General features: G+C 33.3%; 1 protein-coding gene across 1 annotated transcript; it reads left to right on the top strand.

Annotated features, from left to right (window-relative positions):
- Nucleotides 1-34585: 34585 nt before the first annotated feature.
- On the top strand, nt 34586-138787 carry LOC129980878 (mucin-3A-like). The gene is made up of 13 exons (XM_056091328.1): nt 34586-34915; nt 70152-75179; nt 77138-77286; nt 85646-85814; nt 89544-89767; nt 95693-95892; nt 108860-109011; nt 109942-110071; nt 112491-112584; nt 114378-114508; nt 125806-125904; nt 129378-129507; nt 138268-138787. Exons 1-13 carry the CDS (start codon nt 34822-34824, stop codon nt 138664-138666), a joined length of 6999 nt encoding a protein of 2332 aa, XP_055947303.1. The 5' UTR covers nt 34586-34821; the 3' UTR covers nt 138667-138787.
- Nucleotides 138788-144179: the final 5392 nt, after the last annotated feature.

Here is a 144179-nt window from a genome sequence, read left to right as displayed (position 1 = left end):
TCCAATTTCTGTAGAACTGTTTTTCTGGCTGACCCGTAAATAACACAACCATAATCGAGCTTGGATAGAACGAGAGCTTTGTATATTTTAAGCATGGATGGTCGATCTGCTCCCCAAGTCGTAGTTGACAAAACTTTTATTATGTTTAATGCTTTTTCACATTTTTTACGCAATATTTTTACGTGAGGGAGAAAAGTAAGCTTCTTATCAAAGGTAATACCTAGAAATTTAACTTCATTTTTGAATGGTATAATTATTTCATTTAGTTTTATTTCAGGATCCATGTGTAGATTTCTTTTTCGACAAAAGTGGATACCAGTAGTTTTTGAAGCCGAAATGGTAAAAATATTGGCATTGCACCATTGTGTTATATTATTTACAGCAGTCTGCAACTGTCTCTCTATAAAATTCATGTGCATCCCTGTACAGGAGATGTACAGGTCGTCAACATATAAGTAACCTTTCACAGAAGGGGGAAGTTGTTTTAAAATATTATTAATTTTTAAAATAAAAAGAGTCACACTTAAAATACTACCTTGAGGAACTCCCTCTTCCTGAATAAAATAATCAGAGTATTCAGATTCTACTTTAACACGAAACTTCCTCAATTTTAAAAAATTTTGAATAAAAATGGGTAAGTTGCCCCTTAATCCGTGGTCATGTAAATCCTTTAAAATACCGAATCTCCAAGTCCGATCATACGCTTTTTCAATGTCAAAAAATATCGCAACCAGATGTTTCCCTTGTAAAAAGGCCAGACGAATATCGGTTTCTAATGCGAGTAGGTTATCAAGAGTACACCGAGATTTCCTAAAACCACTTTGATGAGGATGAAGGAAATGATTAGTCTCCAAATGGTAAACGAGTCTTCGATTAATCATTTTTTCTAAGAGCTTACACATACAACATGTTAAAGCAATTGGACGGTAATTTTCTGGGTTTTTAGGATCTTTTCCAGGTTTTAATATCGGGATTACTATAGCTTGCTGCCAGAGAGTAGGGAAGTACTGCTCATTCCAAATACGGTTGTACAATAACAGTAAAGCTTTTTGGGATTCGACTGTCAAATTTTTAATCATGGAATAGTTAATATTGTCGGGCCCCGGTGAAGAGTCACGGGCACTGGCGAGACATGACTGAAATTCGGAGAAAGTAAAATTGCAATTATAGGGTAAATCAGCTCGAGAATAAAATTTTAGTTTTTGATCTTCAGCTTTTCTTTTATAATTTAAAATTGGAAGAGGATAATTCTGGCTGCTAGATGTAAGTGCCAAGGTCGAAGCAATAGAATTTGCTATGTCTTTAGTGGATGATAATGTTACTCCATTATGAATTAAAAAAGAAGTGTAGCTTGATGTAGAAATACCCGATGCCCTCTTTACCTTTTTCCATAGCTCATGGCTTGAAATCTTAGAGCTGATACTGGATACAAACTTTTGCCATGAAAGCCTTCGTTTTCGACGTTGTATTCTCCTCGAAACTGCTCTAGTCTTTTTAAAATAAATAAAGTTCGACGCTGTTGGATATCTTCGGAAGATGCCCCATGCTTTCCGTTGTGCTTTGTATGCTTGTTTGCATTCGTCGTCCCACCAAGGTTTGTTTTGCTTTTTTCGTTTACCGGATGATTTCGGGATTGAATTATTTGCTGCCTCAATTATAACATCAACTATATAATCTAGTGCATCATCTATGGTGGAGGATTGGATTATATCGGGTTGTATATTAGCTAAAATGGTGAATTTTTGCCAATTTGCTGCATTTAGGATGTATTTGGATGGATGGGAGTGATTGTTCGGGTTGCACCTATTGTCTGAGGCAATCAGAGGGAAATGGTCACTATTATACAAGTCATTATCAACTGTTAAATTAAAGAATGGCAAAAGAGATGGAGAGCAAACTGCTAAATCAACTGAATGAAAGGTTCTTGTAGGGAGATGAAAATGAGTCTTTTCATCTGAATTTAATAGGCATAAATTGTGGTCTGTAAGTAGTTGCTCAATTTGCAAACCACGGGGATTGGAATCGGGACTACCCCAAAAAGGACTATGGCTATTGAAATCGCCCAAAATTATGAATGGTGACGGAAGCTGTGAAATAAGATTATTGAGTTCAGATTGAATAACACGTTCATTTGGAGGTAAGTAAAGGCTGCAAACAGTAATCAGAGAATGCATCTGGATTTGAATAGCAACAGCTTGCAGATTTGTGTTCAGGTTAATAGGCATTGAGGGAACGTGGTCAGCTGCAAGGATAGCAACGCCACCTGAAGTTCGATTATGAATATAATGTTTGGAGAACATTTTATAATATCGGATATTGTGTTTATCCGTCTTGAGGTATGTTTCTTGGAGAGCAATACAGGCGGGATTATGTTTGTTGATGAGATCTTTAAGTTCTGATGATTTATTTAGGAAACCACGACAATTCCAGGAAATAAGAGTGGCCATGACGACAAGCACTGAAGGAAAAGAAAAAGGAAAGCCGCCTAAAGGAAAAAAAAAAAAAACTAGGAAGATAAATCTTTATCTTCAGCGTCGCTAACGGACATATCATCATCAGATGGATGGACTTTAAGCAGGGCATCAGTATCATCTTTGACACTGTTAGTTTTTCCGTCTGTTTTATCAGGAGGAATTTTTAAAAAGTCTTCTTTTGTCAGGGGACCGCTTCGAGAAGGGCTAGAAATATCTTGTCCTCTCTTTGCGGCAAGAGCTCGCGCACGTTTAGCTGAGTGTTTTTCTTTAAGTTTTGGAGCCAGATCACTATCTTTCTCGTGCTTTCTAGAATCACGAGCGTTTTTGACACGAGGTTTCACAGTTGAATCCTTCTCCGAGAATGAAGATGTTTTCGGAATAGATGCAATTTGTAGTGACGTTATTTCCATATTTAATGAAGTTGTCTCAGGAGGTGCTATTGCAGTATTTTGAGGGTCATTATTGCCAACTGAGGTAGAGGTAGAAGGTCGTTGATCTATTTGCCTAACAGGCTGGTTTGAAATGGTTTGACAAGTGGGAGCAGATGATGAAGCTTTCTCAAATGCTTTTTTTATTTCGAGCAGAGCTAACCAGTCACTTCGTTTTATGGTTACCATATCGTTATTAGCGGTTTGGGTTATGTTCATTAGGGGAGTGCCTATAGCAGTTGCATTAGTTTGAGAATTTTGCTGACTTGTTTGTGCTGAAGGTATAATATTGGTTGTTAGAGCTTCCGAGAAAGAGACACCTGGTTTGGGCATTCTGTCCATTACAATTTTCCTAGCTTCGGGAAAAGATATGTTTTTTGTAATTTTTATTGTTTGTATTTCTTTTTCTATTTTAAATTTTGGACATGATCTGAAATAAGATGGATGTTCGCCATTGCAGTTTGAGCATTTCGGCGTTAGAGCAGAGCAGTTATCACTTTTATGATCTGGGAGAGAGCAACGGGCACAAATTTCTCTGGTCCCTTTGCAAGCTGTTATTGTGTGTCCGAATTTCTGGCATTTGAAGCAACGGAGTGGATTTGGGATATATGGCTTAACTGGACAGATTATGTAGGCTATTTGCACAGATTTTGGTAAGACTGGTGTATTAAAAGTTAAGATCAGATGTTTGGTAGGAATTTTTTGGTTATTTTTCTTGATACTTATTCTTTGAACATCAATTACTTTCTGTTCTCTCAAGTTTTCCAAAATGTCTGCTTCAAGGTCTCTCTGGAACTCTTTCTCCGAGATTACACCCTTGGTTTGGTTAAGTGAACGGTGTGCAGTAACAGTGACGGGTATTTCTCCAATTTGCTTCAATTTCATTATGTTTTGAGATTGCTGTTTGTTTTTTATTTCAATTAACAGATTCCCGTTGTTTAATTTTTTGATAGTTTTTACTTCACCTACAATTCCAATAATTGCTTTATGTATCAACAGTGGAGATACTTTTTTCAATGAACTTTGTTCAGATGCAATAACGAAAAATTTAAAATAAGCATTACAATCAGTATAAACATTAAGAGCCATGCGACATTTGAGAAGATTCAGGCTCCAACGGCACCACCCACCACGGAGCCCTACAAGGGATGGTAGTTACCGGCTTTGGTGATTGCCAACCTCGGCACTTGCCATGATGCTAGTCAGAACCTATACGCTGGGAGTCACTCCCGGGGACAGTGACCACCCTTAACGCCAAGCCCAAGGAGTGACCCCTTCGCTTGATCCCCTTAAGCAGACCAGTTATGTGCCTGGGATACCGGCCGATTGATACATCGGAGACCGAAATGTACCACCCGTCTAATGGGTTGCCACGCACGGCCAACACGTGGGGTTTTGGCTGTCCATGAGAAGCAAGAAGCAAACAGAGCGGCAACCGCTTCTCATGGAGAGCTCCCTCGCTTACCGTCGAGGGATGGAAGGATGAAGTATAGAGAAGGGCAGGGGGGAATAAGAAGAGAGAAAAGGGGGGAAGGGGAGAGGAAAAGATTAAAAGATCCCTGGGTACCTCGGGATTGGGACACCCGTACCCACCTAAAGAAGGTGGGCCCCTGAGGGGTGCGAGCTCTTGAAGGGTTTCGTTGGGTTTTTGTTGGCGAGTCTTTAACTGAAGTCGGCTATAATCCTTCAGGCATTTCTCGCCAAAACGCAACTCTAGGGCACTTGAAAGAGCATCAAAATTTAACTGTTCATTATCGGGAATGGTCCTCAGTATATCTGCAGCTTCGGCTCGGAGAGAAGAACCCAATTGGCGAGCTTTGGTAATTGGATCCCAGCCATTAGCTTCTGCGACAATGGCGAACTGCGTCTTATACACCTGCCAAGACGTTTGTCCGTCATACGGCAGTAATTTCATACAGGGTCTGTTGACAACAGGCATATATCGAGCATTTTGAGATTGATTTGCAGCAGCCAATCCAAATTCTTGAGGAGTTTCATAGGACTCTCTTGATTCTTCAGTAACTTGAAATTCCATTTCTTGCTTCAATTTCTCAAATTTCTTTTCCATTTCTTCTAATCTTCCTTCAAATTCCTCTACTTTAGCATTGGCTACCTTCACGGCGTTATTAATTTCCTTCATCTCAGATTTCATTTCTGCTTGTCCTGCTTTCATTTCGACTTGTCCTGCTTTCATTTCTGTTTTCATTTCAACTTGTCCAGCTTTCATTTCTGTCATGAATGACAAAAGTTGCGTTAATTTGTCTTCCAATGCGGATTCTTCCTTCTGCTTTTCTTCCGCAGCTTTCTTACTCTGCTCATTCGTTTCACCAACGTTGTCGGATATACCACCACAACTTTGCTCTCTTTCAAGAGCTTCTCGAAGACGTTCGATCAAGTCATCTTTCAGTCCTGATGTGGGCAAATTCCTCGCCGACAGTTCGTCTTTCAATGCGGCCACAGTGAGTTTCGACAGAGATTCTCGATGAAGATCAGCCATTTTCCTTTATCTTCACTATTCGACCCCACTTCTGACGCCAATTTGTTACGAATTTCCTGCGATGTGCTTAGAGTAAATTCAATAAGCAGAATCCTTTTAAAAAAAAATAAATAAAGCTATTTATTTAACGAAGACTACAAGAATAATACTGCGCATTCAATAGCTCAGTCACCAACCTACAGCTTGCTTGCTGTCTAAGGCTCCAATACAACTCCTAATCTTTCGTGCTTGTTTTTATATGCTCTCTGCCGGAAGTGACGTCACTAACAGGAAGTTATGTCATATTAGAAAAATACAGAACCTTGGAGAGAATTCAAGAAATCAGGATCCCTCTAGAAAATTCTCTCTGTAGCCAAGGTTTCCAACTTCCGTCGCCAAACTTGGCGACAAAAATTAGTTGCCTAAAACATCGCCAATGAGCCAATATCTCGCCAATTTGGCGACTTGCTATTGAAATACAATGGGATACATATAACATTCATTATCATAAGACAAATTACACCAATTTACAGAATTCGTAACAATATTTATCTTTTTTTTATGCTAGCTCACAAATTTTAGTACAGCAACACATGACGACGATCACTTTCAACTACCATCTAGAATCACATGCTCCCGAATTGACCGCAATACGTTTCGAGAAATTCAATGCGCATGATGTGAAATGTTGTCTTTGAGATCAGGTAACATTCTTAAAATTATCATGACTTAGCTGATGTTTCAAATGTTCCCAAGCCAAAAGTCACATGAATCAATGTCTGTGGATTAAGAAGGCCATATATCACGAAACTGATGATATGTGGTCAGTTTGTGAAGTGAATTTTGAGGTCATTCCTTAACACAATCGACATGTGGAGGAGTTCCATCTTGCATGGAAGTTAAGCGTTGAAAGGCACAGACATGCATGCAGATCTGGAACAATTTGATTCTGTAACAACGACGCATATCGCTGCTCTGCGATCGACCATCTTGCTGGACATCCAATACTTAATTTTCCGAAGAAATATGGAACCGAAGAACCGAGAAAAAGTGATGCAGTAAACTCATATCTCATCGTCACTTTTTGTGACTGCAGAGGAACCTGTAAGACTTAGCGTGAATTTTACGGTTCCCGAATTTTGTGCTAGTATTCACTGAACCGTCCAAATGAAGTACATTTTGTTTGTCCAGAAGATATTCTGATCCCATTCTGAATCAACAGAAAGCGAGAAAGAAACTGAAGTGATAGTCCTGAAATTGCGGGAGGCAACCCCCTCAAAAAGTGCGGGGGTTGCCTCCCGCAATTCAGATGCGGAAGATGTTTGCAATCATTTTTCATTACAAGAAACTTTCAAGAATTTAATTCTTTATCATCAACTGTAACAAAAATCAAAAAGTTTGCATGAAATTACCTACCTAATGAAGTAAACTAGTACTTGGAAGTATAAGGTTTCATAATTAAATTACCTTATTTTAAAGATATCTACATATAAACTGTTATTCCAAGAAGTTATGAAACTTTATGTAGTTTATAATGAAGCGACGTAATTTTTTGAGAGAATAATAATAATAGTAATTAGTTCAAAGTTTTGCCAAGAGATACATTTATTAAATGACAAACATATTGTTACGAATTTCCTGCGATGTGCTTAGAGTAAATTCAATAAGCAGAACCCTTTTTTAAAAAAATAAATAAAGCTATTTATTTAACGAAGACTACAAGAATAACACTGCGCATTCAATAGCTCAGTCACCAACCTACAGCTTGCTTGCTGTCTAAGGCTCCAATACAACTCCTAATCTTTCGTGCTTGTTTTTATATGCTCTCTGCCGGAAGTGACGTCACTAACAGGAAGTTATGTTATATTAGAAAAATCCAGAACCTTGGAGAGAATTCAAGAAATCAGGATCCCTCTAGAAAATTCTCTTTGTCTCCAAGGTTTCCAACTTCCATCGCCAAACTTGGCGAAATGTCGCCAAATTTGGCGACAAAAATTAGTTGCCTAAAACATCGCCAATGAGCCAATATCTCGGCCACTTGGTAAAATAATCCTTGACAACTAAGATGTATTTGTAGCCATCATTTGAACGTGGGAGAGGCCCTAAGATGTCCAACGCGATTCTTTCAAATGGTGCCCCTACATTATAGCGCCGTAATTTTCCACGGCATCGTGTTTTGGGTCCTTTTCGGGCCCCATATGCATCGCAGGACTTGCACCATCTTTCTACGTCATCTCTTACTTTGCTCCAGAAAAACCGCTCCCGAACCTTTTGGATGGTCTTCAATATTCCAAAATGACCTCCGGTTGGACTACTGTGTAATTGTTCCAACACTTCCGGTATTCTTGATCGTGGGAGTACTAATTGCCATTTTGATGTTTTGCCATCCTCAGACTCCCATTTTCTGTATAATACACCATTACGAATATGGAGTGAATCCCAGAGAGCCCAATAGCGTTTGCTATCCGGACGATAGCTGGAGATATCTTGCCAACTGGGTCTAGTGCTAGATGATTCAAGAAGTTCCAAGATAGGTTTTATGTCGGGATCCGTAAGTTGAGCTTCTCTGACTTCTTTATCGCTCCAACGGTCTATTTGTGTCGATACCGAATCCTTTATTTGACGAATGACAGGTGTTATCATGTCATATTTCTTCTCGACTGTAGTGCAGTAAGAACAAGCATTCGAGCATGGTCTTCTTGATAAGGCGTCAGCATTACCATGAAGGGACCCCTTGCGATGTTTGATCTCGAAATCGTACTCTTCAAGTTTCTGAATCCATCTAGCTATCTGGCCTTCGGTGTTCTTAAAATTTAAAAGCCATGTCAGGGACGCATGATCCGTTCGGAGCAGAAACTTCCGACCGTAAAGATAACTATGAAAGTTCTCAACAGCTTTTACAATGGCCAGTAATTCTTTTCTGGTGACGCAGTAATTTCTTTCAGGCTTTGAAAGACACTTGCTCCAGTATGCGATGCGATGACATGTTCTTGGCCGTTAATTTCTTGGGATAAAACTGCTCCGACACTTTCATGGCTTGCGTCCGTGTCAAGAATGAATTGCTTTTCGGGATCCGGATAAACTAGAATGGGAGACTATGTTAGAGCCGCCTTCAAGCTATTAAATGCTTCCTCGCATTCGTCTGTCCACAAGAACTTCTGTTTGTTTTCAGTCAGCCTGTGGAGAGGTCTCGCGATTGAAGAAAATCCTTTAACAAATCTTCTGTAATATGTGCACAGACCGAGAAAACTTCTAAGCTCATGCACATTTTTAGGGCGCCTCCAGTCTTTTACAGCTGACACTTTCTGTGGATCAGTTCTAACACCATCAGCAGAAATTATGTGACCCAGATAATTCACCTCGTGACGGAATAAGTTGCATTTGGAGGGGTTTAGCTTCAATTTGGCCTCTTTCAATTTTTCAAATACTCTCCTTAGGTTGCTGAGGTGTTCCTCGAAACTTTTCCCTACAATGATGATGTCGTCTAAATAAACAAGGCAAGCTTCAGGAGTGAGTCCGTTCAACACTGTCTCCATGAGGCGTTCGAAGGTAGCTGGTGCATTACAGAGACCAAACGGCATGACCTTAAACTGCCAAAGTCCTTGTCCTCCTGTCGTGAATGCTGTCTTTTCACGGTCTTCAGGATGTATCTCTATTTGCCAATAACCGCTTTTCAAATCCAAGGTAGAGAACCACTTGTTTCCGCTAAGAATGTCTAACGTGTCATCGATTCGTGGAAGTGGATAACTGTCCTTTTTTGTGACATCATTGAGCCGTCGATAGTCTACACAAAATCTCGTAGATCCATCTTTCTTTCGGGCTAACACGATGGGAGAAGCCCAGGGACTCGACGAAGGCTCGATGACATCTCGTTCCTGCATGTGCCTTAGTAGATCTTTAACTTCTGTTGTCTTAGCAATTGGTAGTCTTCGGGGATTCTGTTTAATAGGAGAGTGATTCCCAGTTTCAATTCGATGTTGAGCCAATTTCGTTCTCCCGAGGTCACCAGATGTACAGGAAAACAGTTCCTCGTATTCGTCAATAAGCATCCATGCTACACTTTTCTGTTCCTCATTCAATTCAGTGGGCTTCAACAGATTCAGTTCGAGTTCTTTAGAAGGCTTTTTCGACATGATTTCGGGATGTTTCTGTATACAGGTGACTGGAGCACATGTTGCTAATACGTCGCCTTTCCTGATTGTTTTAGGATTACCAGTTAGATTAACAACTCTGACTGGTACAGTTTTCTTCGAAAGATCTACCAGTGCGGAAGCAACCAATACACCTTTTGGAAAATTTTCAGAGTCCGGAAATTCAGTTAGACCATGTCGAAAGTTTTGACTTTTCTCAGCGGCCCCTCTTACAAGCATCTCAATTCGAGCTGGAATAGTAATATCACTTTTACAAGTTATTCGATGACACGGTTCTCTTTGAACAGCTCCTAACTGGAATAACGCTACATCTTCCGAATTTGAGCGTAGCACATTATTCTCAAAGTCAATTACAAAATTATGTTTTGTTAAGAAGTCCAAACCGAATATAAAAATGTCGGTGATTTCGGCTACAAACACGGTATGGCCATATAACACATTTCCAAACTTAATTGTTATATGCATCTTGCCAATAATGGGGATTTTATCCCCTTTCACGGTCTGAAGGGTAACGCAGGGCGGTGTCCGAAGAATTTTTACGCCAAGTTGTTGTGCTAAATCTTGGCGCAAAATGGTGACATTGGCCCCTGTGTCAACGACCATTCGACACGGAAATCCATTTACATTCGCTTCAATAAACAGTCCATTCTCGCTGCTTGATGAAATTTGTAACACTTCAAAATGGGGCTTTTCATTCTCTGGCAACCTCCGCCCCGCGAGACCGCCACTACCTAGTTTTCCTGAGTATTATTCCTCGACAGGCTCCTAGGCCGTTGATCTTGGCGAGCCTGGCATTGCCTTTGGAGATGGCCTTCTGCTCCACATTTCCAGCAACGGGCGTTGTTTCTTTTAAATTTGCCTGTCTCCTCTCCAGACCTCTGCTTCATCCCCCGGAACTCCTCTAACAGTTGTGTCATAACTTTAAGTAAAGAATCCTCATCTCGTTTCACCTCCGCACCTCTGATAAAGTGACGATCCCTTCTCGATGCTTGTTGTGCCGCTTCAAACTTGATCGCGTAGACTAAAGCGGACTTCAGATCCTTGGTTTCCGCCATTCGTAGTGCCTTTTGTATTTCTACGTCTCTGACGCCATCGACGAAATACTGCACAGCTAAAGTCTCTCTTACTTCAGTAGGACAATCGGAGGCGAGGTGGGACAGCTTTTCAATGTCCGTTGCGAGCTCTTGATTTGGATTTGGATTTTTTTGGATTTTATTGGCACAAGAGCCATGGTATTGACTAAGCTGCGCCAAACTGTATTTATTTTAGGATTTAAAATATAATTTCAACTTTAAAAAGCAATGTAAAAAAAAAAAGAATGAAAAAGATGAAGATTACTTAAATATGGGGGTAAAAACCTACTGATTTCAAAAAAACAAAAAGATTGGCATGTGGTATTCTATCAAGCAAATGTGAAAATGTGGAGTTGTTAAAATGATATAAACGTTGAGTACTAAAATTTGGACATTCACTGAGAATATGGTAAACAGACATGGTGCAATTGCATTGAGAGCACATTGGTGCCGCTTCTCCAAAAAGTAGATGGCGATGGGTGAATCTGGTATGACCTATCCGCAAACGGGTTAAGATAGTGTCTGCTTTTCTATTTGGAAGGCATGGCCAATGTTCAACACGAGGTTTAACACTATGAAGTTTGTTTTCAGTTAACAGATCCCATTGAGTCTGCCATTTTGAGAGGTAGAGCAAAGATATGTGTTTTTTTAAATCACTCACAGGGATACTAATATTTGCTGTAGAAGTAGCCGATTTGGCGGCACTGTCCGCCTTCTCGTTGCCCCCAATACCTACATGAGAAGGCACCCAACTTAATAAAATAGTAAATCCACGAGAGGAAAGTCTATTAAATAGGTTTAAAATCTTTAAGACCAAAGGATGATTTTTTGAATGATAATGAGATGATTTTAGAGACTGTAAAACACTTAATGAATCGGTGTAAATTATATATTTATCTTGCAGACTGTCGGATATTTTTTCTAGGGCAAAAAGAACAGCACTTATCTCTGCTGTGAAAACTGAACAAGAAGCATTGATTTTAAACGAAAAGACTGCGTTTTGGAAAACCACAGCAAATGAGACACTATCACATGTTTTTGATCCATCTGTGTATATTGCAATATAATCATTATAGTGATGCCTATGTTCATTAAAAATTTTTCTATAAATAGAATCTGAAGTGTCAGATTTGGTAAACCCTTCAAATGGATTTAAGTATTGTATATTGGGAATTGCCCATGGAGGAAAAATGTTGTCCAGTTGGGGTGTTGCCTGCAGGTGAAGTAGATTTAGGTCCTTGAGAATATTATGAATTCTAGTAAAATATACAGGTATAAAAAATTTTCGTGCTTCTTGTATTCGAGTTAAGAATAACCGGAGTTTAAAATTATGGAAAGGATGTTGTGTATTTGATTCAGTTCTAAAATAATAGTGCAGAGATAGTATTTCTCGCCTAAATTCAAGGGAAGTCTCAAAGCAGTCAACATATAGGCTCTGAACTGGAGAGGTCCTAAAGGCTCCTGAACATAGTCTCAGAGCATTATGGTGAACAGGGTCCAATTTCTGTAGAACTGTTTTTCTGGCTGACCCGTAAATAACACAACCATAATCGAGCTTGGATAGAACGAGAGCTTTGTATATTTTAAGCATGGATGGTCGATCTGCTCCCCAAGTCGTAGTTGACAAAACTTTTATTATGTTTAATGCTTTTTCACATTTTTTACGCAATATTTTTACGTGAGGGAGAAAAGTAAGCTTCTTATCAAAGGTAATACCTAGAAATTTAACTTCATTTTTGAATGGTATAATTATTTCATTTAGTTTTATTTCAGGATCCATGTGTAGATTTCTTTTTCGACAAAAGTGGATACCAGTAGTTTTTGAAGCCGAAATGGTAAAAATATTGGCATTGCACCATTGTGTTATATTATTTACAGCAGTCTGCAACTGTCTCTCTATAAAATTCATGTGCATCCCTGTACAGGAGATGTACAGGTCGTCAACATATAAGTAACCTTTCACAGAAGGGGGAAGTTGTTTTAAAATATTATTAATTTTTAAAATAAAAAGAGTCACACTTAAAATACTACCTTGAGGAACTCCCTCTTCCTGAATAAAATAATCAGAGTATTCAGATTCTACTTTAACACGAAACTTCCTCAATTTTAAAAAATTTTGAATAAAAATGGGTAAGTTGCCCCTTAATCCGTGGTCATGTAAATCCTTTAAAATACCGAATCTCCAAGTCCGATCATACGCTTTTTCAATGTCAAAAAATATCGCAACCAGATGTTTCCCTTGTAAAAAGGCCAGACGAATATCGGTTTCTAATGCGAGTAGGTTATCAAGAGTACACCGAGATTTCCTAAAACCACTTTGATGAGGATGAAGGAAATGATTAGTCTCCAAATGGTAAACGAGTCTTCGATTAATCATTTTTTCTAAGAGCTTACACATACAACATGTTAAAGCAATTGGACGGTAATTTTCTGGGTTTTTAGGATCTTTTCCAGGTTTTAATATCGGGATTACTATAGCTTGCTGCCAGAGAGTAGGGAAGTACTGCTCATTCCAAATACGGTTGTACAATAACAGTAAAGCTTTTTGGGATTCGACTGTCAAATTTTTAATCATGGAATAGTTAATATTGTCGGGCCCCGGTGAAGAGTCACGGGCACTGGCGAGACATGACTGAAATTCGGAGAAAGTAAAATTGCAATTATAGGGTAAATCAGCTCGAGAATAAAATTTTAGTTTTTGATCTTCAGCTTTTCTTTTATAATTTAAAATTGGAAGAGGATAATTCTGGCTGCTAGATGTAAGTGCCAAGGTCGAAGCAATAGAATTTGCTATGTCTTTAGTGGATGATAATGTTACTCCATTATGAATTAAAAAAGAAGTGTAGCTTGATGTAGAAATACCCGATGCCCTCTTTACCTTTTTCCATAGCTCATGGCTTGAAATCTTAGAGCTGATACTGGATACAAACTTTTGCCATGAAAGCCTTCGTTTTCGACGTTGTATTCTCCTCGAAACTGCTCTAGTCTTTTTAAAATAAATAAAGTTCGACGCTGTTGGATATCTTCGGAAGATGCCCCATGCTTTCCGTTGTGCTTTGTATGCTTGTTTGCATTCGTCGTCCCACCAAGGTTTGTTTTGCTTTTTTCGTTTACCGGATGATTTCGGGATTGAATTATTTGCTGCCTCAATTATAACATCAACTATATAATCTAGTGCATCATCTATGGTGGAGGATTGGATTATATCGGGTTGTATATTAGCTAAAATGGTGAATTTTTGCCAATTTGCTGCATTTAGGATGTATTTGGATGGATGGGAGTGATTGTTCGGGTTGCACCTATTGTCTGAGGCAATCAGAGGGAAATGGTCACTATTATACAAGTCATTATCAACTGTTAAATTAAAGAATGGCAAAAGAGATGGAGAGCAAACTGCTAAATCAACTGAATGAAAGGTTCTTGTAGGGAGATGAAAATGAGTCTTTTCATCTGAATTTAATAGGCATAAATTGTGGTCTGTAAGTAGTTGCTCAATTTGCAAACCACGGGGATTGGAATCGGGACTACCCCAAAAAGGACTATGGCTATTGAAATCGCCCAAAATTATGAATGGTGACGGAAGCTGTGAAATAAGATTATTGAGTTCAGATTGAATAACACGTTCATTTGGAGGTAAGTAAAGGCTGCAAACAGTAATCAGAGAATGCATCTGGATTTGAATAGCAACAGCTTGCAGATTTGTGTTCAGGTTAATAGGCATTGAGGGAACGTGGTCAGCTGCAAGGATAGCAACGCCACCTGAAGTTCGATTATGAATATAATGTTTGGAGAACATTTTATAATATCGGATATTGTGTTTATCCGTCTTGAGGTATGTTTCTTGGAGAGCAATACAGGCGGGATTATGTTTGTTGATGAGATCTTTAAGTTCTGATGATTTATTTAGGAAACCACGACAATTCCAGGAAATAAGAGTGGCCATGACGACAAGCACTGAAGGAAAAGAAAAAGGAAAGCCGCCTAAAGGAAAAAAAAAAAAAACTAGGAAGATAAATCTTTATCTTCAGCGTCGCTAACGGACATATCATCATCAGATGGATGGACTTTAAGCAGGGCATCAGTATCATCTTTGACACTGTTAGTTTTTCCGTCTGTTTTATCAGGAGGAATTTTTAAAAAGTCTTCTTTTGTCAGGGGACCGCTTCGAGAAGGGCTAGAAATATCTTGTCCTCTCTTTGCGGCAAGAGCTCGCGCACGTTTAGCTGAGTGTTTTTCTTTAAGTTTTGGAGCCAGATCACTATCTTTCTCGTGCTTTCTAGAATCACGAGCGTTTTTGACACGAGGTTTCACAGTTGAATCCTTCTCCGAGAATGAAGATGTTTTCGGAATAGATGCAATTTGTAGTGACGTTATTTCCATATTTAATGAAGTTGTCTCAGGAGGTGCTATTGCAGTATTTTGAGGGTCATTATTGCCAACTGAGGTAGAGGTAGAAGGTCGTTGATCTATTTGCCTAACAGGCTGGTTTGAAATGGTTTGACAAGTGGGAGCAGATGATGAAGCTTTCTCAAATGCTTTTTTTATTTCGAGCAGAGCTAACCAGTCACTTCGTTTTATGGTTACCATATCGTTATTAGCGGTTTGGGTTATGTTCATTAGGGGAGTGCCTATAGCAGTTGCATTAGTTTGAGAATTTTGCTGACTTGTTTGTGCTGAAGGTATAATATTGGTTGTTAGAGCTTCCGAGAAAGAGACACCTGGTTTGGGCATTCTGTCCATTACAATTTTCCTAGCTTCGGGAAAAGATATGTTTTTTGTAATTTTTATTGTTTGTATTTCTTTTTCTATTTTAAATTTTGGACATGATCTGAAATAAGATGGATGTTCGCCATTGCAGTTTGAGCATTTCGGCGTTAGAGCAGAGCAGTTATCACTTTTATGATCTGGGAGAGAGCAACGGGCACAAATTTCTCTGGTCCCTTTGCAAGCTGTTATTGTGTGTCCGAATTTCTGGCATTTGAAGCAACGGAGTGGATTTGGGATATATGGCTTAACTGGACAGATTATGTAGGCTATTTGCACAGATTTTGGTAAGACTGGTGTATTAAAAGTTAAGATCAGATGTTTGGTAGGAATTTTTTGGTTATTTTTCTTGATACTTATTCTTTGAACATCAATTACTTTCTGTTCTCTCAAGTTTTCCAAAATGTCTGCTTCAAGGTCTCTCTGGAACTCTTTCTCCGAGATTACACCCTTGGTTTGGTTAAGTGAACGGTGTGCAGTAACAGTGACGGGTATTTCTCCAATTTGCTTCAATTTCATTATGTTTTGAGATTGCTGTTTGTTTTTTATTTCAATTAACAGATTCCCGTTGTTTAATTTTTTGATAGTTTTTACTTCACCTACAATTCCAATAATTGCTTTATGTATCAACAGTGGAGATACTTTTTTCAATGAACTTTGTTCAGATGCAATAACGAAAAATTTAAAATAAGCATTACAATCAGTATAAACATTAAGAGCCATGCGACATTTGAGAAGATTCAGGCTCCAACGGCACCACCCACCACGGAGCCCTACAAGGGATGGTAGTTACCGGCTTTGGTGATTGCCAACCTCGGCACTTGCCATGATGCTAGTCAGAACCTATACGCTGGGAGTCACTCCCGGGGACAGTGACCACCCTTAACGCCAAGCCCAAGGAGTGACCCCTTCGCTTGATCCCCTTAAGCAGACCAGTTATGTGCCTGGGATACCGGCCGATTGATACATCGGAGACCGAAATGTACCACCCGTCTAATGGGTTGCCACGCACGGCCAACACGTGGGGTTTTGGCTGTCCATGAGAAGCAAGAAGCAAACAGAGCGGCAACCGCTTCTCATGGAGAGCTCCCTCGCTTACCGTCGAGGGATGGAAGGATGAAGTATAGAGAAGGGCAGGGGGGAATAAGAAGAGAGAAAAGGGGGGAAGGGGAGAGGAAAAGATTAAAAGATCCCTGGGTACCTCGGGATTGGGACACCCGTACCCACCTAAAGAAGGTGGGCCCCTGAGGGGTGCGAGCTCTTGAAGGGTTTCGTTGGGTTTTTGTTGGCGAGTCTTTAACTGAAGTCGGCTATAATCCTTCAGGCATTTCTCGCCAAAACGCAACTCTAGGGCACTTGAAAGAGCATCAAAATTTAACTGTTCATTATCGGGAATGGTCCTCAGTATATCTGCAGCTTCGGCTCGGAGAGAAGAACCCAATTGGCGAGCTTTGGTAATTGGATCCCAGCCATTAGCTTCTGCGACAATGGCGAACTGCGTCTTATACACCTGCCAAGACGTTTGTCCGTCATACGGCAGTAATTTCATACAGGGTCTGTTGACAACAGGCATATATCGAGCATTTTGAGATTGATTTGCAGCAGCCAATCCAAATTCTTGAGGAGTTTCATAGGACTCTCTTGATTCTTCAGTAACTTGAAATTCCATTTCTTGCTTCAATTTCTCAAATTTCTTTTCCATTTCTTCTAATCTTCCTTCAAATTCCTCTACTTTAGCATTGGCTACCTTCACGGCGTTATTAATTTCCTTCATCTCAGATTTCATTTCTGCTTGTCCTGCTTTCATTTCGACTTGTCCTGCTTTCATTTCTGTTTTCATTTCAACTTGTCCAGCTTTCATTTCTGTCATGAATGACAAAAGTTGCGTTAATTTGTCTTCCAATGCGGATTCTTCCTTCTGCTTTTCTTCCGCAGCTTTCTTACTCTGCTCATTCGTTTCACCAACGTTGTCGGATATACCACCACAACTTTGCTCTCTTTCAAGAGCTTCTCGAAGACGTTCGATCAAGTCATCTTTCAGTCCTGATGTGGGCAAATTCCTCGCCGACAGTTCGTCTTTCAATGCGGCCACAGTGAGTTTCGACAGAGATTCTCGATGAAGATCAGCCATTTTCCTTTATCTTCACTATTCGACCCCACTTCTGACGCCAATTTGTTACGAATTTCCTGCGATGTGCTTAGAGTAAATTCAATAAGCAGAATCCTTTTAAAAAAAAATAAATAAAGCTATTTATTTAACGAAGACTACAAGAATAATACTGCGCATTCAATAGCTCAGTCACCAACCTACAGCTTGCTTGCTGTCTAAGGCTCCAATACAACTCCTAATCTTTCGTGCTTGTTTTTATATGCTCTCTGCCGGAAGTGACGTCACTAACAGGAAGTTATGTCATATTAGAAAAATACAGAACCTTGGAGAGAATTCAAGAAATCAGGATCCCTCTAGAAAATTCTCTCTGTAGCCAAGGTTTCCAACTTCCGTCGCCAAACTTGGCGACAAAAATTAGTTGCCTAAAACATCGCCAATGAGCCAATATCTCGCCAATTTGGCGACTTGCTATTGAAATACAATGGGATACATATAACATTCATTATCATAAGACAAATTACACCAATTTACAGAATTCGTAACAATATTTATCTTTTTTTTATGCTAGCTCACAAATTTTAGTACAGCAACACATGACGACGATCACTTTCAACTACCATCTAGAATCACATGCTCCCGAATTGACCGCAATACGTTTCGAGAAATTCAATGCGCATGATGTGAAATGTTGTCTTTGAGATCAGGTAACATTCTTAAAATTATCATGACTTAGCTGATGTTTCAAATGTTCCCAAGCCAAAAGTCACATGAATCAATGTCTGTGGATTAAGAAGGCCATATATCACGAAACTGATGATATGTGGTCAGTTTGTGAAGTGAATTTTGAGGTCATTCCTTAACACAATCGACATGTGGAGGAGTTCCATCTTGCATGGAAGTTAAGCGTTGAAAGGCACAGACATGCATGCAGATCTGGAACAATTTGATTCTGTAACAACGACGCATATCGCTGCTCTGCGATCGACCATCTTGCTGGACATCCAATACTTAATTTTCCGAAGAAATATGGAACCGAAGAACCGAGAAAAAGTGATGCAGTAAACTCATATCTCATCGTCACTTTTTGTGACTGCAGAGGAACCTGTAAGACTTAGCGTGAATTTTACGGTTCCCGAATTTTGTGCTAGTATTCACTGAACCGTCCAAATGAAGTACATTTTGTTTGTCCAGAAGATATTCTGATCCCATTCTGAATCAACAGAAAGCGAGAAAGAAACTGAAGTGATAGTCCTGAAATTGCGGGAGGCAACCCCCTCAAAAAGTGAAACTTACCGGACATAATACCGGAAGATACTTTGCATAATCTTCTAGTCAGTTGTCCTTTTTCACCTGAAAAAAGACTTTCTCTTTAAACGAATCTGTTGCTTTAAATATGACTTTCGTTGATCGAAGATTTTTAAAAGGCAATGGACCTTTTCACGTCCCCTTCAAAGTTCTATATGTATGAAGTATAACTTGTGACAATTGTAGATTTAGTAAAACAATGTAACTAACAAAACTCAATCTTGTATGCGTAATGACATTCTGATTGGCAATAGCGAATGGAAAAATGTTCCTGTGAAAGTTTCTTGGTTTTATAACAGCTACAGCATGCTGTAGGTAAAAATCTGCGTTTATGTTATTTCTTCTTCGTTGGTTTAAATTTTGTTGTTCGAAAATTAGTTACCGAAAAAGTTTTCTATGAATGCAATTATCGAACAGCAATAAATATTGAGCTTTGCAGTTTCTTGCGCATTTGAAGTTAAATTTCGAAAGGGAATTCGATTGGCAGCATCGAAGCACATTTCGACACATGATAGTTTTTTTAGCATGTTACTTTTTTTTATAAATTCTAATTGAGAGCAGCGATTGCCATTGAATGTGTTCAATGGCAATCGTTGTATAAGGGTGAACCAAGAGGGTTTCTAAATATTTTAATTAAAGTTCACAATTCAGTTTAGATTTTCTGTAATTTCATAAATATGTTATTGCGTTAGAATGACTTTTAGATAAAAAAAAAGTATTGAAATCTAAATAAGGAGCTAATCATAAATTTAAGAAAAGGGCCCCCTAACAGCAGAATTTCAATTTCCTTTATTCACTCGAACATACTTCCATCCTTTTATTATGTCCTACACAAAATTTCGCAACTTTTTTAAACAATAATGGGATTTGTAGAATAAATCTAAAATAATGCCGTTTAATTACAAGCACTTTGTATATACCTAAAGATAATATTTCGGGAGATTTACTTCGCTTCGTTTACTTTTCACTTCTTTATCTTTTTTGGGACACCCTTTTAAAATTTTGTATCTTTAGTAGGCCCAGTTTAAAAACGTAAATTAAAAAAAACAAAAACATTATAACTTTTCTCTACTTAGCATTTAACAATAGAAGTGTTTCCATTACATCATCCCCGTTTCTTCAAATCCTAATTACATTATTTTTTTATTATTAAAGTTTTAATATGAAATAAACACGACGAACTAGATTATCCAGCCAGGATTTGAAACGAAAGCAGTCAGTCCATCGGGGAGGCGTCGCACCCACCAGCATGAAGGAAGCCAGCAAGAGCGAATCCCACGCTCCCGTAATGAAGGATGCAAGTAGATCCGGTACTTTATTGAATCACAAAATAAATGTTTACAAACATTGCCTCAGTAATTAATTACAGAAATGGTGTTACTTAGCTCAACTCACACTTATGGGGGGAATACAGTTTCTCACCTGTACAGATTTGGAAGACCCTAGCCGCACTATTCAGGACACCATTTAACATTCATAACATGCAAGTAAGACATAGAAATACAAGTAGGATGGTTCTGGCTGCAGCGAGCTGGAAGAAGAGACACGCCAGCCGCAAAACATCGCAAATGAATCGGTTTGATAACCTTAACACTAATTATTCTTATATAGGTTAGCTTTATTATAGATATCTTCATAAAATGATCTTTTCTGTGTTGAGGATAAAACATATGAAAAGTTTTGTGTATGTATATCCTTTACAGCAAACGAAGGAGAGCGAAAGAATGTAAGAGGACATTAAGTAAATATATATTTTAAAATAACCAATAATCTTGCCCATAACCCCCATCCTCATTACATTTCATCTTATTTCAGCTCTTGTTGCAGAGTAAAACATATACATTTCACTAACATTTTCCCTCTTTGTCTTTACTGGTAGAGAAGCGAGATTCAAGGGTCCAAAATCGGGGGCAAAAACAGGTTGCATCTTATCGAATTTTTATGTTATTATAATAAAATAAGCCAATTCACATACACCAACTAACCCAACTCTTTGGCCAATTCTTTTAAACAGAATTTTCGGTCCTATGTTTCGACAAAGGACTTTTCTGTGTCTTAATATTGTACTAAATTCAACTATAAAAGACAATCTAAATTTAGCAAACAAATAAACTTCGCAGTAAATCTAATAATAATGATAATTAAGCTTCAAAATTGTGGTTAACTAATAATAATGATAAATAAATAAAAAGGCGATAAGAGGGTCTATTTAAGTCAAAGATTAAAAATACAAGACAGAAACCTCAACACGATACACAATTTGAAACATACAAAATATAAAACAATGTACAGTAAACTATTTTCACAAAATGCTACAATATCAAAACACACACCGTACACGCCAGACCACCATAAATATAACTCATCGAACAAAAGTCAGGTAAACTGCTGATATAGAGTTAAAATCCTATGGTTCAGTATCTGCATATAGGATTGTCAAAATCATTACAATCGTTTTAAAATCCCAAGATACCGAAGAGAGCAGATAAAATCTTCCAAGTCGTCGATGAGCCAATAGAGGATTGAACAGTATATTAACGTGTAGATAATGTGGAGAGCAATAACTAATTAAAATGTTTCAATTCGTTAAAAGGTCATAAAAGAGGGCCATGATTAGTAAAAGTTTTGAAAATTAATTAAATTCAAACGTTTAGTGTATTTAACAAACACGTCACATGAGTAAAAGGTGAATAAAACCAGTGTCTCAGTTAGAGACGCTAACACCAAAATGGAAGTTTGTATAGAATGATCACGCGTCAGGCAGGAGCCAAGCAAATAAATTAAAAGAATAGTATAAAACTGTTTATCAGCACATAGAGGCAATTCTTCTGACCGAGGCTGCCTTCGTAATGGGCTGACAAAAGAGGCAAAAAGGAGGAGCAACACCAGAGGTGTGGTCAGAACTAAAGCCAAATAATTAGTTAGAATAAACGATAAAAGAGGAGCCATAAAAATGAAAAATGTCTGCATAGGAGGATCCCATGGGATGATCTCCCCTCCGAAAAGAATACCCGCGAAGGAATCCAACGAAAAAAGAGAAAAATGACGAACAGTTTAGCAAGTGGTTCCTAGAAAAAGTATAGTCTCAACGCAAATCAATGTAAAATAATGTGATAAAATAGAGAAATCTAAAAAAAAATGCCTCAGGAATAAGAAAAAAAAAAAAAAAACGTTTCATTTAAAAAGGTTTTTACAGAAGAAGTGAAAAGGTTAAAAGCTACAGTTGATCTCCCTTCTCTCGCGATAATTCGTTGCACCTATCAAAATTAATTCAAAGGACCTCAATCATCTTAGAAAAGCTGGGCGAATAGATTCAAGATTGTTAAGCCTGTGTTTTTTTTAAAGATGTTTGCAAGTTGCATTTTTAAATCGGGGGAAAGCATTCCATTCTCCATCTACATATTGCAGTTTATTTTCATTTTATTCTAGCATTCTTTAATGTAGTTGTCTTTCTTTGTCGTACTAAATAATAATAATGAAAGCGAATACTCCATTAGCTGTAGTTACCAATATCAAAATTTCTGCTCAATGCGCCATCTGTTTAGTAACTCAAGAAACATTCACTCTAATGGAATACTTTGTTATGTATGATTCATTGTGCTTAATATTCAAAAACTTTTGCAGAAATATTTTCCAGAAATACATACTCAAAGATAAAGTTTTATTTATTTATTTATTTTGAAAAAAAACAACTATTTGGAACTTAGAATAAAATTTAAAAAAAATTAAAAATATATATATTGAATTCAGAAAGGAAAAAAACAAAAAAACATTAACGGTGTTGAATCATTTTAAAAACTATTTTCCTTCCATTTTTTTTTCTTTCAGACAGCATAGTACTGTAAAGTAACATTTTGTAGAATATTAACATCCTCAAATTATTCACATCTTTTTATTAAAATTATTTTCTTTGCAAACACATGCAAAACTATTTCAAAGTAGAATTTGCACGCGGAAAAATCATCGCTTGTGCTGCTATCTATCGATGAAATTTGCAACAAAAAGACATTTATTATAATAAATTACTAAAGTTATAATAATGATCACATTCATTACTCGATATTTCTTTTTAATAAGAAGAATTTCTGTGGTAAATTTGTAGCTCTATAAAATATATGTAACATTGAGTACATATTTTATTCACGATGAATAAAGGAAAATTTCGCTATGCCCTTACTCACACAAAGCAAATTTGTAAAAAATATGACAGTGCATTTCGTACATAATCTATTAATAGAATAAATCTTGAAGTTGATAACCTCTTAAAAGCATGCACACGGTTTGAAAAAATTCCAATTGTCACGCATAACGGAGCACTTAAAAGGGAATCGTGATATCTGAAGGGGATCAATCAAAAGCTAAAGTTTTAGAGAAAATGACAAGCAGACTGGCATTGCATTAAGAAAAATTTGCATTACTACGAAATGGAACATAAATTCCTGTCTTAAATAATTTTGTTAAAAGCTTTCTTGAAACCAAAAGGTTATTTTGAAATAAATGTCTCTTCCGTATTGAAACAAAAGAGGTTTTCAATAATTTTATTAGAAATAATTAAAAGCATGGAATATTTAATATTGTTTTAAGTACAAAAATGTTTACAACTTATTCAAGATTGCTATCATTTTAAATTATCATGTGCTAGCACGAAGTTTCTTTGCTGATGTTTTCAAACAACGAGACCAAGATTCTCTCGTATATAGACAGTCGACATTTCTTGATTCACTTCGTAGAAGTGGAGGCGGATTATCAAACAGACCATCTGATCTTGTCTCATCTTCAAAAATGAAGAAGTGTTACTTGGAAGAGAAAGTAATTAATTTGCCTTCGAAAAATGAGTGAACAATTAATCAATGATTTCTGTCCCTTGATAGTACTGTTCTCAAAACGAATGTGAACGATTTGTGTCGCAAAGTGTGTCGCTACTCCTGCATCCAGCACTGAAGCAGCTGCCGCTGATGCTTGCAACTCCATTTAGAAATATTTCCAGGAAAAGAGAAACTAACACAATGCTTAGTGTGCTTTAAAGAAAATCTTCAGGGATTTAAAAATATTATTATTGGTAGAATGAAAATGGCTAATAAAAAGTTTGATTTGAATGATTCGGAAGTACGTGGATGCTAATCGGAATGAAATCTCTATCAACAGAAATCTGCATCTGACAATAGAATCAAATTATCAAATAATACCAAATTACGATGTGTTAATAAATAACATTAAATTGCATTTTCCACAACAGAGATATAGATAATTATTGTATGTAAAGAAATTCAAGATTTTCTTTGAAATAAGGTGAAATTTTAAGTGTTAGAATTTATGAAGAAAACCAATCGTGTATCAAGTGTTATTTTTTACCACGGCGTAAAGACATTATTTATAAAAACTAATGAAAAAGGTTTCAGATGAATGTGACATATTGAAATGAAATTGAAATGATTTGCGATATTGTCAGCAAAAATAAAATAGAGTAGATTTCCCATAAAGCCGAAATGACTGACATGGTAAAAAGACAAAAATTCTGAATAAATTGTAGGCTAAAAGAAAATTTTAAGAATTTTTACAACTATGGAAGCTCAAAATTTGAGTTTTAGGGTTCGCGCGCGCGCGCGCGTGCGTGTGTGTGTGTGGGTGTTTGTAATAATGGGCAGGTGTTAGAGTAATGTGCTGCGTCATTAAGTTTCAGAATAACAATATTATGTTAAGTATAGCTCATTAGTACTCTTATTTTGATTTTTATTGTCTTTAAAATAATTGTCTAATAATTTCTATTGTCTGTCAAATAGTGTCTAATAATAAATAAATAAATAACGTAAATAAAAACTCTTAATTCGATCCAAAGGGTTCTGGTGTTATTAACGCAATTATTTTTCTCCTCGGTGTAATAATAATATTAATGAAAACGACATTTGATAGGTCAACTGGACGCACTAAAGATTTTAATGTGCAAAAATATCGGACAGAATTATGTCAAACAGTAAAGAAATAAGAGCAACTTTAAAAGGTGGAGTTTAAAGGTAAATTGCCGTCCACAAATATTAAAAAATACTACTATTAAGAATTGAAAATTTTCGAAGAAAATAACAATTCAATTTTGACACTGGAAAAAGAGTGCCAGGGACAGTTGTAACTAGGCAATATTAAAAAAATTACGAAAGTAGCTGTTACAGATTGGATTGAACTTTGAAAAACTGCTTCAAATGGGGGAAAAGATAACCTTTAAAATGCATCATCATGGCTTAAAAACAATTTTTATTCTATGATATGACGTGAAAAGCGGAAAATATGTTTCATTTCATTTTCGGAGAAGGGGGGAGGGGTCAATTTTCTTAATAAAGTATTTAATCTTTATGAGTAATAAGAAACCTGAACACAAATTCTTGAGAATATGGACTATTCAACATTAAAACAGACAGATATTCAATTTTACAGACTGACATTTGCAATAACATTTTGGAATAAATACCGCCGATAATCTGCAAAACATATAATCGAAGATTTGTATTATTTCTTTGTTGTTTATAGAAATCAATGATTACAAGGTTTAAAAAAACCGTAAAGTAACTACGTTGATGGGACTACGTTAATCATATAAGTTGAAGGAATTTTAAAGTATGTTATTCCTTTGGCTTCATTATTATTTGAATATTAACATTCCCTTGGCGTAAATTTTTAGAGTAAAGGGGCAAGAAATATATGTAAATTATAGTTTTAAAAAGAAGGAGCACTGCTTCAGCATTTACTTTGAGTACCATTTTATGCAAGTGCGCCTCTGATCGAAATTACAAAAAAATTACATTACAATTACAAATTACAAAAAAAAATTACAAAAATATTATAAATATTTGTTACAATAGATTTTCATGTTTTAAAAATGTCAATAGAAAATTGCAGTAAAGATTTAATTTGTAATCATCGTACTTAGCTTCCCTTTTATGTCATTTTTTTAATTAAATAATTTTATCGAATTTTTAAAAAAATATTTATGACATAATCGCCAAAATTGCTGTCATTTACATCATTCACATAACTGCTTTCGTTCCTAAAGCCAGTGATGCCCCGTTTCAATTTTTGGCACCTACTTTATTTACCTTCATACAAAAAAAAAAAGGGAGCCTTTTTTTTTCAACCGCCGATAGATACATAAAATAAAAAGCAAGAATTGCAGAACAAAATGTACTTATTATATAAAAAAAATAGATACAAACATTGTTACTTTTCGTCATAATTGATGCGAGGATTTAGGCATTTGTCATATCGGTGAATCAGATCTCCTATCCCCTCATCAGCCTTACCGCCAGTGATGTGATGAGACTTAAAAGTCATTTGAAGGTTAATAACTCTGAAATTATTAATTTGGAGCCTTATCAAATTTTTCATTTCACGGAAGCGATGAAAATCATTCTACTCTAAGTCCCATTCTCAGTGAAGGGGGACAAGGGCACAAGATTGTCGCAACATAGGATCTAGTTCAACAATTTAATCAAATGGTTCGAAAGAACGAAAGTTGCTGGAACCCTAAGTAACGAGCTGATCGAACAACTTCCCAATATTGTGACTGAGGAGATTGAATGCTCAGACATTCCAGCTCCATACTCTCTTCTTAAATGAAAATTCAAAGAACTTCTTGACCAACGAAGAATTTCAAACGAGCTTTAAAGCCTATCGCATATCACTTGTGACAACGTTTTTCGAGGCGAGAATTGGAAAACCGGTCCACCGATATGAAGAATGCCCGGATATTCAAGGCGAATATATACAAAAAATAACCATGTTTGTATCAAACTTTTGGTAATAAATTCATTTTGCTTTTTACACATATTATTTTTATGATCCATTGGCGCTTGGTAAGAATACTTGCATCATAATGCAAACTTTGAACATCTCATTCCTTCCATGCCGAGTGCTCCTCCTTAAAGATACAAGACAGTAATACAAAAAATGAGATGTTCACATTGATTATTATATGTTCACATGTCACATTTGATTATTCCATCAAATGGGACAGATTTGATGAAGAAATCGAAGAAGTGGTAAATAATCAGTTCATGAATCCTTTGAGAAATCAATACATCATAATATCACATATACTGATTTCACTGATTTTTTTATACAATGAAGTTTCTTACAATGAGCAACATAGCTCAAAGAAATATGAATACCAAAAAAATTATCTAGAGTAAGTCGCATTTAATCACTACGTTTCACCTATTTTACAAGAATGTCATGGAGTTTTACAGTTAATTTTTGACAATCTTAGAAATTGGAAGTCTAAGAGGGTATAATTCATTGGTAGATGATTTGCTTTGCATAAGAAAAGGATGGGTTTAGATCCTTCACACTTTTTTCTCCGTTTTCTTGTCTTTGATCTTTGTTCCCACATCCTCAACAACAGTTAATAGATGCAGAATCTCATTCGATTGCAAAACATCTTGCATATCCTCATCACAAAATAGAAACGAAAGCCGAACTTTTCCTTTCGCTTAATTAAGATAGAAATTAGCGCCCTCCCTAAGAAGAACAGGCCGCATAATAAACAATTTAAGTCGAAATAAAAAAGAAACGTGAAAAGAAGATAATTGCAAAGCTGGATACAGTTCCCGGTGCCGAAATTATTGTCATGTTACGATTGAATCTTTGAAAAGACGTCCAAGCTGAACTGCATTTCGGTTGCTACTAAAGTTCCGGCGAAATTTTTGCTTATTTGTGAACTTGACACATCGTTTGCAGAGAAACCAAGAGTATGGTTTTGTTAACGCGTTAGCTATACTCAGCAACAATTTTTTCTCTTGATGGGTTAAATCGGGCTTATATTTCTGGCACATTTTAAATCCTACCAATATTTGAAAAGATTTCAGGGCTAACATTCGAAAAGATTTCTAATCCATTTCCTCTCACAGGAGGTTGATTTTTTTTTACATAGAATGTGATTACGGAATGCGATTTTGCCTTCCATGCAATAAATTATTGATGAAATACATGCTTTTATTAAGAATTCGCTGTGTGTCATTCTCAGTGTTGAGTGCAACTATCAAACTCTTTTGCTACCAATACAGGTTGGGTGATGCATAGTAAACTTGTGTTAACAGACCTCAGAAACTTAAGTGCAATTGTATTACAAGAGTTAATTTCTAGAAAAGTTGGTTCAATAACACTTTTCTTTATTTTTATTCCTAGGCTTTTCCCTGTATTTTAAATGATGCAATGATTTACGTAAATTACATTCACTTACTAAGTGCCATTTCACTTTCTTACTCGCATCCTCAGCAATCTGCAAATTTCAATTCTAGGAGTTTCTCCCACCACATAGCAGGCCTTGCATATGATTTTTTCTCAGATTTATTTTAATTTTCAAGTGTGTCATTTAATTTGCTATCATCTGCTTTCTGGAAGCTTACAAATTTTCGGTTTCAGTTCAATACAGCGGGACTTCACAAGCATTCAGCCCATTATCGTTATTCAGAAATGTTAGGATATCCCAAAAGTATCACGGCATGAGTGGCCTTATCTGGCTCTGCTTGTGCAAACAGGCTGGCTTATCTATTAGCAGTCTATGTCATAACCACGTATTGCATTAGTCATAAGAGAGAAGATCTTACAGTTTGATTGGGATATTTTACCATATTCTGCATACTCTTCAGATCTGGCTCCATCTGATTATTACTTTTTTTGTCTTTCTCTTCGCGATAAGCACTTTAAATCCATCAGCGAAATAAAAACGCACCTCGAGGATTATTTCTTGTCCAAAACACAATAATTTTGGAAAGAAGGCATAATGAGGCTTCCTGAGAGATGGAAGAAGGTAATAGAGCAAAAGGGCTCTTATATAACTAAATATCTTAATAAATAAAATAATATAAAAAGTAGTATCTGAAACAGTAAATATTTAGTATTCATTTCATATTAGAAATAGGAAAGAAACTTAGGGCACATCCTAATATAAAAAGGCAGCATAATAAGGGAATGAAATCAGAAAAAGTAGAGACACACGTTATGAAACTCGAGGTGTTCCGTATAAAAATCGAACACTCCACTACTGAGATGCCGGCTGCTGCTAAGACAATGAATGCTTAGCAGTAACGTTCTGAGACAAAAAACATATTAGAAGCAATGAATCATCAGAAAAGTTATTGCGATCCTGTTTCTTATGGTCATCTCTATTTATTCTCTGCTGAAACTTCATCAAGATCACTGGCACAATAGATGCCGTTGCGTTAATTCGGCATTGATAATCTTATCTAATTCGTCACATCTGATTGAATTAATTATTTCAGTAAGAAATAATTGAGATGCTTGAAGTGACTGCTGCTCTATATACTGCAGGCAAAATTAGTTTCTACATCGAAAAAATAAGACTTCATTTTGATATTAGGCCCACTGACGATAATAATTCATTAAATTGAAATAAATTTTATGTACAGAGTTGTTAACATTAAAACGTAACAAAACATGATGCTTGGTAATTTAACAATTGGGATTTTAGTTTAATTCATGCAAATTATATGAAAATATTTTACCATTCCGCATATTATTTTTCGAATACTTATTCTTCAATTCTTATATATCAAAAACTTTTAGGAATATTTAATGAGATTTCGAAAATAATCCCTTTTATTTTCCAATAGATAATATCTTTCTATTCGAAAGGAAACTCCAACAGAATTGAATGTTGCATTAATGCCGATAATCTGTGTAAATTAAACATAGCTGATTGAATAAACGCTTCTGCTTATTTTATTTTCATTTTTCTTTATTGGAAGACGATTTTTTTTAAATTTAAATTGTTTTTTACTTGCTCATTTTGATATTTATTATCGTCTGCTAGCTGATTAGAAAAAATCATCACATAGTAATTTGTTTCTAATCATTGCCAATATTTCTTATATTAAAATAGGCTATTGATAAGATAGACACAATGCATGCTTCTAATGGTGTTCATACTCCTGCTACTTCCACTTTTAATAAAATGACATCCATTTCAAGCCAAGAAAATTTTTGTCACCCAGAAATCAGAAATGAAAGTTATTGAAGCATCAATTAAGTTGAAATCGAAAACATTTATAAGTGTTCATTCAACCAATATTAATTAATTACCTTTGCAATCTTAATATGTTTGCTCGGACCTTTCCTTTTACAAATCTGATAGAAGTGGGCTTTGTAAAAATGCCTTCCCAACCTGAGGGAACTGAAAATCTTGCAAGACGATATCAGAAGTTTACATACAAACTCTTTCAGAATCATTGATACAATTTTTAATAGACATCTTGTTTTCAAAGATTCTAATTAAAATTTGCATTATTAACCGATCTGTAGTTGAAGTTGTTTTTCTATATTATTGATTGATTCTCCATTTTTAAAAATTAATTATTTTTGTTTTAAGATATAAAATTTTTGCTGTTTAAATTGGATCCCTGAAATCTTTCCTGCTCGTTGATTGATCGATTCATTGTTGGCCTATTCTGATTCAAAAATGGTGATAGAAGAACACTTTTAATTTACAACTTTTGAAGAACATTCTAAAATTTATTCGAATCAAGTATCTAATACCATTTATGTAAAATAATTCTGAAAGAAATCAAAACTACACTGATTAAAATATTTTGGGGGTGAATATGTTTTGTTTAATGTTTGTATATACAAACTTTTCATACAAGAATTCTACCTTGTTTTCAACGATTCAGATGAACATAATTTTGTGCAGTTACAGATTGTCTGTTTGAGAAAGGGGAGACGGAGAGCTTGTCTAATATGATAAAAGCTTCTATAATTTCCGAGATAAAACGCCGTCTGCAATTTTGCATCAGGGTGTAGAATTGTCTTAGAAAAGCATCAATCAGCGATAACTTATTCTGATAGAATGTCGGTATTGGAGGTGAGCATACTTCATACCGTCGGTATGAAGTAGTTATATTAGAATGAAGTAATGCATATTCCTACGTATCTTGGAACACAAGATAATTTCAATTATTTCTTTTTGAAATATTGGATTTCATTGATTGAAGTAATGCGTATTCTTACATATCTTGGAACACAAGAGAATTTCAATTATTTCTTTTTGAAATATTGGATTTCACTGTATAGAGTATTGATTATTGTTGTTTAAAATTAAATTCAGCTCAAATATATCGGTTACTTCTAAGAATACTAGGCTTCAGAGAGAATTATCCGTGCGAAATGATATAACGAATTTCCTTTTCTGATTACTAAAGCTGCGATTCTCAATAAAACTATCACTTTTTTTTTTTTTTTTTTTTTTTTTTTTTAACATTTCAACGTAAGAGCTTAAATGTCACGTAAATGTGTACAGATTAAAAAAAAGTCGGTATTATTTTGAAAAAGTACATCCATTATTTTTCTCTCAATACTCTTTTATATTAAAAGGCGAAGCAAGTGCTTTGTTTAATTTATGTTACATAAACATTAAGTCTTTCAATTATAACATTATTTTTTAAATTTCATAACATTTAGAAAAATCTACAGGTGACAAGATTCTTTGACTGATGTAAAACACATATAAATAATTTTTTTAATTCTCACAAAATTTTTAAGAAACATTTACAATAACTTTTGAGATTCGAATGTAGGTATAAATTATCACATATAAAATGGGAATAAGTAATCTTAAACCATAAATAATATTAGATTCTTTAAGTAACCAAGTTTAAGTTTCTTTTATGAAATTTTTTGATTAATAAGCAAGTCAACAGAAGAAAAAAAGATAGTAAAATAAACTACGTGGTGTCTAAAAATTTGAAAAAAAAAAAAAAAATTTATATAGAACTAAACTAAATGTTTAGCAAGTATCTATTTTGAAAACTGAGGTTTAATAACAAATAAAAAGTATGAACATGATGCTTTATATTTATTTTTTCGTGACTCTCTCATTCTGAAATCCAGAAAAAACGGAAAAAGAATTTCAACCTAGATAACTTTTTTTAGAAGCTGAAGATTAAAACACCTTCATTTCAGAAAATAAAGTAAAACTTTAGGTTACAACGCATGCCATAGAGCATATATATTATTTATCTTTAATACTGAGTTCAATAATTGAAGACGAAAAATGAAAAATCGCGTCAAAAATGACATCCAGTGTGAAAACATAAAAATTATAAACCTGTAAACAAATATCTAATACACAGTATGTCTTTCAAAAACACGTCACCAATGACGCTGCGTAGATCTGAAGAATGCAATAGGATCAGTGAAAGCGAAGATTCTGGAAACTAAACATTTCTGACCTGTAAAGCAATGTTCCTACGACCTGTCGCCTATAGGCACGCTAGGTCGATGAGGCACGCGTTCCTCCCCTTGACCCTCTCTTGCGGTTTTCTGAGGCATCAAAGAACCCCAGGAAACCGCAGGAAAAAGTCAAGGGGAGAATGCGTGCCTCGTCTGGAGAATCACTTGTCGTTCGAACACCGCTTAATACAGAGAAAATGATGACAAAGTTGGCAGAAAATTGGTTTTCCGTTCCCCAGAATTTTACACTTACTCCCCCTTCCATTTCCAGATTTCAAGTAGGTCATTTCGCATTGATTGTTAAAGAACGGGTAATATCAATGGATGATTCCGGGCCTAACTGTTTTCGATAGATCAGGTGCGAGAAGGGGTTTTGGATTGTGAAAAAAATATGTGCTAGAATATGCCATCTAACCTTCTAATTTCTCGTTTGAATAAGAGAATTTCCGGATATTGAAAGAAATAGACATTTCCCTTATAATTTCAGGTCTCCAGTTTCAATGTAAAACTATTCTTTAAGCAATAAAAAACAACTTTTATCAACAAATTTTGTAAGATTGGGCTATTTTCAATACAACAAGCCATTTTTTTTAATCCAATTTAGCAAATTTGAACAGAAACAATTATTGAATAATAAGTTCTTATAGGATCAATATGAGCAGTAGTAGGCCATATCAAAATAAATATGCTGTATTACCCGATATCAAAATTCTTTTATCGTGTGAGTACTTTGTTTTATGATACCTTGAAACTATGCACGAAATAATAATAAGGGATCCAAGAGTCGGACTGAAATGAAAGCAGCTGTTGAAGCTGTCTTACGGGAGTCCAAAAATGAGGAAAGTTAGGAAATGTTTTGGATGCAGCGCAAAACAGAAATGTTTCTGCAATCCAATCTTTTGAAAACTCTCTTTAAAAGGAAACTGGTTCTCTGCTTTTTACAAGAACAAGAACTCACGGAAAGCATTCTGAAGGCAGGCACTCGAAAATTGGTGGGCAGTTTTGCTGAACTCAATCAAATCAAAATGATTTTTAAAAATTTTAGCCAGTTTGGAATAGGTTGATGTTATTTTTCATACTCAAACTAAAGAAAAATCAAATCTCCAAGCATAAACTGGGTTGACAATTTTAAATTAGAGGAAGTAAAAACCCAAAAATATAGAAGCGATTTTAATCGAATCGCTTCTTTTTACTCGAAAAAAAAATTACTGTGAAATGAAAACTGAATAATAACAGAGCAAAGCCAGCGAAAGTAAAACTGAATTAAAAAAAAAAAAAAAGGACGTAATGGTTTCCCCCCCCCCCTTAGTATCCTAGGAAGGTGTAAAAGAATATCATAACAGTCGTGCTATTATTACTGCAGAAATCTGAGCTCTCAAAATTATAAAGAGGGTAATGGATTTATTTTGCTTTAGTGAAACTCATAAAGATTATTGTAGGAGTGAAAACTGTATGCGATTTAAATTTGTTTCCTGAAATTCGTTTAATGATCTTTATTTTAATAATTTATTCTTTATTTTTTTAAAAAATATACGAATAACAGATCAAATTGGAATAATATTTAGAATATGTTTATAGAGTTCATAAGAAAAAATGCTTTTGCTCCTAATACGCAGGATTTCAGCTCAAAGTCCCGCGAGCAATGTTCACCCCCTCAGTATACAGAATTTCCCGCCATAAAGGGTAAATGGACAATTGAAATGAATAATTTATAAATGAAATATTTAAAACAAGTTAAACTGGATGAATAAAAAAAAACTGCTCTTGCTTAACATTTAATATTTGCATTCTAAGAGTAGTGAAATTGGTCAAGAAATCATTACTACATTTATTATTACAAAGCTTCCATTCTCCCACTTTTCCCTATTACTTATTGCAAAATTGTGCTTCTACCGATTGAGTTGCAACGGAGCTCTGTTACCGAAGAGGACTTTCGTGTTCAGATAAATATTTTTATTTCGATATGTTCTTATATTTCAACTGAAATATTTAAGGTTCCGGAAGTAATTGTACTATATATATATATATATATATATATATATATATATATATATATATATATATATATATAACAGCGACTAACTAAACAGAATAGAAAATATGAAAAAGAAAGAAAAGAAAGAAGAAGCAGAAGCTTATCTGCTACTCATGTACACAAGTAAAATACTTTGCGCTCAATGACATGACGGATTCGACAAATGGATGTTATTAAAGCCTTCAATAGACATCTGTCAAGTTCAGCCGAAGGAAAATTTGTTGCTACCCGATACATTTATTACCTGTATAAAATTTCCATCTCAGATGTTAACTTAACGCTGGATGTCCGCCGTTCCACTTCGCCATGAAACGTCATTCAATATTCATCAACTTGTTTCAATGAGTGCATGAAAAACTTCGGGGCTTCATAGACTTGTTAATGTGAACAGAATCGATTAGTCATGTCCGAATCAACGAGACTAAATTTCCTCCTATTTGGCGTTATTGCTCATTCCTTTTAGCATTTGGCGATATTTCTGCTACGGTGAAATAGAATTTGGCGTCGTTGGCTTTCAGCCAATCTCTCCTTTAGAGTAGCGCGCGTCCATGCCGTGTCGGCGGCATAGACGCACATTATCTCTCCGGTGAATGATGACAAAAGCACAGATGCAGAGGATGCGATGCTGATGCTGATGAGGGGGAAGTAATGGACACGCTCGGGCTGATCAAGTGAATGTCAGGGACGGGATGCGAGGGGACATCGAACCCTCTGACCTGTCCCCCCAGAGGGAGAGAGACTCCGAAATCACAAACAGTTGACGCCGGTTGTCATGGAGATGGCAGCAGCTCTCCACGGGCAAGTCCACATGCTGATGCTGTGTGTATGCGGGACCGTGATCATGCTTGCCGCACATACCACACAAGGTAAATAAATTCATTGGATCCATCAGTATGACTGAATTGCTTATGCATGTCGAATGAGAAAATGTCAGTTGACTTCATTATACGAGGAGGATGAATTTTAGCATTCAAAAGTATTATCTTCATTTGAGAAAAAATTCGATAGCAATTGAAATAATCTCAATAAAATTCTAATTAGTGTATCTTACACAAAATGTGAAATTACATTATATTTGGATCTTTAGAGTCGAAGAAGAAAATTTCAAATATTTTCATGAAAACATAATTTTCTGTTATTTCTTTTAATACCAGAATTACATAGTTAATCACAAGAATTACATAGTTAATACGATATCATAATTATATATAAAAAAATCATACTAACAATAAATCTCTATTTGTGTTATTGGTAACAGTTAATGGAAACTTCTTTGAATTCATATATTGTTATTCTATATGGTAGGATCGTATAAATGAGTTTTTCTTGATGTATAATATCAATGCGATATGTTTGTAGCTGTTTTAATTTATTATTTATTTTTATTCATCTGAAAAGTTCTGAATATATCCCCCTTTTCCTCTTTCAAACATTATGTAGATTAACTGAAATTTTGTTGATATTCCAATATGTGCTTAAATTTTAATCCAGAAACTTTGCAAAATGTCAGATACACTAAAACACTAAAAATGTCTTATAGAAGCATAGCTGAAGAATATGTATATATATATATATATATATATATATATATATATATATATATATATATATATATATATATATATATATATATATATATATATATATATATATATATATATATATATATATATATATATATATATATATATATTCTTCAGAATTTAAAAAAAAAATAGATGACATTTCATTTCAAATAACAATCTTTATATATATATATATATATATATATATATTCTTCAGAATTTAAAAAAAAAAATTAGATGAAATTTCATTTCAAATAACAATCTTTTTTTGAAAATAAGAAAACTAATAAGAATGTGTGGTCTAAAAAATTTACTTATCGGTTCTTAAGGGTAAAAACTTCGCAAACTGACATCCAAATTACATCAGCATTAGAGGAGCAATGAATCGTAAAATTTCGATTTCAGGATTAGAGGTTAGGGAAGTTTGAGATGCGATTTCACTCCAGATTTCACTCCAGAAAAAAATCCTGAGTCAAAGATGCTCGCATGGCATAGCATAAAAATTTAGAGAGTGGCCTGTAAACTGTGAGGTGCTTTTTGTCACCTCACTTCGATGCTGGATGTTAGTAAATCTCTATTATTAACATAAGTATAAGAACAAACAATCGAAGGCTCGCATATTCGAGGGATCTTCAATGTGTTGCTGCCACTAAATTGACGGCATCTCAATACACTGCAGCAAATTTTTTTCTCACTCAAGTATGCTGATTTCTTTCGCAATTTTGGCCACTAGTCTTTTTAAGGTGTAATTGATTGTAAATACAAACTTGTGAAGCCAGTGGTCGGGGAATATTTTAACTTGCAGTAAAAGTTCTAATAAAAATAATGTTTTACTTCTAGCGCAACTTTAAGCATGCTTGTGCCTAGCTGAAGCATTTACTGTGCAGTATTGCATAAATTAGTTTGACACGAATTTGAATTTATCTTCCTTTTTCAATCTTACCGATAAATTTAAAATAAGAGATGGAAGTTATCAAGTTTCCAATTTGAAAATGAAATGAGTGTGATTGAATTTCATGTTGGTCAATGGAACTTAGGAAGTATTGCAGGCCTCTTGAGGACACAGTGACAGCAGTCAGATTAAATGTCAGTCTTAAAACCGCTTATATGATCTTATGTTCGATATCAGTTTCGAAAGCACTGTCTGCGAACGGAGCTTACCTAAAAGTATAGTAAGCAATAAATAAATCAAAGAAGAAAACCCCTCTAGATATTTCGTAGCTTACTAGGTCCTTGTAAGCGTTTGATTTTCCACAAATTAACTGTAAATGCAAGTAAAGAATTAAAATTTATTTCATTTAAGAAGCAGTGAATAATAATACTGAGATATAAGAAGGTAAAAGAAACTTTAAATTTTTATAGGGACTCTTAATCTTGCTTTCTTACTTTCACAGGCAACATTATCTTCCGGTATCATAAAGATATTTTAAATAATACACACTTGAATAAGAAGTAAGAGAACTTCATAAATAATTTAATGTTTTTTTTTCACAAGATATAACCTAGTAGAGACACTAAATATACACGAAGTTGCATAAAAAAAGAATAAGAGATGAAATTTCTTCAATATTGCATCCAGGCATACGCTTCCGATTACAAAGTTTCATTAAATAAAGTAGCAATTGCATGAAAATTCGCTTTTTTTCTGTAGAGATGAATAGTAAAAAGTTTCAAAAATAAAATTTTTATGATGCATCTATAGAGAAAAATTGTCAGTTAGAGAAATATTTCTATTATATTTATCTGTACACATACAAACTTCTACACATCTAACTTCAAAATTTGCTTATATATAAAACAGCCACTTCTTCATATCTAACTAGGTGCTTGAATGAATCTTCCGCCTTAACTTCCAGGGATAGTAAATACATTAAAATAAATTATTCAATAATACGATTGTAAGAAAATAAATATGTATTGATTAATTCTTATTTTAAAAAGTGATTCTGTTAATAAATTAATTAAAATGTTAAAATTTATTCAAAATGACTGTCTTAGAACCCATAAGAGACTGCATCCTTGATCATTTAGTTGAATACAACAGGCCCAGATCATCACTTGTAATGCAAAGGCAGAATCATCTGCTTCGTGCGCAGTCGGTGCTACGTACAGAAGGGCGTAGCTAATGGCATAAACACAAATCAAGGCATATATTTAATGCCGTTTGTATTGTTCTACATCTAAACTAGCTTCGTGATCAACTTCATCACGAATTTGAAACATTTATTTTAGAGATAGAAATTTTTTCCACATAGAAAAATTATCATAAGCATATATTTGTTTAATGGAGCATCATTTAATGATGGCTTGAGAATAAATGTGCAGTTCTCACATGCTGCCGTTCACTTTTAATGGTCCACTCCGACTTAATAAAGAAAGGAAAAGAAACCTGAAAATCGAAAGTATATCTCAGAAAAATTGTGTAACACCACAAAATCTTAGCTGATAAATTTTATACATGAAATTAAGTTTTTTGTAAAAAATAACTTCATTTAAGTGATAAAGGTAAATACCGGAAAAGTAGTTTATTCATTTCCGCTTTTACACTTCAGTGGCCGTATAAAAATTTAATTTTTTAAGCATTTTATTATCAGCCACCTTAGAAGCTAAGGTATTTTCGTGCAACTGCTCAACTTAACAAAACTCTATAATTGGTATTATATGTCGAGATGCAGTATTTAAGAAAACAAATGCTCTGCCCTCTTTTTTTTTTTTTTTTTTTTTGGAAATTTTTTGGAATATTTCAACTATAAAGGGCAATTTTTCGGGGAATAAGCAAGTCGCTTGTTTTCAGGTCCTATTTTTTTTTAAAAAATTTACTTTTATTTGTATTATTTTGCTTTTTATCAACGTTACAATTATTTTACATTACTCTTTTATTTACACTGATTTAAATGAGCTTTTGTATCTCAATCCTGCAAAAACGGTATCAAATTATTCAATTTTTACTAAATTTATTTTCATTTAAAGTGTAATATAAACTGTTTAGAATTCTTGTAAAAAATTGAAGATGTTGCAATAAAAAGTAAATTTTCAAGAACGGCAGTTAATTTTTGCATTTCTTATATTACTTACTTGTAAAGTTAAACATGACTTGTAAATACTTTCAAGGCTTTTATTTAAAGTATACTTTAAAATAGAAAGCCTACTCAGCATGGCAAAACAAACCATGTTTTTAAATTTTCTTCAGCGACAATGTTAGAAGAATCCATGTAGAAATATGTGAAGCAACGAAAGAAAGATTTGAACTTTGTGTCCGCAGTAAAATATATTGATGTAAAATTAATTTAAAAATATTTTTTAAAGTCTATTAGAAATAGACAAAAAAATGGCTGTAAGGCAACAAAAGTGGCATAATTGAAAAGTTGTTTCGTACTTTAATATGTTGTAAATTTCCTTTTTGTACTGCAATATTTTCGACACTCGTGATGGAAAAACGAGAACATTTATTCAAATTTTAATTCCTTAAAATTAAAAAAAAATACCATTGCGAGACGCACATCTCCTGGTATATCTTTATCAAATTCAGATATCTCTAGGCCCAACAATCCGTATGTATAGTCCGCATCCTCTAAAATCAAAATCCGCAAAAAAAATTCTCTAAATAAGAATCCGCATCCTAAGAAAGATCGAGATTGCTTTGATATCCAACAATTAAAATTTGAACTATTTTACTAACACAAATAATTGATTTCAGAGTTTATTTTTTTAAAAATACAATCCAATTAGCAACAAGCAAAATTAAAAGCTCATGAATAGGTTTTAATGAATGATGCTTATTAATAGATACTTGCTTTTGAAAAAAATGTAAACTTTTATTTTAAAATAAAATTCCTAATTTGTTTTTAATTTCATAAAGTTGATGCAAATAATGCTTCTGAAAATAACTCTTTCTTCAATTAGAATCAAAACCATCTTGGTTTAAAAAAACGTATTCTTTTTTTTTTTTTTCAAAAATAGCTTATAAAAGATACTCGAATATATATATGTGTGTGTGTGTCTGTCTCTCTCTCTCTTTCTCTCTCTCTCTCTCTCTCTCTCTCTCTCTCTGTGTGTGTGTGTGTGTGTGTGTGTGTGCGTGCGTGTGCGTGTGTTTTTAACGAATTAAGCTCAACTTTTTTAACTGATCGAAAACTGTCCCATAAATCCAGTATTTTCAGAAAGGAAAGCCGTTCAGAACTCATGGAAAATAAATGGTAAAAGAAAATTCGATAAAATTCTTTGTAAGCCTAATAATTCATTTAAATTTCCATAAATTCCAAATCAAAAGTAGTCAGTTATAACAAATTATTTTTACATAAAAAGCCAATTATTCCGTCAATTTGTCTTGAAGCTTTGAAGGCTTTTATCTTCCCATCGTGGCAATAAATTATGATTACAGTCATATATTAAAAAAATAATATAGTCGAAACGTAAAGCGCATTAAAATTTGCCTTTCTTTAAAAGTATCGAAATTCTTCGAAATAAAATCTAATTAAGAACCTTCGGATTTCTTCTTTTCTCACTTGAAGAGAGGTCTTGAATTTTGAAGTATTTTCTTTGCTAATCTTTTTATTTACTGCATCTTTATATTTCTGTTATGTTATTATTTCTGTTATAAAGTTAGTTTCAAGATTCATCTTTGATCAATGCAAAGGAAAGAAAAATTCGAGCATGCCACACTGCAATTCCAGTTCAGCAAAAATGAACGACTCTAGTCCGCATGTAAAGTTTTGTGAAGTTAGTTTTTACTATTATAAAAAGGTATGATATGTTTTCCTATCTAGGAGTGCGCGACAGTGAAGAAGTGAGGAAGAATGAAGAGCGGTACCTCGGAGAAAAATCATTCGTTTTGCAAAGTGAACCTTTCATTGCGATGACTGTGGTATTTTTGAACTTGATGCTAAATTTTATTGGTGTATTTTGTACCTTGTTATTCTGTTTCTTATGTGTGAATTTCATAGAAGTTGGAGTTTGATATATTATTTTACACTACATTTTTTTTCATTTGCTAGTTTTCTAAAAGTATTGTATTCCGTTTCTTGTTAGCACTTCTTCATTAATCACATACAGGTACCACTCTGACACCTGGCTGCTCTAAAATATATTTCAACTAACTTTCCTAAAGAGCATTTGCTTGTTGTCTTTCTTCACTTCAAAAAAGTAATCATATGTTTATTTATATAACGCATCTTTTCATTAAAACCATTGGAAATATTCTTGATAATGTTATCTAGATGATAAGAAATTGTTAATCTGAGCGGACAATTTTCCAAAAACGAACCTTAAATGAACATTAAAAGGATACTGTAGATCAGTTTGCTACTGAAAGTTGCTGAGTAATTGGTATGTTTAATCATAAAAATATTATCGCAGATGAAGAAAAATATAAGAAAAAATTCGCTTATTTGCTTTATCGTAGAACATTTACAGTGTTTTATTTCTGAGATAAAGCTAAACATTTTGTTTCACTCTAATCTTTTCTAGTCACATTTTAACAAAATTTGGCTTTTCGCAATTCTTTACAAAAATGCTTTTTCTTAAAGGAAAACTAGATTTAGAAAATTCTGTTCAGGCAATGCATAGAAGATAACATCGTCATCCACTTGTATCTGCTGTGGGAATCGCTACTTTTTTTTTATAGTTTTTATTCTTTAATATCCTTTATAAGGTCAACAATGCTTCATTAATCGCAGATATTTATGCCTCATAATCATACAGATAATGAACACAACCGTATTACCCTTTCGCGCCTGATCCACTACCACTGTCGTCAAACAGTTTACTGTTACGATCTGATATGGGTTTGGCATTCATATAGATTTCATTTATTCTCTCCGAATTCCAACTGTAATAAATGCCGCTTAGTTTCACACAAATTTCCCAACCGAATATTTAAACCTCACTTTTTTTAAAGGTCATAAAAAACAGTAAAGTAGGAAGCATGTGTGCCAATGTTCACAATACCATCTAATTCACAATAAGGATTCACCTTACCGATAATAGTAATATCGATAGTAATTACTTTTTTTGAGTTGCGATGGTCGTTGACGGAAAGAACGCTTTGGCTACGGATTGTCACATAACAGAGAATCCCTGCATTTCCGCCATCGCTTACACTACGCTTCAGCACTTCTAAACCGCCGGCGTGTTTGAATCAGAAAAGGCGCTACGACCACCGGAACTCATCCTGCGTGATATCCTTCCTTTTCAAAACATTTCTTTGTTTCATTCACGAATGTGTAGAAATGGCTTCTCTCTCTCTGTCTCTTTGGTGTTTCCTGTGTTTATAGCATGTTCTACATGTGACTCACTTTCGGCCCATTGCAACTAAAAATAACATCTCAGTACTTTCTCTTTTCTCGCGAAGGCTACTGCCTCCTCTGCTTCCGATAAAGATTCCTTCATAATCATGGCAAATAATTTTTAGCGAATTCTTACATATCGCAGTTATGCTGTTAAGTGCATGTGATTTTCCTATTCTATGTATGCAGATGAAAACTGAAAAAGCATATTATGCATTTCTTTCGCATGAATTTATTTTGAATATAAATTTCTCAAACTGATTTTTAAAATTGTTAAATAATTGTGAAATCCATGTAAAATCTGTCACCGGAGAATTCTTTTAAGGTATGAAGCAATAAATTTGACAACAATTGCTTTCATATTTCTGTTATAATAATTTATAGCATTTCCATAACGTTGAATAGTTTTCATTACACATTTCTCATGTCGATCCCCAATCGACTTTAACAAACGATCTCAAATGTCTTAATCTAGTCAAAAGGCTTCGAGAGACCGGAAAGAAGTTTCTTTCAAGCTTCCTATTTCAACTCTTATTTTTAATAAATAAGAGTATCTAAAATGAAATTCTATGTATTGATAATTTATACTATTGTTTTCTAGAGATATCGCTGTAATAGTTTTCTCTGTTAATGATAGCACTAGTTTGGTCTGCGTTCATTAGGGTTAGATAAATAAGATGGTATTAGATGAGGGTTGACGAACTTCATTTTGATTGCATAGATGGTTGAATATAATTGATGTCGCTGCTGATGATTGCTTAAGAATTGGAGACTCATCTTGCCGAAGATTTGACAAAAACCAAGTGAACTCGGCTGCCGTCGGATGTCAGTAGTGTGGGATGGGACGGCACGAGTTCTCTGACAGCAGGCGGAGGCCGCGGATTCTGCCTCCAAATCGAATTGTGTAACTTACAGACTATTTTTTGCAGGTTAATTGGGACATCGAAGTAAAATTGGGTGGAATAAAACAGACTAAATCTCATTATGAGCATCCATAGAGCTCTGCATTCGTTTTCGTACTGAAGTGGCAGCTATTATCATTTCATATGGTGCACTGATTGAGAAAACGACTTATCTTAGTGAAAGAAATGGTTGTTAAAAATGCTTTCAGTATATGATAAAGGTCCACCACTTTTCAAAAAAAGGAATGAAAAAAAATCTATTGTTTCATTATTAATTAATGTTCTAGGAAAAAAGTACTTGTCGCATCAAACATATTTCGAATGCAAGCCATCTATTTGATACTTCTGCTTTCATGCTATTGTTGCTAAAATCTGCAATATGTTTCATTGCTAAGGAAGCTACTTTGCAGCTTTCTTGTGCGGGTGACAAGGTAATGATTTGGTAAATTTTATTGGAAGATGATTGGTTTTTATCTCGATTTCATGCAAGATAATAAGGTTTTCTAATCTTAATTAAATGACCTAAAGATTTCACAATACTCATGCGAAACAAAAGGAGGAATGGAATATGATAGCACAACAAACGTGGAATATGACCCAAAGATGGATATCTTTGTAAGTAGTATCAGATGATTGTCGAATGCTCAGAATGCATGCATGGTGTTTGGAATATGTAGCTGGGAGAAAAGCAACATTGATTTGCTTTTGCGTTTGTCGGGTTTTGATCCGCTGGATCTTCTCTATTGGGGAGGGGACTTAAATTACTCTTTTTTTTTAGAGGCTTGCAAATACAATAATAAATAATCTTCTTGCACAGATCGTTATCTTTGCCCGAAATCTTAGTATCCGAAATTTGCTTTTATGCCAGTATAGAATATCTCTACCGACATTAATCAGAACTACACAGGCTTTCAAATATACTTTTTCCTCTAGTTATTGAGCGTTTATTTGTTACCGACTAAATGTGATTTGAAATCGATATTTCATTTCGTTTTTATAGCTTCTATTGTCTGCATTTTTCCGAGTTTGTCCCCGCATAAATTAAAGATTCTGGTTTGCCGACAAACTTTCTCAAGCTCGCTCCTTATTTCAAAGTTTCCGATTATCTGACCTCGTTTAAATACAATAATTTGAACCCTAGGATAGCTTTATAAAATTTATAAATATAAAATGGTTTCTTTTTTTTTACTTCAAAAAGATTTTTTTCAGTTAAATCTCGTCTCTTTTCACCCATTTCATAAAATGGCGAGTGTAATTAAATAGATTATACGATTGTCAAACTTAAGTTTAATTTATTTTGTTGAAAATTAACCCTACAGAAAACATCCAGTTAAAAAAGTCCAAAAAATTACAATCCCAAAAAATTACATTTTATAGAATAATATAAGTATTAAATGAGAGAATAAAGCTAGTAATTAAAAAATATCCATATAGATGTATATGAACTTAAACAAGAAAAAAGAAGGTTTGTAGTCATTTAAAGATTGAAATCTTGTTTTATGTCTGCTCTGCATCGACATTTTTGTATGTAGATAAAAATGGAAAGCAATTGATAATGTATTTCTTTATTTTATTGATTTTATTTTTTTAGACGAAAGTAGCTAATAAGATCATTATTGCTTAAATGGTAAAAAAAATTGCACCTCAGTTCTAAATTTACTGTTTTCTATTTGGAATTTTTCCTATGAATCAAATTTATGCAAACTTCAGTATAGGACTTTCTTCCCACACTAGTCACACATTTATAATTTACAAACAGCTTTCAAAATAGTATTTCGGTTTTTTTTTTTTTTTTTTTTTTTTTTTTTTTAGATAAATAATAATGAATTTGAACGATGAAGTGAAGTTCGCTTCTTCTTTGCCTATCAGTGAACGAGCTTTATCGATTTACATGATAGTTAACTAGGTTAGAGCTCCTAAAGCAGGGCGTGTCATTCTTTACTGGAATGTCTTCTTTGATTTCTGCTCAGCCCCTTTCGCACTGATTTCCGGTGTGTGCCGGCGGTAAGAAAAGCACCCGTTTCCCCTGCTCTTCAATTTTCGTCACCGTAAAATGTGTGACGAGCATAAATTAAAGTTTCATACTACTCCCTATTAATTTCCTTTGCCCATGACGGAAGACTCCAAAAAGAGGGTCGACCTGGAATCGGGAGGTCAAGAATTGCGTGATTGGCTTGGTTAGAAACTGACCTATAGAGAAATCCGTTATTAAAGATTACTCTTCGCTTCGGGAGGGGGTACATGTACCCTGCCAGAAAGCGATGGATAGTATTATTAGGAGTTGGCTACGGTCATCACTGATTCTGAAATTTTCTCTATTTGGCTCTTTCTATTTTTTTCCCCTTCTTCTTTTTACTTGGAATAAGTGTACATTTTGAAACTAGACGATAGTGAGGTCATAGCTTTTATGTTAAAGATAATTTGAAGTCTAAGAACTTTTGTTTGGGTTAAGAATTTTTTTTTTTTTTTTTTTTTTTTTTACTTGTGACACACAAAACCTTTAAGAAAAGCACAATTAAAAGATCATTATAAGACTTTTATATATATGTATATATATATATATATATATATATATATATATATATATATATATATATATATATATATATATATATATATATATATATATATATATATATATATATATATATATATATATATATATATATATATATATATATATATAAAAACCTCAATTAACTTCAATAAGTTCTTTATTTGTTAATTCTAATGTTTAACATTAATAAAAAAAAAAAAAAAGAAAATTCAATCTCCAACGATGGAATAAAATGCAGAAAAAGCTTTATATATTTTTTCCTTAAATTCTTTTTTATTTTATTGTGAATCGTTTTAATATCGGCAAACACTTTCCGCTCAATGCACAAGAAAGATACAGTTTGCTGTTGAAATTGAAGGAATTTACTTTTATTGCTAATTAACGAAATAAAAATCATTATCTAATTCGTATTTTCATAGTCATTACATTTATTACGGTTATTTTTTTGGTTCTAAAGACAAACAAGTGTTTATAAATGGGCTTATTTCATAGTTTCCTTTTTATGATTACAACAGACAATGGTATTCAAATGAATGTTTTTCATTCATAATGGTCAGGTTTTTATGTCACATTACATCCATCTGCTCGCAATTTGAATCATATTTACTTCCAAACAAAAATATCCGCCAAGAAAAAATGCGGGCAAAAAAAAAAAAAAAATCGTCAATGATACAAACTTATGCCGAATTTTGGTACGCCATATTTAATCATTCTTTAATATTAGATTTAAATTGATATTCATTATTTGTATTTTGAACTTTTTTTTTTGAGTTAATGTGTGGTTTTGAAAAAGTGCTGCGATGAATGTGAGAAAAGCTAGAATATTTTGTTTCTAAAAATATTTTAGTGCCTTATGTTTTAAAAATAAAAAAATCCTTTTGCGATTGACTGTTTGTTCGCCTCTACGTGCAGGATTTGGAGAAATAAACAGAGTAGTTGTAGTTGGGCACTGTTGAAAGCTTATTTTTACGATACATCGAAGACGCAGAAGGATGGGAAACGGACATTATGTAGTGTCATAAGCTTTCAAAAATCGATTCAAAATTTGTGGCTAAGAAAATCTATTTTGCTTTTCTCTCCTTAAAGAATGTACAGTGAAATAAAGTGTTCTTTTCTTTCTTTAGTAAGAATGGTATCTGGAGACCACAAGTTCCGTATGGCGTAATAAATGCAAACGCTGCAGTTCGGAGAACTCATTGTAGTTTTCTCCCCATGAAATGACACAGAGAAGAAGTGGTTTCTCTATGTTAGAAGAGATGAGGGACAAGGGAGCATGAATGGCATTGAATTCATGGCTTCATTTTGAAGCCATAAATTTTCATACGGAACAAAAATTGCCAAAATCAAACCAATGATTAGAACTAGATTCTTGTTCTTTGCTTTTCCTTATTATTTTAAATATATAATATTCATAAGATGACAGAATTCGTATCGTTGAAAATATTTTCTAATAAATCATCGCGATGATACTTTCAATTTAACTAGGGAGTTCCAACCTTTGCTCGCTTATGCTCGCCAACCCCAAGGAATTGCTAATGCAGTTCCTCTCGGTTCGCTTCGTGATCCAAGTTCGCTTCGCTCGCTCGCCATCTGCTAAATCACTTTAGTCTAGAAACAGATATATTCAGATTCAATTTATTCCAAAATATGATAAAAAATGAAAGAAATAAAAAGTGTAAAGCAAAAAGTACACTCGCAAAAATCACCTGCATCAAAGTTCTTTGTAAACACAAACAATATTTCATTTAAGTAACTATATAAATCCACCAAAGAAACAAATTTTTTAAAAAACTTTTTTCTCACAATTCTTCAAATTTGGAAACTATGCCACAGAAACAGAATAAAAAATTGATATTTACAAAAAACAAATTAAAAAAAATGGTGCTTTTCTCACAATTGTTCAAATTTGGAAGCTACACTACAGAGACAGAATAAGAATTTGAACAAAAAAGTAAATTGTCTGAAAGCAGCTATATTCAAATTCAGTCCATTCTAAAATAAAATAAAACAATGAAACAAAACAAAAATTCTCACAATTTTTCTAATTTTTAGCATCATGTATTTGGCACTTGAATTTACTTCTTTTTTCCAGTTACGTGCCTGGCAAAAAGAACAGAGTCCTGACATAGTCCCACAACTATGCTCTTATATTTCGAAGACTTAGCTCTGTATGCATAAACGTTTAAACCCTATCTCGTTCATTATGACTGGATCTTCTTACGAACGATTCTTTAACATTTTGATTTGACCTGTCTTCTCTTTTTCGACGATTTCGTTTTAAAATCGATACGGCACGACTTAAACTCATCGTAAAAAAATTTGTCCGTTTTTTGACCGTTAATTTTTTGTTTGAAAAATTTTCAAACCGATGCAAAAATAGAGTTCGCTTGAAATCTTATTAAACCGCGTGTTGATGTTCCCGGGCGAGATCAAAGTGTTTCCAAACGATGATTAACAAATTCGGCCTAATTTTGCGTCCACGCAAGCGTTTTATATACACAGATTATCAATGATGCTCTGTTGAGTCAACTTGTTCAGGTTTCGAAAAGTAATTGATATTTTATACATTTACTGTTATGCATACAATGCATAGTTACGACATGCCACACTGTGATTTTCGACACAGAACTGGTTTCTTTAAGGCAATCTCTTTCTACTTTGTTCATCAGAAACAATTTAAAGCACAAGAATCCTTAAGAAATTGAGGTAATCAAATAGCGGAAAATCTTTTTTTGATTATTACTTCATTGCGTGAGAAATTCAATGAAGTCCTTTTATCATCATCGAAAAGTCTGAAGCCTTTGCTTGTGAAAGTAAGACTTAATGCAGAAACTTCGAATTAATTAATGACTATAACGTTGATATTTCTTTATGTTAAAGAGAAAAAAAATCACAGCACAAAAACTACGTATGATCTTTATTAATATGTGATTAAAGATTATTAACAACCACTGACATTTCGTTAAAATTCATTAGATCTTGACAATTTCATTATGAATTTAAAAACAACAGGAGGGTTCATAAGATTTTGCTACCATTCAATATCACCATTTATTAATATGATTTCAATAGTATTTCCTCTGAGTTCTAAAATGGATATTGCGTTCGCTTATTTGTTTAGTTTTAATTTAACAAAAGTGAAAAATATTTTGTTCTTTTAAAACGTTGCATAAATAATTATCATGAAAAAGAATAGGGATAGTTGTACTGGATTTGAAATTCTTGTTATCAGAATTATCTATTTTCAAGACCATTTTTAGTGATTAAAATGGTCTTGAAAAATGATTAAAAAAATTAAAGCTGCCATATTCTAATCGTATCTTAAACAAAATGGGAAGGTTTTAAAGTGTCCCAGATATTATAGCAGGAAACAGAAAAATAGCATATGTCAGCGATGTTAGCTTTTTTTTAAAAAAAAATATCTGTAGCACAAAATTTTGAAATTGAATATTATTGAAATTTGATAAAAATACTTAATCAATAAAGTCATTTCGAGTGACGTCCCAGAACAAGGGATGAAACTTTAAAATGTACGTTGTCTTCCGTTGTGCTGTGACTTCAAGTGCGACTCCTATTTGATATGTATCACTTGAGTTTGACTCTATAATCAAAAACCTCTCATAAATTATGGAACTGTTTGTTAATGACTCCGTGTATCTTTTTTTTGAAGACTCAGTGTCTACGTCAATAAACAAATAAAACGAATAAATTACCAATGCACGCATTAAAAAAATATAAGTTTTTCCAATAATTTCTGTTCCTCTTATTTCTGTCTTTTCCCTCCCCTTTCCCTTTCTTCTTTCGGACCTAATTACTGCCGGCCCTACCACACGAAGGCTACCAATATTAGATCTCATCATACTACTCTGTACTTTTCAGGAATATCAATTTCAATAACAAACCTCTACCCCTCTGTGTACATATGAAATGAGGGGACGAGTTGCCAACCAATATATTTCTATTTTTCTTCGCCCCCTCGGACACCGAAAGCATAGCAGTTCTATTGGAATCTAACACGACAAGGACCTTACCTTGCATCGCAGATGACCCTCTTCCGTGCTAGCGTGGGAGGTGGCACGTAGAACAAAAGCGACTTTCCGGCCCCCTTCTCCTTCCTGCGGTAGATCACCGCTCTTGCTGTTTGGTTAGGTTCGTTCGCGCTCTTTATCATAAAAAAGACCACTTTCAATGTGGAGTCACTGAACTGAGGCGAGCACGTAATACGGATGGCACGCACCGCTCGGGTACGGTCGGTAGCTAATCAAAGTGGGTGACGTTCCTCCCCCTAAAAATTCTCCCTCCCCCCACCAGCTTGTCTTAATTTTAAGCACTAAAGGTAACAATCCGTGTCGCAAGCAGTTTTTTTTTTTCAGGTTTCCTCCCATCTAATATCTTGGCGATTTTCAACTAATTTCTAGACCAAGCTTCCGGGTTTCCTTAAATAATAAAGATTTATAAAAACAGTGGCTAATAAGGTATCCACTTTATTAGTAGGTGAGTGGCATAGGCGTTTTTTCCATTTTAGTAACCTATTTCGTTCTTGAGGTACCAAAAGACAATTAGGATTTGAACCAATTTTCGGCAAACCTCCCGTGATTCCAGTTTCCATATAGTGTGCTGGCAGATAATTTGGACCAGTAGGACCGAATCGTTGCTTTCAAAGAGGGTTCTAAAAACTCGATCCTGTTTTAATAAATCAGTAATGAGAAAAGATATTCAAGTTTTTGATTCAAAATGCTATCGATTCAATCGATAATATTCATGGGATTAATTTACCCAGTAATAGGAATAGAGATCGAATTAACTTACGTTATAAATGAACATAAAATTAATTCATTAAAATCTAACTTAAAGCCCTATTTAAGAAGAATTTTTTAGTAGGATCACTGCGGTTTAATGACGAAGGCGCAATTCTATTGAAATCCCTCGGGCATAGGTTCTCATATTAAGTTCCCCTTTGTCAAATATTCTCCTCTACATAGAAAGAGCGGTTGTATGACAATTACGTACAGTACACTTTGCATACCAGTCATAAAACTGTCAATCAATAGTCTCGTTTACAATGCGATTGTGTTACCGATAAGGGTCAGTTCTAGAAGAGGTTACAACATTTTAAACGTTATCTAAAAGTGTCATATTTGACAAGAGTTAGCATCATGTTTGACACAACTTACAGAACTTACAGCTTTGAACAGACTTAATTTCAAATAGTAGGAAATTTATCAACTGTTAAATTCTCTTTTTGATTTGTATGTTATTAATTAGCTGAAATGCACATTTCTCACATTCACACATCTCACAGATAGAACAGATGAAGAACAGCCATGCTCGAACCGGGACTCGAACCCAGAATGGAGACGCGCTACCTCCATGCCAGGACGCCGGTGGGCACTAATTTAACCAAACTAAAGAGTCCTCTTTATTATAATTCTTCTATAATTTCCTTAGAAATATTTTTAAATTTCCAAGATTGCAAAAATTTAGAGTCTGTATACACTTTTCGAACAAATGAATATCGACTTAAGTGATTTTACTTATTTTCACAAAGTAAAATTAAGCTATTCTAATGCAATATAGAAATAACTTGGTGACTTTTACCTTTGAAATAGTATATAAAATGTAAACGTCGAAAATCCTCTCGATTTATAAAACCTATCTCGTGATGAATTAGTCTAGTAGCGCATTCTAGGTTAGCTGTAATGAATCTGGACTTTAAGAAACGAATTTATTGGAAAAGTGAATCTTTAGGGATGCATTAAAGTCCACCTCACTGCAGGCTGGACGCAATCTATTCATGCTGTCGAATGTTTGGCTAAATATCGAGTTGGAAATTCGTCCGGGTTTCTCCTGGAATTCAATTCCACATGCTACAGTTTAAGGGATTTAGAACTTTATTCTGCTTCCTTTTTACATTTTTGTTGTTGCAAACAGAGGCTTTCGTAGTTCTTTTGTAATCACTCTATATTTTTGATTTTGGTTATATTTTGCAAATTGTGATTAATATGCTCATTCATATGTAGCATTAGTCACCGGAAGCAGCACGCCTGCTTTTATTCTTGGAAAATTTACTTCTGATATAACTTTTTGGACATTTTTGTGTTTTTTAACACTATGTGGAAACGTAATGATTTTATTCAAATTATTAACGAGCTTTCTCGAAAAATGTAGCAAAATATCTTATTTACTGGTAAAATTACAGAATTTTTAAGCTATGCTATCTTTAAATTTTCTTTTTAAGAGTATATATACTTACTTCAGTGTTTCATGTATTTACACTGTTTATAATTTCTTCTTTTTTGCAAATAGCCTGATGAGGGAACATTTTTGAAGTGAATTTTTCGAGTTAAATAAAGCTTAAAAGATTTAAAAAATAATTTTTTGGCATATATACTGAGATATATACTTAAAAATTAATAAAATTTTTGTTTATATTATAATGTGAAAATGCTCTAATGAGAAATCAAAGCAAAAGAAAATACTTCTGATTAGTTTATTAAAAAAACTCTTTTGGTGCCTAATCTGACGTGGAGCAAAACTTGAGGAGCGCTCCCTTCCAATGAGCTGCTTGTTTGAAAGAATTTTTGCGTGCATTCCGCCACAGTGATAAATAAAACGTCTCTCTGAATTAAAAAAATTTCCATATCTAATGCTATTATTACTGCTGTTGTCAATTCGTAAATTTCGTGTTAAAAAAAATCATCTAAAGAATTAGAAATGGTAGAGAAGGCACAAGGTATTCCACACAATCCTTTCGAGCAGCCGCTGGTTCCCATCGTTTGCGGGGCCAGAGTGATGCCATTAAGGAAAATATATGGGCTTAGTGATGGTCATTGACCTATAAAAGACGTGTTCGAATTTTTAATATCTTCAGCACAAAGCGCTTGTGACAGATGGGATGAAACATTTGTGAAAGCGTGGCCTGGCTTTACGGTTGTAGTTGCACTAACTGTAACAACACTTTTTCTTTAAATATTAATGCTCATTTCCAATCGAGTACTTCCTCCAGTTCTGCTTCTTCATTTCAATACATTATTAACACTGTGACAGAAGTGAGAGTCGCCGGTGACTGGAAGACACATATAAATCATATTGTAAAAAATTCAGCTCGGCAGGCAATGTGTTAAAGATAAATTTCATATTTGAAGCAACAATAGTTGATTCACTTTTTACAGTAAAAAATTTGTAACAAAATCATTATATTTTCAGCAGAGAAAATAAATTTGTTCCACCTAAAGAAATATGAAATTTTGATTGATTATTTTAATCTCATTTCAAGTAATAGTCTGATTAAATATCCGCTATTATTTGGATACTTATTAAATTATTTAAGATTTTTGAAATATTAGCTGGTTTACAATAACATTTATAGAGAAATCTAAACTGATAATGGAAATATTGCTTGCTATTGTAAAAATAATTCCTCACAGCAAGCTGGAAGGCAAAGATAGATTCGTTATCGTCTATATTATTATTTTTAAATTCTTTTCAATTCCTAGATAAAACTAATGAAATATAAAATTTTAAAGCAACAATAAATAACGATTTTAATGCTATCGCACAGTTCCTATTTATTGTAAAATAAATAATATTAAAGCATCAAATATTATAAAAATAATATACAAATACAATACACTCTCGAGTATCCGGCTTCCGTACAATCCGGCCTGTTTTTTTTACTCTTATCTTAGGGTCACCTTTTCACATCTGTGTATAGCTTATCAGTGAAAAATAAAATCAGTTTGAGTCAACTTTCTTAAGAATTAAGCCAACGATTTACATTAATGTTTTATTTATTTTTCAGTATTTATTTTAGGCATTACAAAATTTATGAAACATTCTTGAAACGTGCAGTGCAGTATATAAACTATCAGATACAGAGTCTTCTATTTTAATTGGACACGTTACCGGAAATGGCTTCTAAGATTCACCGGGCCGCGACCGCGTTCACATTTTCCACGGCTTGAGATAAATGGGTGGCTTAGTACTCAATAAGTAAGAAAATACATATTATAACAGCGAGTTTTGGTATAAAAACTTTTTCTTCTGGTATTGGTGAGCAAAGAAATGAATTCAAAGAACTCTGGCATAACCGGCTTTTTTGTATTCTGGTCTAACCTTCCTCCACATCAGGCCGGGTACTCAGAAGTGTACTGTATAGGGTTAGTCAAAAATTTATATCTTTATATATAAAATGCTAATGTACATGGCTCTGAAATAACCTTTATTATTTATTGCTCAGTGGCAATAGTCAAGGGCAATACTCATATTATTTATTGCTGAATGGCAATAGTCAAAAGCAGAGCTGCCAAATGAAACTTTACACAGATTGCTTCATATTCGATTTTTAAAGCGGTTTCAGTTTTTTTTTTCCCCTATGACAAACGAGATTTTCGAATTTACTTATCCTTTCTGCAAAGAGCACTGTTACTGCTTTCCTTTTTAAGTCTGAATTGTTTCCTATTTATTTTTTGAAGGAAACAAGTAAGATCTATCCCTTTTTTTCCAACTTCGAGTTCCTTTCTTCTCTTGGCCATGCTGAATCACGGAATTATGAAGTGAAAAATTGTGATAATGATTTTGCTCTCCTTGAATTCAATGAGCGAAAAATTTAACATGCATCCGCAAGTTACTGAAAAGATTTTAAAGGGCAAAACCCACAAACGAACTTGTTCTAAGATAGGAAAATAAGCAATTCGATGAAATAAATATTATCATGTCTAATTCTGATGCTATATCTGAAATTCCTCAAACGAATTCAATGAGCGAAAAATTTAACATGCATCCGCAAGTTACTGAAAAGATTTTAAAGGGCAAAACCCACAAACGAACTTGTTCTAAGATAGGAAAATAAGCAATTCGATGAAATAAATATTATCATGTCTAATTCTGATGCTATATCTAAAATTCCTCAAACGAATTCAATGAGCGAAAAATTTAACATGCATCCGCAAGTTACTGAAAAGATTTTAAAGGGCAAAACCCACAAACGAACTTGTTCTAAGATAGGAAAATAAGCAATTCGATGAAATAAATATTATCATGTCTAATTCTGATGCTATATCTAAAATTCCTCAAACGAATTCAATGAGCGAAAAATTTAACATGCATCCGCAAGTTACTGAAAAGATTTTAAAGGGCAAAACCCACAAACGAACTTGTTCTAAGATAGGAAAATAAGCAATTCGATGAAATAAATATTATCATGTCTAATTCTGATGCTATATCTAAAATTCCTCAAACGAATTCAATGAGCGAAAAATTTAACATGCATCCGCAAGTTACTGAAAAGATTTTAAAGGGCAAAACCCACAAACGAACTTGTTCTAAGATAGGAAAATAAGCAATTCGATGAAATAAATATTATCATGTCTAATTCTGATGCTATATCTGAAATTCCTCAAACGAATTCAATGAGCGAAAAATTTAACATGCATCCGCAAGTTACTGAAAAGATTTTAAAGGGCAAAACCCACAAACGAACTTGTTCTAAGATAGGAAAATAAGCAATTCGATGAAATAAATATTATCATGTCTAATTCTGATGCTATATCTAAAATTCCTCAAACGAATTCAATGAGCGAAAAATTTAACATGCATCCGCAAGTTACTGAAAAGATTTTAAAGGGCAAAACCCACAAACGAACTTGTTCTAAGATAGGAAAATAAGCAATTCGATGAAATAAATATTATCATGTCTAATTCTGATGCTATATCTGAAATTCCTCAAACGAATTCAATGAGCGAAAAATTTAACATGCATCCGCAAGTTACTGAAAAGATTTTAAAGGGCAAAACCCACAAACGAACTTGTTCTAAGATAGGAAAATAAGCAATTCGATGAAATAAATATTATCATGTCTAATTCTGATGCTATATCTGAAATTCCTCAAACGAATTCAATGAGCGAAAAATTTAACATGCATCCGCAAGTTACTGAAAAGATTTTAAAGGGCAAAACCCACAAACGAACTTGTTCTAAGATAGGAAAATAAGCAATTCGATGAAATAAATATTATCATGTCTAATTCTGATGCTATATCTAAAATTCCTCAAACGAATTCAATGAGCGAAAAATTTAACATGCATCCGCAAGTTACTGAAAAGATTTTAAAGGGCAAAACCCACAAACGAACTTGTTCTAAGATAGGAAAATAAGCAATTCGATGAAATAAATATTATCATGTCTAATTCTGATGCTATATCTGAAATTCCTCAAACGAATTCAATGAGCGAAAAATTTAACATGCATCCGCAAGTTACTGAAAAGATTTTAAAGGGCAAAACCCACAAACGAACTTGTTCTAAGATAGGAAAATAAGCAATTCGATGAAATAAATATTATCATGTCTAATTCTGATGCTATATCTAAAATTCCTCAAACGAATTCAATGAGCGAAAAATTTAACATGCATCCGCAAGTTACTGAAAAGATTTTAAAGGGCAAAACCCACAAACGAACTTGTTCTAAGATAGGAAAATAAGCAATTCGATGAAATAAATATTATCATGTCTAATTCTGATGCTATATCTGAAATTCCTCAAACGAATTCAATGAGCGAAAAATTTAACATGCATCCGCAAGTTACTGAAAAGATTTTAAAGGGCAAAACCCACAAACGAACTTGTTCTAAGATAGGAAAATAAGCAATTCGATGAAATAAATATTATCATGTCTAATTCTGATGCTATATCTAAAATTCCTCAAACGAATTCAATGAGCGAAAAATTTAACATGCATCCGCAAGTTACTGAAAAGATTTTAAAGGGCAAAACCCACAAACGAACTTGTTCTAAGATAGGAAAATAAGCAATTCGATGAAATAAATATTATCATGTCTAATTCTGATGCTATATCTAAAATTCCTCAAACGAATTCAATGAGCGAAAAATTTAACATGCATCCGCAAGTTACTGAAAAGATTTTAAAGGGCAAAACCCACAAACGAACTTGTTCTAAGATAGGAAAATAAGCAATTCGATGAAATAAATATTATCATGTCTAATTCTGATGCTATATCTGAAATTCCTCAAACGAATTCAATGAGCGAAAAATTTAACATGCATCCGCAAGTTACTGAAAAGATTTTAAAGGGCAAAACCCACAAACGAACTTGTTCTAAGATAGGAAAATAAGCAATTCGATGAAATAAATATTATCATGTCTAATTCTGATGCTATATCTGAAATTCCTCAAACGAATTCAATGAGCGAAAAATTTAACATGCATCCGCAAGTTACTGAAAAGATTTTAAAGGGCAAAACCCACAAACGAACTTGTTCTAAGATAGGAAAATAAGCAATTCGATGAAATAAATATTATCATGTCTAATTCTGATGCTATATCTAAAATTCCTCAAACGAATTCAATGAGCGAAAAATTTAACATGCATCCGCAAGTTACTGAAAAGATTTTAAAGGGCAAAACCCACAAACGAACTTGTTCTAAGATAGGAAAATAAGCAATTCGATGAAATAAATATTATCATGTCTAATTCTGATGCTATATCTGAAATTCCTCAAACGAATTCAATGAGCGAAAAATTTAACATGCATCCGCAAGTTACTGAAAAGATTTTAAAGGGCAAAACCCACAAACGAACTTGTTCTAAGATAGGAAAATAAGCAATTCGATGAAATAAATATTATCATGTCTAATTCTGATGCTATATCTAAAATTCCTCAAACGAATTCAATGAGCGAAAAATTTAACATGCATCCGCAAGTTACTGAAAAGATTTTAAAGGGCAAAACCCACAAACGAACTTGTTCTAAGATAGGAAAATAAGCAATTCGATGAAATAAATATTATCATGTCTAATTCTGATGCTATATCTGAAATTCCTCAAACGAATTCAATGAGCGAAAAATTTAACATGCATCCGCAAGTTACTGAAAAGATTTTAAAGGGCAAAACCCACAAACGAACTTGTTCTAAGATAGGAAAATAAGCAATTCGATGAAATAAATATTATCATGTCTAATTCTGATGCTATATCTAAAATTCCTCAAACGAATTCAATGAGCGAAAAATTTAACATGCATCCGCAAGTTACTGAAAAGATTTTAAAGGGCAAAACCCACAAACGAACTTGTTCTAAGATAGGAAAATAAGCAATTCGATGAAATAAATATTATCATGTCTAATTCTGATGCTATATCTAAAATTCCTCAAACGAATTCAATGAGCGAAAAATTTAACATGCATCCGCAAGTTACTGAAAAGATTTTAAAGGGCAAAACCCACAAACGAACTTGTTCTAAGATAGGAAAATAAGCAATTCGATGAAATAAATATTATCATGTCTAATTCTGATGCTATATCTGAAATTCCTCAAACGAATTCAATGAGCGAAAAATTTAACATGCATCCGCAAGTTACTGAAAAGATTTTAAAGGGCAAAACCCACAAACGAACTTGTTCTAAGATAGGAAAATAAGCAATTCGATGAAATAAATATTATCATGTCTAATTCTGATGCTATATCTAAAATTCCTCAAACGAATTCAATGAGCGAAAAATTTAACATGCATCCGCAAGTTACTGAAAAGATTTTAAAGGGCAAAACCCACAAACGAACTTGTTCTAAGATAGGAAAATAAGCAATTCGATGAAATAAATATTATCATGTCTAATTCTGATGCTATATCTAAAATTCCTCAAACGAATTCAATGAGCGAAAAATTTAACATGCATCCGCAAGTTACTGAAAAGATTTTAAAGGGCAAAACCCACAAACGAACTTGTTCTAAGATAGGAAAATAAGCAATTCGATGAAATAAATATTATCATGTCTAATTCTGATGCTATATCTAAAATTCCTCAAACGAATTCAATGAGCGAAAAATTTAACATGCATCCGCAAGTTACTGAAAAGATTTTAAAGGGCAAAACCCACAAACGAACTTGTTCTAAGATAGGAAAATAAGCAATTCGATGAAATAAATATTATCATGTCTAATTCTGATGCTATATCTAAAATTCCTCAAACGAATTCAATGAGCGAAAAATTTAACATGCATCCGCAAGTTACTGAAAAGATTTTAAAGGGCAAAACCCACAAACGAACTTGTTCTAAGATAGGAAAATAAGCAATTCGATGAAATAAATATTATCATGTCTAATTCTGATGCTATATCTGAAATTCCTCAAACGAATTCAATGAGCGAAAAATTTAACATGCATCCGCAAGTTACTGAAAAGATTTTAAAGGGCAAAACCCACAAACGAACTTGTTCTAAGATAGGAAAATAAGCAATTCGATGAAATAAATATTATCATGTCTAATTCTGATGCTATATCTAAAATTCCTCAAACGAATTCAATGAGCGAAAAATTTAACATGCATCCGCAAGTTACTGAAAAGATTTTAAAGGGCAAAACCCACAAACGAACTTGTTCTAAGATAGGAAAATAAGCAATTCGATGAAATAAATATTATCATGTCTAATTCTGATGCTATATCTAAAATTCCTCAAACGAATTCAATGAGCGAAAAATTTAACATGCATCCGCAAGTTACTGAAAAGATTTTAAAGGGCAAAACCCACAAACGAACTTGTTCTAAGATAGGAAAATAAGCAATTCGATGAAATAAATATTATCATGTCTAATTCTGATGCTATATCTAAAATTCCTCAAACGAATTCAATGAGCGAAAAATTTAACATGCATCCGCAAGTTACTGAAAAGATTTTAAAGGGCAAAACCCACAAACGAACTTGTTCTAAGATAGGAAAATAAGCAATTCGATGAAATAAATATTATCATGTCTAATTCTGATGCTATATCTAAAATTCCTCAAACGAATTCAATGAGCGAAAAATTTAACATGCATCCGCAAGTTACTGAAAAGATTTTAAAGGGCAAAACCCACAAACGAACTTGTTCTAAGATAGGAAAATAAGCAATTCGATGAAATAAATATTATCATGTCTAATTCTGATGCTATATCTGAAATTCCTCAAACGAATTCAATGAGCGAAAAATTTAACATGCATCCGCAAGTTACTGAAAAGATTTTAAAGGGCAAAACCCACAAACGAACTTGTTCTAAGATAGGAAAATAAGCAATTCGATGAAATAAATATTATCATGTCTAATTCTGATGCTATATCTAAAATTCCTCAAACGAATTCAATGAGCGAAAAATTTAACATGCATCCGCAAGTTACTGAAAAGATTTTAAAGGGCAAAACCCACAAACGAACTTGTTCTAAGATAGGAAAATAAGCAATTCGATGAAATAAATATTATCATGTCTAATTCTGATGCTATATCTAAAATTCCTCAAACGAATTCAATGAGCGAAAAATTTAACATGCATCCGCAAGTTACTGAAAAGATTTTAAAGGGCAAAACCCACAAACGAACTTGTTCTAAGATAGGAAAATAAGCAATTCGATGAAATAAATATTATCATGTCTAATTCTGATGCTATATCTAAAATTCCTCAAACGAATTCAATGAGCGAAAAATTTAACATGCATCCGCAAGTTACTGAAAAGATTTTAAAGGGCAAAACCCACAAACGAACTTGTTCTAAGATAGGAAAATAAGCAATTCGATGAAATAAATATTATCATGTCTAATTCTGATGCTATATCTAAAATTCCTCAAACGAATTCAATGAGCGAAAAATTTAACATGCATCCGCAAGTTACTGAAAAGATTTTAAAGGGCAAAACCCACAAACGAACTTGTTCTAAGATAGGAAAATAAGCAATTCGATGAAATAAATATTATCATGTCTAATTCTGATGCTATATCTGAAATTCCTCAAACGAATTCAATGAGCGAAAAATTTAACATGCATCCGCAAGTTACTGAAAAGATTTTAAAGGGCAAAACCCACAAACGAACTTGTTCTAAGATAGGAAAATAAGCAATTCGATGAAATAAATATTATCATGTCTAATTCTGATGCTATATCTAAAATTCCTCAAACGAATTCAATGAGCGAAAAATTTAACATGCATCCGCAAGTTACTGAAAAGATTTTAAAGGGCAAAACCCACAAACGAACTTGTTCTAAGATAGGAAAATAAGCAATTCGATGAAATAAATATTATCATGTCTAATTCTGATGCTATATCTGAAATTCCTCAAACGAATTCAATGAGCGAAAAATTTAACATGCATCCGCAAGTTACTGAAAAGATTTTAAAGGGCAAAACCCACAAACGAACTTGTTCTAAGATAGGAAAATAAGCAATTCGATGAAATAAATATTATCATGTCTAATTCTGATGCTATATCTAAAATTCCTCAAACGAATTCAATGAGCGAAAAATTTAACATGCATCCGCAAGTTACTGAAAAGATTTTAAAGGGCAAAACCCACAAACGAACTTGTTCTAAGATAGGAAAATAAGCAATTCGATGAAATAAATATTATCATGTCTAATTCTGATGCTATATCTAAAATTCCTCAAACGAATTCAATGAGCGAAAAATTTAACATGCATCCGCAAGTTACTGAAAAGATTTTAAAGGGCAAAACCCACAAACGAACTTGTTCTAAGATAGGAAAATAAGCAATTCGATGAAATAAATATTATCATGTCTAATTCTGATGCTATATCTGAAATTCCTCAAACGAATTCAATGAGCGAAAAATTTAACATGCATCCGCAAGTTACTGAAAAGATTTTAAAGGGCAAAACCCACAAACGAACTTGTTCTAAGATAGGAAAATAAGCAATTCGATGAAATAAATATTATCATGTCTAATTCTGATGCTATATCTAAAATTCCTCAAACGAATTCAATGAGCGAAAAATTTAACATGCATCCGCAAGTTACTGAAAAGATTTTAAAGGGCAAAACCCACAAACGAACTTGTTCTAAGATAGGAAAATAAGCAATTCGATGAAATAAATATTATCATGTCTAATTCTGATGCTATATCTAAAATTCCTCAAACGAATTCAATGAGCGAAAAATTTAACATGCATCCGCAAGTTACTGAAAAGATTTTAAAGGGCAAAACCCACAAACGAACTTGTTCTAAGATAGGAAAATAAGCAATTCGATGAAATAAATATTATCATGTCTAATTCTGATGCTATATCTAAAATTCCTCAAACGAATTCAATGAGCGAAAAATTTAACATGCATCCGCAAGTTACTGAAAAGATTTTAAAGGGCAAAACCCACAAACGAACTTGTTCTAAGATAGGAAAATAAGCAATTCGATGAAATAAATATTATCATGTCTAATTCTGATGCTATATCTGAAATTCCTCAAACGAATTCAATGAGCGAAAAATTTAACATGCATCCGCAAGTTACTGAAAAGATTTTAAAGGGCAAAACCCACAAACGAACTTGTTCTAAGATAGGAAAATAAGCAATTCGATGAAATAAATATTATCATGTCTAATTCTGATGCTATATCTAAAATTCCTCAAACGAATTCAATGAGCGAAAAATTTAACATGCATCCGCAAGTTACTGAAAAGATTTTAAAGGGCAAAACCCACAAACGAACTTGTTCTAAGATAGGAAAATAAGCAATTCGATGAAATAAATATTATCATGTCTAATTCTGATGCTATATCTGAAATTCCTCAAACGAATTCAATGAGCGAAAAATTTAACATGCATCCGCAAGTTACTGAAAAGATTTTAAAGGGCAAAACCCACAAACGAACTTGTTCTAAGATAGGAAAATAAGCAATTCGATGAAATAAATATTATCATGTCTAATTCTGATGCTATATCTAAAATTCCTCAAACGAATTCAATGAGCGAAAAATTTAACATGCATCCGCAAGTTACTGAAAAGATTTTAAAGGGCAAAACCCACAAACGAACTTGTTCTAAGATAGGAAAATAAGCAATTCGATGAAATAAATATTATCATGTCTAATTCTGATGCTATATCTGAAATTCCTCAAACGAATTCAATGAGCGAAAAATTTAACATGCATCCGCAAGTTACTGAAAAGATTTTAAAGGGCAAAACCCACAAACGAACTTGTTCTAAGATAGGAAAATAAGCAATTCGATGAAATAAATATTATCATGTCTAATTCTGATGCTATATCTAAAATTCCTCAAACGAATTCAATGAGCGAAAAATTTAACATGCATCCGCAAGTTACTGAAAAGATTTTAAAGGGCAAAACCCACAAACGAACTTGTTCTAAGATAGGAAAATAAGCAATTCGATGAAATAAATATTATCATGTCTAATTCTGATGCTATATCTGAAATTCCTCAAACGAATTCAATGAGCGAAAAATTTAACATGCATCCGCAAGTTACTGAAAAGATTTTAAAGGGCAAAACTCACAAACGAACTTGTTCTAAGATAGGAAAATAAGCAATTCGATGAAATAAATATTATCATGTCTAATTCTGATGCTATATCTGAAATTCCTCAAACGAATTCAATGAGCGAAAAATTTAACATGCATCCGCAAGTTACTGAAAAGATTTTAAAGGGCAAAACCCACAAACGAACTTGTTCTAAGATAGGAAAATAAGCAATTCGATGAAATAAATATTATCATGTCTAATTCTGATGCTATATCTAAAATTCCTCAAACGAATTCAATCAGCGAAAAATTTAACATGCATCCGCAAGTTACTGAAAAGATTTTAAAGGGCAAAACCCACAAACGAACTTGTTCTAAGATAGGAAAATAAGCAATTCGATGAAATAAATATTATCATGTCTAATTCTGATGCTATATCTAAAATTCCTCAAACGAATTCAATCAGCGAAAAATTTAACATGCATCCGCAAGTTACTGAAAAGATTTTAAAGGGCAAAACCCACAAACGAACTTGTTCTAAGATAGGAAAATAAGCAATTCGATGAAATAAATATTATCATGTCTAATTCTGATGCTATATCTAAAATTCCTCAAACGAATTCAATGAGCGAAAAATTTAACATGCATCCGCAAGTTACTGAAAAGATTTTAAAGGGCAAAACCCACAAACGAACTTGTTCTAAGATACGAAAATAAGCAATTCGATGAAATAAATATTATCATGTCTAATTCTGATGCTATATCTAAAATTCCTCAAACGAATTCAATGAGCGAAAAATTTAACATGCATCCGCAAGTTACTGAAAAGATTTTAAAGGGCAAAACCCACAAACGAACTTGTTCTAAGATAGGAAAATAAGCAATTCGATGAAATAAATATTATCATGTCTAATTCTGATGCTATATCTAAAATTCCTCAAACGAATTCAATGAGCGAAAAATTTAACATGCATCCGCAAGTTACTGAAAAGATTTTAAAGGGCAAAACCCACAAACGAACTTGTTCTAAGATAGGAAAATAAGCAATTCGATGAAATAAATATTATCATGTCTAATTCTGATGCTATATCTAAAATTCCTCAAACGAATTCAATGAGCGAAAAATTTAACATGCATCCGCAAGTTACTGAAAAGATTTTAAAGGGCAAAACCCACAAACGAACTTGTTCTAAGATAGGAAAATAAGCAATTCGATGAAATAAATATTATCATGTCTAATTCTGATGCTATATCTAAAATTCCTCAAACGAATTCAATGAGCGAAAAATTTAACATGCATCCGCAAGTTACTGAAAAGATTTTAAAGGGCAAAACCCACAAACGAACTTGTTCTAAGATAGGAAAATAAGCAATTCGATGAAATAAATATTATCATGTCTAATTCTGATGCTATATCTAAAATTCCTCAAACGAATTCAATGAGCGAAAAATTTAACATGCATCCGCAAGTTACTGAAAAGATTTTAAAGGGCAAAACCCACAAACGAACTTGTTCTAAGATAGGAAAATAAGCAATTCGATGAAATAAATATTATCATGTCTAATTCTGATGCTATATCTAAAATTCCTCAAACGAATTCAATGAGCGAAAAATTTAACATGCATCCGCAAGTTACTGAAAAGATTTTAAAGGGCAAAACCCACAAACGAACTTGTTCTAAGATAGGAAAATAAGCAATTCGATGAAATAAATATTATCATGTCTAATTCTGATGCTATATCTAAAATTCCTCAAACGAATTCAATGAGCGAAAAATTTAACATGCATCCGCAAGTTACTGAAAAGATTTTAAAGGGCAAAACCCACAAACGAACTTGTTCTAAGATAGGAAAATAAGCAATTCGATGAAATAAATATTATCATGTCTAATTCTGATGCTATATCTAAAATTCCTCAAACGAATTCAATGAGCGAAAAATTTAACATGCATCCGCAAGTTACTGAAAAGATTTTAAAGGGCAAAACCCACAAACGAACTTGTTCTAAGATAGGAAAATAAGCAATTCGATGAAATAAATATTATCATGTCTAATTCTGATGCTATATCTAAAATTCCTCAAACGAATTCAATGAGCGAAAAATTTAACATGCATCCGCAAGTTACTGAAAAGATTTTAAAGGGCAAAACCCACAAACGAACTTGTTCTAAGATAGGAAAATAAGCAATTCGATGAAATAAATATTATCATGTCTAATTCTGATGCTATATCTAAAATTCCTCAAACGAATTCTTTTCCACTGCAAGCATGTATGAAAAAAAAAATTAACCGACGCTCAAATATTTCAAATATGAAATTTTCCTGACAAGGGAAAATGATCTTAACGACGCATGATCCAGTTTATGCTGCACAAATGTTAAACTTAGAGAACGCAACGTCTCGGTTTCTTTTATTTGATAAGCGTACCAAAATACCATTTGAAGAAACAGCAGAAGAATTAAGCAAATATAATGATATAGAAATCCCCGAAATGCGTCGAGTTTTAAAACAAAATGAGATGAAATAAAATTCATCTGTTCTTATCACCATCCTTGGAGCATTCTTGTCAGATTTAATGAATATCTTGCTCACACACAAAAAAAATTCAACCTTTTGTCGACCGTCTAAGGCAATGTGCAAATGTTTCAGCTTTGTCCATCCGATAAATGCTTGCGATAAAGTAAAAGTATGTCACTTGTGCGGCCAAAGTCACCAAAATGTATCAACTGTCAGGGTGCGCACCCAGCTACGGCGAAGGCATGTCCATTTATTACGTAAGTTAATTCAATCTCGATTCTTTTTACAGAGTGAATTAATCCCATGAATGCTGTCGATGAGTTCAAAATGTTATAGTCAAAAAGTTAAATCTCTTTTCTCATTACTGAATGATAAGAATCATCTAGTTTCATTTGAGTTTTGGGAATAAGATAGATAAGAATCATCTACTTCATCCAAATTCATTTGAGGAATATTACTTAATATTAGAATTAGTTATGATGGTATTTATTTTCTCATATTGTTTTGTTTCCCCACTCTTAGAATAAGTTATTTTGTAAGTTGAACTCTTTTACAAAAACTCTTCAATAAATTGCGATTGCATTTGCAATTTATCCCTAACTAGGTGCAATGAGAGTAAATAATTATCAAGATCTTTTACAGTCACAATTGTGTGATTCAGCCTGGCCGAAAGAAAAATTAAAGTCTAAAAGGAAACATTTTTTAAAAATAGATAGATTTTACCTGTTTCCTTTAAGGAAAAGAAAAAAAAAGATAAAAAATAATCCAGAAATAAAAAACAAAGAAAGAAACAGCAACAACGCCCTTTGAAATGAAGATAAATTAATTCGAAAATTTCGTTTATCAATGAAATAAAAACAAACAACAAAACTACTTTCAAAATCCAAATAACCAGCTTCTGGAAATTTTTAAGCTGGTCATTTTTATACAAGGTTGTCCTTCTAATCATTTATTTTCATTACTTAGTTTTATTCTAGCGCAGAGGTTCAAAAACTTTTTTTTCTCGTGGACCACTTTCAAAGTTTTACTATTTTCGGTAGACCCCCTGCTGCTACATTTCTACTGTATTCCCAAAACTCCTAAAAAATATCACCCTAAATTGGGGGTGTTAAGAAGAAAAAAAAAGAAGCATATTTTCTTGTGTCCTATTTATTAAAATAATACTTGTGGTTATACAAAATTATAAACATTTATTATTACAAACAATCAACAATTGACAAAAAATCAACAATGAACTCTGAAATGTAAATCCATAATAAAAAATAGTCATACTTTTAATGAGACGGATGTACTTGATGAATTGACAGCAAATTATCAATATTTGGCTTCAGTTTTGTAAGAAGTAATCTCAAATCTCCCCGTTCTGTGATGTTCAATCAGCTCCTTTTTGTTGTTGTTGTTGTTGTTGTTAACAGGTTGGTAACGGCACTAAAACTTTTTTCGACAAGTTATGATGAGGGAAACGCTATCAAAAATTTTCTCGCAATTTCCCACAGCCCAGGATATTTTTCGGGTATTTCTGCCTGCAGCCAAAATGTTTGATGGCCTTTTTTAAAATTCACCTTCAGTTCCTCGATGATGCTGAGCTCAAGTAGCTCCTCTTGTAATACCACATTCGCTTCTTCCTTTTCATCAAATGGGGTTATGATCCATGGTGGTATTTCCATCATCAGAATATCTTCAAATCTATTTTTGAAGTCATCTTGCAAGGTATTTAAATGTTGAGCTATGTCTGAATATTCTCATCAAGACATTCTATCTGTGACAAGTGTGGAAACTGGGAGAATTCGCGCCGACTAATATTTTGCTTCATTAATTTCAATTTGCCAAGAAAAGTCGAAATTACACCCTTTGTTTTTATTAAATTAAGGCTGTCCCCTTGTAACTGCAAGTTAACGTCATTGAATTTTATGAACAAATCTGTTAAGTACGCAAAACCCGCTTTATATTTGATCAGATTTTCTTTTAAATCTGGTGCTTTAGTTTCCAGACACTCTATCACCGATTCGAAAAGTGAGTAAAATCGCGATAAGCTTGCACCTTTCGACAAGCAGCATACTTCAGTATGTACGAGCAGTCGTTGGAAATCTTCATCATTTTCATCGCACAATAGTGCAAATAAACGGGTATTCAAAGCATTGCTTCTTATTTTATTAACTGCTTATATTACAAATTGAAGCGATTGATGCAATCTATCACTGAAATTTTTCGCTACAAGGTGTTGTCGGTGGAGGACACAGTGAATTGCAATTAGTCCTAGTATTATTCTTTTAAGATGGCTTATAAACCCACGATACCGCCCGAACATGGCAGGAGCTCCATCTGCTGCCACCGAAATAATGTTTGTAAATGGAATAGATTGTTCTGTAAAAAAAAATCACTCAGGACATTCAATATCGATTCGCCTTTAGGGTCCGACTTCAAAGTTTTTGGATTCATGGATTTCTTCGTCCATAACAAATCGAACATATGCCAATAATAATGCTTCATTACCAGGCAAAGTAGATTAATATTTAATTTTTACTACATAACTACCAACTACACTCAAATAGTAAAACAAATATAATATAATTGATAAATTGCAATATACAATAAAAATATGTATAACAAATAGGCAGATACTTACTTTTTCCGGCACTGCAAACACTGACATCGATTCACTCACAGCCACACTTTTATGTTCAAAATCCCGGAAACAAATGAGTAACGTTTTGTTCTTGGCATTCGTATTTATACTAAAGAAGATTGCAAGCACAGCGCAAGTCGCATTTCATCCCTTTGCAGGTCTAAACAAGCATCCCGGACGAGCGGGCGCACGGGCGGCACTTTGCAAGTCTCGACATGTGTACTTGTACTATTATCTATTGTTCTATTCAATTCTGTGTTTGAACTGAGTCTCGAATATTTTTGAGTACCTACCTAGTGAATGATGCTACCTGCCTACGTTGATAGGTAAATCCAAGCCAAAATTTTTGTTCTTTATTATGAAAAACTCGAAAATTTTTCGTGGACCCCCACTTACAACGTGTGAACCCCTGTTTTCTTTTCACGTCTACGTGGACCCCCGTGTGGTCTCCTATGGACCCCTGGGGTCCACCTGGACCACTTTGGGAACCTATGTTCTAGCATTTTATCTTTAGTCCACGTGCATTTAAATAATTTCTATGTATGGAAATAAAATAAAAGTAGAAGTTTTATTTCATTCTTTCAGAGCTAGCAACATATATTGTTCATGTTAGAAATAGTCAAAATCAGAGGCTAAGAGTTACATTTTACCACCTAATTTCTAAACAATTACAGTTATCAAATAAACGTTAAATACAAAAGTTATTCGTCTTGATGAAGCGCTAATTCGGTTGCTTTGATTTATTTTCCTAATAATAAGGAAGTTATAATGAAATGAAAATTTTGAACTCGCATCATTTCTACCACCTTTGAGCTAAATGGGAAACGCTGATATCTACGAACTAATCCGAAAATTTTACATTTCTTAAAATATGTACCAAATCGGTTAAAATCCAAACAAGTTTACTCTAGTTATCCTGTTAACAAGCTAACAGGGACTCTCTGTTATACTTATATATTGAGTTGAGTTTTGGAATCACGCATTGGAATGAAGCAGTGGCAAGTCATGTGCAGAGTAGCCAGACGCACAGTCGATTCAGTAGTGAGTCGGTAATTGATTACAGCTAAACCTGGCGGAGAATAACAGACGTTGGAGGGATGCGAATAGTCGCTTGAAGTCTCTCTGCCTGCTGATCTTTGTCAGGCCGTTTTGTGTTGTAGCACTTATTTACTACCGACTAGCTACTATTGTGTTGCTACTAGGTCACTACTAGGTTTTTATTATCTGTTTGTACGTGTATTTGTATTGAATAAACATTTTTATTTATAATTGAGCTTATTATTCATTATCTCTCCTTACCAAATTGGACTTTCTGATTGTCTTCGATTTTATAGTATTTCACGGAAAAATTTTCCTTAAGTGTCATCATGAGAACCATTGCAATAGTTAGTCTTCCTATAAGGATTTTACTTAATAATAGAAATAATGTACCAAAAAAATGATCAAAATTTATTTAAATAGGTTTACAAACGTAAGAAAATTATGAAATGTAGAACACTTCTTCAAATCTTCGTTTTATATCTTCATATGTTTCTATAATAATCATTCGCAAGAATCATCAGGTGTTAATGGTATTTAATCAAGAACGTGCGTTAATATTAAAATATAAAAATATATATTTTCTTGAAAACGTTTCATCACCGGATTTACGAAAGTCTAGAAGGGAAAAGGAAAAAGAGATTAAAAAAGAAAAACTTATTACTGCTTATCAATTGTACTATTGTAATGCTCCTTCTATTTTTTATTTATTTGGTCTATTTCTAAAATTAGATATGACTTACACAGTTCTCTGGTCATTTACATTATTCAAACCCATTTTTAATGTTGACATTTGCGAAATAGTTATGACAATTTTTCTATTCAGAACACAAGTAGTAATTCTCTTTCTGCTAATCAATGAAGTATATGATACTTAAATATATGGGTTGAAATTTAACATATTGAGAGAGTAATGGCAGTGACACATTATTTTATATTAAGCAATTCTGTACCTTTTACAGAACATCAATTTCAATCCATAGTATTGTTTTTCTATGAAATAAGTCATTAAAGGATTAATTATTTAAATATACTATCTTGAGATATTTTCATGAAAAAAATAATATTAATAAACAAAGTCTATCCATTAGCTAAGCAGTGAAATAAGTAAAAAATGAACACAGGAAAACAAGCATGATTTTCAATCTCGTAAAAATAATAACAAAGCAATACTGAATGCAGCCCTCTGAAAAATAATAAAAATAAAAGAATAATAAACTGAACTAATATTTTTTCTGTTTCGATCATAGTTGAGCCACAAAAATATTTAAATTGGTTGCTCTAATTCTTACCTTTTCCTTATTTCGTCTTTTAAGGGAATGTCTAATTAATCGAATTCTAATTTTTTCAGGCATTTCTGTCCTCAAAAGAAGCGCCCAAACCCCTCCATGGGCCATCAAGCCTGCTCTTTATACTTACATACCAAAAAGGTTCCTCCGAATATGGGCAGAGAAACAGGATGAGTTGATGATGGAAGGTCCATCAGGAGATGGTCCACTAGACGCTTGGGACAGTCCTTTATTACAAGCGGAGACATCAAAGACTTCCGATGATTATGCGACTCGATCACCACTGCCGGAAGATATACTTTCCAGCCAATCAGAGCCCTTTCCCTCCATTATAGATACAGAAATAGAATCTTCAGAGACATTCATAGAAGAATTTATTAGAAGAAGCTCTGTTCTCTTTCATGGGCCTTCCTCTTTGCTCAACACTCTCGTTTTCAGACCCAGCATACCAAAAGAACCCCTGCCATCTATCATTCCGACACCAACAATGAGTTCTTCAAACTTTGCTCAAACATCACTTTATGATCTCCGCGCATCTTGGACAGAGATAGAGGAGGTGGCTTCATTTTTCAAAATTAGCAGCAGACGTGCGCTGTCGTATTCCCCCAGTGAGATGTTTGGTATCATCACTGCCATTTCAGCCACTTATATTTATCAGGAAGATTCAAATGCGCTGACCATCAGTCCATCAATTGTTGTATCAGGATATCCTTTCAATTCATTGCCTTCCAACGAAGCAAGTCGTTTATCTGAAAGCAAGTTTAATCAACGAAATGTTACATATCATTTCAATACATCCGTCCATTTACAAAACTCTGAAGCATCATATTTTAATATCTCATTTAAAACTCCCAATTCAACTGAAAGTTACCATTCTGTATCTAAAATAAATCCCTCATTTTCAACTGATTTATTTTCGCTCGGAGTTTCTGAAGCTTTTACTGATAGCAGATTTAATTTGTCTTTTTCAAAAAAGTTTAGTATTATTGAGCATTCCCAAACACAAGGAACTTCTTTACTTCATTTCACCAATTCACTTTACCAATTAACAGATACCGCCTTAATCAACCCTGCTGCTTCCACTCTGTGGAACTATCACAGAACATCCCTCACAGTTCACACATCAAAACTGAGTACTGAAGCATATTATTTCAGCAATAACACTGTGGGCAGTTCTTTTATTGAATCTTTGCTCTTACAACAATCCACAGGTGTGATACCTTTAATAACACCTCAGCGTACATTCTTCATGAGCAATGTAGAAACTACGGTGACAATTATAGACAACAAAGATGCGCCTTTTACGTATTTGCTGCCCACTCTGACTGTCACAGGCACGACTTTTAGTGGGACTTACGAAATACTCACCAGTTTTCTAGAAGATTTTAGCTTTATTCATTCACTAGAAAGTGATATGGAAGGGGCAATTTTTAATGACTTTTCTACTTTTAAGCATGTATCTTTAAATTTTGATACCTTTTCTACCACAGAATCTATTCAAGGATTGAAATCACCATTTTCTCACATATCAATAGGAAACATAATTTCTGTCAGTTCTTCTGTATTGGAAAATCAGATGGATGTTTTGCAATCGAAATCAGTAAATCAGTTTCCATTCTCTCCTACCTTTATATATCCATACTTTTCCATGACTGATCTCGTTTCAGATGGAATGAAAGAAGCGGGGATCACTTCAGAAATGCCATTTAAAAGTTACTCGGTCTCCGAAATGACATCCTTGTCTCCACTTTCAGTTTTCAGTGAAATTGTTTTTAATAAGACAGAGTACTTCAATGAGCCGTCAAAAACTTTGATAAATGTGGCAAAATCTGATATGAAAAACGCTGATATTTCTTCAGTTGATGAAACGGAATCTTATCCGATAGTCACGCTGAATATTTCTTTTCAGTATTCACCAAGTCCAACATTTTCTAACATTCTTCTTACTTCTGTATTCGAGCATAATGCAACACTCTTTCAAATTAATAAGCAGCCTGCTTCATTATCGAGCAGTTTTCATACCGAAAAACAAATTGACTCAACGTGGAAATCCACCGCAGTTTTGAGAAATGAAATTACAGAACAAAGGGATAGATTTAAAAGTGAAAAAACACCTTTCGAACATTCAAAAGAATTGCAGCTCTTTTCTTCGACAATTAAAGATGAAATCACCTCAGATTCCGTGGATAATTTTTTGGATACTTTTACTCATCATATTACGGTAAGATCTTTAAGAAATACATTTAGTTTTGACATTTTAACTCGAGATATTTCAATATCAAATGGTGCCAGAAGCGGTGACACGCATGTAATAGAAAGATCTTTTAACCCCATTTCTACAACAAGATATGTTTCCAATGTGCAGATTGCTGAAATAGCTCCAACCTCGTCATCATTGTTTCTGCTGCCAAAAGAAATCATCGCTAGCACGCCATTGTATTCTAAACATTTATTAAACGATGAATCAACTACAAAATCAAAAATAAGTGAAATATATATTCTGGAATCCTCATTTATACCTTTCAAAACATTTTCTGAAAATCTATTTCAATCTCAATATACAGAACATTTCACCGAACATTATTTCTCTTCAAATAGCCATATTACTATTTTGCCATATAATCAGTCTGGTTTTATGGAAATTCATACCGTAGAGAATTCTACTTTACCTGTTATTTTCAAAGAAATTAATGCAAGCGAAACATTTTCCGATCCTATGAAAAGCATCGAAACATCTATAAACGTTCATCCATTGGACAGTTGGTTTTCAGAAGATTTTGAAGTCAAAAAGAGCTTCAAGCCTTCGATTTTGCCGTCTGAATCTTCATCGGAACCAATGGAAATAATAACTTCGATGCTTTTTACATACAGTCAATGGACCTCAGTGATTCCTATTTCAGTATATGAAGAATATTCTATTCAGCTGGATAATCATTCATTGGAAAGTTCGAATGAACCTTCAGAAACACTTGGTAGCACGATATCTTTAATTAATAAAGATGAGTCCAGAGAAATCGTCCTAAAATCTGAATCTGAAGAGAGCAGAATGCTAATGAGCTCTGAAAGGGTTTTAAATAAATTTGTATCAGAAATTCATTTGTCACCAACTTTGCCTTTGTCAAGCATTGGTCCTGAAACCCTCTCCTCAAACGCAGACTCCGCTTTTAACCATGAAGAGCCTAAGCGTTCTTATTTTGAATTCCATGAGAGTACTCGTATTCTTGAATCAGAAATAACACTTTTAACTCCTGGATTATTTTATTCTTCAGATTATGTCCGAAGTGCCATTTATGATTCGTCTGAAGCAAGTAGTGATAACTTCAATGACTCAACAAAGCTAATGTTAGATTTTTATCAATCGTCGTTACAAGGCAACTTATTCTCTTCGTTACAACCGGAATTTTCGTTCGTTTCATCTCCCTCTGAAAAAGCATCTTTCGGCTCCTTCACAGTTTCAGAATATTCTGAAAAGAGCAAAGTAAAAGAATCTGCTATAGAAATTTCAAATGACAGACCTCTGTCCTCAAAAGTTGTTTCTTTCACTCGTATCCAGCAAACTAAGAGTATTCCCCAGGTGGAACAAGTCTCTTCAGCCGTCGAAAATTCTTTTTCGGAAATGAGTGTTTTAGATTTGCGTGAACTTTCCTTTTTATCTAAAGAATCGAGTCCATTATGGTCACAAGATTTACTTACAACAGTGAAGCACTCAAGGAGTATGAGTTCACTGTTGTCCAATCATGTGACTGGAAGCTCTTTTTCTGCCCATTTAACTTCAGGAGAATTGTTAACTAACGATTTTCATCAAACAAATTTAGTTCTTTCGAGCGTCAAGGAATTAGAAAGCATCAAATCCGAAACTTCTCGAGAACTTTCTGGCTTAATCTTTACCCCTTCAACATATGTTCCTTCCTTCTTATCAATGGTTCCACCTTCATCAATAACCAGCTATAAACAACCCGTAAGCATACATTCTAATAATCATGAAGTTCCGTCTCACCATTTTCCTTCATTTTCTTCTGCATACAGTTACACTTTAGAGAGAAATGCATGGAAATCATTAATTTATGCAAGTAACAAAGAACCTTCAATAATGGAATCTTATTTTCCTCTGTCAAGAGCTATACCCATTTTTTCCAGCAGACTGTCATCTACGCAAGCGGCATCGATATCAGCTTCTTCAATACAACCAACAAGTGTCGAATCTTATTTCCCTGAATCATTGCTTTCGCCAACAATGTCCACCATTTTGTCATCTGAACTTTACCCTCCAGCTTCTTCAAAAACTATCGAACTCTTAAGTATAGGATCTTACCATCCAATACCTATGGTATCCCCATCATTTTGGACTTCTTCTTTGCCTAGTTATGTAACTCCCCTTTTAACACAAACTTTATCAAAGACTCTCAGCTCAGCGAGGGTAAAAGATCCCGTAAATAAAGACTCTAATGAATTTGAATTGCATTTTCCCCTAACATTAGTAACCCCAATTGTAACACATTCAGACAATTATGATATATCTGCACTATATTCAAAAAAAGAACCAAAGAATATAGATTCTGTGCCTCCTCAGTCTAGAAATTTCTTTATTAGAACAGTTTCTCGGATTCTCAACCCTTCTGATTTAAAGTTTCTATCGACGCCATCTTACAGGAAAATTCAATCAATTCAAAGTACTGAATTTCAAAGGAATAAAATGTCTAGCTTTTTTCGAAGTCTATTGGTTCCACAGGCTAGTTTTTGGTCAATGAAACCACAGTTTGATGTAATACCATCTACAACTCTTCATCGTCTACAAAGTACCATATCCAGAGTCAAACCGACATCTGGGATAGAGTTATCTCCTGTGATTCTTAGAACAGAAGTGAGTTCCACTTGGCTTGGAGATTTCAGCACAGTTTCTGATAGCAGCAATGTCATCTTGGTTCCAGTTCTTCCCATCAGCTCGTTCCTCAATGTAAACGAAACAAAAAACGAAAGTGGGACCAGCAATAGAAGTCATCCGAACAAATCGCACTCAAATGGCGAAAGTGAAGCAGTTCCCACACGAAACACTTTTCTCTTCAAAGATAATCACTATTGGATACTTACAGGTGAGTTCTTTTTATGAGTTCAGGTCTGAGGATATATAGTACTCTGTTCCGCTTTTACTATAGTATCTTACCTTAGTAATCTGTTTAGAATAATGTTCAAAAGAGAAACGTGCGATCATTCGCATTCTTTGATATAGCTACAAGGTAATTCAAAATTCAACGCAAATTCCAAGAAAAATACAAACCAAACCATAAAAGAGATTCAAACCAGGTAGGAATTATTGTATCATTGAAAAACTCAATCGAACAAGTTAGAGGATCCAGACTGGCAAACCAGTAAAAGTTAAAAATAAGATTTTTTTTTTTTTTTTTTGCCACGTACACATTACTTTTAAGTGTCCAGTTTTACAATAACTATTGAGAGTGTTCTTTATTCTCAGTTACACAGTTACTCAATGGTACCTGATAGATTGGAAATATCTTTGGAAACTCTTACAGCGATAGTAGAGATTCTAGAAATTAAGTGGGGGTGCCCGCCTTTGTAACACTCACCAAATTGTGCTCGTTTGCTGCATACAGTCAACATTTTAAAAGATCCTAAACTCCAAGTATGGCTCTGACAAACAGCGTCTTTTAACTCATCATATATGGCATGCTCTTGTATATTTTTCTATGTGCTTTTCATTTAGTTTTTGTACTTCCCAAAACCTCTTTCTACGCAGAGTTCTAAATTACTCTTTAGACCTATTAACTAAACCACACTTTGTGCTTTCGAAGACTTCTCTCTACAGTAAATTCTAAATTATTCTTTGAATCTGTCAATTCCAACCATTCATTCTACGATTTTTAACAAGACGCATATGAATTTCTCTTCCATTTCTAACTCGCACGAATAATTTATTCACAAATACTATATATTAAATATGTCTAAAGACTTACCGTTCAGATGAGAGAATTCGACAATTATACACAGGAGAGCACTTAAATTCTTGATATCTAGGATACAACAACAGGATTTAGATACAATAAATTCTTGGATACAGTTTTGGCAGCAGGATTTTAGACACAATAAATTCAATAGAGAAAATTAACTATGTTAGATATACAATAAGGTAAGCCTTTATTTATTTTTTTTAATTCCGGTTTGATGAACAGTTTGACTTTGAAAGCAAAATAACGTTTTGAAGAGAATCTTGAGAGTTCTGTTGTACTAAAAGCAACATCTAGTCACTATTTTGTTTCATTATAATTAAAATGATCCGCTCTTGCGGGTCAAACATATGTTTGTAGGGGGATTTAAAATGTACGAATGGATTCAATAAAATGAAAGAAACTCTATTTACAGAAAAAAGCAAGGGTATGTAATGGTAAATTCAAAATTCTATATTTTTTATATTTAATCTTCATCAATAGTTTATTAAATATAAACTTTGCTGGAAACATGATATAACTTTTTTGCTATCTTATCATATTTGATTTTTTAATAATTGAACAAAATTTTTGTCTCCGTGGTACCGTTCATGTTTGACTTCAGAGGCATCTATGGTCTTCTTGGCGCCACCCAATTGTAATGCCATAGTTGTTCAGTCAACTCGTAAAAGATGTTCCTTTCAGGACTTTTATTGGATTTGACTACAATTATCTTTGTAAAAACGAAACTTTAAAGATATTTTTGTTACTCACCTCCTAATGCATTAGAGATCTATAAATGTCTACACTTAAGCATTCTCAATGAAAACGAATTATTTTAATGTGTGCGGAACTGAATTATTAGGAGGTAATTGAGTGGCCTGATGAAATTTTGTATTTTGTAATAGAGGTGTCATCTAGTAATGAATTTAAAGGAAAAAACAGAATTTAAAATTTTATAATATTATAATTTTTAATTCTAAAATAAAATCTAAATAGTAGAATTTGATAAAATAAAGCAATTTTACTGTTTAATGTACACTAAAAAAGCAATTTTTACCATCTTGTTTTATTATTGATAATAGTTTTCATATGAATTCTTTTATCAGTTCTCGAAGCTCCGGCGAAAGGGCAGATGCCCGAAAATTTCAGCCATGTCATGGAAAATCGGCTGGCTAACGCCTACAGTGAAGCCTTCCGCAGCTGGCTGCCAAAGAAAGAGGGTGCTAAAGAAGCAAAGGACATAATCGTGGTAAAAGTAAGTGTGCATGTGAAAAAATAATCAGGAATTTCAAATCGTCTGTTTTCTAATATACCGCCTTTTAAGGATATCTTCTATTAGTTAGAGTATATCAAAAGTATTTTAATTTTTTCAATTGAACTTGCATTAAATAAAGCAACAAAATATTAGGGACCAATATAGTTTTTCACGTGTGATGGTTTCTTTTTACCAACTGAAAGGTACAGTGATGGCAACTTTCAGTTGGTTTAAACACGAAAACGTCGACATACTTCTAACACCTATCCAAGAATCAAAAAGTTCTTACTATGAAAAAAAACCCATTGATCCAAACATGTAACACTCTGGTTTAGCAAGATGTGATGAAAGTTTGATGCATTGAAATAGCTGTAATCCGTGACGGGTCGTGTGAAATCCAGCATTGGTTTTCTGGGGGAAAGTTTTGTCTTGGTTGATCACAGTAGCTTAGAATTTATAGCTTATGAAATATTCAACACATATAAATCTTCGATATATCATCTCTTGAGTGACCAAACTTTCCTGCAAAACTTCTCCTCCGCTCTCCTTTCAGTTTTTCAAAATTCACTATTGCCAGTACATTTTTAGGGCTTTATCTCAGGTCAACGGCCTTGGCGTGTTCGAACCAGATTTGAAATCTCCAGTCACTGATTATCTGCACCTGTTCGAATCTTCTGAAATGCTTCAGTGTCTTTAAGATATAACTTCAAATGATGACTTGATCCCAACAGTATCGCTCCAATCATAAAATGAAAGACAGAAAACTTGGCTATAACAGATTACAGGATATGCAAATTTTTAAAATAGAATTTTGAATTGAAGATTAGTGACGAGAAAGTGCCAAGTATAAACTTTGGTATGTAAATATTCAAAACAAGAGAAAAACCTTTTCTAAATGATAACAGTATTTCCTTTATAACGCAAATATTGTTTTAAATGATCCGATTACAAATAAATAAATAACAAGTCGTTAATTCCTCTATATTAACGACACCGATCCACCGGCGTCAATCCCTTTCATAATAACTCACCAACGATAGATCGGAGCTTTCTCGGATGCTCTCTAATAAGGATTTCGTTAATTAGAGATTGACGGAAATTGGGAACCTTGGACAAAATCGTTTCATTCACGTAGATAAACATTTTTTTAGCCTCCTCTATCATATTTGCAGTTTTCTGCTTTTAGAATTTCACTAGAAAACGAAAGCATGTATTCTTATCCATTTTTTTTCTTTTTATTTACACATTTATTCAAATTACTCATTGGTTTTGAAATAGAAGTATCAACAAATACTGCGATGTATTAATCCTATATTGCAGAATTTACCTTTAAAGAGAAAGTTGCTTAAATATGTCTAAATATATAAGACACGTAGGAGAGGGTGTTAACTAATAATTTTACATAGTTAAAATGATTTTAACTTCATAATAATAATTAAATAAACTTTAATTGTTTCTTTGTTTAAAGCTCTTCCGTTTGATGTCAATAGATAGATTTAGATAAATGGTTTTAAATTACCGATCATTCATTTTGGAAAGGTAATATTTTAAAAGATATCAATATAGATAACTACAGAATGCCCAAATTATGTTACATAATTAGATAAATATGGGCTGAAATTATATTGCATGATTGAATTTTGATTAATCATTTATATTCCTAGAAATAAGAGGTGAAGAATTTATTAATTTCTTAAGAAAAATAATTAAAACAATTACGTTACTAAATGTGTCAAATATTACAATCAACAGATATCTAAAAAATATTGCATTTTATTTTTCAATTGTAACATCCATTTCAATTCTAAGTTATCTAGAATTAATTTACGGGAAAAGGAAGTATTTATTTACTTTTTTATATCGTATCCTGCGTTTGCTTAAATTAAAAAAAAATGCCATTATTCGTAAAATAACTTCGATCACTTACTTGATATTACTGCATTGTGTCACTCCATGTTTAAAATATTTTACATTCTTTTTTATCAAATTATTAGTAGAAGTCTTCTATTGAATTTGTTCAAATCATTTTAATCACTTTATTTATTCTATTATTTATAATCATAAATGTTATACATAAATTTTATTATAATATACGTGAATTATTTATACATGTTATATGTACATTAGGGTGGAACGAAAAAATCAATTTTTGATTTTTAATTTGTAATAGCGCGGAAAAGTTGGCATTTGGTAGTCTAGTAGGTAGTCTAGTATTCGAGTAGGTCTTGAGGTGCCACAAGGACGTTAAAGTTTCATAACAATGAAACTTTTTGCTACATTTTAAAGTTTTTTTTTTCGAAATAATTCACTTTTGATTTTTAATTTGTAATAGCGCGAGAAAGTTGCCTTTTGGTGTAGATAAAATAAATCATAAATATGAAAAATATTAGAGTATATCTTGAGGTGTCGTAAGGACTGTAAAGTTTCATAAAAACTCCCTTTTTACAACTTTTTAAGGATTTTTGCGATTATGAAATAAAAAGCTTTCATTGGGCATTGTCATTTGAATAAAAGTATAAAAACAGTTTTACTATTATACTGGCATATCACTGAGTCATTTCCGGAGCGGTTGCTGTTGAGGTAAGGTGGAGATTTGTCTGCATCTGGTGACAAGGACAGAGTTGGTTTCAAATCAGTAGCTTTGTCGAGTTTATTTGAGTTGACGTCTCCCCCCGTCTATTGTGTAATTGATTAACTTAACTGATTTGCTATTTTGTGCTTGTGTACTTTATTTTGAGTAAAAATGGCTCAGAATAATTTAATGAAGACTAGACAAATATCGGAGTGTTCTAGTTCTGTGAAATTTAGTGATTTGCTTGAAGTTGAACACACTACTGACGAATCTAGTGCTACTATATTAGACATAACCTCAAAATTGCGTCAGAGAAAGATCCTTCTGTAAGGGAAATATCTGACACTTTAGTTCCATAATAGAACAAATATGGTCAAGAGCTTCTATTCCCATTGCTTCTAGAAAAAGAATTTCACAAATGATAAAAGCTAACTATGCTATTCAGCAGGAATATATGCAGGAATTCTATAAAGTCTAAAAGCAGAAAATGTTCAGATAAATTTGATTCCACCCTCATAGAATTTAGAGAAGAAGCTAGACATTTATTTGATATTGCTGACTTGTATAAAAGAAAAAAAAAGTGCCAGTTATGAAACAAAAATTTCTAAATGATCAATGCTCTAACAGGAAATGGTTAAAGGCAATATTGGTACTGTTACCACAAGTGCTTTGAGGAAGAAAGAAGCAAGAAAGAGTAAAAAACTACAGAAAATAATTAAGTTTAATCAAGAACGCACAAAAATACTTGTGTATCAGAAAAAATTACTGTCGACAATGGCAATGCTGAAGAACAATAGTGTTCTTTATACAAAAGAGGTAAACCAACCAGATCCATCAAATAGATAAGAAGAGATAAAATTACCAGTTGCCTGTGTGGTTTAATATTAAGTTAAAACTTTATACAGAAGGCATCTGAAGCTGAATCAAATAGTATAAGGGACTCGGTTATCAACTTTCCCTGGCTTCCTTGTCACATGCAAGCGGTGAAAAGAGCTGTGAGACTGGTGGCCGAATCGGCTCAATGTCTGTAGTTCAATCGTAAGAGAAGGATACATAAGAGAAAAAAATTATTTCATGTTTGAATATGCCAAAATTTAATTAAAAAAACAGTTTAATGTGACTATGAATTAAAAACAAACATTTTGCAGCTATAGCATTTGTAATCATTAAGGATACAGAAGTAAGAAACGCAAAATCGGACATTAAAAATTTTTTTTTTAATTATTATACTTTGTAATTAATACTTTTTTTCAGTTGTAATGCTTATATACGTATTTAAAATCATCTTTTGTAACATTATATGAACGAAAATTCATAAAAATATTTTATTAAAGTTTATAATTTTTCATTTTTTTTACAATTTTTAAGCTTTTTGCAGCATCTCGAAAGAGTGTTATATTACAAACAGAATTTTTCAAATTTCTTTTTGTACTTAAAAGCTAACTTTTCACCACTATTACCAAAGTAAAATCTAAGAAAAGTTTTAAAAAACCCTTTTTAAAAATGTCCATTTTTTCAATTTTTTGTTACATATTTCAAGCTCTTTTCGGCACCTCAAGATAATGTAATATTGCAAAAAAAAAAAAAAAATATTGCAAAAAAAATAATTTAATATTGTTTTTGAACCTAAAAGGCAATTTTTCCACACTATTCCCAAGCTAAAATCAAAAGAAAAAAAATTTAAGATCATTTTTGTTCTACCCTAATATACATTATGATGATGTACATTTTTATATTTTAGAGTTGAAAGATGTATTCTAATGTTTTGGAAGAACAACAGTTTGCGTATTTCCGTACAGAACAACAATTTTTAGATTCTGTAGTTGTACAATTAAAAGTAGATTTTGTGAATTAACATTTCAGTTGAAAAATTTCCAGTTAACCACTAGGTCGTTACTTAAACTCGCATTACTAAAGTATCGCTCAGTCAATTCAGTAGCTGGGTAAATTGGAATGGCCTTCACGCGTAGGGTAATCCTACTAGGAGCAAGCTCCCGACGTACTTCACCCATTCCACCCAGTGGCACCTCCTCGCCACGATGAGGCAGTATAGCAGGACTTGAGGAGGTATTTATGTAGCCCTTTATGAATGTGACCTCCAACCTCTACGCCTGAGGACAGAGGCCTCTCTTGTGAAATACTGTAATAAACTCATCAGCTATGGGAACCAGAATAGAACCGTTTTCTATCTCAGGAACTGGAACATCAACCAAAAACTGAAAAGAAATAGTCCTTCCCCTCAAGCAGTTCTGCACAATGTAGTTAGTTTGCCACCTTCCTGTCGGATTGAACATTACTCACTGAAGCCGTGTTTCAGCCCTGTCAACGAATTCAAAGGAGTATACTCTCATACTGAACTATTGAACCTTACCAACAACACCGCGTATAACCCTGAGTTTATGAGACAAATGACCTTGGAAACGATCAGTCACATTCCAACAGACGCCCTTCAAATGTACACTGATGGTAGCAGGAGTGAACAGGGCCACTCTGGTAGCAGTATCTTCATCAGTACTCCCACTTCTAAATATTACTTCAAATATAGAAAGTCTGACTACTGTTTTGAGTTCAGTTCTGAGCCTATCGCAATTGTAAATGACCTTAATTTTGTCGAGGGTATTACTGACCCTGATTTTACAACTATATGGAACTCACTGACAGTAGATCCTCAATTCAACACCTTAGTAATCGGAAGGAGGCTGGTGACAGAGCTGGGTTGTTCATCTTGACTTTTATCAATGGACTGTCTAGTTATTTTGAGGTTCATTTCCAATGGGTCCCATCCCAGTTCGGTATTTCTGACAAAGAGATGGTTGATACCCTGGCGAGGGCTGCTGCTCTTTAGGCTCCTTATTCAGATAAGTGTTACACCTTCATTGAGGTTTTCTCGGAACAAAAGAAATTGAAAAAGGACTTGTGGAAACTCTCTCTGTATCACCATTGGTATTCTAGGAAGAGCCCTGGTGGTGCTCTCCTTTTCACGGGTAACAGATGTCTGTCAGTAGACTTGTCTCTCTAGTTTTGCCAGTGGTCACTTGAGGTCTTGGTTTTTAGATTTTCTGGAAGTTTTTGGACTTATGGAGTTGGTTTGACATTGCCATACCAACTAGGGATCAGTAACAACAACAACAACATTTAATTTTCTATAATTGTTAGAGAGTACTGTAAGTATTGAATTATATATTTAAGACCTAAATCTTATTCAGTAAATGCAGCCAATTCCCATGTTTTTATCCGATAGGAAGTACAAATCACATGAGGACAATTAAATGAAGTGATAAAATATTAGAAATAATGCAACTGTAAGTGCAACAGTAGTTATTGCAAATGCCAGGTTTTCATATGACAACTGTTAATGACAAGTTTTAATGAGCTTCTGTGAGTTTTATGAAATTGCTTCTTTTTACCATTTGCTTTAGGACAATAAAATGTATCTGTAAAAAAAAATTCAAATTCGTTTACAATGCATGTCCTTTTACCATCTATCAATCGAGGAAGATGTACCGGCCACTTCCACCACGTGCAAAAGTTTTTTTTCATAGAAAAAAATATTCCCTTACCTTGAGTGAGCAATTTCCCGAAGACAGCAGCACCGATTTAAGATGCCACGAGCATCAGTTTCCCGAAAAATGAAACCGCATTAAATCAATATTCAGATCTGTATTACAATTTGCACTAAACAGAATTCATTTTCGTTTAATTTTCATTTTATTTCCTTAGAATTTTTTGATAATTTCTGCTTTTGCTTACAAATGAAGTTTTACATTTCAATTCATAAATAGTTTATTAAAAAAAATCACCCATTTTTTTAAAAACTCAATTTTTATTAGCCCTTCGATCGCACACAACAAAACATCTTTGCTCCTTTATCACGCATCTTTTCTTTCCCAGACGGTTCCGAAAACTTGATATAGATCTACAGCTTTGGTGGCGAAACCGCCAGTCGAATTTCATTCATCTCGCTTGCGATGCTTTTGAATTATCGCGTTATTGAACACAAGAACGGACAGACGACAGGTGATTTCCCATTGACAAATTCCGTCGAAAACTTTTAAAATGTCAGGATGAATTCAATTTGTCCAACGTTTCCTGTTTTTGAGTCAACATAGTTACAAATAGATATAATTCTTTTCTTCTTTTTGTCTTTTAATTTTTAGTGATTCTTCTGAATTTTGACATCAAATTATTTCACGATAATCATACTTTGATTAGAAGAAACTGAAAAAAATAATAATAAAGGGGAAAATTATCTGATAATTACGAAACACACGATAAAAAAAAACTGAGATATGATTCTAATCATAACTTTATGCATGCCTTTTCACTTTAGATATCCTTATCTCTTCCGTTTAGGTGAAATGGAAAAAAAAATTTTTTTTCCTCTGTCACCTTTTATAATTGTTGATTTTTTTTAAAAAATTAGTTCCATGAATTAGGGTTGTCATCCAATCGAATGCTTTTATTTGAAAGAAGGCTTAACACTATTTCATTGAATTTTTTTAGTAAATAATTTTTCAATCAATTTTTCGTCTATAAGATAAGTTCGATCTATGGTGATGATCTATTGCGCATAAATATCGGACATTCTTAATCCCTGTTCTTGACTAATTCATTGAGAGAAAGGTAAATATTGCCATGTATATTTTTAAAGTTTTTTTTTTTTTCCTAAAATAAATATTTCAATCGTGTTTTAATCAAAATATAAATGAATAGCCTACGATTAAAGATGTGAAATATTTTCGGTTCACTTTTCTCTTGATGTTTTTTTTTAATTAATTAAAGTGGTCTTTTCAAGTACTATCCTTCTGTCTTCATCCTTTTATGGAAAGTATGCAATCAAACTATGCAAATGGAAAATTTTATTACATCTGTCGCATCTCAATCATTAAAAATAACGGTTCCATCATCAGTGTGTCAGGGAATTTAAATTTCTTTCTTTTAGCTTGAATTTGGTTATCAGAAGCAAAACAGATGTTAAAATCAGCACCGTGAGAGATGGCAATAAGAAAATGTCGTAAATCCCAGTTTCAGCTTGAAAAGTTATATATTATATAATATTTTTCCAAATTAATTAACTTTCTCCACTTTTCAAGCTTTTACCAAGAGTACAATGAAACATTTAAAGAAAATTTTTTAAAAATTCGATGTTCTTGAAATTTTATTTCTGTAAAGAAGCACCTCGATGATCATAATAAATGCAATAAACGAGGAAAAATTCTTAGGGGAATGTAACATTGTTTGATATAATTTATTCTCAATCATTTTTTAAACTTTCCAAACCTCTTTTCATAATTATTAGCATGCAAATAAAAATTACTTGCAAATTTGTTAAACAATTCTGAATCATTCAAATGTAAAAAATATTTTACATCTTTTATTTAATTTGTGCCATGTTTGCAAAAAAGATCATTTTACAGTCGGATTTTCACTCTTTTCCTGATGTACTAGGGTTGTAAAATTATTTGTAGTTGTGTTTTTGCGAAGATAATATAATTTTTAATATTTTTAGAATTTCATTATAAATCAAGCAATTAATTTTCATTAAATGCTATGTTTTCATGTAAAAACTTTATCTGACGGGAAATTGATATAATATTTCATAATAATTTCCATTGTAAATTACATTAAAGATTAAAAATGTGAAAATAATTACATATGTAAAGGTATATATAGAAAAGGAGCATATATATATATATATATATATATATATATATATATATATATATATATATATATATATATAGGCAATAAAAAAAATCTGATTTCTGCATTCTCTACTCATTTCAGATCCTTAGTGTGACAGACGACATTTTGCTGAGGCAGCTGGATATCGTGTACGTCGTAGAAAAAGGCGGTTCCCTCGTGCCCGCCGCTGTTGCAGCCGAATATCTCAACTCTTTACGGTTTGAGCAGCTGAGGGAATTTCTGGGATATCATGCCATCGAAAAGGCTAGACGTAAGTATTTAAACTGTATCTGCAATTCCCACAAAGCTAGCTTGCATTTTCAACTATTTACTTATTTTATACGGCTTTTCCTCTCTCGCTCAAAGCGCTAATTGAAGGCTGGGCTGCTTTTGTTGTAATAGATAAGTAGGTTACTTGAAACCTATTTACACACAGTAAGTCAATTTCTTAAGAGAGTAAAACGCTGGCTGAAAGGTTATGCTATTTTACTGCAATAAGCAAGTTTTCTTCATAACCGAATTTTACACAACCAGTTTTCCAACAGTTAATATTCGAAGAAAGGTACGGTTTCAAAACATTTTTTTTTTATCAAATAGGTGAATTTTGACCATTTTCTTACTGAGTGTGAAGTGAAAGTCCATATTCCGAATTTAATATATTCCGAAGCAGTCAGAAAATGAAGAATTTCGAAGAAGTCAGAACAATATAGGAAAACATTCTGAGGTGCTTTTCTAAATAAACCTTAGGATAGCTTTGTATATCACAAATCGCTCGCATAAAATCACCGTCTGTTTATTTTCATAAAATATAGCTGATCTGTGAACATTTTTTCTGTTTGGCTATACATCCGAAATACTGATTTGCAGCATGCGTGATCAATGACAGGAGCGAAAAATTACTCCAGACAAAAGTGAAACATCATCGTGTCAATTCATTTTAACCTGTTCTGCAAGGAGATATGTATTTATAAAAACCATTAAAAAGATTACCCACATCTTTTTCTTGTATAGATTTGTCGAATTCGTTATTTACAATTTGCGATTAAACATTATTGTTCTTATTTATCGTTTAATAGAAAGCTGGCAAGAGCATTCCTTTTGCCAACGTTGGTTTCTGTTATAATTCCTGCTGTTATTGCCAGTCAAGCAATAACAGCAGGAATTATAATCCGAAGCAAAAAAAGTTTACGCCTAATTAAAATTTTAAAAAATATCTTTTTTGTAAGAGTTTTTTCATGCTGGACATTTTTATCTGATTTCCAAATTTTTTTTAAAAAAATTACTTTTTAGCGATATGATATGGTTAATTCTAGTGATGACAATTAACACCTATCCATATATGTGCTCTGCATACTGTCTTTGGTCTACATGGCAGAGCGTGCTTAAGAAAATGCAATCGCTTAAAATGTATACTGTTATTTTTGGTTTGTTGAATAGTCCGCTAATTATAAATAAATAAATGTAATACTTAAAAATGAACGAAATATTTTTCTGGAGTGCTTTTTACAATGTTTAGAAAAATAAATAATTTATAAATTTTTATGCCTCAACGTGAAGTTATAAAATCAGTCCAATGAAGACACATTTATGCGAAGCCTAGTGACAAATATTATGTAGTTAAAATAAAGAATGTCAAACAAACTGAACCCAAAGGATAAATGAAGTGCTGAAAGCAAGAGTCATCATTTTCGCTAAATTGAGGTGAAAAATATGGCATTTTCTTCCATCCCAAGAGGAAAAAAAAAAAAAAAAAGTGATTATAGCCTTTACAGCTACCGAATTTCTCAATTTCAATATTTATGAAAAGTGAATCAATTTAAAGTGTTGTGACGCTCCGCAGATCGAATTTTTGGCAAGCACAAGCATCTCTACGAGTAGAGTAAAGCATTGTTTGAAAATATATTCTAATTTTTAGGATCCTATGCATTGACTACAAAAGTATACATATATTTTTATAATATATTTTAACTGCAATAGTAGGTCTATTTCTTTATAAGTCTGTTTATGTATATTTTGATTATAAAAATATATAGTAAACTCTCAATTATCCCAAAACTAAATGTATCCCAACATGTTATAAAAATATTTAATCGCAAATAAAAAGAGAAATTATTTGTTGCCAACCCAACCCCCAAAAGAAAGACTTTCCTTGAACGGAGCTGAAGCAAGTAGTTTGTAAGAACTTTGTTTGTGTCCGTATTGGGGGCATTTTGAGAATAATCCGTGATTAAAGGGCAATCCAACAGCCCTTTAATCACGGAATCACGGACAATCACGGACAGAATTTATGCCATACCATTTGGGAAACAATTCTTAAAGGGTTAACAATAGCTAAGATCCGAAAGTGGTTGAAAAGGCAAAGTACTTAAAGTGTTCTATCATCGAACTATTGAAGGAATCCTCGTTTATTCCGAATCTGATGAGGTTTTGCATTAAGTTCAGAAAATCAAGTACAAGAAAAACACTTTTAGCATGATGGGAGCTTTTAGGGTAATTTTCTCAAATCGTTTGTAAAATAAAAGCCATTTAGTTGTGAAAATGGAATCTACAATGTTTAAGGTGAAACATAATATATGCATTAATAATTTTCCAGTGATAAACTCTGATTTCACAAAAAAAAAAAAAAAAAGAAAGATATGCACAATTTTGGTATGAATAGTCCGAACTTTGATTTAGCTCCAAATGATAATCAAGATGATTTGTAGATGACTCCAAATTGAATGATCAAGCTGGGGCGGCCTTCCACGTTTTTGATCCATAGAAATCGGAATAGCGCCTTTATTTTCTGGCCAATCACAATTCGGTTTTTCAGCCAGAATTCATTGCATTAAAAGAAAGAAATAAAATAAAAAATAAATAGAGAAATAGGAAAAATAAAAACTGACAGCTTCAATTTACTAAAAGTTCTTCAAAAATTCAAACCAAAAAATAATCTGAGTTGCGGGATTGCTCCGTCTTCCTACTTTGGGTTAAAACCAACATCGGAATAATCGGTTATGAGGCAGCAGATAAAGCTGCAAAAATTGGCACTGCCTAGTATAAATATTCATTTAAAAATTCCAGAAAGAACTTTCAAAACTATATGAAAAAATTTGGTAAATAATGAATGACAAAAACCTAGGGATATTGAAAATAAAGAAGGATTCACATATGAAATATTTAAGGAAGATAAAATTTCCAGATTCTTAGATAATAGTTTATTAACCAAGCAATAAGTATAATCGTGTTTTTTCCAAATATCTGTGCCATTTTCAACCTTAAAAGTTTTCAACGGCCGATTTAGCGAAAATATCAATAACGACATCAGCCACTACATGTTCTTTTGTCCACCACTGCAAAACAACAGTATAATAATTTTTATACTGCAAAATAACCGTATAAAAATGGGAGAGTCTTTTTCTGAAGTTATGAGTACGAAAGAATTGATAAATGAAAAATCTAGACCTCTGGCTTACTCCATCGAATTTCGAACTGAACACTCTTTATCATTCATACCAGTTTCTGAACATTTCTGCTTTTCTTGTTAATTTCTTTCCTCTTTTAATTTATTTGTCTTTATTTTATTTATTTACTTTCTTCTTCATCACTTTGTTTTTATATTTTATACAACATTTATTATTTTGTATAGTATGAGATGGAGGGTGTGCTACTTGTATCCCTTTACCAGTATTTTTCTTTTCTTTCTTTCTTTCTTTTTTTTTTTTACATTATCTTCTCGATTGTCGCATCCAGTTCATATCTTTATGTTACTTAGGGAAACAATGTTTTTTTACCATTAAATTCTAAATATTTAATTATTGTTAGATAAGGGTATACCGATGCAATGCCGCTGTTGGCACACATCATTTAATCAATAAAAAAATCCAGTTCAAAAGAAAATCAGGAGTCAGCGTGTGTGGTTTCAGATAATTGTAATTCCATGTTTTTACGAATTTTAAATTTTTAAGTATAACTTGTAAAGAGTAAGAGATAATTTCTAACCTTCATTCATATATTGCAGCCTATCGTCCTCCTGGCAATGACGTGAGCAGGCCCGTGGGCTCCCCGCTTCCCGTGCTAGCCATCGTGGGTGGCGTGCTGTTGGCTCTCCTGTTCATCTTCTGTGGCGTCTGCCTCTACTGCCGTTGCTGCAGGCCGAAACCCGCGCCCTCGACACCGGGGTCCTCCGCCAGTGGTTCGCTACAGAGGTCACTCTCTAAATACGGGCAGCACAACAGAAAACACGTGAGTTTCGCTCATCGCCGCAACTCATTTCCCAAACGAAAAAAGCTTTCTCAGGAAATGAAAAAGCTTCATCTAAAAAATAAAGTATCGTTATTACTGCTAAATTTTAAATCCCATTTTTTTTTTTTTGTCTTGCTTAGTTGTTTTTTTAAATATTGAGCGAGCACAAAGTGAAATGGTCTATTTGAAGCATTCTGCAGTTGAAATTAATGGCTGCACATTGAGTACTCCAACAATCTGAAAGCTTCTCCAGCTACTTTGATATGGCAACATATGCAGCAATATGAGCATCGATGCGCTTTCATCTTCTGCCAGGTTGAACAATTAAATTTTCATTTTTTTTTTCTGTCAAAACATTTATTTTACTAATTGTGGTTACTGTGCGTCCACACTAATTTTGAATCTAAATAAATTCGTGGATAACAGCTACAATGTTACCATGACACTTTTTTAAAGAACCCACTAGCGCGATATATTGTAAATGCATCGCAGTTATTACAACGGATGTCCAAATGAAAAGGTACGAAACGACATTGTGGGTATAAATGAAGACTTTATTCAAAACATACACCATAGGGCTGAGCACAATGATCCAATTAATTAACGAGCTGAAGGATTCCTTGTTCCCAGAATTCCTGCGGCCATGACGAGACCCAATCCTTCACAGCGTCCTTGATTTCGCAGTCCGAGTTGAAGCGTATTCTACTTCTGAACATGAAGCAGGAATTTATGATAGTAGCTACTTCATTTTTAGTATTTTTATATATCCAATTAAAACATATCAATGGAAAGATACCTTCATATGTAGATTTTGGAACTGTTTTCATGGCAGAATTGTATATTCCATATTTTGAATTGTATACGAACTCATTTCATTGTCGGTCTTTAATTACATCTGCAGGAAATGTCAACTCATTTTATGATCACCCTATACATTAGAACGGAATTAAAATCCTGATGATATGATTGATTTCATGATTTAGGAAATTAAAATGCCTATTTGACGAAAAATTGACAAATACGAAAATCAGTTGATAATATAAAATAATTAAGCCAAATAAAATTGTGGCTTTAACACTTTGAAGCAAACACCGTTAATCCTTTATTTACCTCCGTACTTAAAAGTACCGTATAAATTTGGCTGATATCTTTGTAATATGTTTTCTAACTGTTTTTAAAAAGAACGCGAAAAGTGTAGCAGTAGACATCATCTAAAGTTACAAATTAAAAATATTTAATTATTTATTGAATTAAATCATTTTAATTCACTAAAAAGTTTTTTCTCTCTTTCTTGGACTTGGAAAGTGTTTTCCCTCTTTCTTGGATTCACTAATGGTGCAAAAATAAAAGTTAAAAAATGGTAAAATAATTTGATAAATGGTAAAATAATTTGGTAAATGAAGTGTTAAAACTCAGCTATTTCGTCTAATTTAACACAAAACTTTTTTTAAAAAAAAAAAAAAAAAAAAAACCCCAGCATAACAGCTTTTATTTAAAATCATGAATGACTAGAATTAAACTACCAGAAAAATCGCAAGTTTGATAATTAACGTGACCTTCTGATACGCAGGTGCTGCCTTAATACTTTCTTACAAAAAGCATTACGATTGCAAGAGTCTCTCACAATGAATGTTTCAGTAAGTTTGAATTCGGTCATTCTTCGCTATCTTTTCAAAATTCATTGCAGACAACTTTTCATTTACAAATTTCTCCACTTTTAAATCAGCAGGATTTTTTTTTTTTTTTTTTTTTTTTTTTTTTTTTTTTTGCACTTGTTGTAAAGAGGGTAAATGGTAATTCATTTATGTTGAATAAAATTGAACAATCCATTAGAATTTACTTCCTATAGAAACTTCAAGTTGTCTGGCGACGCCGTTATTACAACCCTTTTAACTATTGTTTTATCCGATTAAACAGATTACAACTTAAACGCTTTACATTTTTATGCAAAATATTTAATCAATTTTCTTTAATTGCGAGAACGATCCGCACGAGCAAGATATAAATTCTGGTTCTGAAAAGAGAGCTATCTCTTGCGGTCTTTCTTACTCTCCTTCTTTAACTGGAATTGAAATCTTGTCTTTAAGGCCATATTTCGATAGTAAATATTTTCCCTTAGTCTGATTTTGCGATATAAGATTTTCTGAAGAATATTTTGGGAAAATCTTATTTATATTCGATATCTTCAACCATACTTGAAGAATTCAAAATGTGTCTCATTACTTTAGAGGAAAGTTTATTAGTTTCTTTTTTCTACACTGTTTTGATATTATTATTTCATTCTTTCGCTTTTGAATTTCAATAATTTTCCTAATGTTCTGCTTGTTTAATGTCCAAATGTTTACTTACCATCCTCCGATAGGTTCTTTGATCTGTAAAAACTTTTCCAGCTCTAAGTTAAATAATTTTGAAAGAACAGATTAAAAACTCTTGCATTTATATTATGATCCATTGAAGAATAATTTTTCTATTGGTTTTTTTAAGTGATAAACTTCAGGTGAAAGATTTATTTTAATTTGCTAGGATTTTCTTAATAAATCAAGTTATTATTTATAATGTCTCTTCCTTTATGTAATACTTGTCAATTTGTTACAATAGATGTACTTTTTTTTCACTTATAACCGCCGATATTTAAATAATAGCGAACTGAATTCTTGTATGTTTTTTTTTTTTTTTTTTGTTCTTATTCTTTATAAGTCGCATATTTCATCCAGTGAATAATCTCTTCGAAGGCTGTCAGTAGCCTATTATTTTCAAAGATTCGATGTGCTGGTCATATGTCATCCGATCGTGTTTCTGTGCATTCCGTGAAACATGATATGGCAATTAAATTAAATGTACGCAACAAAATTATTGCGATATCCAATTAGGAAGCACAGCAGAAAATGAATTATATATGCAAAGATAATTGAAAGAACATACCGAAGAGTGCAAGCTGGCAGATCCAAAACCAGCAACTAGCAGCTAGCTTGGACACTAGCATTCCTGTCTTGAAACACGAATCCCTCGATTGCCAATGTCACGTTAAACGCCAGTCTTTTGATTTATCTAATTTGACTTCAATCTAGTTTAATTTCAAACATTCATGGTTTCAAACGAGAACTATTTTTGTATTTGTATTTTTGTAAGTTTGTACCAACTTAGACGAAATAGCTAAAGTTTAAAGTTATTTGTGCAGCCAAGGAAATATAATTTAGCTAAGATTTTATATTGTAAATAGATTTCAAATAGGCAATTTTTTCATATATATATGTAATGATATTTTAAACTCTTAATTTCAATTTAATTAATTTCCAAAGTTTTATCTTAATTGAGCCCATAGTAAGTTCATTCTCTAATTTCGTGATCCAATTCCACTGTCTCTACTTAATTAATTCAAGAGAAGCTTTATAAAATTGCTGAATCGGCTAAACGCCGACACTTTCACACGCTCGGCGTGAAGGGGTAAAAAATGATCAGTAAGCACATTCTTTTTAAAAGATAACTGTGTTTCCCTTACATGAGATTGACATGCGTCAGAAATCCCTATCAGAATCTTAATAATATATTAGCACTGTGGAGAAATATTTTTCCTATCAAAATCTAAGGTTATATAAGACGAGGGATAATTTATTTCGCCTCTTATTCCCCACTTCCGCTTTTGTCCCGCGTATACATGCATATATATATATATGCATGTATTTTGAAGACAATGAAGAGACTTTTTATCTTTTTAAATTGTTTTTAATCCATCGGGAAAGCATAATTATTTACAACCAAAGACGCGGACATTGAGCGTCGGCCACAGCGCGGGACAAAAGCGGAAGTGGGGAATAAGAGGCGAAATAAATTATCTCTCGTCTTATATAACCTTAGATTTTGATAGGAAAAATATTTCTCCACAGTGCTAATATATTATTAAGATTCTGATAGGGATTTCTGACGCATGTCAATCACATGTAAGGGAAACACAGGGATCTTTTAAAAAGAATGTGCTTACTGGTCATTTCTTACCCCTTCACGCCGAGCGTGTGAAAGTGTCGGCGTTTAACCGATTCAGCAATTTCATAAAGCTTCTCTTGAATTTATTAAGTAGAGACAGTGGAATTGGATCACGAAATAAGAGAATATTTTAGAATGAAGTTACTATGTGCTAAATTAAGATAAAATCTTGGAAATTAATTAAGTTGAAATGAAAGTTTAAAATATCATTACATTTTTCCCGATGGATTAAAAAGAATTTAAAAAGATAAAAAGTCTCTTTACTGTCTTCAAAACAGCATTCTGCTTCATATAAAATAATGCTTATATATATATATATGCTTTTATATATATATATATATATATATATATATATATATATATATATATATATATATATATATATATATATATATATATATATATATATATATATATATATATATATATATATATATATATATATATATATATATATATATATGAGAGTTTTAATTATTTAATTGTGAGCACTATTAAACAACATAAGTTGTACAAAGTGAAATTGTGCTGCCATAAAACTATAGCTAATAATTTGAATTTGATATTAATAATATCACCTATAAATTACCAATAAGCAAGCAGTAAAAGAATTTTTACAGGAGATTTTGTGATGATTTGACTTCCAGTCAATCTAAAATCCGCATTCTCATGAATTATAGTTCGTAATTTACAGATATTTTTTAAATAACTACTTTCTTTCCAATGTCCGTTATAGCGAAAGAATAAGAGAATTCAAAATTACAAAATGAGTAAACTGTAATTGCAAAAAGTTTCTACAGAACTTCTAACTCGTTTTAAAATTAATACTATAGTACACAAAAAAATATTACAAACTTACACTTCATAAATATAAAACAAATGATATTACTCTAAAAGATTTAAAATATCAATGATATTTTCTTCAAGAGATCTTGCAATATGTCGAATAGAAAAGTCAATGTTTTAAGCTTCTGTTATTAAATTGCTCAAATTTCTTCCTTATCATTTGACAATAAAAGTGTTTTGAAGTTTCCTAATAATTGCTGGGGCATTTAGCTAATTTGAACAAGTATTTTGGGATTATTCGCTATTTTTTTGACGGTCCAAAGCTGCCTCATTAGTCTGTTACCCGGGGAAAGTGATCTTATAGCAAAATTCTGAATAGCACAGAAGCTACTATAGACTTCAGAATCCTCCTCATAACTCCCGCGATGTATCTAATCTTTCGCTCCTATTTAAATTTACACGGCATATTTCGCTCAACAGTGGTGTGGATGAAAGCAAAGGCAAGGCTGATGTTACCGCCTGTCAACGGCAGAGCGTTGTGAACTTTAGCGATGAACTGCTCACTGCGATTTAGCTGATTCCAAACGAAGTGCCAATGAGGACCTCCTAAAAATCCACCACGCTTATATTGCTATATGTAGGAATTTCGTCTGACTGTTACCTCAGCTTATGCCTAGGCATTTCAACTATTCTTTGGCCTACAAGCTTTCACACTCTTCCCTTGTTTTTTCCGAAATCTCACAAATCAATTTTTTTTATCTATTTTCTGAGATTCGTTGATGCTGTGGTGGTGATAGTTGAGGCTTTCTTGATCGTGTGTGCAAGACCCAATTCCACCGGATTTCTTCCGTGCCTTGTTCATATCAAAACTATCCGAGTCAAAAATCCTCTGCCTGGAGTGGAGCGCAAGTTTTGAATTGCAATCAAGTATTATCTGATAGCAATTTACTAAATAAATATTCCGTTCTCCAAAAAGTCTTCACTTAGCTTTAAAACGTGAGAATCCTGATATCGATCAGTCTAGTGCTTTTGCTACAAATGTTAGCAAAAACCAACGGATATTCATTTCCTTGTTTGAAGATGTGTTTACTTGATTAGTGACTGCGATTTCGCTGTCAGTGGCTGTCCGATATATGATCGTTCAAATGTTTTTTGCAGCTATTTCGTGAGATGACTCACCAATTGACAGCTGAAATGGCTGCTCAAATCAAACATGGATCTACAGCGCCTGATGCCTATTTCCCAGAAAAGTCAACTCTTTCTGGCCGAAGTCTACCAGCGCTACCTCGAGAATCCGAAGATTCAGAAAAAAAAGCAGATACCTCGATGAAGATGCTGAAAATCTTAGAAAATAAAGAGTAAGTTTTGGGTCATGCTATTTTTAATTTATTTTATTTTATTGCATCCCTAACAAGAAAACGTCTGGCATCTGAAGCAAATGATCTTATACTTGCATTATGAAATAAAATGCAACACATATTCAACACTGATAATTAATTCCCAAATTATGGTATTGCATTAAAGCACGATGCATTGTTTCTCCTTTTATATTTTATGCAGACGCCTTCCCGTCTCCTTAAAGGGCTCGACATGCGAGGATGCGCAACTAAAACGTACATTTGTGTATGAAGAGCACAAAAAAGGAGTCAATTTTTATTGTTTTTCATGTATAATATTTTTTTTTTTTTTTTGAAATGACGAATAATATTACAGTGATGACATTAACCCTTTAGAGGAATAGAAGTTGCCATAGAACAGGATACAGAATGGATGCTTCAAACGCATGGATCCCACACCGAGGAACTTGAAATCCATGCTTCTCGAAGAATTTTAAAAGATGGCGCTCCATACCAGCCCTTAATTCTTTAGATATTCCAGCGAATCGGTCACTGGACGGACATTGAATAATCTCATAACATAGACAGTAGGCATAATGTTGGCCATCATTGCATCGACCCTCTGAGTTTGTTGCCATTCCAAAGGAACATGGGTTCATTCAAAGAAGTCATAGCGAAGAATTCTAGGTTTTCAGATTCGCATTCTAAAATCAAACATTGAGTTGAAAAATAAGACTTACATCACTCTTATACTTAATGAAACAACATTGATATCTGATATTAAAAATAAAATTCGTAAACTGTTTACTGTTTTAGAGTGATAGTTAGTTCACTGCACTTCTTAAAACATGCCCAAATCAAGATATAAATCTTTCGAATAATTACCATTTTGAACTGGGCGGCAAATTTTAAGATTAGATTCATGATAAAGCAGTTTCTCGTTGTCTAACGATTTCCTAAATATGGATGAATTTGATGACTCTCAAAAGGTTTGGATGTTTTAATTTAATCCAGATAACAGTTGTTTATTTTAATAATTTCAAACTTTTCCTTATTTTATATTGTTTTTCCGAACTTTCATTTAGATCAATTAATCCTTTTAAAAAGGATTTTTAATCATTAGAATTAAATTTGTCTCTAATCTGTGATAAACTTTCGCTGATATTTCTAATTAAATTAGGAAAATATTTTTATCAAAAAGATTGCTTTAACTCATTCTAGTCTGAAATATATATGTAACTATCGCCATTACATTTTACTATTCTATTGAATATAGAGTTTTTGCTATCTGAAGCAGTGTGATCCATTTTTTCCCTTCTTTTTTTGAGAGCTGCCTTGAATATAAAAGAAGTGTTGTTCGGTGGATGTTCGGTTAACAAATATCATCTGTTTCAAGATATTAAACTATCGACAATTCACCATAGTTTTTGCAAATGCAATCAGTTGGTTTAAAAAATTCTTCAAAAATTATTTTATTATATAATTTCTGAACATGCTTATGAATATGAAATTGCAATAATGCGTGCTTAGGCAGTCTTGCATTTTCTCCATTATTTTTTTTCGCTTTGAAGTATTGTCACAAATATATCAAAATATCGTATGTCAAAGTTGTCATAACCTTTTATTGATCCAAAAAGATTTAATATGTGTGCGAGTCAAATCTTCTCGCAAATTTTCGTATATGATTTATGCTTGCTACATGTCACAAACTACAACAAACTTGCTACATGTCGCTGGTAGCGTGCATTTTGACTTACGATATTTTGATATAATAGAGCAATTCGTCTCATGTGAATTCTTTTTTCCTTCCTCTCTGAAATTGAACCTATCTTTGCAGAAATCCTCGATCTTACTGATCACGACCCCATTCAGGCACGTGTGATGGCGGTTTACATGCCAGGGACATAATGTATTGTGACAACTTTAGTGCATATATATATATATATATTGCATATATACATCAGAGGATAAAAACTTGTTCCTCCGAACTATTTTTTAATTAAACTTAAAAAAATTAAGTGGAATTTTAATGTTTTTCAACTCTAACTCCCGAAATTATCACACCACAGAAAGGATTTTCCATCATCTTATTTTTTTATTTATACTTATCATTTTGTCTCATATATATATATATATATATATATATATATATATATATATATATATATATATATATATATATATATATATATATTTCTGATCAGTTACGAACATTTTAAATATATTTTGCAGCAGTATATCTATATTTATATAAAGCTCAATGTGTGTGTGTGTGTGTTGGCGCTCTACAGGCCCGACCGTTTGACCTGCAGCTACAAAATTTGGTATATGTATACCTTGGAGGTCGGGAATGTGCACTGGGGCCCTTTTTTTGAATTTTTAGTTAGAATTTTAATTATTAATTAAAAACTAACTTTCCCGCCAAAAAAATCTTCTCATTTTCCCCACCGCCAAATCAGTAATGCTTCAGATTTTTTTCCAACACTATGAGGCTAGGCTTAAGATTTTTCGACCGATTATTTCAAACGATTCTGTTTATTTTCTTAATGTTTGATGCATTTAAAATTAAACATTGTTAATTCGTCGATCTTTCATATTCATTCTGAAGTACTTTTGAATTAAAATAAAACAGAATAAAGGAAATTAAAAACTTCTAATCTGCATAGCGTTACCCCAACTGGCGTAGAAAAATTCATGCATTTGCGTTACCGTAACTGGCGTTGAAAATTTACGCATGCGCATTGTGTTCTGATTGTTGACAAATATTATCAACGGATGCGGATTTGATTTAAATTATTTTTATTTTAGTTGGATGCTTTTATAATTAAATTGTATTCATGTTAGTTATATATTTTTTGTATATGCTTATAATTTTAAGTATATCGTTTTTAAGTAGTTTTCTTAACCTGTTTTCAACCGATTATTTTAAACGATTCGTTTTGTTTTCTTATTTATCGTTTTATTAATGCATTTAAAATTAAACATTGTTGATTAATCGATCTGGTCATGGTGAATCTGAGAAAATTTTGTTGACAAATTCTTGAGATATTACATAAATTAAGAAAGATATTCTTTAGTGCCCATAAAGTTTAAACGTTCAGTGACTCTGTTTTCAGTAATCATATTACAAAAAAATACTTGGTTTCAGTAAAAAATATTATTATATTAATTGCAGATTCATCCTTTCCACTTTAATTTAAAGCATAAATTCTAGGGGAGCTAACAGAAAATTAGAGAGATACATATTACGTTATGACTGAAGGCCTTTATAATATTATGAGTGAATTATATGACTATCAAAATTTGAAGTTTTAAAATATTTTGATGAAGAAACTATTAAAGTAGGAATTGCATAAAATATTTAATTATTAAAATTTTAACGAACATTAAGATTGGTGAACCGGCTGGTCGCCAAAGGCGGCTAGTTTAATATAAAGTAAAAACCTTGCATGAATACGTTATCCGTTCACGAGAAAAATTACCTTTTGTCAATGTGTTGCCAAGATGTTGACAAAAGCTCAGATTAAAAGATTAAATTAACTCTCATTAAAAACCAAATTTAATTTATTAGGTGGCTCAATTTTTATCCAATGTTTATATAAAATGAAATAAATATTACACGTGTGGGGGTAGGGAATGATTCCTCCTCTTAAAATAATCAGAGCTTCAAGAAACGACGCAACGGCCTTTACAACAAGGAACAGGAGTATATTTATTCATACAACGAAAACAAAAAATAAAAAGATTAACAGAAGAAGTTGAAGTTATCTGACTCTCAAGTTAAGAAAGAAATATTAAGTTCTTGCCGGCCAGATTGCATAGTGGGTAGTGATACATTGATACCCACAGTACTCCCCCTCGAAACCGAAGGTCGGTTATTATTCGACCGGGGGAGTCATGCGGAATCGGACTACTCGTCCATATCTGGTTTTATACTCAAAATGAGGATGTGGAAGGACGTCAGCCGGGTCAAAGATGTTCATTCAAAATGTAAGCAGGCTTGAGTCTGCCTACAGTGACAGTTCGTTTTTGTCCATGCATGTCCAGTGTGAAGACCTTTTATGGCCCATCATAGGGTTGTTCAAGGGGTCGACGAATTGAGTCTCGTCGGACGAAAACTGAGTCGTTACAGCCAAATCTTTGTGCAAAAACATCTTGTGTTTCGCGTGATTTGAAGCAGGAACTGGCTGCAAACTCTGGATCTTAGTCTTTAATTGACGTATGAATTCTGGAATTGCAGGACTAGTTTTACATGAACGAAAAAATTCACCAGGAAGACGCAAGGGTTCACCATAGAGTAGTTCTTCAGGGGAAACACTTAAATCTTCTTTGAGGCTAGCTCGGATACTTAGCATAACCATTGGCAGGATACTCGTCCAACGTGGTGTGGAAAGGAAGTAGCATCTCACAGCATCTTTCAACTGACGATGAAATCTTTCCACCATGCCGTTTGAGGCTGGATGATAACTAGTCGTTCGGATCCGCTATGATCCTAAAAATTGAGTGAATGCCTGAAATAGCTCAGATTCGAACTGTGAGCCCCGATCTGTAGTTATGATATCAGGTACACCAAATCTTGCAATCCAGCCTTGAAGAAATGTTTCAACACACGTTTCGACTTTCATATCGGGCATCGGAAAAACTTCCGGCCATCTTCAAAATCTATCGACGCATATGAGGCAGTAAGTATGACCATCAGATGGTGGTAACGATGTCGAGATGAATATGGATGAATCGTGAAGAAATGAGAGGAAATTGTCCAACTGGAGACTTGGAATGTCTCGATATTTTGCTTTTTTGGCATTCGATAGTTTTTATAAAATCGGATGCAATCTTTCTGCAAAGAAGGCCAGATAAATCTGTCTTTTATTAATTTAGCAGTGGTTTTACCTCCAGGATGAGATAGGCAATGAATACTATCGAAAACAATTGTTCTGAAAGTTTCTGGAACATAAGGGCGTATAGTGCCTGTTGAAACATCGCACATTAACTTTGATCCGCAGGCAAGTTCAATAGGTTTTAGTTTCAATCCTGAACCCCTTTCTGTTATAGACTTAAAACCATTATCGACCTCCTGTTCTCTAGAGATAGTTTCATAATCGATTTTAGTTGGCAAAACAATTTCAGCTACACGAGAAAACGCATCAGCTACTGCATTGGAATCACCTGAAACGTACTGAATATCAGTCGAAAACTGAGCCAAAAGTTCTAGTTGTCTAGTTTGACGGGGAGAAAATATGTCTGGTTTTTCACAGAAGGCAAACATTAGTGGTTTGTGATCACAGTAAATTGTGAACTGTCTACCTTCCAGAAAATGTCGAAAATAACGAACAGCACAATAGACTGCAAGTAATTCTCGGTCATAGACATTATAATTTTTTTCAGTAGGAGTTAACTTACGAGAAAAAAAAATGCAAGTGGTTGTGACTTGTTATCGACATGTTGGTTCAGTACAGCACCTATAGCAAAATCCGATGCATCAGTCATAAGATACATTATCGCATTGTCTTTTGGGTGTGCAAGTAAAGCAGCATTATCTAACATTTTTTTTTTTTTTTTTTTTTTTGCATGCTTGAAATGAATCAAGTGCATCTGGTGTCCAATGAATTGGGGCTTGATCTCGTTTTTTATTACTTTTAACTAAGTTATACAGTGGAGCTTGTAAATGCGCAGCTCGAGCAAGAAAACGATGATAAAAATTAATCATTGCTAGGAAACGACGTAAATCATAAACAGTCTTAGGCAATGGGAATTCGGAAACAGCTTTAACTTTTTCTGCCAAAGGAGAGATACCTTCCTTGCTAACTAAATTTTCAAGAAAGAATAATTCTGTTTGACCAAAAATGCGTTTTTGAATATTTAAAATAACATGATATTGATCTAGTATTTGGAAAATTTGTCGTAAATCACACAAATGTATTTGAAAATCTTTAGAGGCTACTAGAATATCGTTTAGGTAAACACAGCAATTTAAGCCGCGCAACACTTCATCCATAAACCTTTGAAATATTTCACCTGCATTCTTAAGACCGAAAGGCATGCGATTGAATTCAAATAGTCCTATTGGTGAGGTAACAGTAGTTTTTTCGATATCCGATTGGTTAACTGGTATCTGATTATAAGCTTTAACCAAATCTAGTTTAGAAAAAAAAATTTGCCATTTAATTCCATAGAAACATCTTGGATATGAGGCAGTGGATATTCATCAGAAATTGTAACTGCATTTAATCTGCGGAAATCACACAGATGCGCCAAGTGCCGTCCTTTTTCTTAACAAGATGTATCGGACTAGCCCATGGGCTTTTAGAAGGACGTATGATACCTTGTTCTAATAAAGACTGGAATTCAACTTTGAGTGCTTTTAATTTCTCTGGTGTGAGTCGCCTCAGTTTACTGAACACCGGAGGTCCTTTAGTGAGTATACAATGATTCGTATAATGATTTAATGACATAAGATTGAGAGCAGATTTTATTATGTTAGGAAATTCAGAAAGTGATGGTAAGGCGAATTATCCAAAATCGTTGTTAGGCCAATTGATGGACCATTGCAAGTTTTACCATTCACTTTAAGGGAAGTTAACCTGTCAATTAATTTACGATCTTTAATATAGATTAGTAATTCAAATCTTTCTAAAAAATCCGCACCCATCATAGGCCGAGAGACATCTGCAATTACAAAATTTCAGGAAAATAATAGCCTTAAGCTATGGTCTAACGTTAAATGTTTAGTGCCATAAGTTCGAATAATTGTAGAATTTGCAGCATACAGAACGAAGTTCGTGTCTGGTACACGTTTTGTTAAATTCGCGTGAGAAACTGGAAAAACATAACAAGCCGAGCCGCTATCTATTAAAAATTTAAGTGCGGATTGCGGTCGTAAACAAATAAACGGCTATATTCATTGCAATCGTTAGCAGCCGCTACATCTGACGATTTTTTAAGTTTTCCGAATATGAACATGGTTCCACACATTTTGTAGCTTTATCGCCATAACGTGTATGATACCAACATTTCCTATATTATTTGTAACAGAACGCAATCGGGAACGAGAGTTTGAGGTTCTATTTCTGTTATTATTGCGCAGTAAATGTGTAGACATTCGTTGAATTTGTTTTGATAACTTCTCAATTTTTGTTTCTAGTGAATTTTAAAGAAATATTTGTTGTCAATGCACTAACCACTGCAGTATTAGCAGTTGTTTCATTAATTTTATCACCAATTTGTGCTAATTTTTCTAAATCATCATCACAAACTGATAATATTTGTTGCATTGTAACAGGTAAATGTTACAAGAAAAGTGTTTTTAAAACATTATCATTAATGCAACCGTTATTTAATTCCTTCATTTGCATTAAGAGTTGTGAAGGAGTTTTATCTCCTAGTTGAAGATCTTGTAAGAGCTTTAAGTTTTACATTTTCGGAGTTAGCATATTGTTTGATAATTTTATCTTTCAGAATTGTGTTTGGAGCGCCAAGAGGAGGGGAACGAATTAGATTACCTACGTAAGCTAAAATCTCGCAATCCAAGGCAGAAATTACACAATGAAATTTAGTGACTTCCGAAACAATTCCCGATGTGATAAATTGCGATTTTAATTGCAAAAACCACAATTCAGGATTACTTTTCCAAAACGGAGGAGCTCTAAATGCAACGCGAGCCAACTCAGCAGATGCGTCCACTTTAGTTTCGTCATCCATTTTGAATACTAGAGAGCAAGAGGACGATCAAGTGCGTAAGTCAAAAATGATTCGGGAAGAAATATACCTCTCATTTGAAATTGATGTCTTTCATTTCCGCTGACTAAGCTGAACAGTATTGATGTCAGGGTCACCTCCACTTAAAATATTCAAAGCTTCAAGAAACGACGCAACGGCCTTTTTCACAAAGAACAAGAGTATATTTATTCGCAAGTTCGCAAATTGCACAGACTAAGTCTATGGCATAGGATACCGACGTGCTCTGATTGGTTTAATCCTTGGAACCTTTTTGGCAATGTGTTGCACTCATAATAGTGTAGTTTTCGCTTATTTGGCCCAAGCTTTGTACCTTTCATTAGTTTTATGGAAGATACGAGTGAATATAAACACGATCTAATTTTTATTAATATGATTGTTTTCTCTGAATATTACTAGTAATACTACTAATACTAATTAATAATAACAATAATAAATATTACTAATAATACTAGTAATACAAGTAACTAATGTTGTTTATGCACAGAAGTATAAAAACTATATGAAAGTAATTACTCAACATATGATGCAGCAATTAAATAATTCTTATTTTTCTATGATTTTCGTGCCTTTATTTGATAATTTATGCAGTCATTGAAACTTGTTGCTGAACGTATGCTACTTTCTCATCAACTACATATGGGGAGATGATTACTTAATGCCAAAAACGTATAAATATGTAAGCTTTAACGAAATATGTGATTTCGTAGCTAATTTTTTTAGTTATATCAAAATAATAATACTAAAAATATTTTTAATAAATTGTAATTTTTATATTTCCTGAATTTAGGTTTCAGGATTTGATCTTTTCTGCTGTATATGTGTTCCAGATTAATATTACATGTAAACCGTTAAAAATAATGGGGGGGGGGGATAAATTCACATATTTTATTTATTTTTATAAAAATATATTTCGGTATGGCATCTTTTTGGCAAAACATTGCCAAAAAGATGCCAAGGCTTAAACCAATCAGAGCACGTCGGTATCCTTTGTCATAGACTTAGTCTGTACAATTTGCGAACTCGCTATTTATTCATACAACGAAAACAAGAAATAAAAAGATTAACAGAAGAAGTTGAAGTATATCACTCTCGAGTTCAGAAAGAAATATTAAGTTCCAGCCGGCCAGATTGCATAGTGGGTAATGATACATTGATACCCACACACGTGATATTTTCTGGAAAAATAAATACAAGAAAATACTTTCTGTGACTATTTAAACTATCTATATTATTAATTCAGCAATTCTGCATTATTTAAAGCAAACATGGTTTATCATATACTAGCAGTACCCGCACAGCGTTCCCTGTGGCAGAACATCCAAGAGGAAAAATTAGCTTCAAACTTAAGTCTAGACTCTACCTGATATGACACGGGCATGCCATGCAACATCAAACAGACATAAAAAGATATTTAGAAATCATCAAAAATAACTGCAAAACAAATTTTTAAAGCACACATTCAGAAATATTTAGGGCTAAGCTTTGTTATACAGTCATTTGGCGCTTTGCGAGGTTGGCAATTTTTCGATGGCTCTTTGTTTGGGGTTACATTCCCGCCATTTTTTTATGTTACTGTATTTCGATCTTTCCTATTCATTTCTCTTGATTTTTTTTCCTGCTGCACATACTCCTTCTGCTTACTTTCATTATTTTAGATTTTTTTTTTGCGTGCATTTTATTTTACTGCATTTATTGATTTTTTTTTCTATATTTCTGTTAATGTGTACCTCGGAACCTCACGATTCTAAAAGTTATTGCTGCCGTTCGCGCCGCATTCAGCCATTTCGCTAAAATTTGGCGATAAAATATTTTTTGGCCAAAAATGGCTGTATATCAAAACTGTTCCATATTTAAACTGTTAAAATAGTAAAAATATGATATGTTCATAGACAAAACAATTCATTAAAAATATACAATAGAAAGGTGTTTTGAAACTTAAAAATATGCAAATAAATCCTTGTATCCACTGTTCCACACTTGTTTTTCAACTCTGTATAATCAGATATGAAAACAAAATTAACCTTGCTTAATAATATTTCTTTGTAAACTATATTGGCTGTTTTTCTTCCTGGTGCTAAAACAAAAGAGACAACCAGCCGAATTGTGAAGACCACCCACGTTTAAAAACGAACTGAAGTGAATGGACTGTTCACGAGCCTGCGTGCTCTTGTTCTATCAATGTAAAATATGTTTCGTAACTGATTGTATATAAGCATTGTACATAGCCGTGTTTTGTGTGTGAATTGATGAAAATCTGCTGCGTCTAAATCAAATAAATGTTTTAAAATGCAAGTGATTGTATTTGTTGATGGATTTTATCATCTTTTGAGTAATTCACCAAATTAAAGAAGAAATCGGGTAGATTTAAAGGTCCTGATATATCGAAACACTTCTGAAACGAAAGCAGTTGTAACAGAATGGTAGATTTCACCGTGTACTTTAAATGTTAGCATAAAGCAGTGTTCATGCACCTGTGCACTCATAAAGGATGTCATTGGAAAGGCATTATTATACTGGAGTATGTGCTTCGTAAATTCTTTGGAAATATCATGTTCGTTAGTACTGTAAAGTCTCGATCCAATAAAAAGTAGCGTTATGATCAAATTCTTTATTTACATAAATTTACAGTTCATCATCTAGGTTAAATGATTTTTATTCGACACAACAAGGATAGTTCCTCGAATACTTCGGAGAAACCTCTTAAGGAAACAACTAGCCGACTCGTAGCGTTCTCGCAAACAGGCCGTAGCTTCAGGGATCCACTGAATCTTCTCAGGCGGAATTTTCGTCTCACTCCAGCTCTCTGCCTCTTTCTCCTCCATTCTTCCAATATCCTCGCACTTTTATTCTGTCCCCACCCTCATTCACATCAGACCATTTTCTTGGTTATCCAATAGTCGTTCAGCAACAACTTCACTGGTCTACCGTCGACCGTGGGAATCCGTTGGGGAGCGACCCTTCACAATGTAAGGAATGCAGGTTCACATCTGTTTCAATTACAATGCAGGTGGGGTCCCTTATCTGGACTCGCACTAATTGCCCAGATGTCCTTACTTTAAAGGGGTTGACCACCTGGCACTTCTGGAAGCACTTACACCGCGGTAGGGCGTCGCCATTGCTGATATTGCTGTCTGGATGCTAATTATGGAGCGTGGGAAAAGAAACGTCACCATGGTCAAGCAGGGAAGAAGCTGAATCATTACAGTACGAACTGAATGTAATGGTTCAGAAGGGGGAGGACTTCTTCTAATTTAATTTTCCTTTGCAAACAACACATGCCTTTTAATTCAGCTTTCCATTTTAAAGCTGAACTATATGGGCAGGCTATGAGCATTGTTTCTATTGAAACTGAAGCGTCATTTGTGTAATCCACACATGAATCGTTATTCAGGGCGGAGTACTCTTTTTCTGACCAAATATCAGGAATGTTTGTTCTTTCGCCCCTTCTCTGTCTCAAATTTAAATGTCTTTTTTCTGTCAACAGACAGGTGAGATTCATTCTGTCTCTGTAATTCAATTGCAGTGCAATTTAAAGAGGGACGGTTACTTCGATCAACAAAAGACTCTCCTTCCCTAAGAGTGGACATTCTTTTGCTGATATTCGCTAATTTAACGTTTCATTTCTTCTACATTTTCATTATCCCGCAACAAACGAAGCGTTTTAGCATTTAATGTAGTCCGGCCAAGGTTGGGTTTCTTTTTCGGGGGGCACAATGAGTTTTGAATTGATGTTTAAAATCAGACGTAAACGAAGAAATGTATAGCATGTGCATACCACAATTCTTGCTATTTGAGCATGAGCAGTTTGTGGTTTTCGCACATGTGCGGATAAGTGAAAGCACAGCACATGCGCGAATCGTAGTAGGAAAATAATTAAAATCATAATTATAACACTCCATTTTTTATTTTGATATGATTTCAATATATTAAAACCTTTACCAATAAATGCTCTACAAAATGGTACAAATATCTTCAACATCAGCTAAGTATTTTTCGAGTTTTTCTGGTTCAAATATATAGACGCTTTCAGATTTCATTTTATACTATTTATAGATTAAACAACAATTAATTTTTAAAGAGTTAGTAATATACAAATACTTTAATGAGATAAAGTATTCTAAATGAAGTAAAGTCTGAAGTAATATATTTTATGTAGTTTAAATGTTCTGAATTACAAATTTTCTGAGTTACAAATTTTGTATTTTTATTCAGATGAATGTATTTATTCAGATGTATTTAATGAAATATTCTTAAGACCCTAACATTTCAAACAAAAAAGCATTCTATTGATTTGCGATTAAAAGTGCCGGAGTTCTAGAAATTTGAACATCATAATTTCCTTAAAATGTGTCATTTTAGACTATTCTACTGAGAGTCTCGATGAAGAAACTCCAATCAGTGCTCGCAGTGTCTCCAAGAGTCATTGCTCTAAAACAATGAAGTTGTTAATTGCCTTAAAATAATGATATTCAAAGCCTCATTAAGGTTTGATCGCAGAAAATTGAAACGCTTTTTTATTTAAATGTTAGAGTTTTTTATTGAATGCGACAAAATATTCTATAAAATGCAGACTTCATCATTTTTTCAGAGGTGCATTAATTGATGAAACCAAAGGAAATATTACTATTTAAGTCATCATACATCAGGAAGTGAACTGAAAACCAAATTTTATACTGAATCAGAAAATATTTGTTTAATATTGCAAAAAATTCTGCAAAATATTCTGTAGTAAATATATGGCTATAATGCTGATCGATTCTATTTTCTGTCCTCATATTTTTAAAAATATGTTTGTTCCAGCAAAAGAATCTTTGTATTAGCTGATATTCAATCACTTCCATTTCAGATTAAAGCTCAAATTTTAGAAGAGATGATAGAAAATTAAGGAAATGCATATTATAATGAACAGAACAGTGTAGGCTTTCTAAAATAATACGAGTTAAGTGACTTCCGTATTTGAAACTTAAAAATATTTTGCTGAAGAAGCCATTAAAATCAAGTTATATGTAGTATTTATTGGAATATTTTAGTGAGCATCAATTGTCACTAATCACCGGTCTTTAAAGGTGGCTAGTAAACCTAGTAGTAAATGAATAATGTTCGGATATCTCGCTTTAAGTTTCGGTAAAGCTATTGCTCATAGCAACTCATTGATATTCTAGTCTTGTCCAACATGTAATTCAATTTCGCACTCAGCATGTAATATCACTGCTACTCGTGCAACTTATGTGTCATTCGATTGAAATTGCAGGGCCTCCACCAGTCCCCTTCCCGGCAAACAGTTCGGAGGCCCAAACGGAGCTTTGCAAAGCAGCGACACCAGCTCCTCTGAGAAGAAGAAGCCTCCTGCCAAACCCAAGAAACGACGGAAGGTCAAAGATTCTGGCGATCAAGCCTCCAGAAGTAAGTTTGTTTTCATCTAGCAGAATTGTTTGTCATTTGCATATTTTACATGTTTGTATATTTTACATGGATCATTGACAGAATTGTGAGACAAAAAATAAATTATTTTATGTAGACTTTTGAAAAAATTTATTAATTTGATGAAAGCAGTTGGATTTTTAAATGACATTAACATTGAGGCTAAAATGCAGAATAAAATGTTGGAATGATCGTAGTTCTATGTGTATGACTGAAGTGAAAAAATGAAGTAAATTTTTAAAGAATAGCTGAAATTTCATAACTTTACTTTTTTTAAAATCAGATTTAAGGATTTATTATCGTTATTTCATTTAGAGCTTTTATTACATGCGAAATATCGATCTGTTATTTAAAAATGCACTGGTATCAAGCGACTTAAATTTTCTGATAGTCTTAAGTCAATGGTCCGATTCCATCAAACTTCATGAGAAGAGGAATGTGTAAATGATGCGTGACTTATCCTTCCGCCGATTGCATCCTTCAGCCTGATATAAATAATTACGTTATCTCGACATCATTTCGATTTAAAAAAGATAAAATACCTTCCAAAATGTGAAAGTTAATACTATGTTTTTTATTTAAAAATCTTATTTGTTCAAGCATCATTTTATTTATATATATTTGATTACTCTTTTAACAAAATTTTTCCATCTGGAATCGTTATCCAATTTTTTTGCGTAGTTTGCAGTTTGCTCTTTTGGCTGCATTGTCCGATGTATGACTACATTTTATGATAGAGTACCTTCTTCGTAATATTTTGTTTTTATCAACTGCAATGCTTTTCAAAAGAAAAGTGTAGATTTTGTTCTATCTAACGATTGGAAGCACTGCCGTATTCATGAGAGGAGTCGGCAATGGTGCAGCAAAGCATTTTATCCTTAGGATGCCTTTCATCCCTCCTATTTTCTCCAGATGCCGTCACCGATTCGGTGGAGCCGGCGAAGGAATCGAAGCTGGAATCTCCACCGCCCACTCCCCCACCTAAGAGAGACATGTCCATCCCCTTTGCTGATCACTCGCCCGATGCGGGCGCTTCCAGCAGGTAAGAATAAGGGTCGTTTAGTGTGCTCTTTCAGTGGCATTACGACGGTTTAACTTTAGTTACTTGTGTTTTTTCGGATCGAAAGTAAAGTGTATAATAAATTCTCACATTCCAGGGGAAAAGAAATGCTCATTGAATTTCATTTAGGCTTCTTCTCAGGCTAACTCAGATTAACTGATGCACAATGCATCCAAAATAAAAAAAAAACTCTCTGTGTAAGGGCACAAGGGAGATCCAATAATATAATGAAGAAAGGTACATGTGCAAAAGGCACGGTACATAGAAAGGCACAAAAGAGTACAGAGCGTTTCGGGACATTTTTTATTATATTCCACAACAAAGATGAATCAGAAATACAAGACAAAGAATAATGGAAGGCAAAATAGCCGTTCTTTCTCTTTCTCTTGATGAATGAAAGACATCTCTTTCCCTTTCGTACATGGTTTTCAGAACTGTTTGAATTTCCATGTTGGAAAAGTTGCGCAGTATCATATTGATGAAATGAAGTTGATGGTTTGATAAATGTCCTAAAATGGCACATCTACGAATAATGTAGAATATTTTCAGATCATTCTTCTCCAGACAGCTTCCTATGCTGAATTTTCATTAATTCTGCGAACAGAATTCCTACTTTGATAGAACGTGTATGATGTTTTTACTTTTTATGCATCTGATTCCTTTCACATAACCGGTAAAAAGGACTTACAATTAAATACTAATTGCTTTTTGCGATTCTTTCCCCCTCATTTCACTGGTTTCTCAAGAAACAAATTTCTATCATTAAATAAAATATTATAGCCGAGGCATTTTCATTGGAAAATTCTCAGCTGCACTTTAAGCGTATCCGGGAGAAAAAGAAACCAGGATTAATTGAGATTTAGGTAAAATTAAATATTTTGTGTCTGTGTGACACGCAAACATTTTTGGATATATTTGTGGGCAAGTTTCTTTTCATCAGTCGATTCGATGTCAATTAAGTAGCTCCATTTTCAAATATTCAAGACTACTCTGATGTTTGTTAAACAATTCTTCAACACAAATAACTGAAGCCCATTTTGTTAGCATCTCGCCTTTCTTAATGGTTTTCATTTGTCACAAAAATTTATAGTTCTTGCTGGAGTAGTTTCTTTATAAAGACCTGCAAATATCTTGTGTATCCTCCTTGTGTTCAATAGATTGATACTCAATAAGAACAAATCGAAAAAGGTCCATTCATCAATAGAACTTTCCAAAACCGTCTCTCTTCAAGCTAGAAACATAAGATACATTTGAGCAATCATTTTATGGCACTTTTTAGTTCCCCAAATACTTTATTGAAATAAAGTCACATTTTCTGAAATTGGATGTAGATAATTATTTTTGAAATCCGGTATGATGTTATATTCCTTCAAAAGGTCCAGTTCAAATATAAAATTTTCCATAAAACCTGCCGCATTTACAATGAGGGCATAAGAAGCAACTCAAATTTAATTTTGATGAACTTATTATCAATAATCAGAATTTTATCGCGTATCACTGTGCGTAGGGTAAAGCAGGGTGGCATCCAGCCCATTAAGTTGTTGAGAAACATTTTGAGGCATGACGGTTACATTAGCTTTTATATCAGTAATAAGGAAATTTCATTAACGGAAGCATTATTGAAAAGTCCATTTTCGCCACCGCTTCTGGAAGAGATTTGTAAAACTTCAAAATGGGCCACTTAGCCATCTTGCAAGCTCTTCCTCACCAGAGTGCCATGCTCTATTTCACCTGATCTATGACCACCTATTGATCCACTTATTTTGTCGAATCAGGCAATAGCCTTCGACCCCCACCAATTTCTATAATTTTTAATCTTCTGGATATATTTAATGTTGCCTTTTTTTCCATATTTTTCAAAATTCCTCTTGCAATTGACGCAAATTTCCAAATCTGACTGATCTTTAAAGCCCGCACTTATTATCGAATGATGATCCCTCCGTGCAGCTGGATGGGCGGCTGCGAACTTTATTTCATACATTAAAGCTACTCCCAGTTTCACCTTTGAAGAGCATTTTGAGGCTCTCTCTCTCTCTCTCTCTCAGGATATCAATGAAATACTGAAAGGAAAATATTTCCCGTACTTCTGTGGAGAGATAAAAAAAATGCAAGACGAGAAAAGAATGACTTTTCGTCTTTCGAAAAGTCTGATTTAATAATTGCTGGTAAGTTTTGAACTGAAGATGTTTCTTTCCCTTCTTTTTTTCGTAGTTCTAGAGTGATTCGAAATTCAGATGATGGTTTTTCGAAAACCATTTCGCAAGATATATGCGCTTTCGGTTTGCAAAGATAGAACCAGTTGGCGACCTTTAGTCGCTTCGCTAAAAAACGATGCTTAATATGCTTAAAAATGTCTCGTGATTTTAATGCTACGATAAATAGGATCTTTGTATTTTTGCAGACACCCTTCCACTCAACCGAATTCTTCCTCGGAGAAAGAGGCCGAGAGTGAAGGTTCGCACGCCGAGCTGCTGCCGCCTATCCAGGATTTGATCGTGAGTAACGTTCCTTTCACTCATCGACATCGACATCACGGGTTTCACTTCACCGTCACCTGGAAACAGAACGATGCCGAAAATAACATTAAACGGACTATTCATATATATATAATAATAAAGGAGACTAATAATAGAGGAGAAAGAGAGTGTATGTGCTGACGGTCTACAGAACAGACTGTTTGATTTAGAACTATCAAATGATACACACAAATAAACTTTGGAAGAAAGGAAAGTGCGTCTTGAATTATCTTTTAAAAATTTTAATAACAATCTTAATGAATTAGAAATGAAGTGAGATATTGAATCTTTACCGTGATAACTTCCAAAAATATAGTTGCACAAGATATTTATAAGATATTTTTTAGTGATATCGATTGTGTGTATGTGTGTTTTAGGGCCTCAATAGGATAGGCCGTTAGATAGAGAGCTAATTTTAATATGATATTAACAATTAATATGATATAAAATTTATTTTTGTATAAAAAATAAATTTTCTTTGGAAAGTGGAAATGTGCAATTCAGAGCGATTTTTTTATATAAAAATAAATTTATATGGTATAAAATATTATTATCATATAAAAATTATATTAAAATTCAAAAAATATTTTTTGATTATACTAATTTATAAGTTGTTGTAGAGGTACAAAGCAAATACAATAAATTGTACAATTTTTATAAGTTGTGGAACAACTTTAAAACATGTTTATAGATTTATTTTACAATTAATATTAAATTGTTCTAATTAAACTGAAATTGTTTCCCACGCTGCTACACATATGTTTTCTTGCTTCTTCTTCATTGTTTAGGAAGAAGTTAAGCAGGAATGAGTTTTTTCCCATGTTGAATCAGTTTCTGCATTAAGATGATTAATATAAAGTTTTTGAAATAAAGAAATGACGAAATATTTTTAAGTTCTTTCATTTTTAAATAAACTGAATTGCTTGTTCAATAAGATAATTTTTTTTTTGAATCATGCTCTGAGATATTCCGTAAATAGCGGTACACAAAACTAAAATGCTAGCTGATTTCAATATTCTTCCCGTATATTTTCATGACCATATTTCAATTCAACAAGATATTTATTCAATTAGTTCAATTTGTTCAATTTTTAATTCCAAATTAAATCCCATAATAATAATTATTTGGAATTAATTATTCCATTTAATAATTTTTAATTCCATATTTTAGTTGAAATGACAGGAAGTTAGGCAGATGCATGGTATAGTGAACTAAACAGTGTATAACTGCTAAAATAAAATACCAGCTTTACGACTATGAAAATTTGAAACTTAAAGTTGCTTTGCTAAAGAAACTATTGAATGAAATTTACATAGAAGATTTAATTGAAAATTTTGATAACCATTTGCTCAGGCAAACCAACAGGACGCCAAAGGCGGGTAGTAATGAAAAAAATGATATATTTAAAAAATTATAAAAAAGCTTTCACTTGAGTGCTGAAAACTAGAATTATAGGACGGTAGGAGGAGGATTGAAAGGAAAATTGTAAAAACATGAGGCATTGAGAACAAATAATGTGAAGAAGTTAAATCACGTTGAATATTGTAAATGATAAAATTCTTTTAAAATTAAAATATAAATGGGACTCAAATTCCAATTTATATAGAATGTTTCACTCAGCGCTTAACCCATTCAAGGTTTTGTTTTGACGTCCATATTTTGAACTGAAAAAGTATATGTTCTACTTATTAGTATACATATTAAGAAAGGCATTTCGATTTTAATTTTTTGATTCAGTGTTCGCAGTTCTTAAAGCGGAATGTTTCCCTCAGGAGCGATCCAAGACGGAAAGCGAAGCGGCGGCCGCGGAGGCGCAGATGCACCTGTCGAGGGTGAGGCAGAGGATATCGGAGTTGCTGGACGATGCTTTCGCATTGGCGGGTGGGAGAAGGCTTTATGGAAGGTAAACTTTTTGCTCATTTTAAACTTATCAAACATAACAATAGCTCTGCAAAGCTTAATTCATTCATTACGTCAGGGAGAATATTTCGACAGATTATATATATATAAGTAACCATATCTAAAAAAAAAAAAAAAAAAAAAAAAAAAAAAAGGAAATGGAAATGAAACTAAATAATTTCGGAATCGCAACTAAAAATTATTTTTTATTCAAACTAAAACCAAATAAGGAACAGAAAAAGTACTATAGTATTTAGAGAGCGCAAATGCAGCTACTATTAAAACACAGATGAATTGAGACAATAGTAATAAAAACCAAATTAATAGGAAAAAATCCAAATTAAACCAAATAAAAAAGAATCCGGCCTGAAGACTTTCTCAAGAGTCACCCTCAGGCAAGGATTCAAAGAAAGGGATTTTTTCTGTGAAGGAATGCAGACTAAACAGTCCAATTATCGATTCCTCGTGACCCGAAAATCCCCTGAAATTAGGCCCAAGAGATATACCATTTTAACAGAAAAGAAAAACACAAAACAATAAATTAGAAGAATACGTCCACTAATAAGCAAAATAAAATAACATAAAATAACCATATAATAACACTCAAACCAGTTATGAAAATAAAAAGGAAAAAACATACCAGCAGCAAGCAAAAAAAAAAAAAAAAAAAAAGCTTTCCCGTTGTGTTGCCCGCGCTCTAAACTTCCAAGCTAATGCATTCAATGTAAAAAATAATTGGAGGGTCTCAGCGCCATCTATTGAGTTATCTAATATGCAAGGAAAGGTCTATTTTTATTTTAGGTAAAGGATTAATCCCAAATCATTCTCTGCTTAGTTAAAAAAATTGATATTGCAGTAGTTTCTGGGAAATTCAATATTAGTTAAATTTTTAATGAGGTTATTTGATTCTTCACTATAGGAATTTTTGTTATTACAAATCCTTTTGATCCTGTTAAATTGTGAGAAAATTAGATTTTTGAAAATTTTAGAGTTTATATTGGAATGATAATTGCAAAGTTTTGTTATTTTAAAGTTGAGTTCATCCCTTTTATCGTAGATACCAACTATTGTTTTATCAATAGCAATTTCGATTTTTAAATCCCGAAAGGTAGCCTCAAGTTAATTTTTATTTGTTTCTGTTAGAATTAAACCCTTTGGATAGCAATTAGTAACAATATTGGTATTGTCTAAGTTTATCAAAAGTAGGTCATTAATATATCTCCACCCGTTTATTAAATTATATTTAATTATTTTTTTCTCATAGTAATGTAGGAAACTATTAGCTAAAGCACTTGAGAAAGCTGTTCCCATTGGAACGCCCTTAACTTGTTTATAAAAATTAATTCCATTAAAAATGTAATTTTCAGTAATATTAAAATTTCATAACTCTAGCCAGTTATTTTTGGGAATAACATCTTCATTTAGATATTCGTCATATATAAAAGTACAGACCTTCATTAATTTTTCATGAGGTAGATTGGTGTGTAAATTTTCGAAATCATAAGTATTAAGTTTATTAATGTCGTTGTCTTTAAGAAAATCCAGTACTTCTTTGTTACTGGAAATTATAAAGTTGTCTTCATCTATGATTTTGTCCAAGATAATTTTTAGGTATTTAAAGAAATATTTTCCCGTATAGTAATTATAACTGCCAGTGCTACAAGTCATGAATCTGAATTGTAATGGATTTTTATGAAATTTAACTGTTGGGAATAAATAAGGATAGTTTAAAAAGCAAGTCTTTTTTTTTTTTTTTTTTTTTTTTTTTTTGCGAAAGTTAGCATTCTTTTATCTAATTCCTTTTCCCCCGTGTTCTTTAAAATATAAGTTGCGTTAGATTTATATTCATTAATTAATAGTTCTTTATAATAATATTTACAAATTAAACAGAAATTATTTGCTGATTTACTTATTACTGAAATAACAAATTTCCTTTTAAATTTTTTATTTCTTTTTTTAATGTTTCGCTAAAATAAATTGATGTTATGCAAAAAATCATGCAAAATGCTGAACTTGGAGCAACAAAATTGTTCAGAAACTGACTTCTCAATGCTCACAATTAAAGGGTTTTTTATAATTTTGATTAATAATCAAGTGAAATAATGTTTCTCCTCAATAACATCTTATTACACAAACAGAAGTTCAGCTTATACGCAAAAAAGTAATGAAAAAGATAGCATAACTTTTGCAGTAAAAGACACGATTGAAAGAAGTAAACAATTTCATTACAAAATGGTATATAATTTAAAATACGATTATATTAAAAATATTTTTAAACTTATTACGAAGGTCACTTTACTGTAGAGTTTTATCACAACTCCTTCGGATGAAAACGAATCCTTCATTATGTAAAACTTCTCTTAACAGATTGGCGCGCTGCAGTAAATATGCTCTTGTCAAATCTTCCATATCGATGATTTCTCTTTTGTGTTTTTAATGATCTCAAAAGAAAGAATCTAATGGACTTAAATCTAGCCATCAGGGAGGCCATTCAGAAAACCTTCTATTCTATCCAGACTATATCGATCAGGAAAGACTATTTAAAAAAAATTATAAGTTGGGAAAAAGGGATCATCTTTCTTCAACTGCCACCCAATTTCAAAGGAAATCTCAGAAGTTCAATCTCACTCTGTGGGGAGAAACCTTGAGGAAATTCTCCAATCACAAACACTGAATGAAATATCTTATGTACATATTACTGCAATTTTTAATTCAGATGTAAGCATATGAACCTTAAAAACATCCTCAAGGGTTGTCTGTCGCCTCCCACTCCATTTTTAAGAGGTACTGCAAATTAAAACTTAGTCAAAGCTCCCAAACTCAACAACTGGATCGATTTTGCCAATGATCCCGGCCAACTTGTCAATCTCGTCATTGTGCAACAAAGCAGAATGCTATCTTTTTATGATCGTAATTTTAAATAACAGCTTATTTGTTTCTGTAAGATCTGTTCTGTATTTCATCAAAGTCGGTCGATTATATTAATACCATTAATATGACCATCCGGAGAAGCTAATATCAACAAGGATATTTTAATCCTGTCTATATGAACTACAGACAATCACGACAAAAGCAAACTTTAGATAATATAAGTTAGAGATGAACACTAATGACAGAATATTTTGACTTGTTAGCAATCCTTCGAAGAGGTGAAATTGTTAAGTTGAAGACAAAAATCGACGAAATCACCCGGTTGTTAAGATTGATAGATCTACAAAGTTTCATTTTGGAATATGCGTCGAAATGGAGGGAAAGGAAGGCAATGGCCACCTTTGATCTATGGGAATTGGTTATGTAGGAATCACGGGTATTCATATATATGAAAAGAAAATTCTCAGTGAGTTCAAATTCATTGAAAATTCTTATTTCATGATTTCAAAGTCGATTCACAGTACCAATTTCAACTTTCGAAATAGATACAATGGTTGTGGCAATAAAAGTTAGTCAAGATTTTTCTCCATAGAGGATTCTAGCTAAAAAAGTGATGACCCTTGACGACACATTTAGAGGTAATGAACTTTCATAAGAAATAAAAATCTTAGAATCAGGACTAGTGATTGGAGCTCGACGAATGATTTCCTTTATTATTTTAAATATATGCATGTTCTTTTATTGAGATAAAATGGCGTTCATCAAAAGTTATTAGCATGACCAAATGGATCTTATTGATCCATTTAGTCATCATAAACAACCATATGTAAGGTCCTCATATATCGATCAGTACTGATGAAGTACATGGCATCAATGCAAAAGAAAGCACTATTTTAAGCTATTGCAATTTGCTCATGGTGCTCGGAGTTGTTATCAATTATCGTTAACTGACGTCTTCGATAGTTCGAGGGAAATTGCAAAAAAAATTTAACTTTCTGCCTCAAGAATCGAATGATTGCACAATTTCCCACGGCAATTGATTTTCCAATTTGAAATATAGCTAATCAATCAGAGTTCTCCATTAATTATTTCGAAAATATAATTTAAATTAATAATTCCTTTTTTGTAATAGGTATAGACAATCGAAGTCGAATGATATTACTAAATTTATTAACACTAGACGGTTTAGGCGACCCTAGTTGTGACATTAATAACGGCAATACAGTTACGCCGACCAATTTTGATGAAATATTATCATATTATAACAAATAGGGTATTCAAAGTGGTTAGCTATATTTAAAAACGGCAAAAATTGGTTGAAAATTGGCGGTAATTGGCGTCCTGTTTATGAAGCAAAAGACTCAGTCTATTTTGCAATAATGCTTGAAATTCAGAAAGACGTAAGCGACCATTGTTGGCGTATGCCAGCGGTCAAGCGATTTTCACGTGAAATTCAAATTTATGAAATAGGTACATTGGATGCATTATTTAATGCTTGTTACTGGTGAATTCTGTTGAAGATTTTTCTTACAATAATTGTACAGTTAAATTTGCTTTTAAAATTTCTCACCGCAATAGATAATGGTTGAGAGAAGAGCGCAATGAATTCCTTATAAAATTTATATGGCCATTGGTATTATTAATTTCATATGAAATAAAAATTTGCACAATCAAAATAGGGGTTGGGACCCCATGTTGATTCTTGGTTTAGATAATTTTTTTAAAATATAGATAATGGGCGAACAGCTAGTTGCCAAGCCAAATAGCGCTTTTCTACAACATTTTTATTTAAATATAGTATAATACCTTAACAGGGCTTTTAAGACCGAGAAATTGGCTTATAAAACATCTAAAATAGAGATATTAAAAGTGTGAAAGATAGATTAGTCATAAACGTAAACAAATAGGTTTTTTTTTCGCTTAGAATGTTAGTTGCCAAGATTCATAAGATTGGAAAGTAGGCAGTGGATTAAATCTCGAAACGCTTTTATCAGTTCATTTATTGCCTACAACATCGCAAAATTCATTAAGTCACAATGGAAGCTAAAGTCTATATATAATTGTTTAAAAATCGGCTACTGAATCACCTTTATATAAAATTCTAATATTTATTGCAATTTAAAAAACGTAAACGTACGTTTCCGCTATAGCAACAATTGATTGATTTATTAAAAATGGTAATTGTCAATAGGCGTAATCTGAATTTTTACCAGAAATAGACTTGAACTTTAACCTTCATATCACTTAATCACTGACTCTGTTGTCCAAATTGCTAATGTCATTAACGCTGGAGGAATTGAATTCAACAATACAATTTTTCAGCTAATTTCATAAAAATAAATTATAATAGTTATCCAAAATTTCAAAATTCTCAATATGATCGAACCTTTATGGTCTGTTTTATAACGTTCAATACAGAATCGATATCCTCCACCGCATTTCTCCCGTAACTTCCACAATATCTCCAGGAAAAATGGCACAATATTCCTCTAAGCACTATTCAGCGCTTATATGATTCCATTTCCAGACAAATCCCGACTGTAGCACATGTAAAAAGTGGCCCCCCCGTGCATCATTAATAAAGACTCTTGCATTCGTTTGTGTTGCTTCTATTATTTTGATAATCATCTGTAATTTCTTATTCTTGCAAGTGAGGAGACAATTCTGAAACTATTATTTTTTAGAGCTTAAAATATGAGAAAAAAAATTTGGATGCACTCCATTTTCATTTAAATGCATTTTTTAAAATCTCTATGAAGTAGCAAAAAAATGAGGGGGGGGGGAGAGAAATTTATCACCATTATGGAATTTCTTCGTCAAATTCTTTCCAGCTTTTTTCCCTCGCCTTTCCTTTTAAAATGTTTTTTTTTCCAGAAAGTGCTCTAATAAAATCTAAGAAAATATTGTTGGACAATAAGAGTTGAAGCAGCTGTTGTGATTTGATATCTCAAACAGTTAATCCATCAATTCCATCTTGATTCGCATAGCAAGTTTTTCTATTCATTCTGTTGTAAAAAAGCTTTTCCTCAAAATAATTAAGTTTATTATTAAGTTATTAAGTTAAAAGTTCACAATATTGTTTTACAATATTCGGGGAGAGAACAGCATGCGAATGAAACTTGGTTAAAATCATTCAAAGCAGATTAATTAGAAATAGAGCCGATAGGTTTTTGGTGAATCAGAAAACATTCAAATCGAACTCAAAATAAACTCGGGTAGCGAAGGGCAAATCTTTCACAAATTGAAGTGAATATGGCGGAATATTACTGAGGTATGCAATTTCGTCAACAGTTTTACTGGAAGAATTGAAATGAAATCAAATTCAAAATACATAAAATGCGAAAATTCGTCTCCCAAATTCGATTTGTTCACGGAAATATTTTGAGACAATTCGCTGGTGACAGCAAAATTTAGATTACGACATTGCTTCAATCTCTGCCGACTCAAATAAAGACACCTTCTAGAACTGAATTCTGCATGACTAGATGTATCACTGAAGCTCTCTGAGGGAAAAGTGAATTTTAAAAAAATATATGTAGGCAGACGGAGGAAGCCTAAAACATTTTCATGGTGGAGTATTTAAAACCGGAATTTAAATCTCCTTAAAATGTTATGTAAAAGCATAACATACCATACCAAGTGGAGTTTAAGTTATTGGACAATCAGTTGATTGGGCAGACCAATTACACTTGCAGAAGGGACAGTTGAATGATAAATTGAATTTTGAAATATGATCGACAACAGTGCCCAGAAAGCCAAACACGTCGTATGATATGATTCGATATTGATCAATGTTATGCGATATCATGCCTCTTTATTAGCTGCAGTGGCAAATATTGCTGTAGTAAGCATCAATGTACGTGAATACTTAAGACCAAGACAGGCTTCAAATACGGATACACTATGAAGAATTGTTCTAATAGAGATCAAATAATCTGCGATGAAAGGGAGAAGACTGTAAAAAAAATCGTGTTGCCAAAATTGTAAATCTTTAAATGAAAGATTCAAAGAAGATTTTGATACTTAATATAATATTAAGAGCCCAAATTGCGAAGCCTATATAAGGAAAATAAACCTTTGAAAAAACAGATAAATTATGGCATATCTGATGGCCAAATTTAAACCACAAACTTTGAGTTTGTATTGCACTATGTTAAATTTGAATCATGCATTTGCGGCCTCAGCTCTTCTTATGCAGGATTTGCTCGGGCACGATATTGACATTATCGCAATTTCTGAACCTTATTTATTTAAGGATAATTTGATTAGCATATCTTCGACTTACAAATGATTATATTTAAGTGGAGAATCTAGGGTAGCTATCGTGATAAAAAAAAAACATATAAATTATGCCCCTATTTTTATAGAGCGAGATATGGTAGCGATAATGCTTGAAAGAAATCAGGGAAATGTATTATTTATTTCGGTATACTGCCCTCCACATGACGCAATCCAATCATACATAGACACAATAGAAGGTTTCTTTAAAAATTTCGAAATTTAAAATACTAATAAATGGAGACTTTAATGCTAGTCCTGCATGAGACTCTAAAATCTTTGATCGTCATGGCGATAATTTAAATGGAATACTGCTTAGACAATACCTGGAAATGTTAAACAATACGGACTCATCTTCAACATGCGTCAGCTCAAAATGAGAAGCTGGACAGACGTCACTATTTTTAGAAGAATTTCAAGAATCAAAATACAAGAATTATCTGTATACACTGATGAGACTCAAAGCGATCACAAGTTAATAGCGTATATTATAACTGAGGAATTTCTTTGTAAAAAGTCATTACCAAGATGGAAATAGCAAGACGTAACGATCCAAGATTTTTGTAAGAATCTTAAGAGCTTCATAGAGACTTTCAGGGAAAGAAGCTTCCCGTATGAAAGCATAGATGAAATAATAAGGGATTTTAATAGGGGATTAAATCTAATATGCGTCATTAATAGAAGCAAATTTTGTAGGAAAAATATAATGCAAATACCATAGTGGGATTCGAAACTAGAAATAATGCATAGTAAAGCGAGAGGATTACGTAGACGTTTTCAAAGCGAAAGACAAATTTCGATGAAAAAAGGAATCAGAAAAATGCAAATGAATGATTAAAAAAGCCAAACAAGATTGTTTTAAAAAGTTTTTAAACAGGGTAATTTTTAAAAACTTAACAGGTATAATCAAAATATCATCAAAGATAAAGACTCTACCCACAAAATGAACCAAATTAAGAAAGATAATGGGAAGTGTACATCAACAATCCAAGATATTTTGATTATATAATTCAAAAATAATTTCCCATGATTCTTGAGGTAGAAGAAGGGAATTATAATCATTCTTCAGGAGAAGAAATGCAAGAATTTATTATAGATATGAAGAAACAAACAGCTCCAGGTTATGATGGAAGAACAGTTGAATTTATTGAAGAAGTATAGTTTGCAGACAAAGAATGGTTACAAATATGATGTATGGTTATTTCCCAGAAGAATGGAAGATAGTTAAATTAATTCTAATTCCGAGGGAGGGAAAAGATTTAACGAATTATAAATCTTATTGACCCATTTGTCATTAAATGGGTTTGGGGCAAAGTTTTAGACCAACTACTAACGAACAAGCTAATATATTTCATAGAGTCCCAAAAGATTTTAAATAAGAACCAATATGGTTTCAGAGGAAGAATAGGGGCAATACAGGCCTTGGAAAAAACTCTGGAATTTATTAACTGTACAAGAGGTAAAAAATTTATCACGTGTATGATTTCATTAGACATTGAAAATGTGTTTAAAACATTCGGTTGGTCGGACATCACGAGAATACTTAGAAAATATGGGATGAACAAATAATTATATGAACTTTTGGATAGTTCCTTGAGTACTAGCACAGTTCTTCTTTATAATAATGAAATTTGGTAGTATAAGCGGGGAGCTCCTTAGGGCTTAAGTTCTGGTCCAATTTTGTGGTTGTTCATTATGAATGAGTTCTGGCAATCCTGAATTTAGTGTACAGGCATCTGCAGATGATGTGACAATCCTTATGAGAAGTAAAACTTCTTTTCATTTTGCCCCAATGAGCACAGTTATAATGAAAAACATGTAAGATTGGGAAGAAAAATATAAATTAAATTTTCGTACAAATAAAGGGAAATATATTATGTTTAAAATATATCATGTTCATAGAAAAGAAATCAGTCACTTTCCAGGAATTAAATTAAATGGGAAGAGAATACCATACACTAAAAACCTAAAGTACTTAAGAATCATTTTTGATCCCATTTCGTCCACACTTAAACAAGATGTTACTTAAGAGAGGAAAACTAAATGAAAAAAAAGAAGAAGACTGAGCAACACTTTTTGTGGCCTTATTCCCCCTTATAGCTAAAGAAATATGTAAAAATGTACTTGAAAAATTGATAACATATGGGTCTGAGATTTGGTCAACTGGAAAACTTAGGCAAATAAATAAACTTCAACGTATTCCGTTGCTTTCCATGACTAAAGCCAACAGCACAGCATCCACAGATGCACTTCAAATTCTCAGTGGTTGCTCCCGCCCACCCTTCTTCGATATAAGTACTAAAAGAAAAAGGAAGGCGACTGAGAGAAGCAAAGAATGTGGAAAATACAGACAATGAGCGCAACTTTGATTTCGAATTATGTCTACCACCATGGAAAGTCAAAAGAATTTCATGGAGCTAATATTTGGATGTTATGGCTAAAGGCAATTGTATTTATACAGATGAATAAAAAATGGTGGGAAAAGAGGGCTGTACCTTTGTATGATATGAAAACTGAACAAGAAAAAAATATTTAAAAAATTTAGATGTAATGAAAATGCAACTGTCTTTATGGCAGAAGTGGTGGCGATCAGAAATGCTCTGGAATGTGTCACTCCGCGCAATTTAAAAGGCGCAAAAATAATTTCTGATTCAAAATCGGTTTTAGTAGCCCTTGATTCCGTTGGTGGAACAAAAAAATAACATTGGGTATAAAAGAAGAAAGCTTGCCGAACTTGGTGTTAAAACGGTCTGGATCAGAGCACATCAGGGGTGTATTGGAACGAAAACGCAGATACATTAGCCATGGAAGCTTTAAACTGAGAAAATCCCAAGACTAATAGTTAAGGAATGGCAGGAGAGATGGAATAATTCATTAAAGGGAGAGCTACCTACCAACATTTTAAAAACGTTTCGGGTAACCGAATGGAGGATTGTTCTTATCTTAACCGTGTATACACTGGACATGGTGTATTTTTTTGTGCATCAAAGTCGTTTTTCTGACAAAAGTTCTTCTTGTCAGTGTGGCTCCGAAGAAGGTTCTATAAATCACTTGATAAAAGCATGTGTACTGTGGAGAGAGCATAGACTTAGATGGTCAGGAAATTGGATGCCCCTTGATGTCGAAGGACTCTTAAAAATGTCCGTCATTAACTTTTCTATTAAGGATATTTTGTCAAAACTCTTGCCTTTAGTTTTCTCCTAATGCAAAAGATCAACGTATATTTAATGTATTTAATGCATTCTTAAAGTTACACAGTTTAATATGTAAAGTAAAAATTCTGAAAATTTTTCTGAACCAATATACGCTTTCTCTAGAGTCCTTTGTTGTTTGCAAGTTTCCGATATCATCAGGTGTAGTTTGTTTCTTCGTGCTGATAGAGGTTGCCATTCGACGGCCCCATCAAGTTTCTCGCATGGCCTCTGGCTAGGTCGGAGCATTCTTGAATATATATTTAACTTCAATGCAAAAAATCCAAAATTTGAGATTAAGTAACGTATGTCTGATGCACATTTAATACATCTTCGCTGTGAGGAGGTACGGAGATTTGGAAAAGGGATATAGTCAGCTCAATGCAGTCCTCCAATTGTTAAGCTACAAAGAGAAGCTGTTAATCTAACTAAAATTAATGAAAACAAAATTTCACTCCCCATCTGCATTCATACATGTCCAGATTCAAAATTATTTCTATTTACAACTATGCACACTTCATAGCACTCACAACCCTTGATATGGAACAATTGAAAAATATCGGGTGTTTTGCAGCTATTTTGCAACGACATAGGCATATCAGCCTTCTCAGCATCCATAAAATCCCCGTACATAATCAAAACTCATGCCATTAATCTTAAATCCAATTACAACCCTGATGAAAAGCGTTTCCTACATTAATTCTAGTGACTTGCCAGCTGTATTTCTCACAGCAGTTTGTCAGGTTAATTTTGAATCACCCAATAGCCATGAGAGGTGATTTCGCTACTGCATTTATTTATTTTGCTCAGATTTTTTATTTAGTGATTTAATTTTATTGTTATTTGTTTAATATTTATTTAAATACTTATTTGGAAATGAAAATGTTCCTTTTTTTTTTTTTTTTTTTTTTTTTGAGTCTGAATATTGGACATTTGACTGTATACATTTCTATACCCGCAGCTTGCGAAGCAAGAAAATAGAACCAGCCACAGAAGTTTTGCCTAGGTTTGGAAGTTTCAGATCACGGTCAGCAACAGGAGGAGAACTGACGACTGTCAAGTAACTGCTTTTCGAATAAATATTTTTCGCTCCTTTTTTAAGATAATAAATTAGACTGACAAGTATTTTTAACTAAAAAATTGCATTAGTTATTCTTTGAATCCATTCATTCTATAGTTGATAATTCATTTACCTACTTATGCACTTACATTTGCATTAGTAAGTAAATACATTAGCTTATGCATTTACCGATGCACTTACTATTTCATTTTACTCTTTACAATATTGCTGCAATAAATTAAGCAAGCGTGAAGTGCCTCTTCACATGGACGGTTTTGGGTCAAATTTGAAACAAGACTAAAATCTTAGAATTCATCTCACTTACCCTATTTAAACAATGTAATTGCATTAATCCTTTAAAGGGCCATTTTTTTTCTAGTCATATTATATTAAAATATTTTTAGGCTTGAAATTAGAATAAGAAAAGGGATTCATTTAGCCTATTAGATAAATTTAACTTGGTAAATTAATTAATTTGCTTAGTTAATAATTAAGTAACAAATCAAGACACATCATTTTATGTGAGATAAAGAACTGAAGCATCTAAGTTTCTGTCTTTCTAAAAAAATTTGTCAGAACTTATTCCAACTTACATAATTTCATACAAAAATTGATAAATTTGGTGGGAAGCATACTGCCCACGACCCTAGAAAGGGTTAACATATAAACGAACAAGAAAGCAAGCAATATTTCTTCTAATGAATCGAGAAATCGAATGTTTCGAGGTTTCTCAAAGTTTTGTTTGCATCAGAATAGTCAAATATCTTGGATTCGACGCGTTCGGCTGATTACGTTCTCATTTTTTCTTTTATATTGTAATCATAACAATGTTCACTTCTGTGATATGTGTTTCATTTGTTTTGTTTTTTTATTTTAATTTTTTGTGATTGATAAGAATTTAAATCCAGGACAAAATGACATCCGTAGCCATTACAGAAATAAATCGAAAAGTAAGCAAATTTAAATAGTGTGGATATTTTTTTGAAAGAAAAAAAAAAGGAGGAGAATCAAAAACTTATATTAAGAAAGTCATTGGTAGAGGCACTGTAAATAGTGACTTTGTTGGATATATGCATCCTCAACTCCACCAAGTGATTTAACATAGAGGTGAGTTTGCAATGTATTGTGCCGTATAATGATAGCCATGGCAAAAAAAATTTTGTTGCTGTAATTAAGTTGCACAAGTTTATATTAATAAAAAGAAACCATGCGTATAAAATATTTTCCACTTAAACCTCTCCGCTCTTCAATATGATTCTATTTTTCTAAAATATCAATGGACTTTTTATCTAAGTAATATTAAAGAAACATTCATGTTTCTTGTTTTATGTTGAATGCAGCAAACGGAAAGTTATATCTCATTTAATGTTTAAAAAGAAATGAATACTTTGAATAAAAATAGATAATACTAACTGCCTAAAAAAACAGATTGTATCTAATGTCACTGTCTCTTTCTCTCTTTCATTATCATTCTTTCACTCTTGATATAAAACTATCGTTAATTTAGATGAATTAGAAAGCTTGATTTATTCTTAGTCTTTTATTCTTCCAATATACCTCTTATTCGAGAGATATACTTATCTTCTCATCTCGTTGATGCGGTCACATGAAACCTTGTTCTCTAGGATTTTTCATAATTTGGTCAGTAAAAAGCATAACAATATCAGCAAATAAAATGCCATTAGCACATCCCTAATAAAAAAAAAGCACTTTTATTACCTTAAAACCTTACTTTCAGTTAAAAAACGGCTTGCTACTAGTTTTTCCTTGAGAAGAAGGAAAAAAGTTTTTGTTGTGTGAGAAATAATTTCAATTATTAAAATTGTCTTAATCATTTGTATCGTTGCCCTAATATGCATAAATTAAAGAAAAAAAAAAGTCTTCTTTCTTTGTCCCAACTAAATTGTAAAAGGTCCAAAGAAGCTTAGATAGTTAAAAAAATATTTGCTAAAGTTTAGTTATTGAATATGCAAATATTTTAAGCTGTATGACAAGCACTAAGAGATAAAAGGTAAAGGGGAGCAATGTGGTGGAAAAAAACACATTGATTGTGTATTATACAAAAGATTTATATTTTTTTATGTCCTATATCAAATTATTGGATTCAAAAAATCTGGAATGTTCCACTCTTAAAAAATTTCTTAGTTAATTAGAAAAATGCTCTGCTGTATAAGAAATTGCAAATTAAGTCAGAATTGCCAAAAGCATTCTTAGAAGGTTGTGGAAATCATTTTTGAGGCTAACAGTTACTATATTTTAGAAATCTGGTTTGACAGCCAAACTTGCTGCACATGAAAATCTCTATACATTGATAGCAATCAAGTAAAATCATCTATAGAGTAATTGTTGCCGTATGGAGGCAAGGAAAGCGGTTACCAGACGATGACCAAGAGATAGAAATGCGTTGGTGTGTCTTAGTCATTTGTATCGTTACCCTAATATCCATAAATTAAAGAAAGAAAAAAGTCTTCTTTCTTTGCCCCAATAGAACATATTTTATTAAACTGCAGGATTGCAGTTTAATAAAATATGTTCTATTGAATACTTCCAACAAAAAGAATAGATAGGATGCGTGTCGTTCGTGAACGCATCAACTGGAAACTGGGCTGTTCACGAATGAGAGCAAATTTTGCTTATTGCTCAATGAAAGCAGATTTGATGGGAATCTGAAGCGTCTCCGCCGACATTCCTAGGAGTCATTGTTATGGTCTGGGTGGGTTTAGTACTAAAAGGCAAATTTAAATCTTGGCGAAGAAAATCACGAAAGATTTATCGCCAGAATATTACTACTGGCAGATCGTGGCAAGTGCACACAATTTTCGTGATGCTCTTGGAAATTCTTTCATCTTCACGAATATTGAGCCCATTATCATCGCACGATGTATGTTGATGATCTTCTTGAATGTAAGAGGATGCATCCAAACGAATAGCCTACGTACTCACTCGACTTTAATCTTTTAACACACGTAAAGAATGCCTTTGGGAGATACATGGCACAGAGCCTCTTAACAGAAAATATAAATAAATTATTGTGATATTTAAGCAAAGTCTCCTGTCAAGAGTTTGGGAGAGCAATAGTTTGCATCCATTTTTACATACAACTGACTAATGCTCCGTAAAAGAAACCGTCATTAAATTCGTATGAGATATTTCCGTATCTCTACAAAAACCATACATTGCATGTTTTCTTTTCATGTCCGTATTTCCTATTTTGTTCATATAATTTTTTTCATTTCTCGCACTATGCATTAGCTTTCAGGTTACATATGTAATTAGACTTTTATTGACACAAAATTTTGGCAATTTAATTTTTTTAATGCTATTACCCTTTTATTTATGGGCACCAAGATTCATAAAACCTGCTTAGCATACGTTTCATGAAACCTTGCATTCATTTATTTGCGATGACACGACAGTGTTGAAAGTTGCTACATGTTAGCAAACTAAAAGAAAACCTTTTCTTTTTTTTTCAGACGTCAAGGGAATATAACCGAGCAACGCCCCATTTCGGAAGGTGGACAAAAGCTACTCGGTGTTCTGACGGACGAAGGACAGCTCATTACTCATCCACCTCCAAAACTGGTCTGGGAACGAGATGAAAGAGTAAAAAAATTTCACTATTTTTTAAAATTAGAGTTTTTTTCATATCTGTAAAAATTTGCGTGCTTTATACTTACTATTTGCATTTGTAACATTGACATTTTGGTTAAATCTTTTTTCAAAAGCACAAATTTAAAATTTCCATTTAATTATTCAATTTCAAAATTTACTTCAAATTTTTAAAAACAGGCGTATGCAATAACAGCAACTTGTATAAAAATCTGCGTAAAAAAATATTGACATTTCCCTACTGGGTGTGCGCTCTTATTCATACAGAAAAATTAAGTTCCAAGAAAGAAAGTAATAAATAGGGCAATACGAAATTACACATACCAGGGAAATAAGAAACCGAAAATCAGGCAAAATCCAATGGATTGGATTGGATTCTCTGGAGCAAGATCTTAGAGAGAATAAACTGTGTCGAGGCAATGGTTAAAAGGAATTCTTCTATAATGAAAGCTAAAATCAATTAAAACTTATAAAATTCAAACAATCGCCTAAGATAAGAAATGTTGAGCGGATGACAATAAATGATAAGGCAATGAATGTTACATTTTCTGTAAGAAGCAAATATCTTTAAGATACGAGAAAATATCAGGATGATAAGTTTCATCCGATAAAAAAACCTAAATCAAAATTACCGGATATAAAAATTTTTTAATCAAAATCTAATTAGAGCTATACACTGTACTAATACACTAGTATGATGAATTGTCAGTAGATTCCCACAATTACCATAAAGTGGGTGAGGTTCGGCAAAAAGTAAATATTTGTGTGTCATATGAGTATGATCAATACGTAGTTGAGTTAAAAGTACATTATAGAGCCTGCTTAGAGGAGACAGCCAATTAGATAACACCTGTTTTATAAATTGTTGCTAGTCTGCGCATCCCACTGATCTTGCCACTGACGAAAGCACTAGTGACTAATAGCTGATCTCACTTCTGCATAACAAGACGTTCAGGCAATGATACACTAGCGAATTCGCTGCATCTGCTAAATCGTTTCCGGTGATACCCACATGAGAAGGTATCTAACAGAACAATACTCAGATATTTTCCAAGTTTAGGTTATTGTAAGTAATCACCTCTTGTATTATGGGCGCCGCAGGGACGAATAATTCAATGATTAAGAGAGTTATCATACTGTACATGGATTTTCATCCATGGAGCATTGGAAAGACAATCGTTTGCAAACATATGTATGTTGTGAAATTATCTGGCAATAATCTATGCATACGCAATCCTAAATGAGGGATGTAAAATGGGGGAACATTGAAAAAATGGTCAATGATATTATTCAAAATACATTTAGTAAGGGATTTCGACTATTTGATAAGAATATATAGAAATTATGCAAGGATAGTTTAATTCGCCTGTTGGACAGAAATGACTCCAAAGTGTCAGCGTACAAGCTAAGTACCGGTGTTGTCCTAAATGCCACAATGCATAACTTGATGGTTAACAAAATCGAGACCTTTTAGATAAGACGGTCTAGTAGACCCATATACAAATGATCCATAATCAAGTGTAGATCGAATAGTGCTGCGATATACCCCGATCAGCACCCCAAATAGTGTTGGACAGAACTCTCGAATATTTAATGGAAGTAGGCATTTACTCCTCAAATTGACAATATATGGAAGGCAAGTCAAAACAAGACGAAGTCTATCAAAAATAAGAACCAAGAAATTTATGCTGCTCTTTGAATGAGAATTGCGATACCATTTAAGAAGATTTCAATATCTGGATGGAGAGGACGTCTATAAAAGTGAATAGCAATAGTTTTCTTTGTTGAGAAAGTAAAACCGTTTCTATTTGACAAGTACACAATGTTGTTATAGCCTTTTTGAAATCGCCTTTCAATATTTCGCATAGCAAGAAATTTGCAAATCATCAACATATGGGTTTTTAATAATAGTGGTATGACTTATAAAATTAGATTGATAGCTGAAACAAAAAGTTTTAACACTTAAAACGCAACCCTGTGGAGCCCTTTATTTTTGGCAAAAAAAGTCATCTGAAAATGTATTCCCCAAGTGTACTCTAAAATATCTCCCTTCTAAAAAAATGAATAAAATTTGTTGAATATCCTCTAAATATTTAATTCGTGCAGATTTTTCAAAATTCCGTTTCTCAAGTTTTATCATAAGTCTTCTCGATATTGAATTACATCGATGCTGAGTATTTTCTTTTCAGAAAGGCAATTCTCACATATGTTTCCAAAGATATAAGATTATCAACTGTCGAATTTTCTTCCGAAAATCACTTTAAAATGGTGAGATAAATACGTTTTCTTCTGAGATATAAACAAGTCGTGAGTTGACAATTGTTTCAAACAGCTTTCATGGGCAACTGGTTAGGGCAATCGGCCTGTAACTGAGGGAATCTTCAGGATACTTGCCATGTTTAAATAGAAGAATAACGATATCATATTTCTATTTATCCGGAAATATGATCTCCTTCCAAATTCTGTTGAACATGTATAAAATATTTTGTAGAGAAGTTTCAGATAAATGTAGAAGCCTGTAATAGGTAATTCCATCCAGCCCGGTGCAGTCTGCTTTGTAACTGATAGCATCTTTTCAACTCAAATATAGTCAAATCAGCATTATAAGGCAATTCTCATGTTTTCTGGATGCGCAGCTTAAGGCGTTCTGCATGACCTTTGATAACGAGAAAATTTTCTGAATAAATACTGGAAGAGTAAAGGTTTCGGTAGGAAATTCTTTGACCATTTCTTGAGTACAGTAAATTTCCCGATTATTTACTTTAAGGCAAAAAATAGAGTTATCAGCATATATGACACATACTTTCAGAATCATATTCTCTTTCTGTTCTTTGTTCGTGCAAAGCTTTTGACTTTTTGAAAAGCGATAAAATTCTTTGTGGTAGGACGTTTTCTAAAGGTGTTCTGAGCTCTTGCAAGATCTCTTTTTGCCATTGTATACAATTTTCATTCAACTACGGTTTCCTGTATTTGAAGTTACCTGTTCCCGATTTTGGGATAATTGAATGAGCAGTCGATATTATGACTTCAGTAACCAAGCTTACTATATCAATTAAATTTCCATTTTCCACCCTATCCTGTACTATCACAGCCTTTGAAATGCAATTGCTCCAATCAGCTCTTTGAAATAAATAGCGCGATGGACTTTGAGAATTTGCAGAACCACTGACACGATCCAGGAAAACTAGAAAGTGATCGCTATCGCGTAGATCAGTACTCACTCTAAAATGAATGAAGGGTGCCAAAGAAGGCGAATCTATAGAGAAATCTAATGAGTGAATCGATTGACTCCTTTGGTGAATTTAAGTAAACAAACAGAATGAGTGTTCATCCATTCCTCAGTCTGTCTCCCACACGCTCAGAGTCCCCAAAAAGGCCGTGCCCTTCAATTTTCCCATAAGAATAAATGGAGGTGGTAAATCATTCACTACTGCATTCAGGTCTCTTTATCTACCGAAGCATTGGGTGGTAAGTGCATGCTACAAACTGTTATCAATGATCCTTGAACATGTGTAGAGGGATGATAGATGAAGGACACCAGGAGGTCAATACCTCCGGAAACTCTACCAGAGCCGGTGATCTTTCGGAGAAGGATATAGCGAGGATTTGTTGCATTGTCTGGTGTTTTCAAAAAAAACGTTGCTTGAATTCAGTGCAAATGAGATTTGTTTAATGAATCAAGTCTTTTATTTTAGAAAGTTGTTGTAGAAATCATCACATTTCAAGAAATCAGAGTTACCATTAAATTCATGCTTTATCTGAAGGTTCTTTCTTGGGAAGGTTTTTGTTGAGTAAAATTGAAGAGTCTAATTCCCTATCAGAGAATTCTCATGAAGATGGATGGATTTTTAAAATGTCTTCAGCGGCCAGAGGTCATTTACAAATGCTCTTAGGCATTTTTTTTATTTACCAGGAAGTACTGCTCCTGATTTTAAGATAAAATTTTTCCGATGCTAATAGGAGCAGTTAGACTTTGAAGGCATATAGATGTTAAGGTTTGGATAGTGCTAACATCAACATTCTGTTATAACTGTATCAGTTTGTGAGCAAAGTTGTATTGAGAATGGTTTTCAGTGTAGGAGGGGGTGGGTACATGAGACCCAGAACACTTTATACATTTTGGGACGTCAAATATGCAAAATTAATAATCATGGCCAGTTTCGGCTCATTTACCTCAAATTTTTTCTTAATTTCTACAAACAACCTATGAATGACAATATTTTTGACAATTGAAGCCTCGAAGGAGATTTGGGATGTATGGTCAAATTTTATTATTTATGTAACATGCTTTGATTGATTTTAGCAAAACAAGCGTTTGAAATGTCAAAACAGTATGTTGATTTGGTATGATTTGTTCACCACGCCAGATATTAATACGAAATGCAGCACAGACATTTTCATCACTTTTTCAGGAATTCAACCTCAAAGTCATCTCCTGAAACTTTGTTGTGATGTCTTGTGCCTGTATTGTGATATGAAGTCTGCACTGAAAAAGAACCTAGTTTTGTTACTTGACTTAATTATAAACCTTGTTTTTCAGACATTTGCAATGGCAAATCACCAGATATTAGTTTCTTCATGCTTTGAACTTCCTAAATAAGGGATATTGTAAACTTGTTTATGGGAAATGGGCAAATAGCAAGAAAAGTATTAAACATATTGATGATCAGGCATCGTGTATTAGATGTGGCTTCGATGACGTTAGGAAATGGACCCATATGATATGATAGATAATTCAGGTCCAATGGCACCGCCCATCACGAAGCCCAATAAGACAGTCCCCGGTTCTGAATTTACGAATTTACCCATCCTTGGCGCTTAACATGGTGCTAATCAAAACCTATATGGTGTGAGTCACCCCGATGGACAGTGATAACCCTTAAAGCCAAGCCCAAGAAATGATCCCTTCGCTTGATCTCTTTGAGCAGCCCATTCAAGTGCCTGCGATATCAGCCGATTGATAGTCTGGGACAAAATCAAAATGTCGCCAAAATTTTTAATTCTGAATTTCGAAAAAACCGTACAAGTTATGATTTGTCAAATTTACCAGAAACTTGCCCATACCATCAGCTTTTGAATGAATCCACCATGAACCATATAAGTGTTTTATTTCAAGAAAAATTCCGTTGTTGGCAACACATCCCTAAAATCGATATTCGTCAAAAAAAAAAAAAAAAAACTTAAGAGGGCCTTAATTTTAATTTCCTATTTACTTTCATTCTGCTATTTAAATTAGGATCAAGAAAGAAAGGCTTAAATCAATTAAGAAAAATAATACTTTTATTGAAAATGGTAAAAAAAGTACAATAGGAAAAAAGTATGACTTTTCACAAGGAAATATGCAAAAGTACAAAAAAGGTGTTGAGCTTAAAACAGTGTAATTAATTTAAAGCTGCTGTTAAAATCGATTGCCGTCACACCTAATACATGTTTTTGCTCTTTTCTGAATGGATTTAACAGTTTTTTTTTTAATAATAGTTCACTCTTAAGTTATAATATCGCCTCATCGAGCTGACTTCTTATGTCTTCTAAACTGGCAATTCCTGTACTGTAAACTTCTTGATTGAGAAAACCCCAAACAGAGAAGTCTATCGAAGTTAAATATGACGAATAGATGTCCAAAAAAATGGGTCCTCTAGGAACCATCCATCTTGGATAAGGCTCGTATTGAAAGTCCTGAACTGCCGTTGAAGAATGTGTAAGGAGCCCATTTTAATGTAGAATGATTCCGCATCATTTGGATGCAGGAATGGCATCATCCTGGCAGCTGACGTTAAAACAACCACAAATACGTATTGCTTTTCAAATGACTTTGGAAAACACGTGGACCAATTAAGCAATTACCGATCATTCCAAACCAAACATTTAAGCTGAATCGTGTCTGAAATGAAGAGTTTTGTTTTACGTGCGGATTTTGTTATGCGTAATGATGTCAATTGTGCTAATTGAAAATACCATTTCGAGTAAAAATTGACTCATCTCTCCACAGTATCATTCTCAGGAAATGCCTTTTTTCGATATTTCTTTGTATCAGTCAACGGCAAAATGATACCCGCTTTTGCAAGTCTGAACTGCGAAATTCTTGAACCTGTGTAAAATGGTATGGACGGAATTCGTTTTCATGCCAAATTTTCATCATTGAACTTTGTGATGTTCCAACTTCACTAGCAAGTATACAGTAACTCACACTTGTGTTTTCATTTAAAGTGTCAAGTACACATTCCTCGACGGTGAGAGATCGGTGATTCTTACTTTTTTTCAAATATCTTACTAAACAAACCAGTCTCCCCCAGCCTTTGGTGAACTGTGGCAGTCACAGTAGAGTTAGGTGTACGGCGATTTGGGTAATGCAGATGATACTCTTAGAGAGTTACCATTGTAAAATCTACAGAAAATGAATACATGTGTATTTTTCGTTTGCGAAACAAGGCATGCGCGTTAAGAGACAAGTAGTAATAGGCCCAACGTGAAAAAAAAAATCGGCCGTTCTGAAATGCGTCCTGAAATGTTGAACCAATAACAGCTTCAAACATCTAAAAGGTTGACAAGCTAATGATGTAATCAGTGCGATGTGTTGTCTTTTGCACATGTGTGTGAGATCCTCGCGCAAGTAGATTACAACACATCTGCACATCCGAAAACGTTCATAAAAACGGATTTGCATACTTTCCATTTATCCGTAATTATTTTGCTTGACGAATTTTTCTCGAATATCTCCTTCAATGAAAATGATTGAGTAATGCATTGCCACCGCAAAAAACCGTCCTTAAAAAAACAGTTCTATGATTTATGATGGTTTCATTCTAAAGCAGACAGTATGGACAAGTTTTTGGTAAATTTGAAAAATTGTAGTCTTTAGGGAATTCAGAATTAAAAAATTTTGGTGACATTTCGATTTTGAATTTCGTTAATGTTTCAGCGCTTATTATTCGGCTGTAAATCCGTGTATTTTCATGAAACTGATGTCATCTTAAAGGATTTTAACTAATCTTTCAGAATATGTGCTTACTTTGCATGACAATGTGCCCAAAAACTCTTTAATTTCAATTTTTTTTCTCACGATTTTGAGCAAAATTATTTACAAACGTTTGGAGATGGGACAAGGTTGCTATAGTGTTTTATGATCTCCATGGGCTCTCTTTCGTTTGTCAGACTGAATTGATCGTGCTCACCCTCAAACTGTACATCAAGTTTCATTAGAATCCGATAAGCAGAGAGAGTTCTAGAGCGATCTGAACAGGGTCACTTTAATTATAACCACTCTGTACGCAAATAAAAAGAAGTTCACATTGCAGTGTTCAAATTTTAAAACTCATAGTTTCAATAATAATATTTTAATAAATTTTGATTCTTTTCATTAAATGAGCCAAATAACTATACAACAGAAAATTTCATATAATTTACTCAGCATCGTAATATTTAATTTGATATTGTGTCCTGCAAAAATGAATTAACATTATACGGGAGAAATGAAATAAAACTGTGATACAAAGCCACATGTGTTCACACAAGTTACAAATGCGCAAAAAAGCAACTTGCTTACTGTGGTAATGAGAAATAATCCATTAACATTATGGCTGGTCGAAATCGAAGGAATTATTTTTAATAAATGCAATTAAAAAAGGGGGGGGGGCATTTCCGAGTTTTTCTCTTTGAGGGCGAGCAGTTAGAGAAAATTTTTAGTTTGATTCTCGAAACTTAAAGGTTATCAGCGAAATTCTGAAAACTTTTTATTTAATAAATGTTAAGCACATTATTTGAATTAACTGTAGTTCAAATTTAACTCATAGAACGCATTCTAAAGCCTTCCGAAGTGGGAAATTTCTTTTTTTCTAATCCTCACTCATCGTACACTTATCACTTCTCCCACTTATTCGTGTTAGAGACTGTAGCATATACGCTGCTTATACTATACTCTTCACAGATACTTCACACTTGTGTCGCCTTTTCTTGTAGCATTTCATTTTCATTTCCGTTGCAGGTCACCCTCATTTATATTACCATACACGGCGCTTCATTGCGCAGCGTATCATGGAGAAAATAGAGATTAATTAAAGTCTTACAAAAGAGATGGAAACTTCGTTTTCTTATAATTCAATACAGAAACCTCCTGCTACACGAGCATTTGCAATAAATGTTCAGAGACTGTCGAAGACCATTAAATAGGTATTACCCAATGGCTGAACGTTACCAAATATCGGCGGAGAAGAATTTTGCCAGAGACTCTGAATGAACACATATAACAGTCATTACGCAGTGGAATTCAATTTTAGCATAACTAAGTTTAACTTTCAGTTATGTCGAACAAGAAATTCTCAACACTAAATAGTGACATTTGCATAAAAGAGGAGAAAAATTATGACTCCAACTGTCACGACTGTCGTCTTTATTATTTTTTCTTTGATTACCGGAAAGAAACTTTGGTGCCGACACCGTTATGGACCACATTGTGGTGTTGCTTTAAACACATCTGGAGGGAAACTTCCAAAATAACTTTGAATATCCTTTGTATATTTCGCGATATTGGCGTTTATAAAACAAATTTTGCTCCCTTTTCTTCTGTTGATTTTTCATGTTCTCCGCACATGCTAGCACGTTACGATGATACTAGTGAATTGTTATTTCATGCTGATATACAGTTCTGATTGATCTCTGAATACTTTACGCTTCCCCAAAAGTTTGTACTCGCTATAATGAAATTTCTCTCAAATATTATAAATATAGAAATCTCTTATTCATGTCTTCCATTTCCAGTATTCTCTGCAAAACATCGAAAGACCCCTAGGAAATGAAATGGTGGAAGCTCGGAACAGAAATATCAACCTTTTCCCGTTCCAGCCCCAAAGAATTCAACAACTTCCTGCACTTCCATCCTCATCTTCACTACCTCTTCTGGACACACTGTTGGAGTCCGGACAGGATGCCGCCGGGATTACTCCGACCCGCGTTCTTCGAGAAGCCGCTTCAGAACTCTACTTGCCCTTCTCTGCCAAGATGAATTCAGCAACCGGTGACCAATACGATGAACTGGATGTGGTCAACGCACTCAGAAACGGCGAACCGGTCGAAGCCTTGATCCAAGCCATCAAGGATGAACTGCAGAGATTTGCTGGCTCATTGCCTGGAACAGAGGACGGTGAGAGCAACGCTTAGTGAAACTTTCTTACAGTGCTGGTAGAACCGACAACTTTTGTAACCCAGTGGATTTTGTGCTCTTGTATGATTTTAAAATTGCTGTTCTTAAATAAAATGAGTTCTTTTTAACTTTCGAAAAGTGATTTCAGTGCACTTTCTATGCCAAACCACCAGTAAAGATTTCAACATGTTGTTGATTGATCGGTATCGGCGTACCCAAATCATAGTGTTATTTAAGGTTTCCATTTCCAGTTTTAATCCATTTTCCATGGAGAAGGTGTGCTTAAAATTTATCAATCACGAACACTTTATTCAGACATACACATAGGTAGAGCAAAGCATAAGAATTGATTTCATTTTCACAAATCGATAACTGCTTGGGTCAAAAACAATCAGCATATTTGGATTTTGTTCTTTGATATGTTCAAAGTTTGGTCACTTGCCCCATTAAATCACACAAATATACCGAAATGTTTAGTCTGCAAATACCTAGGGAAAGAGTGAATGCATCAACATTTTCTCACTTACCACTCTTTTCAGAAAAAACTAGGGGCTACCAGCAATACAATCTATGCGGATCCCAATCAGAAAGCTTAAACATAAAAGAACGCACCTTTGATTGTTTAAACCATACAATGCGACCATTCCTCACAATATATATAAAGGACTAATTTTTCACTTTCAAAAACAGGTTCAAACAAGAGGTTTCTATTCAATACTCCTGTATTCAAATGAACTACTGGTATATGACATAGCCGAATCAAATGCATCCATGAGTCCTGATTACTGCTTCTGCAATTTGCTTGATGCTATCTTCATACCGGTCTATCAATGACGGAAAGACTACCATTTCTCTCAGATTAACACTCATAGCCGGACACTCAAAGATGTGGCATGGTGTCAGCTGCGTATCTGTGCAGTTATCACAGTTCCTGTAGACTCTCCTGCCCTCTTTGTCGATCTCCATGCCTCTGTGGTTGTTGGTTCTCAGCCTGGCTATAGTTTTTGTAGTGGATCTATCTGCATTTATATTACAAATCAAGTGTTTCGTTGGTATTGATTTTTCTCTTAGTTTAGATTTAGTTATTGCCTTTGCATCTTGGATGGAAACGTTATAGTCGTTAATGTTGAGATTTCTGGCTTCCTTGGCTAATTTATCTGCATTTTCATTGCCTGCAATGGCAACGTGTGTAGGTATCCATTGAAGAGTACAGGTTTTGATTAAATCTTGAAGATTTGAGATGATTTCTTGGGTGATAGAAGAGCCCCCTTTTAAAATTGCTTGGAGGGCAGCCTTCGAGTCGCAGAAGATAACAAGGCCCTTTGCTTGCTCAGAGGTGGAAGAAGCTTTATACATATTAAGGGCCTCCAAAATTGCCCGTAGCTCGCAGGTAAAGTTAGAGGCTATAGTTCCTGCTCCAAATTTACCTTGTTGATGGGTATTACTTAAAGTAGTTAAAAACACTCCGGAATCCCCATTGGTGATAGTTTTATCAGAGGAACCATGTATATATGCATGTACAAAGTTCTCTTTTGGAAATTGTTCAATGGTGTTGAGTCCCTTTTCTTTAATGATATCATTGTTTTAATTTTTATTGCATGACTCCAAGAGGTCAGTGTGAATATTTGTGTTCAGTGGAAGCTTTTTGAAGGAGATTGGTTCTTGTAGGATGACATATTTGTTGTGCTCAAGGCCTACGCTTGTCCTATGTCTCTATCGTATTGCATAGGTGAAGATCCTTTCAGTCTTGTCTTGGCATTCTATTCTTCAAAGGTAATGTGAGAAATATGTTCAGGTACGCGACTTCGCGCTTTGTTGGTGAACTTAATCATATTTACTTTCCTTTTCTTTTGAAGACTTTCCAGACCACACTCTCTGATTATCTTGCCATTGTTGGTGGAAGACACTGCACCGGTTATTAGCTTTGCAGCTCTCGCTTGTAAGCTTTCTAACTTGCTTAGGGCTGTATCAGAGGCATGCGCCCAGATCGGAGAGGTATACTCCATAATGGGTCTAATGAGTGAGGTATAAGTAGTCTTTAGGGTTGTGGGAGAAGCTAACCAGTCAGTGCCGCAAAGACTTCTGATGATTCTCAGTCTTTTTATAGCTCTTTCGGAAACTGTTTTCACATGCTCAGTGAATCGCAATTCGGCATCTAGAGTTATTCCCAGATATTTAGGGTTAGATGCTTTCATAATACGTTGTCCCTCAATACATAATTTTGGATCAATTTGACCCCCTGTGCTTTCTATCTGTTGAGAAGACGTAAAGGGTGGTTTTTTCAGCATTGATTTTTAGCTTTAGATCTTGCGTCCATTTGATGATACCATTGAGGGACTTCTGAAGATCCCTTTCTGAGTTGTTGATGCCTATGTTCGTGTGCCAAATCGCAATATCATCAGCGTAACAGGCCGCTTTGGCCTCATTGTCAAAGTTGGGGTGAATGTCGTTTATATAAAACAGGAAGAGTAGAGGACTCAGGACAGTACCCTGCGGAACACCAGCAAAGACATCCGTGTATCTAGACAAACGGCCATTGTATCGCACTCTTATTCTTCTCTTTCTCAGGAAGTCATTTATCCAAATCAGAGTACGCCCTCCAATACCATAGATATGTATCAGTGTTATGAGTTTCTGACGCCACAACCCCTCGAAAGCCACGGATATGCCCAGGAAAACAGCAGTAGTCGTTCTTGAAAGCCATCAATTACAGATTGGCAAAAATAGAACAACTGATCCTCAGTTGAATGCAATTTTCTGTAAGCTGTTTGGTAGAAATTTATCGCTTTTCTTTCTGTGAGAAACTCAAACATTCTATGGTGTATTATGCGTTCCATCACTTTGCAAAGTATGCTGGTGAGGGCGATTGGTCTAAAGTTTTTACTCTCCATGGCTGGCTTGTTAGATTTGAGTATAGGCACGATAATAGATGTTTTCCATGTTTTTGACAGTCTTCCACGATATGTTGAAAATGCTCAGCAGGTACTTTTTTTTTTTGCATTTTCTCCCAGATGTTTTATCATTTCACCAAAAATAAGGTCAATTCCTGGGGATTTGTTATTTTTGATGATGTATGTCTAATGATTCATGAAAAGAATTTTATTCTCATTGAATTGAATTTTTATAAAAAAAGAAATTATTCAATAAAAAATGAGAATAAAATGTCTAATGATTCATGAAAAAAATTTTATTCTTATTTTTTTATAGAATAATTCCTTTTTATAAAAATTCATTTCTTATTCATTCATGGTTTTTTTTTTTTTTTATGTTTTGAATCCAGAAACACCATTTACAAAGCTGTAAAAGCATCAGTTCTATCTATGAATTAATAAATTTGAAATAAAAGAATTTTTAATCTTCTGCAGTCCATTTACTATATTAGAGTGCTGGAAGCCAGGTTCAATTTATAGAATGAAATAAGTCAATTTGAATAAAAGGAAAAAATACAATACAAATATCAATTTTAGGGAACTTGGGAATTTAGATCCAGTGATACTGGACAGCAGATCCATTGAATTAAAATGTGAGTGGTATTGCAGGACAGTGGACCACAAAGAGTTAAAAGATTAAACCTATATAACATGAAGTATAAGTTATAACAGGGTTGCCATTGAAGTCTATTCCCTATATGTATATGCAATATAAAAGGAAATGCACAAACAGCATTCATGAGCTAGTTATAGTTGAATAACAATATTCTATAGTTTTAATGAGTGAAAAAAGCAAGGTTCTTCAACAAATGGGAATTTAAATAAGATTCTAATTTTTAAAAAATACAATTTTTTTCGGACATATATTTAAATATTCTTTGAGTATTCTTCATGAATATAAAACCCTCTGTTAAAAAGCCTCTTTTTTCCAGTTTTAACAGTCCACTAGTAATCAAGTAACTTGTTGTCATTACTCCAATATTGTTGTGTTTTTTTTTCAGTTAAAAAATTTTTAGCATCACTAAGCTCTATCAAAAATAAGCTGTCTAATGTTTTTGCTTCTTTGATTATGCTTCTTTCTTTTGACAATATGTTTTATTAACTGTTTACCAAGCATGAAAATATTTTCATATAAGAAAAGCACTTTTGGATCAGATGTCTGAATTTTTTAAAGAAATGACTGAAAAATAATACAGCAATATAAGAAACGTTAATTTTAGTCAGAATCAATTTATCTTGACAAGCATTTATAATATTATCACTCATGGCAGATCCAGTAAGCTTTTTTTAAATTGAAATCTATGTATTTCTTTATGTTGTTAAAAACTTTTAGAGATAGATTAAAAGTCAATAGCTTGGAACTAAAAGTGGCCTAAAAGTTATGACGCCTCTCCCCACCCTTTTCATAATTTAAAACTCCATAAATGCATTTCTAGTCACCCAATTATAAAAGCTATTTCAAATGAATTAGTATTTAGTCAATTTCAAATGGCCAGTTACATTTATCAGATTTTGAAGAACATTTTCTAATGAAACTTCATTTCAAAGTGGATGATAGTATTCTATTTTCAATGGTTATGAAAAAGTTTAATATTCATTACCAGTAATGGATAAACTAAATATAATATTAATGAATTTTTAGATTGTCCCTTGAAGTCAATTGGTTACTTCAGATAACCAGCATGTCTGGAATGGGAATCCATTGACTTCCTCTAGATAGCAATATAATTGGAAAATCATGCCACACTAAATATAAACTAAAATCCATTTAAAATTAAAATGAATATGTTTAAAATTTCAGTTTATTTAAAGCACATTATTTTTGCCCTAATTTCTTGAATTTTTAATAATTTTTTTCATTACAAAAATAGAGTTATGATAAGGTAAAATTCCTTTTCTTCACTGTTTTTCTGAATAAAATATTTCACCAATGGCAGACACAGAGATTTACTTTTTAAATATCTCTAACATAAAATTATAAACTGGAGGGAAACTTACTATAACTAAAATGTTTCTGATCAGTAATGTAGCAAATACTTATAAATTGACTTTCACATTAACATTCTGTGTCACTGACACTTGTCAGTTTATTAAATTAAAGCATTTTTGTAGGCCATATTGAATCAAAAACAAAACTGGAATAACCATCTTCATTCCAGATATGCATTGATATGGATCCATATCCTATGATCAAACCAGACAGATTAATTAATGCCTTATATACAATTGATATATTTATCAGGGCAGCAAGTACAGATGTGCGTGTGTAATCCTACACTTGAACTTGAAAGACGTAGGTTATTGGGATTTATAACTATAATGGCTTTTATCCCCTATTTCCAGATGCAGTTTCAGTCAGTTAACAATTAAGGAGGAGTTGCGATGATCCAATTTAATTCATATTCGCGATTCTAAAGTTCCAGTGAAAAGAAGAGGTACAATAAGACGGATAGTTCCCACAACATGGAATGGTGAATAAAGAAAAGAGACACAAAGAGACCCAACTAAATCCTACACTTATTTACATTCTATATTCAAAATGCATTTTAAAAGACAATCCTCCACAAGTTGATCTTTCAGTCACAACATGATTTTGAACA

This window comes from Argiope bruennichi, chromosome 8, assembly GCF_947563725.1.
Source record: "Argiope bruennichi chromosome 8, qqArgBrue1.1, whole genome shotgun sequence".
In the NCBI taxonomy this organism is placed as follows: Eukaryota; Metazoa; Arthropoda; class Arachnida; order Araneae; family Araneidae; genus Argiope; species Argiope bruennichi.
The sequence above is the reverse complement of the archived record's forward strand: the minus strand, read 5'-3'. Positions and strand labels throughout refer to the sequence as shown.

Excerpts from the sequence above, each read along its gene's own strand:
- LOC129980878 (XM_056091328.1), top strand. The coding sequence starts at position 34,822 with ATGGAGATGGCAGCAGCTCTCCACGGGCAAGTCCACATGCTGATGCTG. Across the intron at positions 89,768-95,692 it reads GGCAGCACAACAGAAAACAC|CTATTTCGTGAGATGACTCA; the intron begins GTGAGTTTCGCT and ends TGTTTTTTGCAG. Across the intron at positions 109,012-109,941 it reads TGGCGATCAAGCCTCCAGAA|ATGCCGTCACCGATTCGGTG; the intron begins GTAAGTTTGTTT and ends TATTTTCTCCAG.